Consider the following 144,179-nt stretch of genomic DNA (forward strand, 5'->3'; position numbering starts at 1 on the left):
TTCTGGGGTAAGGAAAGGCCTGCAGGCCAGTTTCAACCAAACACTCTTTCCTTTCTTCTTCTTTCCCCACTAATGCTTGACCCACAGGCAAGTTGCCACAAATCTCATTGCATTGTTCCTTTTCCTTTGAGAATATAACAGCTACACAAGGATGCCAAATTGTTTCTTATCCATAGTATGATCCTGTGAATGTACACTAGGTTCAGATTACACATTTTAACATTATTTTTCAGTACATGACCCATTGGCATAATGAAGGATGGAGTTTAGGAGTTTAAATACTCCAGAGTGGTCCATTGTATCCAAGGTTGGCAAAAGCTATACCCTGAAATGCTAACTGCACATTAATGTGAATTTATCGTGAGGATGCAGTGCCACATTATAAGAAATTAATATTGATGTATGTAGAGACAAATTAAGATCTAATGATTTCCTAATAAAGTAATTTGTTCATGGATCACAAGGGGATTACAGGGAGAAAAAACTTCTAATGATATGACCAAGGTAATTATTTTTCAGCATCTAATTACACCTTCACAACTGATTAGAGTTCCATTTGCAGAGTTAAATGGTGGTACAGAATGTCCCAACGACATTCACATTTATCATTAAAAACAAGTTGCTGGCCTTTGACGATGGGGCAGAGCTGCCCCTGAGAGGTAATTTAATATAATTGAGGGGATAATATGTTTACTATGTGCTCAGTTTGCCTACTTCAAATAAAAATCTAGCTGGCAGAGAACTGGGAAATGCTAGTCCCCAAACGGATCCTGTATTTTCATAACAAACTCAAGGAATTTGTGTATGAAGTCATAGAGTAACTCATTTTAGCCACTTCTCCCTTCATGCAGTCTGCTGACAATTTTGAGTGTTAACGTATACAGTATCAGTGTTGGGGAACCTGTTCATCCCAAGGGCCACATTCCTTTTCTGGGCAACCTTCTGGGGGCCACATGTCAATGGTGGGCAGGGCCAGAGGTAAATGTGGATGCAGCAATGAATGCATTTTTCCCCTTTGTGCAGTAGGCCCACCCAATCCCTCTCTACTCTCCATTCATGTGAGTAAGATTTCAGTGGCACATTCCACTCAGAAAAAAACCACTCAAGAGGATGCAAAGCAGTGGCAGGGCTGGCTGGAGATCTGACAGCACCAAGCAAGAGTTCCAGGGACATATTGAGGAACTTGGAGATCCACATCTACCCCCTAGGACTGATATTCCCCACCCTGATAGCTATCATTGTATTTCAATCATTTATCTCCAACACATTCACAATGTGTTGTCACTTCTGGTTGTTTGAAGCCATTCCATAAACAATTTCAAAGTGTTTTATATGGCAAGGCTGGTGAACCTATGGCCCTCCAGATATCTGGGGGCTCCTCCTCCCATCAGCCTCAGCCATCATGGCCAGTGGTTGGGGTTGATGAGCTCTGTGGTCCAGCAACTTCTGGAAGGTCAGTTTCCCCAAACTGGCTGTATGGTCTCCCGGCATCAATCACACATAAGCATAAGACTCTTCCATTCCCAACATCCACAAAAGCTTGACTATATATTTTGAATCATTTTTATTTTTATTTTACCTCTGTTTTGGTAAACCAAAAATTTCTGGTAGAACATTTGTAATATTATCTGACTCAGTTTGAAAATTAGTTTGCAATTTTTCAAGATTCTTTAAAAAATCTAATTACTTGAGCAGGTTCATCTAATAAATATGCTGTAGCAAAGATGAAAGTCTATTTGTCATCTATAAAAAGAGGGGAAATAATGTATTCCCTGTTCATTGGAAATATAGAACTATTTAGGACACTTCCAGCCATGTGAAATATATTACCCCTGTGGTGCTATGAAGGTCAGTATCAGAATAGCTTATTGGCTGCAAAAGTAGCAGCAGTCACATAAATTAAAGATGCCCGAAGGCAACCGACACTCACGCCCAACAGCTCTGAAAAATGATCTCATTTTGATTCCAGTCAGTGTAATTACTTTGTTTGTGATGTAAGTCCTATTTTTGCTCTGTCTTTGTCTCTGTCGATTCTCCAGACTATACTTTTCTGATCTGTGAAGAAAGATAAAAGAGGGGCTTTTAAGATAAATTTAGAAGTTATTCCAAACAGATGCATGATTCTGTAGGAGTGCGCTAAAGAAATATTAGTTTTGTTAGGTTAAATCGGGTGCATTCACAGAAAACAGGTAACAAAGGGAAATGTCATTAGTTAGACCATCTAATTTTATTATGCCACTTAATTGAATCTTTTAAAGATGTGCAGTGATTTAATGATTACTGAAATGTATTAGCTTCCATGAGATCAAGGGAAACAAACTTGTCACCGCCAGTGGCAATTAAATATCAAATTACGGAGGTTTCCCACAAGCACCCAAGAGTCTACAATGGCAGTGATTCATGTGCAAATAACAGCCCCCCTTTCCCCATAACTTGTCGTGGCCATGTCTGCCAGGATTCTTCAGGACCCTGGACAAGTCCCAAAATGCAGGCTGCTGGCTTCAACATGTGCTTTCTCTTATATCAGGGACAGGGGACCTATGACATTATTGGGGATGTGTGACCTTACCAGTCAATGGTTAGGTATTATAAGACCTGGGAGGGGCACGGGTCCCCTGTCCCTGGCTTTTGCATCTTATGGGCCTAATTAACTGAGACTTCAGACTATTATTGAGGTATGGGTAAATGTAAATTGATTGGGTATAAATGCAATCAATCAATCAATCTTTTTCTTCAATGAGCTCAGGTTGGCATACATGGCTCTCCCTTTCCTCAGTTAATCCCCACAACAATGCTGTGAGGTAGATTAAGCTAAGAGGCAGTGACTAGCCCATGGTCACCCAGTGAGTTTAATGCCTCAATGGGCGTTCGAACCCTGGTCTCCCAGGTCCTAGTCTGACTACACCACACTGGCTTTACCTCTCTGGCCTGGAGCTTGGCAGTCCACCACCTCTCTGTAATTTTGCACTAAGTTCACAGTCTGCCGTAGTGCAAAGGGCTCGGTGGAGGGTGAGATCCTTGGGAGTAAGGATGCTACCTTACAAGATCTAAACCCAGTTCAGAGCAAGCCACTCTTCACTCTTCACTTGTTGAGAATAATAACACCTTTCTGATAGAACTGTCCTTACTATCGAGAAAGCAGCTGGTTGTAGTCTTCCAATATAATCCATTTGGTTTGGGAGTGCAAGGATTGTTCATGATATTATATGGAGTAGCGTCTCTCTCCAAAGACTGGACCTCTTTGCCGAATCAGAGTGATCTTGAAATACAAGATAATTCATTGCATTCTAATATTTGCTTGGTAAGGTTGAGGGAGTGTATGTTTAAACAGAATTTTACTGGTTCACACATTGCATTTAATTTGATTACAATCAGTATGTGAGATGGATATGAACCTAAACACTTTTCACTCCTTTTTTTGTTGCCTTTCTCATTTTTTGCAATGAACAACAACAAAAGGCACGGAGTGTTAATATTTTCTAGACCTGCAATACAGTACCTGATTACCTGGGAGGAAGCCCAGTGTGGTAATTACAGTGCAGTCCTCAAAAATAAGTCGCCTTGACTTTGATGGTTCTTTAAGCATATGTTTAACTTTCTCAAATGAACTTAACTTTGGATGGATCCAGCTCATAATAGTTTAATTTATATTAAATTTCTTACAGCATGTATGCCATGTTTTTTAACTGCTTTAATATTAAAGTTTTCTGCACTATTAGATGTAGAAACCAATTTGTGCTATGCTTCCATGGCAGTTTGTGTGACTGGCACTCATGGCAATTTCTCAAAATTCCAGATATTCCGATTGCCCCAGAAAGGCTGCTGGCCCCTGGTTTACACCATCCCACAGGACTGTTCTTCTTTTGTAGGACGTTCCCTGTTACCAGCCCTCAAATTTATAATATTTTGCACTTCAGGATATGTGCTGCTTCTCCCATTGCTGCTGATAGCACATGAACAATTGGAAGTGCTGTATGGAATGTAGCTGCATGGGTGCCATGAGCACCAAATGGTCTAGATTAGACAACAAATGATACAGTGGAGTCTTGCTGATATATGTCGCCTTCAGACTAGATTTCTGCATATTCTCCACCAGTGCTGTGAAAACTGCATCCAGAGTAGCATTGTGGCTAGCCCAATACCATTATCGTTCATCAAATCATCAATATTCAAGTGTTGTAAACTAGCCATGTGCACGCCAATGCTGGGGAACATCACTGATGCCAATTCATTAGTCAATGGAGAGGGGAAGATCAACGCATCAGTCAAGAAGATATATGGAGTCTGTCCCTTAATGATGTTAGCTTCTAGGCAGATGGTGATGGAACCTTTGTAGCCTGATGACTGTGTTTAATATGTGCAATCCATACACCAATAAATCTGTAGCTGGCAACAGGCAGCCTCACTTTGTTTCGTATATGGAAAAAGAAGAAGTGTCCTCTGTATTGTGGACAGCATTAACATTTAACAGTGTTTCTGCTGAACACAGGGAAGTTCCTTTATTGAATCTAAATTAAAAAGTAATAATTATCCAATAAAAGCAATCAGCCTGAGTAATGCTGCTTCTCAGTAAGGACAGTTACTGTCAGATCCCTTTACTAAGGCAGTCACATCAGCACCTTGAGGAATTGTATGCTCCACGGACTGCTACACAGACTTTAAGGAAGGCTGCCTCCCCAGTAGGCATGGGCAATGCAGTGTGGCTCACTAACATTACCCAATGCCACAAGGAAGGAAGGGAAGATGGAAAGGTTAATTTTAAAATGTTCCACCTGTGAGTGAAAGATGAAAAGCAAGATACAGTGGTACCTCAGGTTACAGACGCTTCAGGTTACAGACTCCACTAACCCAGAAATAGTACCTCGGGTTAAGAACTTTGCTTCAGGATGAGAACAGAAATCGCGCAGCGGCAGTGCAGCAGCAGTGGGAGGCCCCATTAGCTAAAGTGGTGCCTCAGGTTAAGAACAGTTTCAGGTTAAGAACGGACCTCCAGAACGAATTAAGTTCTTAACCCGAGGTACCACTGTACATTTTAACAGGGCTAAGATTATCATTTTGTGTGGCTGTGTCTTAGAAAAATTAGGACTATAAACCAAATACTTGTTGCAGTGCTGAGATTTTTGTTAAAAGAAGTCTTGGTTCCTGTTAGATCAATTGCAGAAGAGTGGGATAAGAGCAGACTAAATTGTTGACCTGCATACAGTTTGTTACCATTGAAAAGCCCAATTGGTTCTGGATATCACATAGCACTGTGAGAATTATAATGTGATATTGCCTAGAAGTGATCCATGCCTTTTCAGAAGAACTATGTGAGCTTCTATGCAACAGACAACCTGGAGACTCCCCAACTCCCCCTTGGTAGAATGGGGTTTTTTTTGTAGAGGAAATACAATTTTGTTTGATGAAATTATAAGGGAGCTTTCCAAAACCTGAAGGTGCTAGATTAAAAGGAAACAATTTGCAATGCCACTCAGCTCCTTTTCATGCTCATTAGCTCACCCCTGAAATGGTGCTCATTTCCATTTCAGGCTAATTAGCTGCCATTTTATAAAACAAGATAGGTACTATTTCTGCTAATCTGCTTGGGTTATGAATGTGTTACATTCCAGCCATGTGGAGGAAGGCTTGATTTCCCTGCTAGTGGAAGCAATATTTGTGACTTGTACAAACAACATTATATTGACTCAGGGTAATCTCAGTTAATACCTGTATTCTTTCTGGCTGTCATTCAGAGAATGGAAAATTAAACTGTGAGCAGATAATTGCCCTATCCATCTGTAAACAATTAATTTTATTCCATCTGTCACTCAAAGCTCTGGAACATCCCAGCCATTGTCCAAACATCTCTCAAAGGGAAATTTACTGCTTCACATATTGTATTTAATTTGATAATGATCAGCTTGTGACATGGATATAAACGTAAGCACTTCCCCGCCTTTTTGTTGCCTTTCTCATTTGTCAGTTTGAGCTGGTCCAGGTGGCATCAATGACTAGGAACATCTATGGCCAGCTGTGGCTGATGCATCAGCTGTGGTCATTTCTGGATAGGAGTAGCCTGGCCATAGTTTACTCATGCTCTGGTGACATCCAGCCTGGATTACTGCAATGTAGTCTACATGGTGATACATTTCAAAATGGTCCAGAAATTTCAACTAGCTGCGTCAAGAATGGTGGTAAGGACAAGCATTTTTCTCCTCTCTTAAAACAGCTGCACTGGTTTCCAGATTGTTTCTGCACCCAGTTCAATGTCCTTACTTAAAAATCCTAAGTGACCTGAGACCCAAATATCTGCAAGAACATCTTTTCCATATCAATTTGCTCATAGATGAAACCCTCTTGATGGTCCTTATACAGGATGAAGTGCTAGTGGGGGGGGAGAGCTCAAAGAAGGGCCTTTTTAGTGGTGATGCCTCATATATGAAGCTCCTTACTGAGATGTATCAGGCCTAATTCTTTATCATTTTAGACCTGGTTAAGGTACAGCTTTTGGGGCAGACATCTGATAAATGGATACGTTGCTGCTGGTGGTAATTAGTACATTTCTATTCAGTGAATTGTTCTACATCGTGTATTTTAAGGATTATATTTTATGGATTCCTTTTATCTTAAGAGTTTGCTACAACCACCCTGTGGCTTGAGCAAAAGGCGCCATATAAGTCATATAAATAAATAAGGTTCCACACCCTTGGTTGGGAAAAAAGGTTTTCCTAATCAAAATAGTGAAACTGGGCAAACTGCCTCCCCTTCCAGACAGTAAGTAATTCAGTAAGAAGATCCAATCACTCCCTTAACAAGTGTCAAGTTTCTTTGCTGACAGACTTATTTGAAAAAAAAATGTGCCAGGATGAAAAAATAATGTCACTGAAAATGGGTCATGGCGGAGCTGAATTAAATAATGATTTTTTGCTGGGCAGGGTTTTAGGTGGCTCCTTGTTTTGTTGCTATACCATCTCACAAAATATAACAGGATTGCAAGAGGAAGAACATGCTAAAGATTTGTCCTGGTGTCTATGGAACAGAGATAGCCAAGTGAAATGTGTAGGCAGGAGGATAGAGGTGGATGTCTGAAGGAGACAATGGATACATCACATGGAAATCCCGGCTTTGTTTAAATTCTAGTCAGGGAGGAAAGGATGAAACAAGAGAGCTGGATATAGATCAAAGATCCCTACAGAATGAAGGTCACCTGGAGATCAGGCATGGGGGATATATTGGTAACAGGAGATACAGAGAAGCTGAGAGACCAGAATAATAGAAAGGCTCAGAAAGTCACCAGCTGCAGAGTTGATCAGAAATCAAGTGAACACTGCTGGGCTTAACCTTCACCACTCTTTTTTGAAACTGACAGTCTAAATTAGTGCTGCATCACATTTTCATAAGCTTTGATTTCTGCTGCAAAAATATCTATTGGAGGGGGTGGGATGTTCACAAGAATTTGCTACTTTCCATATATTTACCTTTTTTCTGCACCTGCACCCAGCTATTGGGTCCTCTCTCACCTGCTGTTCGCGACAGGGAAAGAATCAAGTTGCCCTCATTGTCAAGACAACCAAACCAGCTTTTGCCATTTCCACCCAAATGTACATCCCAATGAGAATAATGTAGCACAGAGGAACCATAACTGAATGCGATTGTAGTTCCTTTGCACAGGATGGGCAGTTACCTTGGCCCAGTTCCCCTAAGCAATGCAGAACCATCCTTTGCTCCCTGATACATTCCTTGGCAAGCCGTTTTGCATCCTTTTACTGAGGAGTACGTATCTTTCCAAAAAGGCTCATCCAAGGTGGGATTGTGTGAATATTTGCAAAATTCCCCTCCCATTTGGTTCAGCATTCCATAATCGTCTCCTGGAGAAACCTAAGGATGTGGGAGGTGATTATGCTCACAGCTGAAGTAAATTGAGGGTGCTATGTCCTGCTGAAGCTTTCATTCATTGCATTATGATGACACAGCAGAAGAGAAGGGAAACTTGATGGAATGAATTCATATCTCCGTAACACCAAGATCTGCTGAGGTTTTTTCAGAACTCAAGCTATGAAAAATGTCAGGTGAAACATATGCGTTACAATAAAGTGGCAGAAATGGACAGTGAATCGGGGCTATGCCAAATGTTCGCCACCTTCCCATCGGGTCAAAAAAGCCCACCAGATCCCAGGGGGCTTGATATGCTTCCCATAAAACATTTTTATTATGCCAAATATTCACCTTTTTAATCTCCTGTGTGATTCTGTCACTTTTCTAGAAGTTGCTGTTTGGACAAGAAGTTATGGCTTCTTCTTAGAGATTGGAGTTGTCCCCGGGTATCCTATTTAAATCCATAATATTTCCTTGTTTTCTCAGGATATAACTTGTTCCAAGAACTATTTGAGTCATAAACCAAGTCAAGCAGAAAGCACACAGCACTTTGTAATATTTTAAATGGACAGATTTAAGCAATTTGCAATAAGCAATTATTTCTTACAATTAAAATGAGCAGGTACAAAAAAAGGACAAAAACCCTTATGAAGAGGGTGCCCAAAAGAAAAGAAATGATGAGATAAATCATGTCGGTGTAGCAATTCAGCTGATGATTGGCTTGTTTAAGCTGACAGTACGAAGTATAGCAAAGTTCCTAGCTAGATTACTGAAGAATACATGTTTGGGGGGCGGGGGCTGGCTAATGGTGTTCAGAGTGATCCAATGTGCAACTAGTTATGCATGATTCTGAAATTCTCATTGTGCAAATTTATTCCCAGATTTTGGAAAGTGGAGCCAATATATTAGGAATCTGTGGTTGTTCTGTTTTAAATTCTGAGATTTGTATGCTCTGATTCCTGTAGGTTGCTTTGTTTACCCAACTCCATATCTCATTATTCCCTCCCACTGCTCTGCATTAGCCATGCGTATGTGTTCATTGATAAATCACCTCAAATAGATAGAAAGACATTTTTAGCACAATGATAGCCACTAAAATAAAAGGGAACAACAAAACAATAAATAGAAAGCTAAATCCAACTGCTCACTCGGTTATCACTTTGTGGCACTGGGCAAAATTGATTCAGAAAATTGAAGCTTGTGTAAGTTGAAGATTTGACAGCAACACAGAGGGAAAAGGGAGGAGATGTATTTTCAGCCAAAGGGCATTATAGAAACTTCTGCTCTTCCCCAACCACCACTACAAGGAAATTCATTTATAGCATTATCCTCTCTAACTGCCTTGATGCATTGGGGAATTTCTTCCATCTCCCTGTGCACCAACAGTGTTACTGCAGTAGCATTTCCTCTGCAAACATCAGAGGCAGCCATGTTAACTTTAGAAGCTGAAGAAGACCTGCTTGGCGGATGGCAAATTCAATTATTGACAAACCTTCTGGTTTAAGATCACAGTTAAGGGTATCTCCCATTGGTTCAAGCTTCATAAAACTGGGAAATTGGAAGCCAAGGGTGATGCTGCAAAAGATGTGCCTCGTGATCTGCAGTGATGTTCTGCAATGTCATAAATTGTGCTTATACAACAAACCCTCCATGCAGTCTATGTTTTTCAGGCTCAAACGCAGATCACAGAATAATAAAATTGTAGAGTTGGAAGGAATCCCAATGGCCATCTAGTCCAACCTCTGCAATACAGGAATCTCAACATGAGGTCCCCTGTCCAATTTGAACCGTATCGGACCCAGCTTAATTTTGCAAATGTGCTAGCAGTTTTATTGCTGCACCACTAAGACGACTTTGGGGAGGATGAAGTGCCTGGGACCAGCAAGGATGCCCCATGGTATCCTGTATTGTCATATGAAGCATCTGGGCCTTTTGTATTGCTAGGTAAACAATCCTGTGAGTTGGCCCATGTCCATTTGTTACTTACATCAGTAGCTTTTCATCAGATGGGGTCTGAATCCTGCAGCACCTCACAAGTAACCTATGTCTTTGAAATTCAAGGATAATGCACCACAACCACACTTTCCCCCATTTTTTCACAATCTTCCCATAAGCTCCTCATAGTGATTCCTCCTGGTGGAAAATGATCACTTCTGCTGCAGCAGAGACAGCCTTACTTCATAGAATAGGCATGCTGCTCATCACCCATTTATTCTGCTACTCAAATGGGAACTTTTCCAGTTTCAGAGGTAGCTCTAATATAGGACTGGCTTCATGAAAGGAGAGAATGGACACCACATCCATTCTAGCATGCTTCTTGAAGTTGACCTCATAGAGCTCCTGGAAGGTGGTCTGTACACTATATTGTGTGTGGAGGGGCTGTTGCCACTGGCTTTCTCTTCTTAGCCTTTCAAGCAGTGTGGTCACAACTGGTGCTTCTGAGGACCTGCTGATGGTGTGGTCTGCTGCTGTTTTCTTCTTCCTTTGCATGCTCCTTTTAAGTCCTCTCTTAAAAGTAGAGTGGTCTTTTTAATTTCTACAAAGGTCATTCACAAAAGGGGCTGTCATTGGTTTGTTGTAAGTCAGCAACTTACAGACTTCATTAATTAGGACAAAGCAATATTCTGATAGGCCAGTATTGACCACAGTTTGGGGACGATCTGAATGTACAGTTTGGCATTAACCCTGAACACTTTGAACTTTTATACATTGTGAAGAAAAGAGCATGAACATGCAGCAGCATGCCATTTAATTTCAAAGGGCGTAGGACAGAATTTAATTTATATTTCCAGCTGGGGAATGAATGACTTTTGTTTTGTCTGGTTGTGTTTTAAACTGTGGATCTGATTCTTTTTCATGATCAATAATTTTGTTTCTCAAAATGTTGGTTTTTGTGTTCTTTACTGTAAACTGTTCAGACTACTGAGCAGTCTATAGACAAAATAGATAACACACCATTAATTTCAACATATTGGCAATTCAAACATCAGAGGCCTAAAGAAGGTAGTTGAATAAGGTTGAAGTGAAATTTGCCAAAATCTACACTTCCTACGTGGGTTGATATACATCTGGATTTTCCCGGACATCTCAGTGATTTCCACCCGGACATTGTTTCTGACAGCCAAATCCCAGCTATGTCTAGGAAATCCCAGATATATGACAACCCTATAGTTAAAGGAAATATGCCATGATTGCATTAATCATTATGGATACAGTTCTACAAAACCTCTTCATGGATCTGTAGAACCTGCTCATTTCCTTTTCTTGCATCTGATAAACAATTTCAAAACAGTGCTCTATAAGGCATTTCAACTTTAAGCAGAAAGGTAATGATGGATCTTGTAGTTTGTTCACAATGTTATATATCGCTAATATAGCTATGCTACAATTACACATCCCATTTGGAAGATTTAGGATTTCCTGCCCTTCCTGGCATTCTACAAGCCTGGGAATTTCCCCTAAAAGCACCCATGGTCACTTCTAAAGCCCAATAGAGCTTATAGGAAATTTGTTTCTTTCCTCTGTGGTGACCAAATTAGGACTTCAAGGTTATAATGCCCTATTTATAGAACTCTCTTCTTATGAAGGCTTGCCAGACATTTTGTCACCCTATGGTGTCAATGTATTCTATAATTGTCTTCTTTGTAGTAAACTGCCTTTATTTTGAAGGGCAGGTCAAAAATCTGATTAAGTAAAAATACTACTAGTAAATCTTTTACATTAATATCTCAACTGAAATCGCATTCAACTATGTATGAACTAGTCTGACTACTCCTAAGACATGCAGTGCTCTCCTAATGAGAAGAGTTCAGAACTAAATTACTTTTCTGTAATGGAGAATCTGGATAAATGTCCTTTCTCGAGAACATTGCAGTTGAATAAGATGAGATTAAGAAACATTTCTTTTCGAAATTAAACATGTGAAAATGCTGTCAAGGATTAAAGTGGAGTTCTCTTTCAGCCGCATGCATATTTCAAATGAAGGTGCCATTTCACAAGAATAGTAATTTGCAGAGCAATCCTACTAGGGGCTAAGAAGAAGAAGAAGAAGAAGAAGAGTTTGGATTTGATATCCCGCCTTTCACTCCCCTTCAGGAGTCTCAAAGCGGCTAACATTCTCCTTTCCCTTCCTCCCCCACAACAAACACTCTGTGAGGTGAGTGGGGCTGAGAGACTTCAGAGAAGTGTGACTGGCCCAAGGTCACCCAGCAGCTGCATGTGGAGGAGCGGGGAAGCGAACCCGGTTCCCCAGATTACGAAACTACCGCTCTTAACCACTACACCACACTGGCTCTCAAGAAGCACAGAGAGATGGGTCCTCAGCCACACCTGCAGCTTGCCAACTCCTGCTGGCCAAGGCAGAAGTTGGGGGCATCTTCTTCTGTTTGAGCTGCACTGGCTCCCGCCATTCCTGCTCTGCCCCAGATTACCCCATGTGGGGGCTTTCCCCTGACTACTGCTGCCAGGAACACCAGTGGTGATAGCAGTTGCTCTGCTACATTTTCCACAGAGTAGAAGAGGCGCCCTGGTAGAGGTTAGAGACTGGTAGAGGTTAGAAGACAAATTCCTTCCAACAGTACATATTTGAGGTTAGATCTTTAGCAACAGACTGAGAACCTAAATGCACTTACTAGGGAACAGGTCCCATTGAGCTCAACAGGAACTACTTCTGTGTAAATATGCATATGATTGTGCCATTAGGGTTAAGAGTTTATGGATTGGGGACACCAGAGGGGGAAAAACAAATGGACATGCACTGCTTCCAAAAGAAGCTAATTTGTCCTAAGGCCAACAACACAGCAGTGTAAAATGAAACTATAAGATCTTGAAAAAAGGCATAGTGACAATTTCACTTCTATCCTTTGAGAGATGCCGGAGAACCAATAGAGTTGCACTCCCCTCCTCTCTTCCCCAGTGTAAGTAATTGATCAGGGTGAGGGCTGTTCCCCATTGATTCATCAAAATTCACAAGTACTGAATTCCTTAAGCATCCCTCCCTTGCAGCACTTACAAGGACGCTCCTAGAGGGGAGCAGAATTTGTTATATTTTCATTCCAGCATAGGTTTTCCCCTAAAAATAAAAAAATTGCATCAGAAATAGAATTAAAGGAAGATGGCTCACAAGACATCATTATCATCATTAATGTGCAACTGGACATTCCATGCATACTAACAGGGCAATCACTGACATTTTGTCCACAATGCTAAACAAATTGGACACAAATTGGAATTATATGGTATGCTATGAGCTAAAGCTATTCACAAGTGGCTCAATACATGAGTAAGCATGCAAAATATTATCATATAAAACGAGAGGCCTAGAAAAAGCTGCCTAAAACTACTAGAAAAAAGATAAAAAATATAATCATATATAGAAAATCTCATAAACTAGGGTATTGCAAAAAATAAAAATAAATAGAATTTGTAATTTGTTCTGATTTCCAATTACAAATGTCTTTTCATACCTGCAGAGATGTCTGCCTACAGGCAATATGATTTAGAGGTATATATTAGGTTTGGTATTTTAATTTTGGTGAATGTAGTTCTGTTTTATTTTTCTTAGATTAACTTTCAAAGTAATTTAAAACTTTGTGGTGTTATGCAGAAGTGAGTCATGACTGCTTGTGAACTGGGAAAATGAAGTATAAATGGAGGTTGTTGTTGTTGTTGTTGTTGTTGTTTTAACACACACATAGACACACACAGTACCCCTTGGGTTCCAGAACTGAAAAAGAACAAATGGGGAGAGACCCGGCCAGACTATGAGGAAAATAATATCACAGTAAATTTACTTTACTTTTAAAAAAACATTCAAAGTTGTATCCTTAAAATAAAATACAAAACTTGACTTGTTATAAAGGAATAATTGAATTTGTACAGCATACTTGCCATTTGACTTTCTGGCTGACTGGCTGTGTGATTATCAGGTGACTGATAAATACTGTCTGTGTTCTTTCTTTGCTTTTTTATTGTTGTCTTAATTGCTCATTTGTTCTCTTCAGAAGCCACCTTGAGCTTTTGAAAGGTTGCATGCAATGTATTAAAAAGAATAAAATAGCATTGTAAGGGCCAAACTGCACAACTTTAATTTTATATATAAGCATATTTATATGCCACCCAATATCTAGGCTGAATGTATTCAAACACCGTAAAATAAATAAACCAATGCTAATAAATCATAAACAAACAATACTGGTGACCTTGCCCTCTCTGAGTTCACACGTCTGTTGTGATGCCTCAGAGTGCTAATGAATCTCCAGACACACATCTCCCTTTAGCGCCCCATATGCCAAAGGCAGGATCAGTGTGGGGCTTCCTTTGCCAACTTATACTATGAAACGCATCAAATTAGCTGCACATTTCTTCTTCACTTTAGAACTTCTGCTAGTTTTGTTCTCTTGGCTTTATTATTGTTTGACCTCTCTACTTAAAGCATTAAGGCAAGCAGGGGAAATGTGGGCGGTTTCGTAAAACTCAGGGGCTCTCATACATCTACATAAATAAAGCTTGGTATACTGTAAATCTCAAAACAGTTTTATTAAAGCAGTGTTGACACCTGTTGAATTCTCAATTAAAAATGCCTTACTCTTCTGGCATAAAAAATTCCTAGGGCTAAGGGCAGCACATTCTGAATCTTTCTGTTTATAATTCAGTTACAACAGAGCTTATTATTGCTTAATGCGACCTAAGGACATAATGGGAAATGTTATAGAATGAAGGGCAGAGGGCAGCTGATTCCTCTTTAGTTTCATCAAGATTTACAGTGTTGTGAGGTCTCCTGGCTCATGAAGTTATTTCCACTTCACTACTGAGTTCTTTAACATCCCACTATAATTACTTTGAATACATTGCTCTAATACCATTTCGTACTGCGTTTTAAAAGGATTTGAAATGAATAATCAACCACCTGAGATCAGAAAGATTTCATCCAAAACAGCCCTCATTACAGCCCAGGGGTGCCAACTTCAATAAAATATTGGGGAGGGGGGCAAATAAGCACCACCCCACATAATCAGTCACAAGATGTAGCGCACACACAGCATTTGAATGGCAATGCCCATCAACTTTGGGGGGGACGGACGGACGGGGACTTGGTCCCTTTACAGTCACAATGCTTGCTATTAACCAGCCCTGTTTAGTGAAGCTTTTAATGTTTGATGTATTACAGTATTTTAATATTTTTTTTGGAAGCCGCCCAGAGTGGCTGGGGAAGCCCAGCCAGATGGGCAGGGTATAAATAATATATTATTATTATTATTATTATTATTATTATTATTATTATTATACAGACAACATTCAAGCTTTAGAACACCTTTAAGGGAAAGAGTTAAAGCGTTTGTAAATTCTCTCATGTTCCAAAAAACGTGGAAATTGTCAGTCACCCACCTTAACTGATCCTGCCATGTAAGCAGTAAACAACTTCTGCAGTGGCATATACTGTAGACACTTAAAACACAACCCGTGTGCATCCACCCTATCCATTGACCCCGCACCTTTATTCAGATTTAAAATGTGTTTTGGGCAGGCACAAAAAGGGTCGGCAAAACAGGACTCCAGCACCTAAAAGTGCAGATTTAAACAGCCAGCTCTACCAACTTGTAACTCTACCACACTTCATCAGAGTTTCCTGCAATTTGGAAAGATTATCCCCCTCATTGTGTAGATATACTGTGCTGAAGTTCACACTGAGAGAACAATCATCTTCATTTTATGGTGAATAGAACCTTCTGGCTGTATAATGATAGACCGCCGGAGAAAGCCAGCTGCCTTAACTATACAGCTGCTCTCATGGCTGTATAAGTATAGGATATGCATGTGGGCATCCTCATGTTTTCTACCTGCCAGGTTCTTCAGCCAATGGAGAGGGGGCAGCAGTAGCAGCTTGTGAAAGAATATCTCCCCCTAGCACCAAACTGAAGAAGCTGGCCATCTTGGGTTTCCTCAGTGTTCTAGAAGCCTAAAGTTGCTCTCTTTACTAGAATAGCTGTATGAAATCTTTTTCTTTTCTTTAATGCCAGGTAGCATCTCAGGATTTGGTCTGAAAACAGTGAAGTATATCCATGACTATTTCTGGATCAGTGGCTAGGATTTCTGTCTGTTGATCCATTCTCTGGGGCTGTACAGCTTCTTGACTCCCAAAGATCCCTATCCCAGATGTCGCTGTGATGTGGTTAGACTTGAGGATGGGTTTATTAAAAGACACTAAGCACTGTGAGGAAGGAGAGCATATTTTCAACATAGCAGCCCTATCGGATAATTGCATCGCAGCAGACCCTTCCGTTCAGAGGAGGCACTGCTCAATAGTGCAATTATCTTAACACTTAATCCAACCTGACCATTTCCCCAAGGGAGATTTAGGAGCAATTTTATTTCAGAGAAATAATAAAAGGAGCTGCTTTAGTACTTCCTCTAACACCACAGGATAATTCCAGAATCCTCCTGAGGAGATCAACATCTTCCACTTATGAACTGGCTTAAAATCTGACCAGGCTTCTAGAAAGCTGCACCGCTTCATCTGGAGTGTAGGTACACACAGCTATCAAAGGTGTTCTCTATTCTGAGACATTATTTGGATTATACACACACATAGGAGCCAACTCTGAGGGGCCACGATCCCTTCAAGCCTGCTTCCAATAAAATATTTGAGAGCCCTGCCCCCCCCCAAGTTAATGGGCATTGCCATTCAAATGGTGTTTGTGTGCCATGTTGTGTGATCAATTATGTGGGCTTACCTGCCTCCCCCAATATTTTATTCCAGTTAGTACCCTTGTACACACATGAAGTTGATGGATGGTTGGTGAAGGACCATATGTGAGAGGCAAGGAAGGGAAAAACTCCCAGGATAGAAGACTGGCAGTAGAAAGGGAAGCTCTCAGGTGAGACACGGGAGGGTCCACCTCTTTCTGTGTGAGACAAGGGTTAAGGGCTATCTTTGAGAGAGGACTCCACATTATCTTTTCTATTTCTTTTTCCTGTTTTCATTTAGGTTAGTTTTATATTGTACTGTATTGTGAAATAAGTCTTAATACAAGGCTTTGGGGGGGGGGAGAGAAAAGAGGACATAGGACATTGGCCTGATTTACTGTGATATCTCAGAGTGAGATCCATTCATTTCCGTGGGACTTCAAACTGGCAGAAGAAATGGTTTCCTAAGTGGCAAAGGTGGTTTTTAAAAAGCTACCCAGAGGGCTCAGTGTTATATGAGACACTGAGATAAAAGAAGCCCCTGTCCTAGTTAGTTGTTTTTCCCCCCTCTTCCCTTTTCTTTCTGCCAGGCAGACTTTAAAGGCACTGGAGCAATTTTAAACTACACAAATTTGCTTCTTTAATTATGAACTTGCAATTCTCCCTGGCAGAATAAAACACTGAGTTTGTTTAATCCTGGATGTCGCAATCTATTGTATGCTCCTATCAAATAACAGTACTTCTAAGAATTAAAAATAGAATTCTTTGATCTGTTGTCTGAGGCTTTTTTAATCAGTCACCTGTAAAATGAGAAGAGAATGCAGGAGACAGTCAAAGTGCAAAATATTTCAGGTGGCAGGGAGCAAAGTCTAACATTTCTTAAGACTGTTGGTAATGTGATTCACAAGAGATGGAGACTGGAAATATGCAGTGTAATCTCTCAGCTTCTAAAGCTGGTTGTGTATAATGAACAAACACTTCAGCTCATTTTTCAAAAGCAAAGATGGAACCCTAGATGAATCATAAACTTATTATCTTATGTAGCGAAAACAGTACCATTCACACTAAAGAGCGTTGTTTCAGCAGACTTGGAAATCCAGAAGGTTTGCAGAAATACAGTAATGTTGAGCTTCTGCTAATGTGGAAATAGAAAAGCAGAGGGGAGGAGGAATGGAATGGAGTATTCAAAAAAGGCATGGCTGGCTGGAACAATGGACAGGAGTTCTTCACACTACAACATTTTGTTGCCGGTGCCACTTTTAACCACCAAGAGCAAAGTGCATTTTTCTAACACACCCAGAGGAAGCTTCGTTTGTTTTCAAACTAGCTTTAAAAATTCCACTGAGTTTCAAATCAACACATGAAGCAATTTTAAACTTAGTGTATCTTTAAGATCCAAGTTTTGGTCCTGTTGAAATCAGTGTGCATTTTGACCTTGACTTTTGAATGATTGGATCAATTTGGCCTTTGCTCTATTTCTTTTTGCAGTTATTATTCATTTTAATTAGGCCATCAGGGTATATTGCTCCATAAAATATTAAGTAAGACGTATAATTATCTTGTTTGGTAAAAGTTTGAGTGCAGGTTGGAATGTGGGGTTTAAAAATCCTTCATGTTTGTCAAAAGGTTATTTCAATATATAGCGGTCTGTCCACTAAACACATCCATGTTTATACCGCCAACATAAATCAATGGGGGAAATTCTTGGGTCATCAGCCTCATCCAGGAGCCACAGATTCGCCCTAGTGTCTACAAACACAGGCAGGCAAGAGGCATTATCACAGCTCAAGGACACATTCCAGCAAGACAAAAGCAATTGAAGGAGTGTGGCCTGGAGAGTGGGGTGGCCTCAGGAGAGTCCCAAAGGACATATAAGTGCTTGAGGCCAGCAGTTTACCATCCTGGCACGAACTACTGAAAGCAATAGACATCTTCCATTTCACCATCTGATTACAGAGGCCAGTAATGAGCCATATTTCATTCCTAGGAGTCAGATTCTCACCACCCCAACTTCCTGGGAGCTGGGGCCCAGCCCAGAGATGATATCTAAAGAGGTTGGCTAAGGAGAGCTTATGCTCCCGTTTGGGATTGCTGTGGAGCAGGCATGGCTAGGGAACCTGTGGCCATTCATGCGTTGTTGGACTGCAGCTGCCATCACCTTGGAATACAACAGCATCTGGAAGACCACAAGTCCCCCTTCCTTGCCACAGAGGCCTCTGGGGCAGGTGCTCAGGTCCCAGTGGGAGGGGTGTCTGCTAGTTAAGAAGAGATACCTAACCCTTCCAACATTTGGGAAAAATGAAGGAGGCTGGATAACACCGTGATGGGGGCTGAATGTGGTATGTGAGTCACCACATGGACATCCCTTATGTAGGCTTACCCCACACTAACATCCATAATCAATTAGTTACTAAAGTGCCATATCACCTTTCTCACTTACCTGCTACAGAATGGCCACTCATGTGGAATTTGTCTCATCCTACAGCTTGCACAAATCACCTCTGAGGATCAAGCTTTCTCTAATGCGCAATACTTCAAATTCATATCTGGAACTCCTTCACTGGCAGTGCATCATCTATATAATTAAATAATATAATAATAATAATTTATTATTTCTACCCTGCCCATCTTGCTGGGATTTTGCAGCCACTCTGGGCGACTTCCAACTGATTATTAAAAACAATACAGCATCAGACATTAAAAACTTCCCTAAACAGGGTCGCCTTCAGTTGTCTTTTAAAAGTAAAATAATTGTTTATTGCCTTGACATCTATGGGAGGGTGTTCCATAGGGCAGGCGCCACTACTGAGAAGGCCCTCTGTCTGGTTCTCTGTACCCTCACTTCTTACAATGAGGGAACCTCCAGAAGGCCCTCGGCACTGGACCTCAGTGTCCGGGCTGGATGATGGGGGTGGAGACACTCCTTCAGGTATACAGGACTGAGGCCATTTAGGGCTTTAAAGGTCAGCACCCACAATTTGAATTGTGCTCAGAAACGTACTGGGAGCCAATGAAGATCTTTCAGGGCCGGTGTTATATGGTCTTGGCAGCCACTCCCAGTCACCAGTCTAGCTGCCGCATTCTGGATTAATTGCAGTTTCCAAGTCACCTTCAAAGGTAGTCCCACGTAGAGAGCATTGCAGTAGTCCAGGCGAGAGATAACTAGAGCATGCACCACTCTGGCAAGACAGTGGGGTAGGGTCTCAGCCTGTGTACCAGGTGCAGCTGGCAAAAGCTGCCCTGGACACAGAATTAACCTGCACCTCCATGGACAGCTGTGAGTCCAAAATGACTCCCAGGCTGCGCACCTGGTCCTATATTCTTTTATTTAAAAAAGAGATTCCAAAGATTCATTTGCAAAGAGCATCATTAATGTGTCCCTTCTCCTTGCCTCACCCCACCCACCATCTCCGCTGGCTGTCCACTCTGATCCATTTTTCATCTTGATCATATGGGTAACATTTAGGACTTGAAGAGTCCTCCTGCTCCAAAAGATGCTTATGGGCCCAATGCCAGTGGCAAAGTGGATCAGACAAGAATGGTTAGCATCTTACAGGGTTGAAAGCCCCAATGTGTCCAATTATTCAGACTATTTCTGAACAATACGTTGCATCCTTTCTCTCATCTTGCTGTCTTTGTTCTTTAACCAGGGTGTCTGTTCAAATGCCTACTCAGCTGTCAAAAATTTGCAGCCCTGAAACAGTGATTCTGGTTTGGGGCTCAACCCATTCCAATTTTCTGACAAGAAAGAGACAAGAGGAAGAGAGAGTGATACAATTTTGCTAAGAAGTGGCACAACTCCTTTAAAAAATATATATTCTGGTGGTTATACACAAAGCAAATGCAGATTTCTTGGAGTTTGTGCTGAAATCACCTTTATCAGGAAGCTGGGTAAAACAACACAAATTGACGTGCTGAATTCAGTCCTGTGTGGAATTTTGTTCCTTCCCTTCAGCTAAAAAAAAATCTTGATGAAGCCTCTGGTCTTTGGAATAATCCTGTTTTCCTTTGAAGTCTGAAGCTCTGAGGGGTTCCCCTATTGTGTGTGCTTGGAGACGCAGAAAAAATCGAGGTTTGTTTTTCGTTCTTTGCACAAACAAGAAGATTTGGAATTGTGCAATGCATTTGGGAAGGCACACTCTCTTTTGAAATCATTGTTCTTTTGACCCACTTTCATCCCCAATTTATCAAGCATAAAGAACACTTGGTGTTAACTTTGTCCACTATCATTAACAACGCCTCATGACGTTAATTAATACTGCAAGAGGCTAAGCCACAGGCTTGTTTCCTACCCAGTGGGGATTTGTGGTCCAGGTTTGCTGAGCAACATCTGTCAGTGAGTAGGCTTCGAGGGGAAATTAATTAATTAATTAAACCAATGCAACCCTCTAAGCTGAAATTTTGCGGCTAAATGATTAACATCACCTCATCTTTAAGTTCCCCCCTCTCCCTAGCCTGTTTTATTTAATGATTTTTAGCTATGAATATTGCATGTCCTTCTGCAGTTAATAATTTATGCTGATGAAACATGGCACTTGCTGTGCCCTTCTCAGATTCAAATGGACTGTCTAATTGCTGGTTTTAGATTAGCTGTGGCTTATGCTGCTCTCCATTTCATCCAGCGAGAGGTCAGTTTCCGAGACAGTTTGGAGGTCTTTAAAGCACCTCCAAACCCTTCCAAACACACATGCGGAAGGTGGTGCTGTCAATCTCTGTGATATAGATAACATATGTAGCGTCAAGGTACTTAGAATTTAAAATGCTTGAGATGCTAAAATAATCCAGATGTGTTTAAACAAAATGTGTTGGGGCAGAATATTTTTTTAAAAAAATCTTCTTTTAACAAGACCTATAGCCTTTATTTAGTAAACATCCATCTATCACCTGCAAGATAGCTGTCATGGACAGTCTGGATGCCGAGGAGTGGAGGGAGGCACCAGCTGGGGAACACCCAAGGGATCCCTCAAGAGAAGAAAGCTCAAAGCCAGGAGATCTCCCCTTCCTGCTATGACCAGCTCCTCTCCCCCCACCCACCCAGTCTCCCAGAACACAGAGAGGAATGAAGAGGGCGGAGTAAAGAGAGACAAGACAAAGGAGTCTCAAGATGCTGGGGAAGGACCCAGGGGAGAAGTCTTAGAGAGCAACTGCACTGTTGCAGCAAGACCTACTGGGAAGAGTTGCTGTGATCACTAAGCCAGCACTGCTTTTGTTTCTTTGAATAAAGGGTTAACTTCTCTGACACCCGGTATGTTGTTGGTGGCCTGCTACTGACTTCGGCTCCTGACAATAGCTCACGATTCAAAGCAGAGTTCTTGGATTCATGCACAGTCCTAGCTCTTAAAGGTACTGAGCGCAGGCCTGATTTTCTAGCATGGCAGTGGATGTCCAAAAAGAAAACCCTTACTTGCATTCTACTTCATTTGAAACCAGATCCGTAGCCACCTCATGCATAGGGTAAGGATACCAGTGTCTTGATTGATCTGGCCAGGGATCCCTTGTATGGAAAAAATGCTATGCATAGGCAAGCTGTTGAAATGAAAGATCAAACACCTGGAACCCCACACAGGTTAGGGAGTTGGAGTTGTTTGTTTTAACACACCAAGCATTGGGACTAAATTAAACACAGCGTTGTGGTGTGTGTGTGCGTGTGTCTGTGTGTGTTGCAGCCTTTGTGAGAGCATGAGCAGAGTCTGCTAGATCAGACCAATGGCCCATTTCCTTCAGCATCTGGCTCTCACTTGGCCAACCAGTTCCTTGTGGGAAACCAGCAAGCAGGCCACAGGCACAAGAGTGTTCTGTGGCTCCCAGGTCACAATGTTCTCCAGCATTACTCACCCCAATCATGGAGGCAGAGCACAACCATCATGGCTAGTAGTCATTGATAGCCTCATCCTCCATGGCTTAGTCTAGCCATCCAAGTTGGTGGTCATCACTGTCTCCTGCAGGAGCAAATTTCATAGTTTAACTATGTACTGTTTGAAAATGTATTTTATCTATCCTGAATCTTCCAACATTCAGCATCACAGGATGTCCATGAGTTCCAGCACTATGGGGGGCGGGGAGACTCTCTATCAACTTCGTAAGTAGCTTGGAGGTCATCACAAAAAGAGTGAGATGCGTCCGAATTGCTGTATACATATATATTACTGCTACTTCCCATCCAGCTGATCAGCTGGATGGAAGAAGGAAAGTATGGAAGTGTCTGGATTTAATTACTTCTCTCAAACAGATGTTTGGGGTTCTCCAAGAGGAGTATCAATCTGCTAAACAGGGGAGATCCTTGTTTACAGAACTGTGCCTACCATGCTCACTCAGGGTATTTCCATCAAGCCTAAGTGCTGGTAATATCCTCCCCTTTCCTTTTCTGCCCTGTATTGCACACACGCAAAACCCATCCCACAAGGGCACAGAAATCTATTTCTGCAGGAGGATTGCCCTTGGTGGATTGAAATATGGATGTTGTTTCCTGTAATATTAGCTTGAGCTGGGCAAACATTTCTAACAGAGAATCTTAAATGTGAGACATGAGAATTGATGGTGCTGTTGCATTCATTATGAAACTGCTTTCAGCTCAGTCTGTCACAGCAGACCACCCTGCTGGAAAGTGAGGGACTTCAATCTCCCTTGAGTTGGGATAATCCCTTTTCTCTCTCCAAAATGCCTTGACTTGTCACCAAATAACATCTTAAATACTAATACTTCTGCAAGTCTGATTGCATCCAGTCTTCCTCATTTCCATAGCTTTCATCATTCAACTCTGATCTTGTTTCTTGGTTGCTTGTCATTATTTGTCTTCCCGTTTACTGCTTCTGATCATTGCTTTTATCCACTTTCTGTTTTTCTTTCATCATTCTCGTAGCTCCCACTGCATCTGTCTCTTATCATTTGGTAATTTCTGTTTGGGGCTCCCATGTTGTTTTCTATCAACTGTACAACTTTGTAACTGAGTTTACCTTCATCTTTCTGCCTCTTTTGTTTCCATCTTCATAATGTTTAGGGAATAGTAAAAGACTCGCTTTCTTACACATGCATAATACAGTCACAGAATATAGGCTTTCTGGCTTCTTCACACATGAGATTTTTACACAAGTGCCATCAGTTGTAAAGGCCATGTTCTGTATAGTATTAGGAATGTGTCTCTTTAAAATACTCTGGAAGGGCAATCTGTTACTACAACCAGTACTTACAAGTACCACCACCACCCCAAAATCTGTAGTATTCAAACTGCTAACACAGGACTCAGCTACATTAGTAAAGAAACGGCGATTTGAACGTGCTATAAACATGCAACACCAGATGGCAATGGAGAGCAAGAAATTTTAAAACACGATTTTGCATAGAGGTGTTTTCTTTTGTTAAAACAATCTAATTTCTGACTTATTTATAGAGGTTTTTTCCTGTGCTTACATCCACCCACATGTGGTTTTAAAATGTGAAATCATCATGTCGTCTTTACTCACCTTTTCTGGAGGGTCCACAGAACATAATTATCCACCTGCCCTATATTTTCTCAGTGTTTCTTCAATTTTTCTTCTTACTTTTTTAAAAGGACACATTCAAATCAGCTGCTGCTGACTGATTTTAAACTGAAGATGTTAAGGATTGAACCTAGAACCTTCTGGGTGCAATGTGTGTGCTCTGCCACTGAGCCAACAATCATTTTCAATGCTGGCAAAGGCATGCCCCATGTTGGAAATATAGCAAGCTGCCTTATACTGAGTCAGTATTGTCTGACTGGCAGCACCTCTTGGAAGAGCTCTGCTTAGTTAACAGGGAGGTTCGGTTCTGTATCTGCTGCTGGTATAGGCTAAATCAAGATGAAAAACAGCTTGCTAAGAAATACATATCATTCCAGAAATTCTCACAGGCTTAAAAGGTGTCAGAGACTGCAGAAGAGGAGGAGGAATGGTGGAGGTTTACCCCCACCCCTTCTCCTGTAGCTTCCAGAGAGGAGGAAGGCAGACTCGAATTACAGCAGGGCTTTGAGGAAGATAACAGCTCAGAGACAGGCAAACAGCAGAGTTACACTGTGTTAGGAGAAGGAATGGGGAGGCAGAACAGCTAGCTGACACGTCACTGGACAGCATAAATGACCCCGCTTCTCCCAAAACGCGGCGTTTGTTAACAGTGCAAGAACAAAGAGCCCAGAGGCAATTGTCCACGGATGGACACAGTAGAGGCAGGTGTTGTTGCTAGAGGGGGAAGGGGGAGGAGCTCACTGTGAGCAACTCCATTATGGAGGAATGACCGGAATTCTTTGTCTTTGACCGTGGTGACTGAATAAATCATACATAAGAACTTTCTTGTTTCCTCCCTGCCTCTTGGTGCCATCGGGGGGAGGGGGGAGGGAGAGGATTCCTCAAGCCTGACAAAAGGAGGGGTATAATCAAATGAACCATAATAATATGTGCTATATTTTATTTGCTACAAAAGAGTCTTGACCCTTGAGTCCAGTAAGAGATCAAGACACTGAGCCAGAGACTACGGTGTCATCAGTTGAGGAACTGAAACAGGTTTCTGAGTCTGAGCCAGATGCTAGTGATCAGGGGTCCACTGAATCAGAGGCCACTGAATGGGCTGGAGCCCACTGAACCAAATCCCACAGTACCAGAACCAATGCTGGGACCCTGGCAGGTGCTTTCCCTTAGGCCTAAGAGCAAGAGTCTCTCCTCACCCTACCTGGAGATGTCAGGGACTGAACCCGGGCCTTTCTCCTGCAAAGCAGATGCCCTCCCATTGAGCTATGGAACTGTTACACACTACATGCAGTGCAGCTGTTCCATGAATGCACAGCTTAGGCAGCTGATTTCACAGTGAAACAAACTTTTGAACCACACTGATTCAACAAACCATTGCTTTTTCATAGTCTGAATAAGTTAAACCATCATTTTAATGGTAAAAATACCACCATGTCTATGTCACTGCAAAAGATCCTGGCACACTGCTTAGTTCTATTGACATTCCCTATTGCAGCCCCTATGTAACTATGAGATTTCAGCAACAGTATCTCTGTGCTTGAGGCCAGTGATCATACAGTAGTTGTGTTTTTTGTTGTTGTTTTTACTTTAGCAGTATTAACAGGAACATTTGTAATCTTTTGTTTTTTATCAGAAATGAATTAATTTGGTGGAAGATAACCAAAAGTAGATTTCTGGTGTGAAAGAACTGTGATAACAGTTTGCTTCCGAGCAAGAATTCTTAAAACTTTAAGTGAATATTCTTTGCAGCTGGCTGCAGTTGGTGATCTTAGCATTCTAGTAACAAAGAAGTCTGCCTATCTTGATTTAAGAGAAATTATTTAAAACATCCATTGATCTCAGATTTGCAGCCTTTTCAAATCAGAAGAAATGGAGCCATAAGGACACAATGAAAATTCACTCCTATTTTTCCCTAGGACTGAAACGAGCACATGGGCTTCTTCTTCTTTCTTTTTAGGTTTCCAGGACCTGGGATGCTTCTATATTAGGCACTTAGCCTGAAATGGCCTTGCTTTATTCACTCATATTGTATGAGCACTCCACAATGCATAATTATCTATTTGAAATCCATTTTTGCCTGTCTCATTCTTACTGCAGGAAGGCAAAACTTTTTCAGAAAGATAGAAGCGTAGCATAGCTCCACGGGTGTGGGTTTTCTTGCCACGCCTCTACCTTTTTTAGAGTTGCGATTGATGTGTTTAGTGACCTATCAGGCACGGTAAACCTATCCCAACTCAACATACATTCAATATAACTTTTGACATGAATGAATCCCATTTCGTAACCCCAATTAATTTTTTCAATCAATCTTTAAATTATACCAAAAAAAACCTCCCAATAGATAGGGCAAAATACTGCTTAAATTGTGAAAAAATGCTATACTGCTATAGTGCTAATTTTAAAATAAAAGAGGGTAGCGGTGCCAACTTGAATAAAATATTGGGGTGTCCAGGTAAACCCTGCCCCGCTTAATTGATCATAAGATGTGGCACTCACACACCATTTGAATGACAATGCCCATCAACTTTGGGGAAACTAGCCCCTCAAATATTTTATTGGGAGGGAGAAGGGCCCTCGGCCCCTAGGAGTTGACTCCTATGAAAGAGGGGCCCAAAAAAAATATTTTGGGTTTCCCCCCTTCTTACCGCATTATCAGCAGATCAGGAAAATCTGAATTAAGGGGGTGGGAAATAGGACAGGCTGCCACTTAGATGAGGCCCAACATCATGAGGATGACGTGATAAACATAAACACATGGGGTGCATCGAATCAATTTCAAACTGCCATGTGCATATAAATATAATCATGTACCTGACTTCAGCTATAATATCGTGTCTCCTTGTAGGGTGGAGGAGGTTCTTTTTTAAAACAACAACAGCAACAATCCAACACTGCTCCAAGCAGATGCATCTCATTCTGTTCTTCTCTTTGCACTCAGCCAGCAGTAGGGAACTGAGTGAGAACAGGGTCCTCTGAGATTGTGACCCACCATAGTCCTAAAAAAAGCATTTCAAAGTGAATGGGGATGCATCTTCCTGATTAATGCAGATCACAGTGTTTCTCTGAATAAGGAAGCCAAGCCAGAACCCAGTCAAATAAGTAGTTTAGGCTGCAAGCCTACACAATTCATCCTAGGTATGTAAAACTCAGTCCTGTAAAACTCAGTATGACTGACTTCTGAGTAAATATTCATTGAATTGGGCTTCACCTCTTACGAGAGAGACTTAGTTTCAAATTTCAATAATTTAGCTTATCTGTCTGATGGATGGCAACATGTCTAAGGCAGGTAGGTTTTTATTATTATTATGAAATGAAGGGTGTAAGAACTTATTATGCACAACCAAATCCAAAGGATTTGTGTGGTCAGCAATGACATTTTTTAAATGAACATTTCATTTATTTATTACAAGTCATTTTCCCTCAAACATTTCAAAAGAATGACAGTTCCCCCTCTGTCTGCAATGAATACTTGGTGAAACTGGAATTCTTTTTCTTTGAGGTGCTGAACACACTTAAGTTCAACTATTGATGTGCTACAACGTGAAGGATGTTAACCCACTGGCAGGACTGGGCTGAACTCATCATCGGGTGCTTGAAATAATTTATTCAATTGCTTCACTGGACCAATAGCCTGCACTCCAAATCACTGTCTCAATTATACGTTTTGCAAAATAGTCTCTGAATGTTAATATAATCATTCTAAAGCAACAAATGGAATCTGGAAATGTTAAGTAACCTTGCACTTGTTGCATTTGCATATTTCTTTTCTCAGCAGGCAATGAGCATGAAAAAGAAACATAAAATCACTGAACATAAACAGGGCAGGGAATAAAACACAAGGAAAGAAAATTGCAGGACAGATAAACCTTTTAGGCTTAATAAATGCAGCTAAGTTACTGAATCTTAGCAGGTCTAGTCAGGGCATGGAAGGAAGACCCCCTGGATCCCCAAAAGTGCTGGTTTGAGTCCCATGATGAGAGACAAATAAATGTACCAAGCAAATAAATCCCCTCGTTGAATGAGAAAAACACTAAGGAGGGGAGTGGGAGAGTTGTTCAGTGGAATTCCTGATCTGGACCCTGTGTAAAAATCAGCTCTCTCCACCACGAGAATGACTTTCAGAGCTTTATTGCAGAACAGTCTTGAATACTAGTTGCATGAAGATAAATGTTACAAAAGAACACTGCAAACAAGCATTGGGGTTCACTCCTCTATGCAGTTCTACAGACTTTCCTCTCTGGTCCCAGAGGGAGATCCTAAGCTTAGAATCATAGAATCATAGAACTGTAGAGTTGGAAAAGACCACAGGGTTCATCTAGTCCAACCCCCTACAATGCAGGAATCTTTTGTCCAATGTGGGGTTCAAACCTACAACCCTGAGATTAAAAGTCTAATGCTCTACCGACTGAGCTTGGAATAATGGGAGTCGTAGTCCAGCAATATCTGGAAAGGCAAAGGTTTAGAATGTTTTGCATGTTTTAGAATGACAGCACAAGCATCATAGAATACAGCGTCCAAGATTTAGAATAAGCTTTCCATGTATGTTAGGGATTTACTGTTAGTGGAAATCAGTATCTTTTTATTTTATGCAGAGAATGATAGCAGATGTTTGTTATTATTTTTAATGCTCTTAACAATCCTCCCAAAAGGATGTAAAGATTTTTGCAGCTGCTGCCAGAGAAGCATGATGTTCGATCTCAATATTTAACTGAATTACATCGCTTCCCTTCCCCCACAAAATTGGATTACTTTTATTATTGTTATGACCACTTCCAAGTGGCAGCCCAGCTTTAGGAAATACATGATTAAATTAGTTTAGGGATGCACATTCACAAAATTACATGTGTTAACATTTATGTCTGCTTTGGTCAAGCATGCTAACGTAAGTAATTTTATTTTATTTCGGAACAGGAAGTTACAATTGTACCCTGAAGAGTCCGTTGCCACTTACAGCAGCAGAATGCAATCACCATTACAATTAAACAAATAGGATACACTCTCTTCCTTAGAAACATCTTGACATTATTTGCCAAATGATTTCTGCTTCAAAAAGAGAACTACTTGTGTTGCCGGTTCCAAAATGTTTTATTGCCTTACATAGTGAAGGAAAAAGCGCATCCGCCATAGGTAACACAGAGACCAAAGTTACACATGACCTCTGGGTCATACCAAAAACATGGTGGGCGGGAGACAAAGTATATTCCCCAGCAAATGAGACCAAAGTTCATTTTGCCTTAGATTCAGTATCCAATAGGCCTCAGACAATATACTGTGAGTTTGGACTTCTCTAGAGTAAATGGTATGCCTAGAATGGGATATTTCTAAGCATTCAGGAAGGCAGGTAAAAGACAAAATAGTTATATTTGCATTCACCTCGTCTCCTTCAAGCCTGTTTTGCCTTCAGCTAAAAGCGCTGAAATTTTCAACGAATGCAATTGCTCACATGAGCCAATAAGTGAATTTTGAAGCAATTTTGGAAATATAATGCACACTTCTTCTGCATACCCTCCAACATTTCTCCAATGAAAATAGGGATGTTCCATTCCATAATGATAATTTTACTATTTATACCCCACAGATCTTACTGGGTTGCCCTAGTCACTCTGGGCAGTTTCCAACATATAAAAACATAATAAAACATTAAACATTTTTTTTAAAAAAATACCTATACAGGATTGCCTTCAGATGGCTTGGGAGTCAGATAACTACATACCCTCCAACATTTATCCAATGAAAATAGGGACATCCTAAGGAAAAGTAGCACATTCTGAGATCAAATCAGAATCCGGGATGGCTTCTCTAAATCAGGGACATCCCTGGAAAATAGGGACACTTGGAGGGTCTACTTCTGTTCTCCCAATCAAAATAGATCAGCCATGCCAATAGGAGAAAGTCCTTTGGTCAATTGGTATGAAGTCTTCTGATTTACACTGTCAGAGAGCATGTAGCTGTTAACCTTATTCTGCAGCTGTTGCATATTATATAGTGTGTACAGTACATATCTTGTTAAGTTCCTTACTTTCGAAGGAGGAAAAATTTACTAAGCTATTTATTGAAGAACAAGCAAACAGAACTGAATAAGGAAACAGAAGTAAAACACATGAACAGTCTCAGGGCAGAGTCCAATATAATGAAGGTTTAAAATTTAACCCAAACATTTTCCATTACTGAGGGAAAGGCTGGGTTTCCTTTTGGGCAGCTCCATGTTTGTAGAACTCTGTGTTTGTAGAGATTTGATTGTGTCTCACATTGCCTTCATTTAGGCACCACCTTAAAGCATTTTTATTTCACCAGGCCTCAATTGCTGATCAGATTTAGTTCTGATATGAATACCTGATTCTAGAAGGTGGCACCAGACTTCAAAGGGCGTTTCTCCAGGGTTGGCCAGCGTGGTACCCTTCAAATGTTGTTGAACTACAAGTCCCATCATCCTGGAACATGTGTCGGCAAACTAAGGCTCACGGGCTGGATCAGGCCCAATTGCCTTCTGGATCCGGCCCACAGACAGTCCGGAAATCGCCACGTGGATCACCAGCACGCATGTTCTTTCCCTCTCCCTCACACGGCGGTGGTGGCGGTGCCTCCTCCCTCCCTCCCACCTCCTGGTTTTTCCCTGCCCTGCCTAGAGGAGGAAGGGGGCTGGGCTTTGTTGGTGCCAGCAGCAGCAGCACTCGAGCAGCTGCTATTTTAAGCAGCCCCTTTTCGGAGCCCTTTTGCACACTGTTCATTGTCCCTCTGCCACCGCCACCAGCCCCTGCTGCTCGCAAGACACAGGTAAGCACCCACCGGGGCTCATCCTATGCTGTGGAGAAAAGAGGGGAGAGGCGGGGGGGTTATAGACCACCCCCACACACACAAGGTCTGAGGACTGGCCCCCTGCTGAAAAAGTTTACTGACCCCTGTCCTAGACCCTTGGCCATGTTGGCTGGGACTAATGAGAAGCAGAGCCCAACAGCATCCAATGGAGAGCACTGCATTGGCCACCCATGTTCTAAGCAACAAAAGATTTGCTTTTGCCTTAATTCTCATTGTTCAGAGAACGGCAGGTGCGCTATGCAATAATTAAACTCCAGATGGTAGTTTCAAAGCAAACCTTAAATGTTTTGTGACCTTCCATTGTAATTTCTGAAGCAAAAGCTGCGCAGATGTGTGACCTGCCTCTGCTTTAGCACCTTACACCCAGGATGATGAGGTTCCTCTTGATGATGGATGGAAATGTCATTTTGTCCCAGATCTGCTGCAAGTGAAGCCTGCAAAATTCATCTGTTCAACATTAGTTTCAAAAAGTTTCAAGGAAATAAAAATGCCTGTGTAAGAATGACCTTTGCAAACCTGGTGGAAATTAAGACAAATTTGATGTGAGCTTCCTACGCATTGTCTGATATATGTCCGTTTTTATAACACATTTGCCACCCTAGAAAACCCTGTGAAGTTTATGCTGCTAAAAAAAGTAGTTGGTCTCTTTAGTGAAATAGTTCCATGTTATGAAATTCTAATAAGTTCTAAAACTTTAAAAAGCATGCAAATGGATTCTAATGGCTCTAATTAAAAGAGGGAAATGCAATTATTATTTATTTTTATACTCTAGGACTTCCAAAATGTTCTTTGCAGCTTGAACTAGGCAAGCAACCCTCTTCCAAAAAGCGAATGTTCTCTGCTGACATCTGCCAAATGGCTAGATCTTCCTGTTTGATTAATTCTTTCTGAACATTTTGGAAATGTTATGTTGTTTCTTCATGTTTTACAAGTTATACAGCTGCTATGCCAAGCAAACAAAAATAAGGCTACACATGCCAAAAAAGCTAATGAATAGCAGATGAATGCCTTCCATTATTATTATTATTATTATTATTATTATTATTATTATTATTAGTGTTTGTTTCCAGTATTTTTGGACAACATTTCCCACAGACAAGCAGACAAACAAAACCATGCATTTACATAGGCTAACTACCGTTTTCATACTTTTTTAAAAAAATGACATTACTAAGATATATCAAGCAACAATTTTGGGGCATGATTTGCAAGATAATATCTGCATAAAGATGGCCACACTGTCTTGCATCATCCTCTATTTCCTGTCTCCTTTCTTTCATTTTCTTCCTGTGCAAACAAACCCCTGTAACTTATTGAGCAGATACAGGCTTGTGTTTGATTTAGTGTTACCAGATGCAAAAGAGCACTGGGCTTGTGCACCTTTAGTAATTGTGTAAAAGAGGGAACTTCAACAGCTGTAGCTAGCAGCTGGACACATCATTCTGTTTCTAGTTTGTCTCACTTTTGCATGCATGCATTCATAATTCTGTTCTGCTTTGTTTTTACATCAATCTGAGAATTTAATACTTTTGTATTTAAATATTAGGGGGTGTTTAAAAAAACATTTCTAAATACGTTAATCCTAACATATGCATTTGTAAACATTTTTGATATATTTCTTGAACTGAGAATTGCATTGCAAAATTTGGATATATGCAAAATGCAAAGGATAACTATCTTCCAAATGACACATTAATCTGGGAGGTGCAGATCAGATCAATTCATACCAGAATTCACAATGATCACATTCCTCAAACATTCCTAGGCGTGCACCTACTGAAAATTGTTTCTTTGCAACTATGAAATGTTCAAGAGCCCTGTCTTCTTTGGTATCTGGCCACACTAAACAAAGACTATAAGCTACCGGTAATCATAACCACACTTAGATACTATGGATTAACATGTCTGCTTAGAAGTTATCTCCACTGAGTTCAATGGGGCTTACTCCCAGGTAAATAGACATAAGTTTCCAACCTTAGGGGGCAGTCTTAAATATGGGAATCCAGTGTATTTTATGTTGGCTTAAGTATATCTGGAGTAAAGTGTGCCAGTCCAAATTCTGTTCAGGACCCAGCCTAAGCCTCGCAGAGAGAAAACAAACCTTGAAAATAGAGTTTGACTTGCACCACACTTTTTCCTGGTGCAAGTTTTGGCAGGTTTCCAGGTCATGTTACAGCAGGGCATTCCACTGGGCAGGGGCCACTACTGAGAAGGCCCTTTGAGTGGTTCCCTGTAACTTCACTTCTCACAATGATGGAACCACCAGAAGACCCTTGGGACTGGACCTCAGTGTCTGGGCTGAACAATGTGTATGAAGATGCTCCTTATGTCATCCAGGGCCAAGGTCGTTTGGGGCTTTAAAGGTCAACACCAATACTTTGAATTGTGTTCAGAAACATAGTGGGAGCCAATATAGGTCTTTTAGGACCAGTGTTATATGGTTCCAGCAGCCGCTCCCAGTTGTCAGTCTGGCAGCTGCATTAACTGTAGTTTTTGAGTTACCTTCAAAGGTAGCCCCACGTAGAGTGCACTGCAGTTGTCCAAGTGGACTACTTGGATGTACCACTCTGGTGATATGGGGCACAGGAAGACAGGGTCTCAGCCAGCATACTAGATGAAGCTGGTAGACAGCTGTCCTGGACACAGAGTTGACCTGTACTTCCATGGACAGCTGTGAGTCCAGCCCAGGCTGTGAACCTGGCTGTGAAACTGGTCCTTTAGGAAAACTGTTGCCCCATTCAGGACCAGGGAATCCCCCACACCTGCTCACTCCTGTCCCCCAGAAACAGTAGTTTTGTCTTGTCAGGATTCAACCTCAATCCATTAACCACCACCCACCCTCCAACTACCTCCAGACACTCACACAGGATGTTCACCATCATCATAAATCAGAAAGACAGAATGGATCAGAAATTGACCATGTTGCTTCCAATCCTATAGATTAAGTCAAATCTTGTGGCTGGTGCAAACCCCTAGTAAACACTTCCTTTTATTTTAAAATATGTTACTAAGATTAACTCAGTAAAGGAAGTTTTATATAAAAAACAAATCCCAGTGTATTTGTAGAGCACTGTTTTGTTGTTATTAAGAGCCTATGGCACATTTCATTTTAAGATTAGTATTAATCATTGGGTTTGAACAAAGTCCTCTGCTTGAGTCCACTTTTTTGAAGAAGGAAATTGCTTGTACCTAATTCAAGGCTGATTTCAGCCTTGTATGAAATTGCTGGATTTGAATGGTTTATAATTCAGAGCAGGATTTGGCAAATAAAGACAAAGTAATTCAGTTATTTATTGGAGTGAATGATGATGCAGATGTGTTGCTATAGATAAAATTACAAATGCAACATTGATGAACAAAGAAGCAACATTTAGACAATAATATAAATGAGTTGCCATATTTTTTTTTTAAGTCACTGAATTATTAGACATGACTCAAGAAAGAAAATTGCAGGTTTCTAAACAGACTTGGTACACATGTTGGTGCATATCTTGGCATAGAATTCACAAATTGTTCCTTCTGCGTAATGTAAAGCTGGGGAATGCCCAACCCTTCTGTTTTGTTTACTGCTGTATCCCTGGCTTCAACAGCAAATCTTCCATTCAAAAAACCTTTTGAACATTTCAAGGATGCCTCTTGATTTATTGGCTGCTGCACTGCTGATATGATGAGGGACCTTTCCTGTTAAGGTGTTTTAGTGGGGAGGTTTAGAATACTCCTGCTTTAGCTCAACACTGCATTGCATTCTTTGTATGCAAAAGATCCCAGGTTTTATCCCCTAAGGCATCTACAGGCAGGGCTGGAAAAGTCATGGAGAAACACTGCCAGTGAACATGAAATAACTGTAAGGACTAGTCTCCACACTTACTGGAGAGCCAGACTCTAGGATGCAGAGGGAAGGCAGCAATGCAGAAGGAAACAGCTGCTCCACTCCGTGATGCTGCACTGCCACTCCAATCAAGCTTATGGAACAGCAGGCAGTGTCAAGTAGTTTCAAGTGAGAAATAGTTGGGAAGGGCAGAGCAAAGCAAGGGCAAGGGCAAGCCCAGATTTCCTGTCCATTGGTGGAAGTAGCACTAGTTAGGAGCTACTAACTATCTCTAAGGAAGAGAAGGAGCTGCTTCTCTCTCCCCAATCCAGCTCTTCCTACAAGGAAGTGTCATTAGACCCTGCTGGATCAAGCCAATGGTCCATCAGGTCCAGCATTCTATTCCCACAACAGCCAATCAGATGGCCTTGGGAAGCCTGTAAGCGGAACTTCGCTTTGGTTCCTCAATCTACTCCTCTGTTGGTGCATCTCAGGGCCCACATCCTTAGCTTCAGCTAAAGTCCTTTGATCCTTTGCCACTTCAGGTGTTTCCCAAGCAGAGGTATTTCTCCCTGCTTCCTGACTTCCAAGAAGAATGCCAGCACCGTGGGATACCAGCCCCATTGCCGCCAACCCCATTCCTTGCATCTATTGAGTATAGAACTAAATGCAATGGCATCATAACCTGATGGTCTGGATAGGCCATTTCTTCTCATAAATTTGTATTTTTTTCATAGAGCATGCAGACTGGGGCACAGTATTAAATGTCTCTGTTGCAGAAATGTCAGCTACCAAGCAGAAGTTATCAACTTGATTGAGCAATTTATTTACAAAATATTGCATTTTGCTGTTTAGCAGCAACAACTGCAACTGTAAAGTATATTTGTCTTCAATATTTCCATTTTAAAACATTTTTTTCTTCATTTCCATTTATGGATCACTGTCTATAAAAGACCTCAAAGTGCCTTAACAAAGAAAATATACCAATTAAAATTATCTCATATATAAAAAGCAATTTCATATCCAGTATAGATAAAGACTGGTGTAAAAATCTATACTTAAAAGATTTTTACTGTATTTTTATTTTTTTAAAAGGAAGATCTTCAATACACATCAAAAAGACAATAGAGACGTCACATCCAAGTGACATATCAAATGCAAGCAATATGTTGCCTGACATCCTCAGAGTTCAGACTGCTTCAGATTTCATGGGGCAGAAGATTCAGTTTATCCAAGATCATCTTTAAATGGGTGCTGTTAAATTAAGTAATATGCTTTGCCCCCAACAAAGTTTTTTTAAAAAAAATCAACCACTATTGCTTAAAATTAGCACACTGCAAGAATCTAAGGAGGTTGTTTTCAGCTTGAAACAAAAAAAACAAATTTTAAAGTAATATATTCTGGGAGGTTTTCAGATACACAAAGTGCTTTGTGCTGAAATGTCTAATCATGCAAACCAATTTACATAGCCACCCTTTTCATTAAGGGTGTTTCCAGACACAGAATTGGTGCTTTTAATTAGTTTTTCAGTTCCTGGGGGGGACGGGACGACGAGAGACAGGCTGAAAACTGATAATTTAGTCTTGCGTTCAGCTTAGTCCTACTCAGAATAAATCCACTGAAATTAATGATCCAAATGAATCCTGTCCATTAACTTCAATGGGTCTACTCAACATGGGATTACTGTTAAATGTTATGCCTAAGGCCAAAGTTAGACTGGAAAGGCAGGTGGAACACCTAATAGCATTTTACAGCAACATGTTGCCAAGAGTGAAAGAAGTTCCAGACTTTTATATCAATGATACCTTATTGACTCTGTCATGTCACCTGATTGATGCCCCTGACTAAGAAGGGTAAGGGTTGTGGGTGTGCAAATATCACTTCCAGAATTCTGTCATGTTATGCTAACCTAAAAATCAAGGGAGTGGCGACTGATGTTGTCAGATGTGCCCTGCTTTGTCCTTAGCTGATGATATAATTGGTTTTGTTGATGCTACCACAGCTGCGCTCTCTCTCAAAGTTCCATCATGGCCCTGGGGGATATGGGCCCTCTGGGGAGTGTGTTACCTAGCTACTAAGGTCAAGTAGCAACATATGTTTTTATGCCTAGTGGGTGGGTCCTCTTCTCACTTGAGCAGCTGGGTGGTTGAGGCCCTTGGCTCTTTCTGTCAGCAGTAGTACCTGGAAAAAAACACAGGAGGGATGGGTGCATGTCATGCTATGTAAACCTTTCTTCCCAATTCTTAGAGGTTATTGTTTATTTACAAGACATGTCCACCATTTGTGAGAACTGAAATAATCACAATCATGCAATATTTATTTAGCATGTATATTATCACTAGGATTATAGTGACAATCCTTTTATATCAGAATGTCTGCCAATAGGAGAGTCAAGTTTCCAAAATATGTAATTTCAGGATACACTGCAAAGCTGTACCACTTAAAAACCTTCCCTGCAATCAGTATGCCATTCTAGGGGACATTGTGGTATACTTCCTACAGAAGATAGAAGCCCACAGAGGACGTAAAAATATGGCAGTGGACTAGTTAAGATCAAGGGACACGGGTGGTGCTAGGGACACAGGTGGTGCTGTAGATTAAACCACAGAGCCTAGGACTTGCCGATCAGAAGGTCGGCGGTTTGAATCCCCGCAATGGGGTGAGCTCCCGTTGCTCGGTTCCTGCTCCTGCCAACCTAGCAGTTCAAAAGCACGCCAATGGAAGTAGATAAATAGGTACCGTTCTGGAGGGAAGTTAAACGGCGTTTCCGTGCACTGCTCTGGTTCGCCAGAAGTGGCTTAGTCATGCTGGCCACATGACCCAGAAGCTGTACGCCGGCTCCCTCGGCCAATAAAGCGAGATGAGCGCCGCAACCCCAGAGTCGGCCACGACTGGACCTAATGGTCAGGGGTCCCTTTACCTTTACCTTAGTTAAGATCAAGCAGTGAATGATGTGCATTGTGGGTTGCCAAACTTTTTCATTTCATGAGCACATATGCATAGTGGATAAAGAGTTGGAGGCACCCCACATGCACACACACACACACACACACACACACCCAAGCACACATGCCATAACCTGTTCTTTTGGTTACAACAGAAAGCTTTCAAGCCTAATTTCAGTGGGGGAAGAGGACATTTGAGCACCGAGGAAGGCCTCTGTGGTTACGTGTGCCTGTGAGCGCCACATTGGCAAACCCCTGCTGTATATAATCTGAAACATAGTATTTCTCAAGCAGGAAGTGACTTTTGAAAGTGAATGCTATCTGAAATGCAGCTTCTCAAATGAGATGGGATGGTCTGCTGGAAGGCGGGGGTGTGGAATTCATTCTTGTGAGCAAGCCTTGCCTAGAGCAGCTCTTTGGTTCCTGGTCATTATGTTGAAAAGTAATTTTCTTTTTGCTTTCCCCCACCTTCTCTCCCACCCGCAAGTAAAGAGGTTGAAATGCTATGAATGAAACACTTCGCTTATAAGCACATGACGGTTGGAAATCCTTTCATATCAAAAGCTAGAAAAGCTTATGAAAACAAAGCCTTGCTGTTTTTTCTAGTGTTGAGCAAAGAATGATAAGAGACTGGGATTGTGAATGTACATACGCAATACAAATCTGACAATGGTGAAAAGAATAAGAAAAGCGAAGAAGAATCTTTTTCTTTTCTTTTCTTTTCTTTTTTAAAAAACCTCTTATATTGAGTCTCTGTTTGAAGTTCAAATGGTATTTTACCAATATTTTTTAGAGGTGACCTACTAATTTAAAGAAAAATGGGTTTTTAAACGGAAAAAAATAACAAACCATTACTGTTTACTTGGCTATGAAAGGGATGTTTGTTCAGAACCAAATAATGGGAAATTACAAGTTGACATTTCTAATAGTAAGATCTACCAGCACCCAAAGCTTCAGGCCAAGCTAACCACAGTTCCCTGGACACTATTCTTTGTTATTTAATGCATAAGTAATGAATCTTTAAACATGACTGTACTATAGCATGTGTGGAATGTGCTTACAATTTTCACCCTAGGTGATGGTGTTTATGTAAAAAAAGGAAATGTATCAAGGCGTAAGACTAGTGTCAATATTTGTTCCAGTAATTGCAAAGCTGTTTCCACCTTGCATGTATTAATCTTGACACTTTGGTTAACAGAAAAGTACGAAGTCAGTAGAACAGCAAAGTGCAACCTCAAGACATTGTAGCACAAGATCACAGTGTCATATGAGAGAGAGAGAGAGAGAGAGAGAGAGAGAGAGAGAGAAAGAGAGAGAGAGAGAGAGAGAGAGAGAGATTTCCTTTTTCTACATTTCAAATTAAACATTTTTCAAACTTTAAAATATCCAGTGAATTCCCTCCTTCTCCTCCCGTGGTTTATATTACATATCATACTTTCCTGCATATTTTACTATAACCATTCAAATCAATTTTCCACTTTTACATCAATCAAATATTGTTTACTATGCTGAATTTATCTTAATGCTGCCATTTCTTCTCTTCTTTATATGTTCTTCTTGCTCTCTTAAACCAGCAAGTTCTGCATATTCTGACATCTTAAGTTGCCCATCCTCTTTCAAAGGAACCTTGCTCACTTTCCATTTTTTGGCTAACAGAACACAGGGTGCTGTTATTGCATACATAAATAAACTTTTCTGGCACCTGGGAATTTTTGTCTGGGTTATTCCCAACAAAAAGGACTCTGGTTTTCAGGGTAGGCAAATTAAAACCTTTTTTTCCAACTCATTATAAATCATTTCCCAATATTCTTTCACCTTTCTACATGTCCACCACATATCTGATTCTGCTTTATACATCTTAACCAGCCAACTGGGAGTTAAATACCATCTATGAATCATTTTCAAGTAGTTATCTTTCAGAGAATAACACACAGTTAATTTCAAATCACTTTTCCAAAGTTTCTCCCATAGGTTTAGGTCTACATTGTGTCCTATATCTATTCCCAGTGTGTCATTGATTCTTTAACTAGCTAATCTTTTGTTTCCATTCTAATAAGAAATTATACATTTTAGACAGAAGTTTATCCTTGTTTTGTAACAGTTATTTTTCAATTTGTGAGTTTTGGTCCAAAAACCCATTTTTTTGTCTACCTTAAACATATCATATATCTGGTGGCATTGTAACCAATCCATAACTTGGCTTCTTAAATTCTCCCTAAGATGCAGGGAGGGTTTGCCCTCTGCAAAGTCCAGCGCTTCCCTGTAAGTCACCCATTGTCTGTCCATATTAACTCTCTTAATTGTAATTGCTTCAATGGGGGATAACCATAAAGGTGTTTTTCTTTCTAACAGATTTTTATATTTCTCCCATACTCCATAGAATTCTTCCTGAGAATGTGGTTCGTAAAACTCTTATAGATTTTTGCTTTCCCATACCAAAGGCATGCATGCCAGCTGAATTTTAAGTCATGGCCTTCCGGTCTAAAATATCTGTATTATCCAATACAATTCATTCTTTTAATCAACACAAACAAGCTGCCTCATAGTACAATTGCAAGTCTGGCAGGGCAAAGCCCCCTCTTCCTTTTGTATCTATCAAAATTTTATATTTAATTCTTGGTTTTTACCCCTGCCAGATAAATTTAGAAATATACATTTTTCACATTATTTGAAGGAGCTTGCATTATTTACAATTGGAATTTACTGGAATAAAAATAGCAACCTAGGAAGTACATTCATTTTAAGGCCTGAAATTCTACCTAGCAGGGAAAGTTTCATCCTCCTCCGTGTCTCCAAGTCTTTCTTAACCTCTTTCCACAATGTAATATAATTATTTTCAATTAAGTTGAGGTTCCTTGCTGTCAGCCAGATTTGACTTCTTTTTTCCTATTTTTAAGCCAGATAACCATTCTAAAACTTTTTTCAACTGTTTTTGACCAACATTTTTGTTTTATATGATTTTTTTAAAATTTAATTTCCCTATTTCTCCTTATATTCTGAAGCACTATTTCTAACGTTAAATAACAACGGAGATAGGGGACAACCTTGTCTAGTTCCTTTTCTTATTTGATATTTGTCTGAGAGAATATTATTTACTAATATATTTGCTGACTGATCAGTATAAATTGCTTTAATATCTGCTAGAAACAAATTACCTGTCTCTCTCCATCTTATCTAAAACCTTGAGCATAAATGACCAAGAAATATTATCAAAGGCTATGTCTAGAAAGATCAAAGCAGCCTGTTTTTTATTCCTTTTTTCCAGGTACTCAATTAAATTAATTACATTTCTTATATTATCTTTCATTTGTCAGCTTGGTATAAAACCGGCCTGGTCTCTGTGGACTAACTTGGTCAATGTCCTTTTTAGTCTATTAGCCAAAATTGTGGCGAAGAGCTTATTGTCACAGTTCAATAAGGAAATAGGTCTATAATTCTTAAGCCTTTGTTAGGTCATTATCTTGTTTAGGGATCAAAGTTATAAATGCAGCTTTCCCAGAAGCTCGGACCATGCAAGTCACAAAAATTCTTTCATAGTGTCCTTAAGTGGTTCTATAAGTGCATCCTGAAACTTTTTATAATAAATTGTGGTAAGTCCATCTGGTCCCGGTGCTTTGCCCATCTTCATTCAGTTTATTGCCATCTGCAGTTCCGAAATTGATATTGGGACATTCAATAATTTCTGGTTTTCTTTAGACACTCGGGGAATATTACAATTGCTCAAATAAGAGTCAATTTTCTTAATATCCTCTTTCTCACAACAATATAAAGAAGTATAAAAAACTTCAAACGCTTTCCTTATCTCTTTTGGGCTGGTCAGATACGTATCCTCATCAACAATATTATTTGTTATCCTGTTCTTTCTTTCTCTTTTGAGTTGCCTTCCTAACAATTTACCCGATTTAATGGCAAATTCAAAAAAAATCTGTTTTGTTAATTTTCCTCTCAATCTCTTGATTAACTAGTGTCAAGAATTGAGCTTCCAATAATTTTATAGCTTGGCGCACATCTGTAACCTCTGGTTTTACAATTAACTCATTCTCATTAGGGCATCTAATATCTCCTGCTTCTTTTTTCCCTTTCTTTTTTTTGGAAAACATTTTGTTGAATTAGAAAACCTCTCATCATTGCCGTCATTTACTTTTTTAAATTAGCCAGATATTTTGTTTGTGTTTTAATTAAAGAATTAATCTGAAAAATGTCAAGCCAATGAAAGTTAAGCCAAACCAAAATGAGCTAATTGTGACATTCATAAACAAATTAAGGTATATAAACCTTTCAGCATTCTCCCTTCACTTTCCATATTTCCCCTCCTGGATTGAGACTTTAAATGCAGCTGCTAGGGTCTTAAAGGGACACCCAGATTTACATATATTACACCAGTGTTGAGACAGATCTATACCGACTGCCTATTAAGTAGCATCTGAGAAAACGTCAGGGTTTTGTTGTTGACATTTAGAGCCCTAAACAACTTGGAACCAGGATCTCTTTCAGACTGTTTACTTCAGTACAGAGCAAACCATTCAGATGATGAAAGTTCGGAGATTCCTCAAAACCCCTGGTCTTCACTTCCCATTAACTCCTGAGGGAAGAGAGCTGAACAATAAACTATAGTTTCCAAAGTATGAGGTAGATTTCCCTTCACAGGCACAATTTAATCATTTTAATACCACAATTTATTCCATTAAACTTTCATTCCATTTAAAGTTTTATCTTGGTCTCTTTAGGTGCCTCTGCTGCTTCAGACACCTGTAACATAATCTTTATGCTTCAATGGCTTGTTTCCATTTGACATGTCTCAAATTGTCTTACACCCTTATCTACACCGAATGGTTAGGGAATACTTCACTCAGCAGCAATGAAAGAAGTGAACCATTGAGGGGAAATGTACATTTAACTGCATCCAGCAGCTGTAGATAACCATTTAGGGTGGCAAGTATGAAATTGGAATTGCTAGGAAAATTTTAAGCAGCTACATAATTACCCTAAATGGAACTGAGCTCCTACTTTGGAGCTTATTATCAACTTGGGCGTTATTCCTAGACACCCATATTACTTCAGCACATGCAGCAAGAGTTAGTATCATTGAGTTATGCAGTATCTGGAGGGAAAACAACAAAATCTCCTTCCTTAGACATGGCATACATAGAATTGTACAGTTGGAAGGGATCCTGAGGGCCATCTAGTTGAACCGCCTGCAATGCAAGAATCAGAACGGCAATCCAACCTCTGCTTAAAAACCTCCAAGGAGGGAGAGTCCACTAAATCCCGAGTCTGTTCCACTGTCAAACATCTCTTACTGTCAGAAAGTTCTTCCTGAATCTCCTTGGATTCTCCTTTCTTGTAAGCTGAATCCTTTGGTTTGTGTCCTATCTTCCAGAGCAGGAGAAACAAGCTTGCTCCATCCCCCATGTCACAGCCCTTTAGATATTTGAAGATGGCTGTCATATCACATCTCAGTCTCTTATCCAGACTAAACATACTCAACTTCCTCAAACATTCCTCATAAGGCTTGGTTTCCAGTCTAGAGTACAATAGCAAATAGCTGCTGGTTAACTGTCCTGGGGTAAATTTAGTGCCACGGACTCAGAAGTCAGACTTGACACTGAGAGATTTGTGATCACTTGTCCTGCAGTATTTTGCTGATGGAAGGAGTGGGGTGATCCAGATTAAAGGAGCAGGGTTTGGGAAGTTCCCCACTGGCATTATTTCCTCAGGTACCACTTTCTCAGTCTACTGTCCCATTGGGGAGAACTCAAAGGAATCATGAACCTTGAAAGTTTTCCCCCTTATGATAAATTGCAGCTCTGGAGGCTGGGATGGCAACTGAGAAATGGAACAGAGAAGTAGGATTGAAACAAAATCATCCCCCACTGCAGCAGCCCCAATCTGAATAGGGTTCCCTTGCAGTTGCAGTTGCCTTTTTAAAAATGTAGGACTAGATTACAGAGCTCCCAAAATCCCATTAAGTCTGTCCCTCATTCATTAGCCTTGGTCGAGGTTTTGCATGAGAAGCTCTGTGAAGCAAGCAATATGAAAAGAACAGTAGGAACAGATGTGGCTCTGCAGCTGCAGGCATGTGCTAAAATGAGCTTTATTTATTATGCATTTAATAGTACTACTTAGCATTATTGTAGGGACTTTTGAACGTCCAGAGTGCTTTAAGTTCACGTGCATCAATTGATTTCTAATTCCAACTACGCTCAATAGGCCTCATCCCCAGGCACATGTGCATGGGATTGAAGTTGAAGGCTGCAATCCAGCTAAACTGACCCTAAACTAAAACTGACACTAAACTTTTCAAAGCAGTGGTTGAAAGTATTTAATCTTCATGGTCTCCAAACTTGGCTAATCGATCTGTTCAACAGCAGTGTTAGTGCTGGTCAGTCAACCACTTATAAGCATTTTCCTTCTGTTCTTATCAATTCCATGTATAAATAGAATCACTGCCTTGCTAATTTCATTTACTGATGGAAACTGCCAACTGTGACCAGTCAGATTTTGTCAGAAATATGATGGTTTTGCGTACTGCTAGTTGCACCTGTTGGATACAGTGGAGTTACACTGAAATGTTTAATGAAGCCAGCAGGAATTTCCAGCTGAGGTCCACAGCTGAGAGTCCTGGTATTTGAATTACAAAAGTAACACATGCTCAAGAAATACTTATTTTTGGTTTAATTTACCCAGATACCATGTGTGTCATCTGACTATATAGCTGAATCTTTAGGAAAATACAAAGTGCTTTAAACTTTGTATTTGAACAAAGAAAGGGAACACTTGCCCCATATTACAAAAGCAAGTAAGATTCTTTTATTATGTAAGAACTGTGGATTGCTCTGATAAGTCTTCCTATTCCATTTATACTGTGCAGGCATAAAACTTGACTTAAGCATTCTGTGCAGCTAAGAGAATGAGACCTAGCAATTCCTAATCACTCATTAGCCATCTGCATCATGATACGTGGCACAAGAAAAACCTATTATGAAAGGCTTGCCCCAGGGCTGAACTGTTTTTTTATTGAGTCAGCTGAAACATGTAGCTGTGCCAGCTTCAGTGTATCAAGAATCATGTTCTCTTCTTGTCAGTCCTTTTGCAGTGCTGGTTTCCTTCATAAGGAAGTTTTAGGGAAGGAAAATTTGGCTATGCAGGCATGTTCTGATATATTAACTCATTTGGGCAATGATAAATAGTGCTGGAATTTGGTTATGGAAATGTGTTTTAGGTTTTGTTCATGCTGGAACAAATCTGTAGGCTGTGCAGTTCATACCGTTGAACACTTGAACCAGCCTCTTTTGAGCCAAAAGTTGTATGCTCATTCCATGAAAATGCACCTATATGGACTGAGGGAAGAACAAAGTGATATGTGGAGGAGAGCCCCTAAGAAGGGGCTGCAGTATTAAATATGCATTCCATGAATCAATGTTCCAAATGAAATCTAGATATTCTAAACACTGGGAACAAGCAAGCAGCAGAAATATGTCAACAAGACAGTTAGGTGACTATAGTCAGGCATTATATTGTGTGTAGTGTGTGTGCTGTATGTGTGTTACACCTGTGTGTGGCAACCACTTGGACCACTAGCCCCTTTAGCTCTGCCATGTGGTCCTTGGATAGTTAGCTAAGCTGTTGAGGCCCTTACTTCATTGGGGAACATTGGGATGAGAAGGGCTATTGACATGATTGCCCCAGAGTGCCTGGCCTGACATGGCAAAGCTCATTGTGCTCTCTGGTTCTTTTCAGAGTTACAAGCAATGGAGCTGGCTGGTCAATGGCTAAAGTAGAAATGACAAATAGGTTAGGTACAGTGAAAGGCATCAGCATACATCCAGAGTCTGTGCTCCTTTCAGACCAGCTGTCAGGGACTGGGCAGAGGAGGAATGGTGGAGACCGCCTCCGCAGCCTGACCCTTCCAGAGAAGAGGAAGACAGATCAGAATTGCAACAGGGGTTTGAGGGAGGTCACAGCTCAGAGGCAGATGAGGGGGAAAGCTGGGAAATAATGGGAGAGGAGAAGGAGGAAGAAGAGGAAACACAAGGGAAGTGACAACTGATGGACACAGTGTCTTTAGAAAGCATTCCAGACACCCCCCGAACCTGGTGAGCCTTGAAAGTAGGAGAGCAAAGAGCTTGGAGACAGAGGGGCCTAAGGAGCACTCATAGAGGTGCGGACAGTGACAAATGAGGAAGTGGGAGAAAAGTGAGGTGGAGAGTCACTTGAGAGTCACTCATTATCCAAGAGGCTGGGTTCCAAAGTCTCTCTCTGTAAATACTGAATAAAAAGTGCATGGTAAGAAACTTTTCCCTGTCTTTGTACGTTCCTGGCAACTGGCCATGGGAGTTCCTTGCAGGCGTCTGACACCAGCCACCTGTAGCCACAGAGTGCCAGCTGAACAGACATCCTTGGTAATAGCAGATAACTTTTTATTTAAAGATCATTTGAATAGATTCAAGATGTGTGGTAGATTTGGAAAGTGCAGTTGTGATAATATTTTCTCTGTCTCTCTCCTCTGTTAAGGGGAACACAATGTACACTAAAACAACAGCCACTTCTGGGCAGGCAAAATAAGTGAACAAATAACTTTTATTAGACCCACCAGGTTTCAAAATGGAGCCCATTAGCTTTTGAGTGACATTTTTTTCTTCTTCTTCAGGGTAGATTTTAAAGAACAATATATAACCATCTTTCTTTTAAAAAAAGAAAGAAAGAAGGTTCTGGGTGGGAGCATGTTGTCAAATTCAGTGCACCATTGGCCTCAAAACTAGAAAAAATATGAATTTATTTAAGGATAATTATGAAAAATGTTGGATTGAAGTGAAAAAGGACTTAGAAATATGGACAAATTTGAAATTATCATTGTTAGGCCGAATTGCTGTGATAAAAATGAATGTGTTGCCAAGGATGTTGTTTTTGTTTCAAACATTGCAAATTTTGGATAAGATGGACTGTTTCAAGAAGTGGCAGAAAGATATTTCCAGATTTGTCTGGCAGGGCAAGAAGCCTCGAATAAAATTTAAGATATTAACTGATGCTAAAGAAAGAGGTGGATTTGCCCTGCCAGACCTTAAACTTTATTATGAATCAGCTGCTTTTTGCTGGCTGAGAGAATGGTTGCTTCTTGAAAACACCGACGTGTTGGATTTGGAAGGTTTCAATAATGCATTTGGTTGGCATGCATATCTGTGGTACAATAAGGTAAAGGCAGGTTCCCTAGAAAGGGTGTGCTAAGGACAAAGTCAACAGGATCTAAATCTACATTTTAACCCAACACTTCCTCAAAACAGTTTGCTTCCCTCAATCATTGTGTTCTCACAACAACCCTGTGAGGTAGGCTGAGAGATAATGACCTGATTTAGAACACATGCTGAACAAAATCTTGGTATTTTTGTTTTCAAAGCTAGCATGTCACAGAGAAAATGACATCCTTTCCTATGTAGTGGGAATTATTTATATGGAGAATAATATAACAATATAAACTCCCTATCTGCAGTCTGAAATGGTACTGAAGAGACACACATTAATCATCTCAGTGAGAAATTGACCTTAATGTATATTTTATTTACTGTGGGTGATAGTAATTCTTTAAAGACGGGACCAAATTCAATTACTTTCAACTTGTGTTGCCTGACTCACTATCTGTGATCTGCACTGTAAAGCATTTGAGTTTATGCTGTCACTGTCATAGCCTGTGATCTGCCATAAAGAGTTTCTGAAACCTCACAGAGCAATGTTTCCTATTCTTCTGGGGCCGTACCCTCACACATGTTTGTGTGTGTGTGTGTGTGTGTGTGTGTGTGTGTGTGTAGTCCTTAAATCTAGGATATGAAAACAATGCAAGCTCACTCTTTCTATCTACAACCTTTAAAAACCTAACCCAGTTTAATGAAATAATTTCAAACATACAAAATATTGAGCAGCTTTCCAGATGTACTGTATACTTTTGTGGGAGGGATTCAACTGTATGCAAGAAATTTAGGTGTACACAATTAAAATGGATTAATGCATGCTGGCACAGTACATCAATTTTTTTTAATGGACTCTTTGCAGTTAGGAAAGTGATGGGGAAATGCACTAAAAAGTGTGGAATAGATAACTGATCAACAGGAATACATATGACCACTGCATAAGTAAATCAGAATGAATACCCATTGATGTACAATCTCCCGGGGTGGGGTGGGGAATCAGAATGAACTTTCAATACAGATATTGTCAAACTTGTACATGAGCTTTATAATGGCACATCAGAATGAATGTTCCATAAACAAGTTGCTTGGAGGATCCCTCCATATCCAAACTGAGCTGTGTCACTAATACTTGCACTTAATACAATTAAATTGTTGTGACATTTCCTGTTGCAGTTGTCAAAGCCTTCAAGGTCATTCACCAAAAGGATTATGTCTGCCACCAGGTGAGTGTGAAATGTTCACCATCTTCTGGAAACACTTATCCATCTTTTTTAAAAATGGAAAAGGAAGGATACTGGTGCCCAGTCAGAAACTCTCACAGAGTCCCTGTTGCAACTGCCTGGTGCTATGCTGGGAAAAGCAAGGTGCAGCTGCACTACAGCTGCTCCCCAATCATACCATATTCATCTTCGATTCTGAGACTCAGAGCAGTCACAGCTCTCCATGCTTTCAGCAACAAAGGGTAGACTGCTCAAGTATGTTTTATCAGGGCCCAGCCCCCTGCCCCTGTCCCACCTTTGGAAAAAAGACCACATCCCAGTTTTGGGAAATTTGCAGATTGATTGGTGTCCTTTGGCTTCTCTTAGTTCATTTGTTTAAGCTCCTTCTGTTTCTAGCTGCTGGATTTGGATTAATAGCCAGACATGACAGTTTGGTATGTGCATATATCTATTATGCATGGCAGACACATGCCCTTTTGACACCATTTCCGGTTCTTGAACTGTTCAGGCAGGAGTGCAGAGCTCCAGCTCATTTGCTCACATATGTTCTGGGGCAGGTAAATCCTGTTAGTTACATTGGCTCTCACTGCCCCCGGGATACTAAAACCATTGGTCACTTAGCTTAGTATTGTCTGCACTGATAGGCTGCCATTCTCCAGGATTGCAGACGGAATCTCTCCCATCTTGGGCCTACTTAGAGATGCTATAGATTGAACCTGGGATCTTTCACATGAAAAGCATCTGCTGTTTCATGAGCCATGGCCCTCCCCACAATGTTCCTGATGATTATACTGTGTTATAATTATGATACTTCTCCCTCCCTCCTTCTGCCAGTATGATATCACACAGACTGTTGGTTCTGCTTTGGCCACAGATGGAACTCTGCGACTTGGAGTTCTTGAGAATCCTTGAACAACAACTTCTAGCATTTCATGTGTTTCCTTTTTATGTTAGAAAATGAACAGCTCACTGTTCAAAATATCACTTGTTTTGTTTGATCACTGCTTCTAATTGGCACCACTAAATCTCACAGGAACTGGATACCATAAAGAAGGAAAAATAAATTTGTATAGAGTCTCTTAAGAATAAAATACATTTTAGCCTCAGTATTCTACTTCACAGTAATGGCTATGCAGCATTGGCTAGAATTCGCTCAAGTCCATTAAAGCGTGCCCATTTCTACTCCCACTTCATGCTTAGGGCCAGTAGAGAAATGAATGTTCCAGCTAGAAGAAGGGGCTTCTGGGATCATTACTGAACTTAATAAACCACTGGCCCATTGTTCTCACTGCTGTGTCCCTTTGGAAATTCTGAATGAGACATCCTTTTTGCCATCTTCTGGGTAAAATTTCTGTGCACAAACTGTATAGGCAATAATTTTTTTGGTGCTCATTTTTGCAAGGATTCTTAAACTTAAAACTGAAACATTTAAAGTTTTGCTCCCATTTGGAGCATCATATTTATGTGAATTGTGATTATCATCAAGGCCTTGCTTTATTTTTATTGTAACTATCTGCATCTGCAACAAAACATGTCTCTCCCATATTGGTCTGTACAGCCACAGCAGGCTCAGTAACCTTCCAACAGTTTGACTTCACCCTGAAAGGTGCACTCCTCCATTGTCTCCCGAGACAGATGGATGCCAACCACTGTGCTTCTTCTCACATAAGGACATTGACTGCTGCCAAACAAGTGCAAGTTTTTCAGGCTTACTCTAGATAAGGTAGTTGGAGATTCCTGATCAGATCTCCCACTTTATTTTAAAAGTTAAAAGCAGCTACACTGGGTGGTAGACGAGGTAAATTGGAACTATAGAATTGGGGAAAGAGTTTTTCAACCCTTTCCCTTCATGCTTTTCTCACTATTGAAATTTTCCCCTAAACTGGATATTTCCCCTTTTGTTTGTTCTCTATGAAGCCCTTTCTGTAAGTGGTTGGCAGAAGCTGTGAAGAGTTGCAACAGAACACATGCTTTGCATGTAGAAGGTCCCAAATTCAACCCCCAACATCTGCATCAGAGAGAGACTTGTCAGAAAAGCAAGGTACTTGCTGGGAAACAAAACAGCCAGAAAGACCAACGGTCTGACTGGGTGTAACACAAGTTCTTTTGTTGCTATTAGATGGCAGACAGCTACATATTGTGTTTTACCAAGCTTAGGAAGCTGAGATAAGATTGCTTTGTGTTTAGCAACTTGAGTGGTTGGAAACTCATGAAACTCAAGGGGACAATGAAGCAGTCCAGGTTGGGCTGTTTTCATAAGTAGGAGAGGGGAAACATTTTTGAGGGCTGCTTATTGAACATCATTAAATACATGCATGTATTTAATACATATTGTATTTAATACATATTGCAGATATATTGTTTCACAAGGCTAGGATTGCATTTCTATGCACCACACTTTCCCAGGATTACACCCCACTGAACACAATGGAATTAATGTCTGTGCAAACATGCATATAATTGCACTGTAAATGTTGCAATCCTAGGATGAATAAGTCCAACATCACACTTGCAAGAGGAAACCATGAGCTTTTTCACCAGCAGTCACTTGGTAATTCATCCTTTTGCTAGGTAATTGATATAGAAAGAGGAAAGCTATCCTTGACCAAAATAAACACTTGAAAACAGTACAAAGGTCAGGGAAAAACCTATACAACAAAATACTTTATTATCATATAACAGCATATATAAAAAGAAAACTAAAATGTTTAGAGTACAAACAGATATATGCAGTACATGGAAACTTTGCTCAAATCAATCTCTACACACACTTTCTTTAGGTGTAGAGGGAAGATGAGAGTTCAAATCACCAACAAACACAGGAGATAATAGGCAAATGGGATTTAAATAAAAATAGATTGAGGGGGAGCACTGTGGCTACAGTCTTTGTTCTGGAAACTCACATGTTTGTGTTTGCTTGCACACACTAAGCCACGATTTGGTTTAGCATTATATGCAAACTCAGTCACTGTGTGTTTATCAATGCTCAAAGTAAAGTATCTTTCTAAGAAAGTATCTCATAAGAGCATGTAACCATATATTTAAAAATAAACATACCCAAAATACTTGCAGTCAGCTAATTGTTTTGACAAAATGATGTTTGTTTTGACAAAATGAAGATTGTATTTCCTCCTGACATGTAAAGAAACACACAGAAGGTTAGCACATGCACCTGGTCAATGAAACAACAGGACACACACACCCTCCCAAATTCCAAACCTTTGTGAGTGCCAAGGCAAGGCAGCACAGTGCAATAATGCCCCATAACTTATTATCACAATATCACAAAAATGTAAGAACAACTTTGTTATCTAAACAAAATCATTGAGCACAGAAAGCCAAGTTCTAATTTGGCCTGAATGATTCAACGTGTTACATGGCTGAAAGAAAAAAATAAATAGTTCTGTATTCCTCGGCAAAGATGAAGCTCTGCCAAGAATATTTGGGGCAACTTACTTTGATGTCTGTAAATTGTGGAGGATTCAGAGGGGAACAGAGAGATTATAAATGGCCTGGAAATCCTTTGCCATATTTCTCTCTGCCTAGAGAGAAAAAGATTGAGGGCTAACACAACAGCTTCCAGGACAATGTAGTAACAAAAAATAGAATGGGGTGAGAGGATAAAGAAAGCACAACATTAAAACTGCAGCTGTAATTTAGTTTGGCCAACAGGGAAAACATCCTAACTTTAAATTACACAAAACCTCCTGCCACTGTGCAAAACTTCTTCCTTTTTCTTTTGTAGGCTGCAATCCTATACTCACTTCCCTGGCTGTAAGCCTCATTGAACTCAATGTTCAAGTGGGGGTGCCTAGCAGGGTGTTGGGATACTGCCAGGGAGATAGAATCCATCTGAGCCCCCAAGCTCGGTGCCGGACGATCCATCGACCTCCCGTAGTCAGGCAATATCAGCAATTCAGCGACACTAAGCCTCAGGCTTAGTGCACACTCTGACAGCAGAATTCACACAGCAAGAAGTTGCACAGCATGAGAGCAGAACATGCATATTTACAGTTTATTTGGCGTTGGTCAGAACAAAGAAGGCATGACCGTCTGCTCCGACTGCTCAGGCAAAACAGGCAAAAACGAAACGAACTTACAACATAAACATCCTGTGAGACAGGAACTTACGCAGGCTGTTATACAAACATCCTGCTCCCCTTTAAGGTGGAACGGAAATATCCTAACATCCTCCCCCTTTCCGTGTAACCAGTAGTACCTGTGGTTCAACCCAATTGCAACCTTTGTGCGTAAACCTTCAGTTGTTCTCTGTTAACAACCTTAGACAACAGATCAGCAGGAATTTCATTTCCTGGCATGTAGGACACCTGAATGAGTCCTTTCTGAATACACTCTCTTGCACGATGTAGCTTAATCTGCAAGTACTTGGTTCTTTGCTTGCAACTCTCTGAGTTCAGCAAAGCCAAACAAGATCTATTGTCTTGATACACTTGTATAGGACATTTCACAGAAACCCCAATGTCCTTAAACAGTTGCATCAACCATTCACAATCCATGAGTGAAAATGACAGAGCATTGAGTTCTGCTTCACAGGAACTTAGGCTAACTGTCGTCTGCTTTTTGCACAACCAGTCAAACAGGCAGTGGTTGTACATGTAGCATACTCCAGAAGTGCTTGTACCATCCGTGGTGTCACTTCCAAAACTTGCATCTGCAAAGATTTCAAGACCTCCAGTCTTCTGACTGGTGAACCTCAGCCTGTAGTGCATAGTCCCTTTCAAATACCGGGCTATGCGCTTCAGAGCTTTCCAATCCTGAACAGTAGGATTGTTAGCATGTCTGCTAAGCAGGTTAGTGCTTACAGCAATGTCAGGTCTCGAACATCTAGCAATGAAATTCAACTTGCCTAGAATGCATCTGTACAGCGTTGTGTCAGAAAACGCTTCAGCAGTACTGTCTACCTGGTAACCTGTCACCATCGGTGTGTCTGCTGGGTTTGCATCAACCAAATTCAACCTGGTTAATACATCAGCAATTTTCTGTGTTTGGTGTACCAGAAAATTACCTGCTTGGTCCCTCTCCACCTGCAGAGAAAGATAGTTGGATACCTCACCAAGATCCTTCATGTCAAAGTGCTCCTTCAGCTGAGCTAGGGTGCTTTGGTAGAAAGCCTGATTCTTCCAAAACATTAGAAGATCATCAACAAAACATAAACAATACAGTTTGTTTTGCCCCTCCTCCTTGACAAACACACATGGATCTGCTTTGCCCTGGTGAAAACCTAGAGAAAGCAACGTTTCAGTGAGTTTTGTGTTCCAACACCTGGCACTCTGCTTGAGACCATACAAGGATTTCCGCAGTTTACAGACCATTCCCTTCTGTATCTGCATCCCGTCAGGTGGAAGCATGTACAGCTGCTCGTTCAAAATTCCGTACAAAAAAGCTGTATTAATGTCATGATGGGAAACATGCAGTTTCTCCTCCGCAGCGATCTTGAGCATCAGCCGAATGCTCTCATATTTGACCGTGGGTGAGTAGGTCTCGTGGTAATCCTGCCCTGGTACCTGTGAAAAACCTCTGGCAACCAATCTGGCTTTGTGTCTGACAACCTTGCCATTCTGGTCTGTCTTGGCCTTGAAGACCCATTTGCTGCCAACCAGTCTCATTCCTGGGACTACCGGTACCAGTTCCCAAGTCTGGTTCCTGTTTAAGGAATCAACTTCAGCCTTCATGGCATTAAGCCAAGGCTCAGCATCTTTAGAGGTTAACTCCTGGACCTCTTTGAAGCTAGAAGGTTCCCACACCTTCTCCGAGCTACTAAGAACAGCAGTTGCCATCTTAGCAAACTCATCAGCAAATCTCTTTGGAGGTTTGCCTTTGGTCGCCCTTTCAGACCTGCGAACCAGACGCAAGTCTTCTGGACTCATCTCCTCCTTCTTAGGAGAAAAGTGACCAATGGTGAACAGTGGTTCTTCCAGTTCATTGTCAGACTCATCAGATGGTCTGACTGAGGCCTTTGCGCTCTTGTAGTCTGCTGTGTCATCACTGTCACTGACAGCAGCAGCAGCGCCGCCCACTGAACTGGAATTCGAACTCTGATCATCATCATCATCATCCTCAGTTTCCTCAGCTTTCTCAGCATGATCTGCTTTCTTCACATCACCTTCATCCTCCTCTGGGTAACTCTGGAAAATTCCCACATTTTCCCCCCACTTAGGATTGTACTCAACACTCCTTGTGAACTTTATGGATTTAGAGTTAGTCATCCATACCCTGTATGCACCTTTTTCGTACCCCATGAACAGACCATGTGCCCCACGCTTCCCAAGCTTGTTGCTTTGTGGGGTGTGTACCCACATGTCAGAACCAAAGATTCTCATGTGTTTGACATTAGGTTGCTTACCAAACATTTTCTCATAGGGAGTGCAGCCAATAGGTGATGACAGTCTCCTGTTAAAAGTATAAACAAAATTCGAGAGAGCCTCCCCCCAAAACTTCTCAGGGAGGTTGGCATCATGCAACAAGGTTTTTATCCCTTGCAGCAACATTTGATTTGCTCTCTCCGCAAGCCCATTCATCCATGGCGATCTAGGCGTTGACAAGTCATGCTGGATTCCCTTCTCAGTCAGGAAAGCTTCAAACTGCTGAGAAGTGAATTCCCCGCCTCGATCAGTAAACAGACAACCAATACGTTTACCGTGAGCATTCTCCAACCAAGCACAGAATGCCTTGAACCTAGGAAATGCTTGCGATTTCTGCTCGAGCATAAACACATGAATGTACCTGGAAAAAGAATCAATTAGAACCATGAAGTACCTTGCTCCTCCCAAAGAGGGCGCTAGAGGACCTACCAGGTCTGCGTGAACTAGCTGGTAGGGTTTGGAAGCCTGCCTGCTAGACTCCTTGCCTTTTGGAGCAACCTTCACCTTGTTCTCTGCACAAGATACACATTTCATGTGAAATTTGCAAGGTTTGATGTCCAAACCTTCAACCAACTCAGGCATCTTGGTTAGCGCTTGCCAAGAGAGGTGACAAAATCTGCGATGTGCATCATGAATGCATCCTGCATGAAGAACCTTGTTAGTTTGTGCAACACAACAAATATCAGCATTAGACATAGCAACACCATTGTCATCATAAGTTAGACAGAACAAACCATCCATCAACTTTGCATGCAAAATGTCCTCTTTGCCTTTTCTGATGACACAGACAGTCCTCTTGAAGGAAACCTTAAAACCACGCCCAGTCAGCTGTGGTACACTAATCAAATTGCCCGCAGCTCCTGGAACAAAAAGTACATCTTTGATGGTCATATTCAGACTTGCAAGTTTCACAGTCCCAACTCCTGTAGCTTGCAAAGTCCTTCCATCAGCCAGCTGGACCTCTCCATCTTGAGGTGTGAAGGAGATGAACAGATGGCGGTCTTTGGTGAGATGGCGCGTGGCCGCAGAGTCCACAATAAACCTGGCCTTCCCCTTCGAAGCAGATTTGCTGGCAAACAAAACCTTGTTTTCCACCAGCGTGGGCTTTTGCAGCTTGCCCCCCTGCTCCTGGCCATCAGACGTGCCTTTAGCCTTTGGTGAAGCTGTGCCAGCGAACAAAGCTTTGTTTTTCCCTGGCCTTCCACTCCCCTTCTGCTTCGGGCCATCTGCAGGCTTTTTCCTTTGTTTATTTCCAGTCTTTCGACAAAACTTCTGAGTATGACCTTGGTTCCCACAGTTCCAGCACTTCACAGCTGCCAATGCTTTGGCTCCCCCTGGAGGCTGGAATGCTGTCCCACATTGCTCCCCCTGAAGCGCACAAGCCGATTCAGCTGCATTTCTCCTGTCGTATTCATTTTGCAAAGTCGCCAAGACCTTTGTAGCAGTGAGGTCTTGCGCAGGGAGGGTCGCCAGCTGACTTGACACGGCATGATAGCTTTCATCCAGGGAGTCCAGGATGAGAATTGCAAACAGTGACTCAGGCATATTGAAACCTCTCTGAGTCAATTCCTGTCGGAGATGCTGCAAATGTAAAACGTGGGCTCTAAGGTCTTCCCCTGGCTCCAAACGCTTCCTGTGCAGCTTTCTGAAATAAAGCAACACAGACCCAGCCTCTTGTCGGAGATGACAGGCTCTAAGCCCGTCCCACATCGCACGGGCACTGGCCTTGCCAGCCAGGGTGATTAACTCTTCAGGAGCTACTGAGAGCAAAATTATCCCCATGGCTCTCGAGTCCTGTGCCCTCCATTCATCTGTCACAGGGGCTGGGGGGTCCTCAGAAATAGTATTCCACACACCAAACCTTCTCATCTGGCCCTCACAGTACCTTGCCCAGGTCTGATAGTTGTGGCCATTTAGCTTTAGTGGACACGGAGCAGCTTCAGAGGATTGTAAAAGATCCATCTCAGCTATTTTCTTCAGCCGTGAGCCTTTTAAGACGTCTTATCTCGGCAGCTCATAAATCACGATGCCTCTGGCTCGGCTCCCAGGCCAATTAGTTTAGCCGGACATCAAAGACGTCTTCCGTGGCAAACAGAAAAGGCTCTGCTTTCGCTTTTCCAACATACCTTTCAGCAGTCTGTCGCAGTCTTACTCTTCTGCAAGTGCCGTGAATCTGGGCCCATAACCTATTGTTGGGATACTGCCAGGGAGATAGAATCCATCTGAGCCCCCAAGCTCGGTGCCGGACGATCCATCGACCTCCCGTAGTCAGGCAATATCAGCAATTCAGCGACACTAAGCCTCAGGCTTAGTGCACACTCTGACAGCAGAATTCACACAGCAAGAAGTTGCACAGCATGAGAGCAGAACATGCATATTTACAGTTTATTTGGCGTTGGTCAGAACAAAGAAGGCATGACCGTCTGCTCCGACTGCTCAGGCAAAACAGGCAAAAACGAAACGAACTTACAACATAAACATCCTGTGAGACAGGAACTTACGCAGGCTGTTATACAAACATCCTGCTCCCCTTTAAGGTGGAACGGAAATGTCCTAACACAGGGATCATAAGTCCCCATGTTTGATGCTAAACTCCCCAAGATGCTATCAATTTTGGCAACAGCATCATAAAGAAAAAATTAAAACTAGCCACAGTTTAAACCTCTCTGCTCAGGCAAGTGGTCTGATGGGGATAAAAATGACCCCATCCTAGTCATCATAACCCTGGTCCTCAGCTGAGAGAAGGGGAACTGTGCACACCCAGTCATACCCAGACTTACTTGGGAGCAAGCACCATTGAGCACCATAGGCCTTAGGTAGTAACAGGTCATACAGTTAAACAGTGTCTCTTGCTATTATGAGCAGTCCCACAACTAACCATAACTGTGCCCAGTGCGAACCATATATTGTGTGCCCCCCTCAAATTTGTATTAAAGATCAAACAAAAAAATGTAATTTGCAGGACTGTTGTTGTTGTTAATCATATTCATGAACCACATATATGACACAAGGAAAATCGTAATTCTGATTTAACATGAACAGCAGCAATTGCCCTTTCATCATTATTTATTAGATTTATATACCACCATTTATCAAAAAAAGCTCAGGGCGGCTCACAAGATAAAAATATTGCACCCCATGTTGGGACACTTGCCACTTGGTCCTAGCTAAGCAGCTTGTGTGTCACTAAGACTTGACCCTTCATATGGTTCATTTTCCTATCCAGTTGTGTTTTAATCTGTTCATCAATAAATAGCCTCTTGTATCAATGAGTTATGGGCAGATGGGTGGGGTATAAATAATAAAATTATGATCATGATGGTGATGATGTTAATGATGATGATGTTTGAGTTATGTTATGGTGGAAGATCCATTATTAAGGAAAGCAGTCCTGAGTGCTCACTGGAAGGACAGATCCTGAAGCTGAGGCTCCAATACTTTGGCCATCTAAGGAGAAGAGAAGACTCCCTGGAAAAGACCCTGATGTTGGGAAAGATGGAGGGCACAAGGAGAAGGGGACGACAGAGGATGAGATGATTGGATAGTGTTCTCAAAGTTACTAACATGAGTTTGACCAACCTGCCGGAGGCAGTGGAAGACAGGAGTGCCTGGCGTGCTCTGGTCCATGGGGTCACGAAGAGTCGGACTAAACGACTAAACAACATGGTGGAAGGGGGGAATAAGGGGGGGAAACCAAATCTTATTTATAACTTATTACTTATACCCCGCCCATCTGACTGGGTTGCCTCAGCAACTCAGGACAGCTTCCAACATAATAAAAACACTGCAAAACATCATTCATTATATTTAAAAAATCTTTCTTAAAAACCTATAAAACATTGTAAAATAAAGCTTCTTGTTCTGTGCCTGCAAAGCAAGCAATCCTATCTTTTATCACACAGAAACTTAGCACCTTACTTCTATGTAAGCATGCACAGAAAGTAAGAGTATACTTTTGAATAACTAAACCTCACTGGCTTCAACGGAAAGTGAACCTTTGAAAAAGTTTATATACAAATCTAAACCGTGTTTCCTGAACAATTCTCCTTCGACTTACAATGCACAACTGTGCACCTGTGCCCTTTCTGCAGGTCACATCGCTCTGATAAGTCGCAGGACCCCTCGAGGGGTGGGCAGCGCTCTCAGAGCGAGGTCTGCGCGCCTTACCACCATCAGGTTAACCGAGCAGCGAATTCCAAGGAGCGCCCCCCTCCCCGCGCGCGCGCGCTCCGCGTCCCTAGAACTGCAGCCTCAGTGCAGCGCCAACTTCTCCTGGCAGAAAGTAAGGGCGAGGGTGGTGGAGGTGGCGCGAAAGGAGGCGGCGGTGCACGCGCAGCCCGCCTCGCGCCCCCGGCCCTGGGCGCGTCGGGAGAAAGAGACGCGCTGCTGGGGCTTGTTCTATTCCGCTCTGGCCGGAGAGAGGTCTCCGAGAGAGCGCCGCGCGCGCCTGAGGGGCACCTTCCGACACTTTTGCGCTCTTCTGCCGCCTCCGCCCCGTCCTCGGGTAGGTTGGGAAGTTTGCAGGGCGGGGCTCGGCCAGCCGAGGAGGAAGAGAGAGCCGGGGAATTCTGTCCCGCCCGGTGCCATTCCACAGCGAGCCGCGGGCGCGCCAGCAAGGTAAGCTGCCCTCTCCGGGGAGGGGAGGGGGGGAGGCCGGCAGAGAGGAGAACTCGCTCGCGCGGGGTAAAGAAGCGGCTTCTTTTGGCGCGTCCGCTTCCAAGCCCCTCTGCCCGCCGGTGAGGCGAACTCGGTGGCCGCAGCCCTCTCTGAGGCGGCGGCTGGGGCTGCCCGAGGCGGCTGGCCGGAGTCCGCCAATGAGGAAGGGGGCGAGCTCGTCTCCTCTTCTCGCCCCCTCAGACTAGAGCAGAGGAAGGAGCCTCTGGGGCACCTGCTTGCCTCTGCTTGCCCGAGCCTTTTCTGACAGGCTCTTTCGCCACGCCCTTGCCATTCCCACATGGGAAGCCCCGTCCCGCGGCGCAAAACCCCGCAACTTTTGCGTTTCGTGAGGGGACCGCTCCTTCCCCGAGAGCCTGGGACTATTCTTGGTGGTGCAGGTTGAGCGGAAGTTCAACAGGTACTGCCCCTCTCGAGTTCCTGCTTCTGTTAAGGGCGAGGGGGAGACCGTCCTACGGTGTCTTATGGGTCCATCCCATAATGAGCAAGTGTGGGAGCTGGAGATTTCCTTTCTTCAAAGGCTGCACACAACTCAAAGGGGTGGCTCTGGGCAAGGGACTGTCAGGGAAGCTCCACCTTCCCATCTGCAGTCCCTACCGGCCTTCCTTACAGGGCTTTTAGGTTGCTGAGGTGGTGGTTTCGGTTTTTAAAGAAATTTTAAAATATCTGAAACAGAAATGTGAACGCTGAATGCTTGAAACGAACTGTATGGATGCAGTGTTGTTAATGAGGCTAAAGAATCCATGCACACTGTTGAGGAGCTTTAGGTGACCTTTAGGCACTTTGTCACTCTTTTAACTCTTGTCCTGCGAGAAGGACTTAAGGATCTCTGTCATCAAAATGGTCCTATCTAGATTCTCTCCTTATTAGGTGTGATCCTGATTTTACAAAGAGTTATTCCGGAGAATGCATTGCATTGTTCCTCAAGGCTGGTGCAGAGTCTGTGTTTCCATCTCTTCAATGTGTGTCTTTAAAAGTTTGCACATATTTACAGCTGCATGGGACAAAACCTTTTAAAAGAGAGAGAGAGAGAGAAAGAAATTGTGGTGATGGTTGACACATGAAGTCTTTGAGTTGTGCATTTAGGTCTGACACCACAGTCTACAGACATCAGTGGAAATATAGCAAGTGTCTTCAGATAGCTTCAAATTATTCATTTCCCTCCTGTATATTCTGAGTATGTGTATAACACCTATCAAGATATCACAGGAGAATGGAATAACTAGGCTGTTGCGGAAAACCCTTAAAAAGAAAGTTTGCTTTTTAAGGGTTTTGACGTGCATTAAAAGAAGTCTTCAAAGTTAAGGAGAAGTCAGGGACTTAAGTGATTCTTGTGAGAATGTCACCTAGGCACTATTTTCCAGATACTGCAGTGCAAAACGTTTGTCTCAAAGCAAAAAGCAGGCATAAGTGACAAAGACAAAGTTTCTTGGGATACTGTCAAGATTGCTTACTTGGCATATATAGGAACTGAGAAAAATCATGCTTTTTGGATAATTCACATCATTTTGAGCACCTGCTGTTCAAATATTTATATACGTCAAAAATTCACTAGCTACATTTTGAAAATAAGCTTCTGTATGGAAATTGCTTGAATATAAGTTAGTTCCATATAACTGGTTGACACAAAACTCTTTAAAGTTGCTAATAGTGTGACTGAAAGAAAATAGAACGGGGTTGTTGTTTTTCTGTACTGTATGTCCATCTAAAAGGTCAAAATGGCTGTCCATTTTGCTTTATGCGGACCTATTTGATTAAAATCTGTTGTTCAGTCAACTAATATTTTTTTAAAAAAATTAAGTGGTTTTTGGCTTCTTATTTGACTGAGAAATTACCCTGCTGGATGCAAATGGCTACCAAACAAATGGACTTGAAGTATTCTTTGGGACATTCCATAACTTCATAACTTTAATTCAAAGTGGAGATAACAGACAAAGACCACTTTAATCAGTTATGGAAAAAACTGCTTGAATTATGGGACAATTTTGTGATTATGATCCACATACAACTGAATTTGCAATCATTTTCTATCATGTATATTGAGAATTAGGAATATAGAAAGCTTCCTTACAGTGAGTCAGACCCTTGTTCCATCTAGTTTGGTATTGGCTACACTGACTGGAAGAAGCTCTCCAGGTTTTCTGACACGAGTCCTTCCTAGCCCTACTGGGAAATGCTAGGGTTTAAACGTGGGACCTTCTGCATGCAAATCAGATGCTGGGTCATTGCAGACCCAAATGCATAGTATCATTTTGCTAGTTAAAGCTTGCTCCAGTTTATGATTTACTGTTTGTTAAACAAAAAAGTTTTAACAAAAAAAGAATGTGTCCGACATGCTTGCTTAGAAGTAAGTCCGGCTTTGTTTAACTGGGCTTAGTTTTTAGTATGTGCTACTGCAGCTTCTGACTTCACTGGATTACTAGTTAGTAGTCTATTTTGTGTTGTGTTTTGTTTTTAATACTGCTACAGTTCTGTCCAGTGCTGACACTTTCTCTGGTTTCCTCTTGTAAGAAAGAAGTGAAATACTCTCTGAATGTGTTTGCTGTACTTGTCAGTGTGAACATTTCTGTATCTCTGCCATCTTCCTGTCCAGTGTTCTGTACCCCCCAGCAGAGAGAACAAGTATAGGTGTCATACATTCTGACAACCCCTCCTGCTTAATATAAACCACATTTTGACACTATTGTAGCTTTAAGCAAATGCTTTTTTTATGTAGAAAACTACAGCAGTATTAGTAGAACAGAACTGTTTAACTTTACTAATATTAATAGTAGGAAACAGAAGTGTTGGTGCTTAATTCTGTCTAGGAGATTCATCCTGCAAAATTAGAAACTCTTGTTCCTATTTGCAGGTGTGACTGAAATGTTCATTCTCTGAGTCCCCCTCTCTAGTGGCGAATAAAACACTTTTCAAGACTGGGAAGGATCTTCAAGGTGCAGTCTAGGGCCGAACTCTGATGAGCTTCAGCTCAGGTTGTTGCATATTTTGAATAATTAGCAGGGGACTAGCAGAATTAAGGTTTCAGTAGTATAATCAGCGGGTGGTGCTGTGGTCTAAACCACAGAGCCTAGGGCTTGCCGATCAGAAGGTCGGTGGTTCAAATCCCCGCAATGGGGTGAGCTCCTGTTGCTCGGTCCCAGCTCCTGCTAACCTAGCAGTTCGAAAGCATGTCAAAGTGCAAGTAGATAAATAGGTACCACTCCGGCGGGAAGGTAAACGGCATTTCTGTGCACTGCTCTGGTTCACCAGAAGCGGCTTAGTCGTGCTGGCCTCATGACCCGGAAGCTGTAGGCCGGCTCTCTCAGCCAGTAAAGCGAGATGAGCGCCGCAACCCCAGAGTCATCTGCGACTGGACCTAATGGTCAGGGGTCCCTTTACCTTTACCTAGTATAATCAGAATCTAGAGAAGATAACAGTTAATTATCAGACACTCCTCCAATTTTTCAAATAAACATTCCCTAAATAGACTGACAGTAAAATTTAAAAAGAAGGTTAACATAACTTAAGTGCTGAATTAGAGTAATTCTTTTAAAAAACTGGCAAGGAATAACAGGTTGTTGTTTTGCATAAGAGGGATACATCAGTACCAATAAAAGGTTACTATCCTGAATAGGCAAACAAATGATAGGCAATTTCTCTGAGTTCAGCCTCCTGTAGTGAACAATTTGTTCTTTAAAAGACAACTCTAAAAAATCTCTAACCCAGTTTTCAGCTGTAGGTACAGAACAATACTCCTATAAAATAAAAAACTTTGATACAGATTGCCAACATCTCTTGTAACAGGTATGGGGATTTTCCAGATCATAGTGATATACAGCAGTTTAAGCTGATTGTATGTGGATTCTAGCTTTAATGACAAGGCTAAATGACACTGGCATCATTCTAAAGGCTTCAATAACACAACTGATATTGTTTGTTCTGAAGCAACTCTGGAGCAATCACCTCTCCACCGTATTTTAAAATACCTACAGCAAAATGTTTTGGAGACAAGTACAAAATACCACCTTGCTCCACCTTTTTGTTTTTGCTGAGTAGGCCTAAGAGCTAGCTTATAGTGTATGTGGGAAAGGGCAGCTACTTGAGACCCAGTGTGAGTAAGCCCCATTGAATTCAGTAGGGCTTGCTTCTGAGTAGAGAAGGTTAGGATGAAGTTTCATGGGGCAATTCAAATGCCTATACCCTTCTGGTGGGGCTTTGCAGAAGACCAGGGGGGGCAAGACAGTTGGGCATGAAGTGGACCTGATCACCTTTTTTTTTTTTTTTGTCCCACTAGTGCCAAATGAATGGGACGCGGGTGGCGCTGTGGGTTAAACCACAGAGCCTAGGACTTACCGATCAGAAGGTAGGCGGTTCGAATCCCCACAACGAGGGGTGAGCTCCCGTTGCTCGGTCCCTGCTCCTGCCAACCTAGCAGTTCGGAAGCACAAAGTGCAAGTAGATAAATAGGTACCGCTCTGGCGGGAAGGTAAACGGCATTTCCGTGCTCTGCTGCGGTTCACCAGAAGTGGCTTAGTCATGCTGTACGCCGGCTCCCTCGGCCAATAAAGCGAGATGAGCGCCGCAACCCCAGAGTCAGCCATGACTGGACTTAATGGTCAGGGGTCCCTTTACCTTTTTTAGTGCCAAATGAAGAGCAAGGTAGCAGTGATTGGGCACCATTAACCAATATGTTTCTGATTTCTGATGAACTATAATGAGCCCAGAAATTTGGGCTTTTCATTATGCACAAATGCCCCTTTAAAGTCTATCATATATTGCATTTCAATAAAGTTCTGTGTCAAAATGGTATGAGGGTTCTTTGAAGCAACTGCTATGGTGTGCATGTCAGTGACATCTCATAGATCGTTTGCCTCCAGTGAGAGCTATGAAGATGTCTTCTGCTGGACTCTTTCCATGTGGGTGCTTTATAGCGAAACCCTACCCCAATATTGGTTATAAAACAGATCCACTTTCTATGGATTTCTTAAGGTTTATGCTGGTCTTTTTACCTGGTGTAGCTGTTTTATAAGGCCAAATCTGGCTTCTTAGCCTGTTGGAAGTCTATTGCTTCCCTATTGTTTGTCTCAACATACAACCAGGCACAATTTCCACCCCTCTTTCTTCCACAAGTACCTGCAAGAGCACCATTCCTGGGATTAGGAACTTCAGGTACGGAGTCACATGGGGCTCTCCAGGTCTCTTTATCTAGCACTTGAGAGTCTTGCCAGGCCATGCCACATCTCCCCAGGCTGCATCCGTTACCAGCCCTGCTTTGCAGCCTCCTTAAGTATTTTTACTTGGTTGGAATGCATCCTTGAACTCTGTTAATGCTTCGTGCTTGCCTAGATGAAAGATAGAGAAGAGCATGTGTAGAAACTAGCCTATTGTATGAATGTAAAATTCCTATATGTTGCTCTGCCCATTTTTGTCTCCTTGTTTGGAATGTTCTGGTTATACCTGGGCATGCTACTCTTTGTTCAGTATTTTCTGCATGCTGGTTGAGTTGCTTTCAATCATTGTTGCTGCAGGCATGAAATGAAGTTGCCAGGTTGGTTGCTGGCCAGCTCCTTCTGAGCAGAGTAAAGATTTTCAGTGTGGAATATAAAGGAATAGGAATAAATAAGATGAAGTAACTTGTTTTAGGATGCTGGTGTTCTCAGCCCAAAATGTTTCCAAAATCAGGAATCTTCCAATACATTGGTACCTCGGTTTATGAACTTAATCCGTTCCGGAAGTCCATTCTTAAACTAAAACCGTTCTTAAACTGAAGCGTGCTTTCCCTAATGAGGCCTCCCAGTGCCAGTGCCATTCCACCGTTTGGATTCCATTCTTAGACCGAGGTAAAGTTCTCAAACCGGGACACTATTTCCGGTTTTGCAGAGTTTGTAAACTGAATCGTTCTTAAACCGGACTGTTTTTTTTGTTGCTTTCTGGTTCTTGTGCTTTTCATTAAAAAAAACCCTGTTTCTCTTGCTCATATGTTTCAACTTCATAGAGACATACTTCACTGCAGAGCTCTTGCCTTCAAGTAGGGAGGCATAAACTAAATTTATCGCATGAGGTGAATTCCCAGGTGATAGAATTGAGGTCTGTAGAACTTTTGGGACTTTTGTGCGAAAGAGACTATTCCTTAGCAATATGCTAATGGCACAAACTTAAGAACTCTTACAGAGAATTCTAATAGAAAAAGTTACCTCCTGCTGTGTCTGACACAGAAGGCAATGATCTATCTTCGTGTCATAGTCATGGTTTTAATGAAGCTTATGAGCGCAGGCTGTAGATCACAAATCATTGTATTAACTGCACTAATTAATCAGGCTGGCATTTTTCAAATCTTATGCAGAATAATAACTGTGCAAATAGTCTGAGCATGAAGTGTGTGAGTCTTAATTAAAGCTCTGCCTAAACACAATAAAATTGTGTGACTGCCAAAATTCTTAAAGTAGAATTTGAGGCATTAACCACAGGTGAGCCCCAGCAGCCAGCATGCAACCAGTGTTTTGGTTTGTTTGTTTTTTAAAAAAAGAACTAATGCTCCCCGCCCCCCATGCCATTTCTCCTTTCTCTTTTCTTTTGCTGCTTTTTGTGACAAACCACTTCCTGGAGCCTCCTACCTTTAAATATAAACCCAAAACCTTCAGTTAGCAAGAATGTTGACTGGGGCAGCCATCAGATCAGGCCGTATTGATTGTGAAAGATTTCTGTTGGCCACCTGCTCATTTCTGTGCTGCATTTCAGATGACAATGTTGTCCTATAAAGCCCTAAATGACTTGGGGTCCTGGTATTTGAAGGAATGCCTCTCCATATATCAATCTGCTCAGGTTCCTTATTTTGGGAGATTGGGGGCTTTTCATTGTTCTACACCAGAGGAAATTCATTAGGTGCTGACACAACATGGGGTCCTCTAAGTGGCAGTGTCCCAGTTATAGAATGCCATTCCTATGAAAGTGTAACTGGCGTTGACCTCATTGACATTTTGGGACCAGGTTCAAGCATGCCTGTTCGCCTAGGTATTTATGGGATGTTGGCCCACTGCTACAATAGATGTGGCAGAAATTTTTATTGTGCATTTGATTTAGATCAGGGGTGGGGAATCTCTTTCAGCCCAAGGATTTCATTCCCTCCTGGGCACCCTGCTGGAGCCCACATACCAGTGTTGGGAAGGGTCAGAGACATAAATGGGGAAAAGCAATAAATGTCAATCCTACAGTAGTCTAGCTCCAACACACACTTATCCTTCCTTCTATCCTTTGTCTAGGTAGGCAAGCAGCATTATCAGCATTCAAGGACAAATTGCAGCCTGGCAAAAACATTTAGGGTCATTGTGAATCAGGACCAGTGAAGGGCCACATCTGGCCTAGGCCTAAGGTTCCCCGCCCCTGCTTATAGCTTTCTCTTATTTAGTTTGGATTGTTTTAATTGTTGTTTTAATTTTGTTGTAACTCTCTGGGATCAATTGATGAAGTGCTGATTAAAAATGTAGTTAATCAAGATGTGTGCATGAATAGCAACAAAATGAAGGATAGAACCCTCTGACAACAGCGTTCGTTCAGAAATCTATAGGGCACAGAGGACAACAATTATCAATACAACTTAGTTTCACAATCCCCTAGATGGAGTACAGCTGTTCATCTGGTGATGCTGTTATTTCTTTACTTCTCAGGTAATTGAGCCAGCCTTAAAAAAAGGAAAAGAAACATAAACGATTTTACATTGCACCTAAAATATTTTCAACCACTGACGAAAACAAATTTTGCCCCAACCTAGCTTTCTCATCATTCATCAACAGCAAGTTCATGCTTGCTATAGCAACTAATTGACCTGACCTGACCTGGTAACTTGAATGCATTTGAGCTCATTTAGATGCTCATAAACCCATAGGAAAAATAGATATTTAGTCAGCCTGATTGAGACAGGTCTCTGGTTTGAGCAGGCTCCATGTCAAAGCCATACATTTGTTGTTGCCAAAATTCAAATAAAACCAAACCTGAGCCCAATGACAGCTTTTCCCCTTATGAAAATAGCAGCTCAGAGGGTAGAGGGACTTTCATCAAGGTGAGCATAATGCTGTGATCCTAATTCTTTTTTGGTTCTGCCCCAATTCTTATCAGCCCCTCCCTGCAGCTTTTGTTTAAAATTTTAAAAGAATCATACAGCACCATGCCCTTTTAACAAAACATGTAGTTTGGCCCTGATAGAGGAGGATGGGCAGCAGTTGTCCAATGAGCAACTATGACCTGTGGTACAATGAACCACATTGCTTCCATGCCTCTGTCACTGTGCTAGTAAGTGCTAGTGCCTGTGCAGAGTGGGGAGCCTGTGGCACTCTAGATGTTCCTGACCTCTCAGCTTGCATTAGCCCCAACCAGCATGGCCAATCATCATGGATGATGGAATCTGTAGTTTTAACCTCTGGAGGGCCACAGCTTTTCCACCACACTGGCACAGGGTTGGGTACCTTCCAAAAACTTACAGGTGTTTGAGCTCAGTATCTGCTAGGCATTAAAAAAATTAGTTTTGCTATTATTATTTACTTAAACACAATTTGGCATTCTGATAATCATCCTGTACTGACATTTAAGTTGTTTTGTTCCCTGTGCAGCATTTGGCTGAAATTATCATGTAGTCCTTAACTTTTCTGTATTCTTTTATCAATGCATAATCATTTCATTTTCAGACTTCTGGGCTACATTTTTTAAAAGGTTCCTATGATAGCTATTGCTTACATTATACGTTTCTCTTAATAAGAGCCAAAAAGCTGGCTCTGAAACTTATGGAGAATCCAGTATTTGGGGGCCAATTTCATTTGTCTGTATACCATATGGTGTTCAATCTTATATAACTTGTTTATAGGCCTGTTCTTCTGCAGAGATCTAGGTCTACAAATAGAAACTTCACCACCAGAATGGCAAACAAAACATCAAATATTTCTCAAATGATTGTTCCCAACTGTCTTATTTTACCTTATTACTTATTTTTTTCTTTAGTTCACTCGAAACACTGCTTATTGAATATTCTTTCCAAGGGCATCATTGTACTGAATTTCAGGATAGGCTTGGTTTTTTTGCTTTGCAATTTAATACTCCCTCTATACTATACTCAATTGAATTACAATGTGCTAGATTTTAAAAGCAATTTAAGAAGCTTTACTTTCTCTAGCATTCTACAAAAGGTTCTGTATTGCGTTTTCGTCAACTCTAACATCCTGCTGTTTTTGAGTGGCAGGTGAAGGGCATTTAAATTAATGATTTCCCTCTCCTGAGGCTCTGTGTTGCAAGTAAGATTATTCTTCAGAAAGCTTTGGGCTTGAGCCTGTTCCACTTGAAGCCACTGGTGAGAATCTTGCTCTTAATAGGGTTGTTTCCTATGTAGTTTGAATCGATGACTGCAAAGTGGTCCTATAAAAAAACAAACCTTGATGTATGTTCCTTGCAGAGCCAGGTTTGTGCTTTTAATAGGAACTGCCACTGAGCTAACTTTTGGCCTATAGGAATATTGTTGAAGGTACGGCATTGCATTGGCTTCCCATTTTATTGCATTTATACTGCCTCCTGCTTCCAGAGAGCTGTTCGTCTTGACAATAGCAGTGTAAGAGGTTCAGAACTTATTTATTTATTTATTTATATATTGGTTCTCCTCTCAAGTCAGAGGTGTTTCCTTCTAAATTTTGCCCTGTTGTAAACAAATTCTGCCCTTTTCCCCTTATGGGGTATCCAAGAGCCCGTATAGAGTCCTTACGTGGGTTCCCTATTGGTAGGAGAAAATAACAGAAGCCAACCAGAGAATATTGAGAAGCAAAACAGCTAGTAAGCCTGATCTTTATTAAAACTGTTGCAACAGGGTGCTCCCCTCACATGCAGGAGGGCAGAGGAGGAGCTCTAACAAAGGTGTGCCTGCCCTTATAAAGACATTTCAAATTCCCTGCCCTGGAGCTCAAGACCACCCCTCCATACATCATACATACATCACAGAAGGGGTGTAACCCAAGACCACCCCCACAAACATCATACCTACATCAGAGAAAGGATGGTCTACAACAGAAATTTGAGTGTTGTTGTTTTTCCTGTCTGGCAGGTTTTCTGATAATGCCGTATATGATTGCCTGGTGATTACCCACTTCCTGAGACAATGGGAAAGTTCCCTCACCCCCTCCCTCCTTGCAGAGAAAACATTTGGTCAGTTTGGGAGTCAAAATGGTTTCAGGAAGGTCTTCCTGTGCTGCTCCGTACATTGGTACATTTATGAACATTTATTATATGTATATGACTTTAAAATTCTTATAACAATCCAAGCACATGTGAACAAGTGTTCTGCTAGGAAAGAGTAGTACAGTTGTGCTGATTTGTTTCCCAAGGCTGTTATTTGGTTTAGTTTCTCACAATCTTGGATGCCTTTACCTCTGGCAGTAAGAGAAAGTTTGAGAAAACATGACTACCATTTGTGCAATCCTGAGATGAGCCTTTTTAAAGGCATCAGATTTTAAGAATCTTCACAACTCCCAGTTTAAATCCAAAGTTGAATTACTGAGGAAGTGGGGGAAATAGTCCCAGAAGAAAACACAAGCTTGTTGGTTCCTTTCACTTGGAGAAATAAAAGGGAAGGGGGGAACCTGCAAAGGTATATATAGTATGCTGTGATATTCATAAGAAGAGTGCACTAGAAAAATGAATTTTTCTTATTGTGTCTTTTCCAGATTGGCATTTCCAGAAAAACAGAAGAAGAAAAAGATAATGAACTGAAAGCATCTGAAAAGTATATTGTGCAGTCCTCTGAAGCGAGTAGAAATGTAGTCCTCCGATAGGGCCATGAACCTAAAACTAGTCTATGTATCTGTACTGATGTTTGGAATAATGGGTTTATTCCTCTTCATGTACCTGCAAGATTGGATTGAAGAACAACATACAGGTAAAATAACTAATAAGCTAGCTAAATCCATATCAGCTGTTCAGTGGAAAAATAAATAATGGCACTGGCTTGTGATATGCACACACACCGTCTCAGAAGTGGCTAGTGTAATCACACATATGTGGGTTGAACCATTCACAAGATAAAGCTGAGGGGGGAGGGGGGCAGAAATTCCCATGTATGACTGTCTCTGAAAGTTAACAGCTAATACATCAAAGAATTCCAAAGCAGCCATGTTTACTCATCTGAAATGAATGGCTCCTGATTAAGTAGAATTTAAGGGATTACATGGTATTTAACTTTGTGGTCAGAGTAGACCACCCACTGTGCATAATGTTTTTCTTTTCCATAATTAGTTTGAAGGAAAAAAAAGGAAAAAAATATGGAGGAAGTTGGAAAATGTAGTTGGGTAAGAGGCTGCATAGCTTATTTGAGAGAAATCCCAGCAAAAGTTAGACAAGTGTATGATTTGCTTTTATTAGTTCAAAATGTTTAATACTGTAGGAATGTTTAGACCACTACTTGATTACTTTGTAGGTGGCAAAAAATATATATGTAAGTACAGTACAGAGTTTGGAAGTCATGCTGTATACTTTTAGGAAATAAGAAGCAGCATTTTTTTTCTATCTTACAAACATTTATAAGCCATTATTTAGTCCAAAGATGTCAAGAGTCAATTAACACTCAAAAGCATAAATAACAAAATTAATAATTTAAAAGCAGCAGCAGCCAGGCACATCCAGCATGAATATATGATCTACAAATTTAAATCCTCCTCATCATGGTATATTTATTTATATATCATCTTTTTCCCTGACAGGGACTCAAGGTGGTTTACAAATAAAATTAAGAACATTTTTATCATTAAAAAAACAATTAAACATTAATATAATTTAAAGCTACAATATACCGGGGGGTGGGTGTGTATTAGACATAATTGCAATAAAAACAACACAGTTCATTAAAAACAGTCAGTTCCCAAAAGTGTTGGAATAAGGAAGTCCTCACTTACTCATTAAATAATTTGTTAGTTTCTTTTTCATAGGATTTGTAAGTTGCACCTGGCCTGTGAAGAAGCCCACTAGTAAAGAAACACTTTCTGCCGTGGCTTCTAAATGAATGGAATTGGTTGCGTTCCTTTGTATATCCACAAGGGGGCTGGCCCACCCACACCCTATTCCTCCCCCCCCCCCATGAAGTACTCCTTTTCCTGCACACACTCCTGCCTGTCGGGGCGGGGGGGGGGAGGCTGCCACCAAAATGCTGTCCCAAAGGGGGTTGTACCTTTGGGACAGCATTTTGGTGGCAGCCTCTCCCCCCCCCCGCCCCGACAGGCAGGAGTGTGTGCAGGAAAAGGAGTAGGGAGTGCACAAGCCGAACACCTTCACATCTCACTAAACCATAATTTGGCTATGTTTGGAAGGCAGGCTTGCATGTTGCTCTTCATTGTATATCTGTACTAATATCCTAATTTGTACAATGAACAATCAGTCAGTATTTCTATCCAATATTCTACTAGGTTTAATGACTCAATAGGCTATTGTGGTGCTATGAATAAAAAAAAAAGTAATTTCAATATAGAGAGGCAATTCAAGAAACTATATTTTGAAAAGGAGGAGACTGACTGTGCACATGTAAGTCCCAAGACTGTGAATGAAGCCTGGAAATTATATTGAGAATCACAGCTCTTTTTCCCCTCAACCAGCCAAAACTCCATATTTGCCTCTCCACTGGAATAGCAATTGTTTCAGACACTGCAAAATGAAGATAAATGTAAGGGCACAGATGAGGACTTTAGACAACTTCTTTCTGTAAGGTGCATTGTACTACTTAGTAAGGAGGAGATTATCATGGAATGGTTCGAGGTCATGTTTACAGTTCTGAAGTCTCCCAATAGGAGATATGCAGCCAATTCGGTGTCATGGAGGACATGCAAACAAGTTTTTGGGATGATTTCCCCCAATAAGCTACTGTGTTTTTTGTGCCCGCTGTAAGTTATGTTTTACTGCTGATTAAAATGGCATGTGGGCTATGCTAGGAAAATGAACTCTTGCTGGGAATAACTCAACTTCAAATTAGTCTTCTCAAAGGGCATACATGCTCAGCAAAATGTTGAACAGCTGTTGTCACTGCGTTAAGAGAGAGAGAGAGAGACTTGTCAACTCATCACCTTCCTAAAGTGCTCTGGGGGTCTTCTGTTACGGGACAGCTTAGCTCTGAGAAAACTTGAAATACACACCATTCAAAACCATATCCCTCTCTTGCTTTGCATTCAAATTCAACACTTGTACTTTCACAGTGCAGTGTATTATTAGTAAAGGAGATCAAAGCACTGTTACCTAGTTTAAGGTGATCTTCAGTTTAGAGTCTCAGAAATGTGCAAGATCTCAAAGCTTTATTGAATAGGACAGTCAAGAATGCTGTTCTGTGTTTCATTTTGTAATCCTTAATGAGACTAAAAATGTATACACAACAAAAGAAATCCATTAACAACTTTTTTCTAATCAAAGCAGCTGTGATAAAGAACTCAAACTCTACATCTGCACAAGTGTTCCATTCTTACTCAGACTCTTGATGAAACAAATCACTATTTTACTGGTGGGAAGCTGAGAGGAGTTTTCCTTTGTGTTGGGTGTGTGTGACAGTTCCAGCACTCTATCTCCACTGATAGAAACTCTTTCATGAAACCACAAGACAGTAATTATATTGCTTTCTTCAAGGAAAAAAAACATGTTTTCATCAAACAGAAAATACTAAGAGAATTGCAGAGGTTTTATGCAGGTTTTATGGTGTTGTTGAGGTCAGTTAAGCGCACACTTCTGCAAAACGAGGATGGACAGGGTTAGCATGAGCCTCAAAGATTGTACTTTGTTTCTTCTAATGGAAGTTAGAAATGAGATGAACAGATACAGTTTCCAATGAGCATGTTAAATCAAAAGATGGGACCAATCTCCTTCATGCAATGAGACAAAATGTCATATTAACTGCATTGGCAACAAATTTGTACAAATTGCAATGGTGAATGAGATACAAAAAAGAGTTCTGCTAACTTTCTGTCTAATTAAAAGTTCATTTAACTTATTTGCAGTTGTGGTAGTCAAGCTTGCCTCTTACCCCCCAAAGGGCTAAAAATGGCAGTCAGATGTGAATAACTTCAAATGACTTTTTTTTAAAAAAAACCACAACAAAAAACCTTGTGCTCATTATTGTTCCATCATTCAGAACATAAGAATGGAGGTTACAAATATAAGTAGCATGCTCCTTTCCCAGCTTTTATAATTCAAGAAACCAGTCTCCTCATTACCTCTTCAATGGGATATAAATTCCATTTATTGTACACAAAAACCTTCTTAATCCACTCTAATAGGCTGAAAATCCATTGCAATGAATGAGTTATGTGATTATTTGCTTTCTTAATCAAGGGGAAAATGGCACAACATTTCATTATTTGTCAAATGTACTTTGTTTTTAATTATTTACTACAATACTTGACAGGATGAGAGTCAACATGTAGCCCTATGATTTGTAAGGGTTGTGAAAGAATTATAATAATAGGTACCCTGTACTCCACCCTGCTATTAAATTCTCAGCTTTCAAGTGATTTCATGTTGAATGATGAATTATGGGATTCTTATGCATCTGTGTTAAATGAAATGCATCTGTGTTAAATGAAATGAAATTTAAAAGTCTCCTGTACACTTAAATGTGCAGGGTAATTCGTCGGTACAAGTTGATTGTATATGGGACGGTCAAAGACAGAAGCAGCTTGGAGCTCTGTCGTCCAGTTCAGCTTACGTGCCATAAAAAGGAACAGCTGGGCAATGCTCAAGTTGCGCCATTACATGAGAAATGTAAGAAGTATCCAATGTTCTTCACTAAGAGAAGGGTTCATCTTTCCATCTGATACTTCTCCATTTGCCAAGAACTCATATGTGGAATGGAGTGGACCTGGGAGACCTGAAGTTCGGTTACTGGTTCAAGAGGGTATGTTCTAATAAGAAGAACATTATAAGTGACCTGCTGGATCAGACCAAAGTTCCATCTAGCCTAGCATCCTGTTATCACAGTGGGCAACCAGATAATTATGGAAAGCCTGTGAGCAGGACATGAGCCGAACAGCATACTCCCTACTTTTGTTCCCAAGCAACTGATATTCTGAGACATTCTGCCTCTGATACTGATGGTTGTGCACTACCGTGATGTAGTCATTGATAGCCTTATCCTCCATGCATTTGTCTAACCTTATTTTAAATCCCTTAGAGTGGTCATTAGAGGATTTGGAGAAGGTGACATTCAGCTCCATTTCTCTAACATCTTAATCAGGTGCAGTTATGCAGTGCTTGGACTAGTGCTTGGACATACTGGTGATTTGGATGAGGGCCAATAAGCTGAAGCTGATTCTTGAAAAGATAAAGGCTAGGACTAGGAATTAGGTAGGCTGCCTGTTTTATATGAGGCTGCATTATCTCTGAATGACTAGGTGGTACACAGTCTGGTGGTGATCCTGGATCCATCTCTTGTGCTGGTTGCACGAAGTGGCAAGGAACATCTTTTCCAAGCTGTGGCTGGTGCAGGGATAGCCTGACTACAGTGACCCATGTGTAGATAACCTCAAGACTGGATCGCTGTAATGCACTCTATGTGAGGCTGCCTTTGGTATGGCAGCTGGGAACCTAGGGTTGTCTTCATTAAATGTTTGTTTAATTCCTTGTTAAAAGGTCTATCCCACCCTTGTTCCTAAAGGAGCTAAGGGCAGCATGTTACAGTTCTCTATATGTGTTATAGGGGCAACAGAGCCTATCATGTGCCAGCCTCCTCTAATGTGGCAGTTGAGCCTTGCAAATTGGTAGAACTAACCACACACAATCTTGACTGGATGAATTATAGCTAACAATACTTTGTTTTCTCCCCATCCACAACAATTGCCCATACTTTATCCTGTATGCGGCTTCAAAAGCAGTAAACTATGTTAGAAGAATGCATCATTCCATTTGATGCTGAGCCATACTTTTCAACTGTATACCATTAAATATTTGTGGAAACAGTAGATGTTCATTGGCCCTGCCAAGTGGAGAGTAGAAAGTGGATAGTCTTAACTAGAGAAGACCCTGATGTTGCCTTTGCCTCCCTGCCTTCTTTTCCAAGTATTCTCCATGTGTGGAAAAGAAGACAGAGAACTGTCCCGTCATATTAGCTTTTGCAGATCCATGTGGCATATAGTTTTATGCCCTAAACATGGAAAATAAATGGAAAAATACATTCCCACGCATTTCATTGAATCTTGGCCCAAACTCATTGTAGATAAATTTTAAATAATGTAGTTTTATCAAATGCTTTTCTGCCTACCTAATACTTATTTTTAAGAACTGTATATTTCCCCCCAATATCATACTATATGGTACTTTTTCATAAAATCTAATTTCCAAGTGAAGCTGTGCTCTGGAAGCTAAACATTCAATCTTATTTTTCCCTGCGCACCCATACTCTTTTCAAATTTCTTTAGGTTTAGGGGTTGGTTTTAAATGTCATTTATACAAGGTCATTTCCTTGCCACCAACCTGTGTATTCCTTGTGGCATTATTTTACAAAGGGAAACATTAAGCTTAAATGAACTTTCATCTGTATCCTAGCAACAGACTATGATTAATCATACCTCTCAGGTAAATGTGGATAAATAAATGTTTGAAAGCAAAAGCAAATTCTGAATTGGCTAGTGAAAGATTGATTAACGATCAGGGAAGAAGCATCCGATTTGGTCTTCCAGAGAAGCTTGCAATAAACACCTAGAAGTGAGGGTTTTATATAGAAATATAAATAGAGGGTCATTTATAGAAATATATATAAAAAGGAAAATAGGATGGGCAAAGACTTTTCTACAAATAATGAACAGCTGTGTGTGTACATGTGCGTTACTTTCATCTGAATTGTTACCCAGTCATGGTGGGAAAAGTGCAATACTAAGAACCTAGGAAGTTGCTTTAAATACTGAGTCAGATTAGAAGTGCCTGCTGGATTGAGCCAATGGCCCATCTAGTCTAGCATCCTGTTCTCAAAGTGACCCACCACTTGCCTATGGGAAACCTGCTAGCAGGTTTCGAGCACAAAATTACTCTCCCCTTTCCAGCAACTGGTATTCAGAAGCATTTCTGCCTTCAACTGGAAGCAGAGCCAACAACAGCCCTCTCCTTCATTAATTTGTCGAATCCTCTTTTAAATCCTTCTGTCTCTTATGGGAGCAAGATCCATAGCTTAACTATGCACTGTGTGAAGAAGTACTTTCTTCATTGGTCTATCTAGCTCAGTATAGACTACACTGACTGGCTGCCACCTCCAGGACTTCAGGCATTGGTGTTTTCCAGCCCTACTGGAACTTACCTGGGACAAAACCTGTGCCTCATAAATCATGCGCTTCACCACTGAACTATGGCTCTTCTCTGAGGGGGAGATTTTGTGGCAGAGTAACAGAGCAACCCAAGTATCCCTTTGGTACTGATGAAATAAACCAAGGCCTGATCTCGAGGCTGTTATAGATTCCAGGCCTTGGCCCAATCAGTGTTAAAGGGCTTCTTGTATGACTTTCTGTTGATCTTTCTCTTTCTCTTGGCCCTGTGTTCAATGGAAGTGGTACACAGTCCCAGGTTCACTGTATTGTTGACACACTTTCCTATTTATCAAAAGATCTCTCAGAACTACTTAGTGCTTAATAGTGGAAATGAATACTGTGTCATTTAATTAATGGTTAGTGTTTTCATAAAACAACTGTAGTGCTACCTTTGAGGAACATTTTTATGTTTTCAGTACAAGGAGGTGTTCAGAAGATGGAGATCATCATAGATAATTGCCTCCTCTTGTATCTTTTTGTAGGCCTTTCTTCAACAATCAGTTGCACTCATTGTGTCTTAAGCCCTGCAAACAGTATGCTGTTCAGATGCTGAGCCTGGCAGATGGGCCGCACTTTCAGTGCAATCCAATGTGTCAATATAGGGAGTTTTTTTGTGTTGTATTTGTACCTTTTTTTCTTTTTTCAATCAGGCAGCAAGATTTCACTCAGAAAAACCCATTTAGCACAAGACTGGAATTTGAAGAAGTATTGTAAAGCTCTTGCCAGTGGCAAAATAGACGTAGTTTAGTTATGTATAAAATTATGGGATTTTTGGTAAAGGCACTCTTGATTGTTTTACTCCTTTTCAATGTTTTATTTAAACTTCAGCTTTTAAGCTTGCCAGAACACTGACATAATTAAAATTGAAATACCGCACAAGGCTGCATTGTTAGTTCATTAGACCAGAAGGGCTCTGAAATAATGAAAAAATGTATTTCTTGTACTATGGAGCCAAGTTGTGTCTGTCTTCTCCTTTCCCTCCCACCCAGAATAAAGGATACAATTATTTTGTATTAAGGGATATCTCACAACCTAGTCAGTATTTGAGATGTCCTTATCAGGGTTTAGGGAATTTGATAATCAAGTGCAAGGATCATTAACCAGAATTTTTTCTCAAGCAGTTTATTATTTTTAAAGCCTGGATGTTTTTATCAACCTTTATAACTAGAGCAGAAATAAAACCATTCCAGTTCAGAGGCACAATGTGTACACCAAAGACTATAGATCAGCTGCTGTCAAATCCATTTTTATGAACTCTTTAATTATACTGTCCTCTCGCCTGTGTGGAACAAGCAGGGAACTGTTTAGTTACTGTTCAATGTCAAAGCGGCACTTTCAATTTATTACTCTTCATTTGCAAAAGTTTTTTAGGAGTAGGGTGGAGTTATATCATGTGAGGTTAACTGTTGACAGTGTGCACAGCAGATTTTCAATTACTCAGAAATTTTGCTACTATGTTCTACTTTGCTGGATTTATCACTCTGTCCCCCACACCCCACATCTTGGGTGGGGTGCGGGGAGAATCATTCATGTTTCACCTCCCTGGCCCAGGCAGCTTTCCCCTCCCTGCTAGTTTTGGCCAGTCAAGAGGGGCAAGGGTCCAGGGTGCAAGTGGTTGCCCTGACCAATCCAAGCACCTTGTCCACATTCTTGAGCTTTACTAACTGAAACTCAATTGACACAGCAGGGACTAAACAGTGCTCTGGAACACCCCCTTGCTAACCAAATCCCTTGATATGTAAATGATACTTTAGCCAAAATGAAAGCAAGGAAGATTTTAAGTGATAAATTGTAATAAATTGTGTTCTCTTTGAATTATGGAAGAATTTGATAATTCCTATTCTTAATTTTAGTTATTGTAAATACAGTGGTACCTCAGGTTAAGAACTTAATTCATTCTGGAGGTCTGTTCTTAACCTGAAACTGTTCTTAACCTGAGGTACCACTATAGCTAAAGGGGCCTCCCGCTGCCACGTGATTTCTGTTCTCATCCTGAAGCAAAGTTCTTAACCCGAGGTACTATTTCTGGGTTAGCAGAGTCTGTAACCTGAAGCATCTGTAACCTGAAGTGTCTGTAACCCAAGGTACCACTGAAAGTAGTTATAGAAATTCTGATTTGTGACTCTGAATACCAGTTGCTGGGAATCACAAGTGAGGAGTGTTCCTTTCCTGCTTGTGGGCTTCCTATTGGGGCATCTGGTTGGCCACTCTGAGAACAGAATGCTAGACTAGATGGACCCCCTTTGCTCTGGTCCATCAGCCAGGTTCTTCTTAGGTATGGATAACAGTTGCTGGGAATCACAAGTCAAAAGAGTGCTGTTGTAGTCAGCTCCTGCTTGCAGACTTCCCAGAAGCACTCTATGAGGATAGAAAGCTGGTTTAGATCCAGCAGGGCTCTTATGTTGAAGGAATTGGGTAGCCTGGAAAAGATTCTGACTAACATCAGGCGTAAGAGCTACTCGACAGTGGAATGGACTCCCATGCGTCATGGTGGTCTCTCCTTCTTTGGAGGTTTTTAAGGAGAGGTTGGGTGGCCATCTGTCATGGATGCTTGAGTTAAGATTCCTGCATTGCAAGGGGTATCTACAATTCTATGAACCATGATCAAATTGTAGATGAGTGCTTTTTTATTAGGGGATGACACACATTCAACAGCAGCGCTACCATCAAGAAGGATGTGGTGGTGGTTATTTGCTGATTGCTTTATCTTGCCCAGGAGTTTCATGTACCGTACAGTAGGCTGTCATGTCAACCCAAAACTTGTTGGCTGGTGAAAGGTCCATAAAAGGACATAGCCTTCAAAGAGTTGCCACTCCTTCTTCTTGCCTTCCCATCCCTTGATGCCATACTTTCCTCTGCCCATAACTCTGCTCTTATACGTCCTTTTGCACTGGACTTTGCAGGGCTGTGTATAAGTGGGTTCCCGCCCCTGCCCCCCCTCCCATCCTGCCACTTTCCCTTGGAAAACCCACTGTTAATGTTGAATTGGAACAAATTGCAAGTGTTGGAATCCCCAACTGCTGCTTGTTCTGATTCAGTGGGAAACAGTGGGTTTTCCTGTTGAAAGCAGTGGGACGAAAAAGTACTGCTTGGATGGGCCTAGACCTGGAAAGTATGGGCATGTGCCTAGAAAGCCCAGTGCAAAAGGACGTCTGAATAATCCCTCAGGTGATCATTTCCCATCAGCAGTTTGGATTGATAATGATAATACAGACCCTGATCACTGTGTTAACTTGTACAAGAGGACATTATATTTCTATTGCTGCTCTTTGCTGAAGGACTGAAAAGCTGTAATGGCTCTTTGATCTGGAACTCACTCGCCAAACTCATCTGTTAAGCATTCAGCTCTGTAACATTCAGATCTTAATCTTTGTTGTCCCTTGGTTATCTGAGAAGCAATGTTGCATTGCCTGACAAAGAATTCACATTGTTCCAGGCCTGTGGGCAATAACATTTTTCAGGCTGCTGATCTGTCTTTATTATTTGAAAAATATATACAAAAAATAGTTCCAACAACTCCTCAAATAGCATTTTGTAGGCTTCAACTACTTTATGTCAAAGTACAGAAGCATGTATGAATAATGTGGCAGAATTTAGTCTGGTTTTTTGTTTTCGTTTTGCTCATCTGATTTCAGAAAAATATAGATAGTTGGGAGGAGGTTTACAGTGTGTGTTCCGAATATTAATACTATTCTAGGCTCAATTATGGTGGTTAGGCTATTCATACCATTTTACTTCCAGAGATATTTGCTTTGTTCTTGCAATGTAATTTATATAAGAGCTTTCACGAATACTTGCATTTTAGAATGATAAGCCAGAAAAATAAGTGTACTGTACTGTTGTGAGTTTGGGAAATTCAACTGCTGAAGTAGCCAGGCCAGTTTCTTGGTAAGAGTCCTAAGCATGTCATTAGTCTGACAAAGGAAATTGTTGTGTGCCAGAGGACAAGTGGATGGGCCCCCTCCCTCACCTGGCTGGTAGTGAGAAGGATAATAGCCAGAGTAGAGTATGTGAGAGCTGGGCTAGAAGCAGGAAGAAGCCAGACAGTGAGAGCCATTCCTGATTTTTGTTTGAATCGAAGCCTATGATTATGGGAGAAGCAAAACCTTCTGGGGTGTTAATGCTGTGAGCTCCTCCATCATAGGTTCAAGTTGCATATATGTGTAAAAAGCCATATATTACAAAAACACCACAGTGTTGTCTGCTGTCCTGCATTCTAATGAAACCAACCTCTGGGTAAGTGCCTGGAACCCTGGGAGTCTCACACTGCTCAGAGATTTGGGTAGGGTGCAACAACTCAATAGCGTAATAGGAGCCACAAATAGTTTCATAGAAGTAAAGATTCACAAAGAAGAGGAAAGCGTTTATAAAATTAAAGCGTATTCTATGCCAGCTAAGGAACTAAAACTTGCTTTCAGGGGTTGGTCCTGTAATTGGTAACTCTAGCAATGAAGCTCCTCATAGGATTGGAGACTTGCCTGTATTTACCTAGCCTAAGGCATAATTTTCCATTATGCCTCATGGAAACACATGAAAAGCTCCCATGCATCTTTGTGGGGATTCCACCAAAGGAGCTTGAAATTGACTGTGTCTGTTCTTCATGGGTTACTTGAGGGGGTGTCTCATTAGTATGATACAAATTTGGTTCTGGGTTAATTTTGTGAAGGAAGAGAAGGTGCATTTTTAGGAGCTCATGGAATTTTCCAAACAAGGTTGTATGCCCTCTTGCATTTGTTTTGTCTTCAAAATTAAAGCTGCCAGAGAAGAGGAGATTATAAACATTACTGCCCTAGCAAATCTGACCATATGGAAGATCCCATAGAGATAACAGTTACAAAGCCCTAACCTACCTCAGTAGAAGCAGGCTGCAGGCAGAAGCCAGAAAGTTCAGAGCCATGCTTGATTTCTGCTGGAATCCCAAGCAGAAGCATGGGAGAAGCAAGACCTTCTGGGGTGTTAATGCTGTCGATCTTCGGCTCAGGTTGTACGTATGTGTAAATAAAGGCACCACAATCTCTGCTGCCCTCATTCCAAGGAAACTGAACCCTGGGACCCCTGCAATCTTGCACCACTCAAAGATTGGGGTAGCATGCAACAATACATTTGATATAATTGCATGAAATATGACCTGAAGGATCCATTCAGATTGACTTAGATAGGAAGAGAGAGATACAAACAGTAAATTAGTTGAAGGGCTGAAATGACAGTGACAAATGATAATGAACAAACTGGGTTGGGGAAAGATAATCTTGTGGCACAGAGATCATCCTTGGGTCCAGGTTTTAAATGAACAATTAACATCTTCATTAGTGTGATAAATGAGGAAACAAACAGTATGTTTAGCACCTGTCTACAAAATGGAGGAAAAGAAAAGCAATACATTGCCAAGCACCTTGCAAATTTGAAACATGGACAGCTAGCTGTGTGCGTGTGTTTAAAAATCATAGAAATTCAAAGACTATTTGCAGAAACATTGTAAAATTAATGAATGTTAAAATGATGTTGGATTGAAATTAACAAGGTTAATAAGAATATGTAAAAATGGATTGATAACGGATGAAAATATAAAGTTATAATATGTTGAGATATAGAGTTAAGATAAAAGAAAGAGGGTAAGGATTTGCTGAACTAACCATGTGAACGGGAATACAAAAAAGGGAGGTGTGAGGAGGTCGGGGAAATAAGTAAACGAAATTTAAGATATGAAAAGATTGATTTGTTTTTAACTATTTTTTTATTCATTTTTTCTGTATTTTGTATCTTTTTTTTAGGTATTTTTGTACTCTTTGTATTTTTCTTTCTTTCTTTTTGTTTTCTTTTTTATTCTGTAACTTTCTTCTTTCTGTAAAACTTTAATAAATATATTTTTTTAAAAAAAATCATACATAAAAGCATTAGCAAAACTTTTTTCAGTGTTTTATGTTAACTCAGGATACAGGGATATATCTATATATCGGATAGACTTAGAAATGGCTAATAAAATGGATGGAAACCATCATTGCCCCCAACTTGGTGACAATAAAATAAATGATGCAGAGAGGGAGCTGCAGCCCAATATAGGAAAAGCAGTAGTGAGGGAGCACCTGGATTCTTTCAACAAAACATAGCTAAGAGTAGCCAGAGTTTCTGAGTAATGCTAAACTCTGTTAAATTGTAAGTGAAAGCTTCTAAACTTCTCACAGCCATGCTGGAAGAGGAGAGGCAGGGCAGGGGAGCACATGACCCCTGAAGGAAGGCATAGCTCATTCCCATCATGATGAATAATGGTTTGACAGTGCTTGATAGACTCTCATGATTCAGTTTTAATAAGTGTGTAGTATGTTTGTATAGGGGATGCGGGTGGCGCTGTGGGTTAAACCACAGAACCTACGACTTGTCGATCAGACAGTTCAAATCCCCACGACAGGGTGAGCTCCCATTGCTCAGTCCCTGCTCCTGCCAACTGAGCAGTTCAAAAGCACGTCAAAGTGCAAGTAGATAAATAGGTACCACTCCGGCGGGAAGGTAAACGACGTTTCCGTGCACTGCTCTGGTTCACCAGAAGCAGCTTAGTTATGCTAGCCACATGACCCGGAAGCTGTACACCGGCTCCCTCGGCCAATAAAGCGAGATGAGTGCCGCAACCCCAGAGTCGGTCACGACTGGACCTAATGGTCAGGGGTCCCTTTACCTTTATGTTTGTATAGTGTTCATAGTTTATTTTTAAAATTCTTAATTTGCATTTAAAATAATCCAATCCAAAAAATAATAATCAAATGTCCAATTGACTACAGGCACAATTATTTCACTCCTTGTATTTAAGTGTTTTTCTTTCCTTCAAAACAAAACAAAATATGCTGGGTTAAGTGTACAGAGTCACTGTACAAGAGCATGTATATGCAGTATTAGGTCTGAGGCCATTTTTGAGCCAGATTTTCTGCAACAGAGCAAAAACACCCAACTGTTAATAAGTGGAGAGAGGGGTCGAAATTGATTGGAGCATGTTAGGCTGAAAAGCACTAAACAAGATTTTAATGTTTAAGTAACAAAGCTACCTTTTGTTCTCACATCAGCACCAACAGAACAGCTGGAAATAGATGTCCTTTTGAAAAAAGGTCATTGAAAAATGCTTTGACATGCCATTAGAAGTAATATGAGGGCAATGCACATGCACATGATGACACCAAAAGTTCATCAGAAGTTTAAACTCTGCTATCTATTTGTAATAGAGAAGCATAGTTGCTTCTCTAGTTATAATATTTCAAGGCGTTCTGGACATAATTTTAAAAAATTGTTATTGATTTCATTTTACAATGCCCACCTCTGTTTCAGGATCACTAACACAGCACCTGTTGGTCCCAGTGCTTCTGTCAGTACCTCTTATAGTGCCTGCAAAAGGTCTTGGTAAACATCTCAAAAATTCACAATGCCCATATTTCATTGGGTGCTCAGATTGGACACTCACTCTTCCTTCCGCACTGAGAAGAGGTGAAATAACTTCTTTCTGTGAATTAGTGTGGTGGTGGCTGATGTAGTTGCCTTTTTTCGTTAATGGGGGACATGTCTGCACCATAGCTGTCAACGTTTCCCTTTTTTTAAAGGGAAATTCCCTTATTCTGAATAGGATTCCTTACAAGAAAAGAGAAAAGTTGACAGCTACGGTCTGCACTATTTTATGATCCTATATCTTTTTCTACTCTTTTGGATGTGGCAGTCATTTTGTTTTATGACACACTATATGTCAGCCATTTTGTGACTGGCACCTATAGCACTTTCTCAGAATTCCACATATTAGACTATTTTCTCTCTTCTTTTTTATTATAATACATGAGTTACATTGCATGTGAAAAATAGAAATATAATACCATTACAATTCTTTAACATGTATACAAAATCTGTTTCCCTACTCCAGCTTCTTGTTGTTTTCACTATTTACGGTGGTTAGTTGACTTAATGGTCAGCTTCAGTCCTTCATTTCTACAGTCCTTTGCTTCTCACATGAGATTTATAAGCCCAATCCTAGTATGACTTACGTGATTGCCTGTATGATTCACATAAGTGTGAGTGTTAGTGAGTGAGGAATAGCATGTGAGGTGAGGCCTGAGAAAAAATGCCTGACTCTTTCAAAACGCAGTTACTTCTCTTTTCCCCAGCAATCCTCCATCACATTTCAAGCCTTCTCAGTGCATACCAAGAGAAATTCCCTACTGATAGTTTTGTCTACCTAAATGGAAAAATTCTTGCAGTTTTTAATCTTTTAGTTAGTTTTTTGAATTAAAAGGTGTCAGTCGTTTTGGTGCTCCTCAGCACATGTACTGGGTTGTGTTTAGCAGGTTGAACAGTATAACTATCAGCTAACACATCAGTTAATCCATCAGCTTAGACCAGCAAAAGAACAGACTAAAACAGAATATATCAATGAGAAGTCACCACACACCCTTCTGGAATGGGAAAGCCTGCATACCAGATGTATTCCATATTTAAGTCATACTACATCCATCACTTCTGTTTCTGTTTAAGTATATTGAAGATTGTTACTGTGGCTTTTTTCTTTATATAAATGTGTGTGTGTGTGTGTGTGTGTGTGTAGTATACCCCACTATTTGCCTTGTATTTACATCAGTAGTTTCCACATGAAGCTGAAGTCTTAATATAAGACAAACTGCAGGAAAGTAAGGAGGATTTCTAATATATGTGACAAAAATAAGTCCCAAAGTACAATACAAGTAGCCAGTTTTGTTCACATTACATGCTGGAAAATGTTCTAGCCACATGAAAACCATCAAAATGACCACAGCCAGTTTTCACAAAAACTGAATTTGGCTAGTCCTGGAGACATGTTGGCTCTTGTATATTCAATAATGCAAGATACATTTTCCTTTGGTGAGGAAAATGTGTTGTGAAGTAGATCTTGCATTATATTAATTGGCCCACAGAACTGTAAAACAAAACCTCATCCACCACCATGTTAATTCAAATTTTTTGCTTGATACATGCATTTCTCAGTGGAATTCAGTTTGAGATGCTCAGTGCACTGATTTGCTTCATCTGAATTTCTTCCCAAAGAAATTGCTGGGATTTTTTATATTAAACCCCCCCCCCCTATTAGCTGGATTTTTAAAAGTTAGGTAATTCCTCATGATTTTGTTTAGGTGATTGAGTTAGACTGTCCTTACGTTGAATACTCTGTGCCATTCTTCCATGGAATTCAATAGTCGCAGCATTGCCATGTTTGAATGACAGTTAAGTCTATCAGCTCACTCCTTGACGGGAGGTCACATGGCTTTGTGACAAAGTACAACATTAAGTGGGTTTCTGAATAATAGAGTTTGTGAGTTTTTTGTCTTGTGCAACTTTTGACAGAAGTCTTCAGCCTTCAGTGAATAATTTTGAATACCTGGAACTCCACAGCCAAGCTGCCAATCAGGCTGCCACCTTTACTTCCCTTCAGGCTTTACAGTGAAGGAGATGGGAGAGGCTCTGAACATCAATTGCTGCCAGATTTCAGCATTGTACCACAAAGCAACAGGCAAAAATGGCACACTTTCCCCAGCCTCCCTTGTTTCAACAGCTTGACAAGTTAGGCAGCTAGGCCCCTTGGTGAAGCAGATCTGAAGATTCTCCCTTTCCTGTGAAAGACACAGTCTTTCTCACAGTATTTCTCAACTATAATTGAAGTGGGATAAGGCAGCATGAACGATCACATAGTCTCTGGTCAAATCCTTCTTGTGAAAGAGAATTAGAGATAACATCAATGCTGTGGAGGTCCATTCAACTTCTGCTTCTTCCAGTTGAAGAAGTTATCTGAGATTTCAAAGGGACAAGTCTACTTTTTTGAAGAAGAAGAAGTCTTTGAAGAAGTTCTATAAAAGTGTTGGCTAACTTCATCTAGGTGGTAAAAAGGTGATGGCCATGTTGTTGCAATGGGGCTGATGTTGAAAGTCCCAAGCTTTGTTATAGGTGCCCTTGGAAAAGTCAAGTTTTTCAGTAAACCTCAGATATCCTTCTAGACCAGGGGTCTGCAACCCACGGCTCCGCAGCCGCATGTGGCTCTTTTACACCTTTGCCGCAGCTCCGGGGCGCATATTAGCGAGGGGAGGAGGTGCATTGGGCGCCCCGACACTCCCCACTGTGGCGGGCGCTGTACTGGCTGTGACGTCGCATGGGGGCGGTGCGTGCGTTAGTCACGCACCGTCCCGACGTCACCTTCCCGCCCGCTGTCAGATTGCGGCTCCGGAGATATATTTGTTTTAAATGTCGCAATGGTTTTGCGGCTCCCAGTTTTTTTCCCCTTCGGAAACGGGTCCAAGTGGCTCTTTTTGTCTTAAAGGTTGCAGACCCCTGTTCTAGACAATGGAGTAGTAATAGTCATTCCGATTTCAGAAGGATTGCTATGTGAATTTAATAAAATTAAACAATTCAAGACAATATATACATGATTAAGAAGAAAAACTAGGGAATATATGTGTGTGTGTGTGTGTGTGTGTGTGTGTGTGAGAGAGAGAGAGAGAGAGAGAGAGAGAGAGAGAGAGAGAGAGAGAGAATAAACAGCCATAGTTTTTTACCCAAAAGAAATGGGAGATTATAGCACCTCAGCTACAGAGTTATTCATTTAGGAAACTAGAAAGTGTGTCTTCTGAGTTTATGGCTCATGGGGGGGATGCTGGAATGACATGATGTCCCGTTCCCCCACCCCCTGTTTCCTTCCTTTTAACATGCTGTGCTATTTTTAATGTGTTTCTGTAATGAAGCATGTCTGCTTCCTTTGTGTTTTTTCTTCTTGTTCAGGTATAGTCATTAAAGGATCAGGTTTTGTGTTGGGGTGGGACATAATAATTCTGTCCTTTCCATTGTTTATAAATGCCAACACCAATGTATTTATTATTTCCCCATTATTTTCCTCAGCTAAACATAGAGAGAGCTTCCTAAAGTGTAACGACTCCCCTTGCTGGTATTTATAAGTCATGACAATGTTGGCTATAATGCATAAAAAGATTGGCTATAATGCATCAAAATAGGAAATGTGGACCAAATAAATTTTGTAATAAAAAGCATCAGAATAGTCATCTGCTGATAATGATAATATTTTATTCAGTTTCAGAGCAAAAGTTGACTTCTGAAGTATGGAAATTTTTGATAGCTATTTTTGTTACATAAAAATAATCATAGTGCAGAAACAAGTAGCAGTAGGATGAAAAAGATACCTGTGCATAAACAAATAAAAACTCAGTTTTGTTACAGTTACACATTCTTAAATGATTTAGAAACAAGCTATATTGTTTCTCAGACCATAATTTGCCTGGCTGACATCTAACAGCAAACTATGGTTTGGTGCCGCTATGTATTAGTAAACCACCTTATGAGGGCAGTATGTCCTGAAAGGCAGGTTATTTATTTTTGTTCATTAATTAAACTTTTAGACTGCCCTTTATTGTTGCAGTATACAATCAGCATGATTAAAATTAATCACACTAAAACATAACAATACAGTAGAACAAAAAGCTTTCATATAAACAATGTATAGGTAACTAAAATAATAGAACAGACTAGTCAACACAAACAACATAAAATCTCCAAACAGATTAAGAATTTTGAACTGGCACCAAAGAGATTGTAAAGTCAGCACCAGCCTCTACAAGGAGGAGTAATCTACAATTGGGGTGCCATGTCAGAGAATGCTCTCTTCTGTTCTTGCCATATAGGAGCCCTAGTGAAGGTACATAACGAAGATCCTCAGCTGAAGTTCTTAAGACATAGACATGATGTTCTAGAGAATAAGTAAAGTAATTCGCCAGTTTTCTCAAATTCAAAAGAAAAGGAAAACTCAGAGCAGTCATCTTGAGGGAAGATTATTCCATAGCTGCAACTTAAAATGCCCATCCCTGAACCACCATAGATCTTTACCTCCTTTTCTGAATGTTTACATAAGGTTGAAAGCCATAAAAGTACTTGGACCTTACATGTATTAAGGAGACATTTGTTCCTATGGGGACCTCAAGACAGAATTTGCTCTTGCCTGTAGTTGTTCTGTTCCTAGTAGTAGACTAAGATATCTTAAACACCCTAAGCTGAATAACATTTGGATGCATTGTTAGCTGTTGACTCTCAAGGTGGGAGTTGGGAGCAGGTCAAGAAGAACTTACAAGGTGTCAGTGAAGTTAACTCTTTATTCAAAGAAATGAAATGGCTCAGGCCTACTGGACAGAGCAACTCTTCCCAGCAAGTCTTGCCCCAATGAGGCAGTTGCAAGCACTGAAGCACTGATCACTCATTGTGATCCCACCACCAATCCCCTGGCTCTGAGCTTTCTTTCCTTGGGGGTACCCCAGCTGGTGCCTCCCACCATTCTTCTGCATCCAACTAGTCCAGGACATTGGTCCAGGGAACCCAAGCCCTCAATCTTTTGTGATGGGTCCCAGATCCTTTTCCCTTTTTCCTCTCCTTTTCAAAAAGTTTTTAAACTATGCTTATGGAATGGTTTGGTGCACTGCAAAGTAAAATGCTGGTGAAACACTCTTAGCCACCCATCACCTTTATTTGATTAGAGGCCTTTGTGTATATCAGCTGGCATGTCCAAACTTGTGTCATAGGCCTGTGCACTGTTATTTAAATACCCATTACCCCATCTGGAAACTTGCATCGTTTGGTTTGGTTTTCTTCCCTCCCCCTCCAAGCCCCCATCTTGTTGCATTTTCTTCTCAGTTGTGATTTTTTAATTGCTGCTGGTAGAAAGTGTGTGTATGGGAGAGAGAAGATAAATGTGACTCTGCTATCCGTTAACCAGGCACTTTCTGTGAATGGGTGTGGAAGAATCAGTTCCTTCATCTATTATCTCCTTATGCTATTCCACTTGCCACAGTTCCCCACTGATGTTGTCTCTTCCTCTCTTCCCATCAAAAAGAGCTTCATAATTTTCATAAAGACAACCCTGCCAATGTATGACTACTTGCGTTAGGCATACTGCTTGGAGTTTCTGGGTGCTTTGTGTCCCTTTCTAAAGGCGCTGCTTATCAGTGTTCCACAAAATGCAGTCATTTGGTCACCAAACCAGCCAGGAATCCCTTCCTGGTGACTGTGTTAGTGGATGAGCTTCCTTCCACACATGACTTGGAAGGGGCTGGGTTTCTCAGTGAATGACAGAAGCAGAGACATTTCCCACTCCTTACAGACCTCCGTGGCACTTGCAGAAAGCCTTGGGCAGGCACTAGATTTTCTTCAAGCTAGCCTGGGAGAAACAAGCAGTGATGGGGAATCCTCACAGCTTCAACATATTTTCTACCCCAGCATAAAATGAATCCTTCTCCCAAGACCCGTGCACATGCCAGAGGACTTTGGGAAAGGGGCTTGAGTGACCACATACAGTTCTTGATTGTAAAGGTAAGCCATTGCTGCAACTGATTTGACACCATTGCTTTATTATTTTAAGTTCTAGCAACTACAAAATATTATAACTGAAATTCTTATTTTTATTAACTATTTTGTTTTCTTTATAGAGATATTTCTATCCTGCCTTTCTAGTCACTAGGCATAACTCAGGGTAGCTTACAACTATTTAAAATCCACAATGTAATAAAATACAATAAAACATGACATTAAATTTATTAATATGATGGGTAAGGGTGAAAACTTTCAGACTGATTTTTTTAAAACTGAAAACCAATAGGAGGTTATTTCTTGCAAAACTTATTTTCCTGATTTTCATTTTGTCACTAGAGGGCACTTCACCACACAGAATCATCTTTGTTAACTTGTTCCTTGGAAATGCAGCACTTATTTCAATATAAGGTTCCCCTGTATGAAAACTCTGTTCACTGCATTTTGAAATGATACCTGGTACAACTAAAAAGGAAGTGATGCTTGCAAGAGCTGCTTTCTTCCTGGACCCATTGAAAAACTGGTTAACAGTGTTAATCAACATAGTCAGTTAAATTTAATCTAAGATAACTTCATTTGAGATGCACATATCATCATTATAAAAATCAGGAAACCCTTTTTATGTTACATGCAAAAAAAAAAGGAAGCACTGTAGGGAGCTTAATTCTACATCTGAAAAACTAAAAATTTCATGTGTTAATACTGAGCTTAACTTAGAGAGAGAAATGTGTTTCATGTGTACTTTTAAACTTCAGATGTAAGCAGCATCATACAGAAAAGGGAAAGTGAACTGGGTGATCTTGTTCAACCCCTATACAATACAGTTGATTTGCTGCAAGATTAGCTCTGGAGAGTTACCTGTATATTGTCAATGTGCAGGCTGTGGACCTGGCATCTAATTTCAGCAGTTGAGGTACTTTAAAATGAAAACTACTAACCTCCAGGAGTTTTGAAGTTTTTATAAGTTGGCATTCCTGTCCATACACAGAGTAGTAGTCAATAAAATTTACTCAGAGTAAACCCACTGCAATTAATGGAGCTGGCTTAGTAGTGTTCATTAATTTCAGTAGGACTACTCTGAGTAAAACTTATTTGACTGTCACCAAAGGTGTTGTGCTGTTATTAAGGGTGATTCAGACATCGCTCTTACACAGATATACTGTGTTGAGAAAACACAATTCACATCATCACTTGTTTAGTGACGGGTGTGAGTTTTTATGTTTTTTGAGAATGCTGACATGAAAGGAAAGTGATCTATTTAAGGAAAAATATTTATTATGTATAAAAGTGTCTCTGATACTGTACACAATTAGGTTAATAAGAACAAACCCTGCCCACAGGCTTGCAATCTAAAAAGGAAGGGGAAAGAAGAGAAGAGGCAGGTGTTAAAGGCTTAGGGGAATAAATACATTTAAATGCTTTCGTAGAGAGAGAGATTGAGGGGGGCATCAAGTTGCACAGAAATGGAAGCAAGACTGAAAAGGATGGAGGAGTGGAATAGAAGGTTTAGACAAGGGAAAGTATCAAGAGCAGAGAAATTAAGAAGGCCAAGTGAGAAAATATGTAAAAAGGAGACAGAGAGACAGTCCAACCCTGTGTGTATCCTTGCATAAGTCCCATTGTGTTCAAGTGGGCTTTCTTGCAGGAAAGATTTAATTTCTTTAAATTGTGCCGCTTCATATAAGAAAAATATCGAAGCAGTTTCCATAAAAGCAATAAAAATGCAACAACATTCAGTAAAACTTTCCTTTAAAACTAGATAAAAATGATTTAAGGGAAACACAAACACAACTGGATATCAGAACTAAAACTGAGCAGTGTAAGAAATTAAAACATTAAAAGTCAGAGCCCAATAAAGCTTAGTGTTTCCACTTCACAAATCACCTGAGGAAGGACATTTCAGACGGTGATGGTATCACCAAGAAGGCCTGCTGCCACATTGTGACCAACAGGCAGTCCATTGGTCATGGAACACAGCCTGAACCATTCTGTTGCAGCCCAAGTCACTCTGTTGTTTTTAAAACTGAATCTGAATCATCTGATAAGGAGGTGGGGGCCTGTGAAGTGAGACATAACCAAGGAGAATGGAAGCAAACTGCAGATACAGAACAAGCCAAAAATGGAGGATATCAAATTGAATTGTGGCCATAGTGTTTGGGGAGAGGAGGATTAACCTTTTTTTGTGCTATGTCAGTCTATGCAATGGGTGAATAAATTAGGGAAGTGGTGTCATGGCTCTTATCTGGACCACAATAGTTGTTTTGAACTGTAAAAAAAAAAAGGTGGAAATCAGATTGGAGGTTTTGCAACATATCTAGCTTAGCATTCGAAAAGAGTCAAAGCAGAGGGCAGAAAGTTATCATAATTAAGCTGAGAAATGTATAGAAAAGAAACTGTAATGACTGTAGAGTAGAGGGAGTCAATAAAGAATGCATTTTAGCAAAGCTGAAAAGTCTAAAACTACAAGTTTCTTGTAGTAGCTTGAATGGAAAGAATCAGAGAAGATTTCAAAGAAAAGAACACTGTTCCAGAAGTCCCTTTGGGAGAGAAGAACTAGTTAAAAACTGTTGTTCAATATTTGCATCAGAAACATAGAGCGCAGTAGTGCTAACACTAGTTGCATGCTAATCCTTGGTGCATAACCAGACTTCTTTAATTATAACATAGGTCACTGTTTCTGGTTCTGATGCAGGAAGGTATTTTGGAGTGTGTCTGAGAATGCAGCACAGGGGTACATACTGTGCAAAAGTGTTCTGTTTCCACAGGTGCATAGAGATTTTTGATGGCTGATAGAATTATGAGCAGTTATCTAAAACTAGAAGCAAAACAATGCATTGCTTCTCTTTATTCTTCCAGGGTTGCCCCTCACTATGATTCTAGATTTGGATAGGTAGTTGGTCTGATGCAGATGAAATAAATAAAAAAAACCTTAGAGACCAACTAAGTTAGTTCTGGGTATAAGCTTTCGTGTGCATGCAAAGCTTATACCCAGAACTAACTTAGTTCGTCTCTAAGGTGCTACTGCACAATTTTTCAATTTCTTAATTTATTTCCCTCACTATATCAGTATGATTTCTATGAAATTTCACAATTTATATGGATCTTTGCTGGCATCAGTGGAGAGCTATTTTTGTGTCTACTAGTTTGCATTACCTAGCATGGGCACGCAGAGGGCCAGCTTGCCAAATTATTTCCTCCCCACCCTCTCCTACTCTGTCCTGTGGCCAAGCTATTCAAACTATGGGGAGAAGTAAATTGAGAGACCCCTGAGTGGCTTGCTGTACTTTGCTGATCTGCTGCTGCCGCCGCCACTGCCAGTCACCATGGGCAAGGAAGGCATGTTGGGATTCTAATGCTCTCTACTTGGATGTTGAATTATGCAATAGACACAAGTGTTAATTTATAAAGACTTCACTCCTGATCTGTGCGGTGACACAACTGTAACAATAAAGAGCTTTGTAGCACCTTAAGGCCTAACAGATTTATTATGGCATAAGCTTTGTGAACCATAGTCCATTTCATCAGATGCATGGAGTGTTATTCTGAGTTGTGGGGGCACACACACACACACACACACACACACACACCCCTAAGTGGAGGGAGAGACAGATGATAGAAAGTGAGGTCAAGTGAAAATGAAATGTATAAATGTACTGTGTTAATTAGGTGCTTAATAGCAGCAATTCACACACACACACAGAACTCTTGATGATACAGACATTCTGGCGTTGGTAAGCCAATTAACACCTATGCCAGGCTAAAAATCTGCACATGATAGCACTGGCAATCCTTGACATACTGCAATTCAACAGTTTCATGTTGCAGTCTCCCTTTACAGTTAATACTGTATGTTGGTTTTTTGGGTGCCACAAGAGTGTTTTTGCTCCAAAAGATGAAAAAGGCTTTTCCTCTGGAAACTTAACAATGCTTGTCTTGATAGTTCTTTCCTTTTCTCAAATACCTGCTGCTCTGGCTGAAAATGGACTTGCTTGTAATACAAATACACATTCTTGTAAGGATTACATTGAAAATGTATGTGAATTGCTTGGATAGTCAAAACTATATGCACCAAGTATTATTATACAGTACATTTTCTCATTGATTAGATTTCTTCACCCTTGGAACTATTTTCAAACTGGATGTTTCAAATTCTGTGTTTATCTAGGCATTGTTGAAGTAAAAGTTACAGCAGTCAATTCAATTAAGACTGCCATTCATTTTAAAGCTTGAGTGAATATGGAAACCTGTCATTTTAACATGCTGTATTATTTGTTTGTTTATTTGATTGTTTTGGGAAAGAAAAGTTATCAACTTTTTTCCTGAACAGGTTGCTTTGTCTTTAATGGAGTTGAGTACTTTTATAGGCTGTGACTGTTTTTCTTCATATAACAACCAGTTTATTGGGTGAAATTAGTAGGCGATTCATTTTGGTTCCAATGTTGCTGCAGGTAGCTAGCTTGATATTTGCATGCTGAGTGGTTGTTTAAAGTTGCATGGTAAGCTGACAGTGCATGAGAGGGCCTTTTCTGTGATGTCTTCCCGCCCCTAGACCTCCCTCTCTCCCAGATGACTAATAATGTTTCCTTCAATGACAGTGTTTAGAAGGCAATTAAAACTTTTCTTCTTAAAATCAAGCTATTGACCCCTTCTAGATATTTGAGTTGCTGTTCTGTTGTTCTGATTCTTCATATTGTTTTACTGTTTATAGATTTATGTCCTTCTAACTTTCATAGAGAAGAAAAGCAGAATATTGATTATTAAAAACACATACTTATAAAATCATTGAAAGTCAAACAAGAAAATGTCTGTGCCATTTTTTGGTCAATGCAAGAGAAATCAGGACCATTGATTCTAGGGGAAATTTGAAGAGGGATGACTCAGAAGGATTCCCAATGGCCTTTTAGGAATGGAGTTTTATTCTGGGTATATTCTGCTACATGTTTATGCCACAATAATAGTGCATTAGTGATTGATTTATTCTGCTATATTAATCATTTGGTGATGCTTCCAAAATGTTACCACATTATTGCTGTCTGGAAAGGCTATAGCGCAACAAAAGCGGTATAGAAATAAATCAGAATATTTGTGTCATAAAAAGTTACAGGATTTCAGCAGGAAGTTATTAGACATGAACTGATTGGAAAGCAATGTGACCACCACAAAGCTTTAGCAAGCAAAAACAGGATTGAAAGTGGGGTCATGTATGACTTGCCCTGATAGCATCATGAGCACAAATCATCAAGAATATGCAATATCAAGGACATATGTAGTCATATATATGCTTATTTTTGTGTTGACATTCATCTCTGTCTTGACTCTCTTTAGGCTTGTACAGCTCCCCCACCCCCCAATTATATTACTTGTATTATGCAATAATGGCACCATGCCACAATTAGTGAAGATGTTTGTCTTCTTTCTGGAACTAGTCTTGGGAGCTAGTTATCTTTGAAATCCAAAGGGGGAAAATGCTTGAAACCGGCAGTTGTAAACATCCCATTGACACAATATATTAACAAAAAGGAGTCTGTTCATCAGGCTAATTGAAGTTATCATGTACCAGATGGCTAATTACAATACTACATTTTTAATAACTTCCACACATAACAATAAGAGTCATATATGGAATATACTAATAATCTGCATTTATCTCCACATAGAGATGGCCCTGGGATGAAAGGTAGGGATATATTTAGGGCATCTCCAGACTATCAGTGTTTTGTGGGAGGCTTCAAGGGCACACCACAACTTGGGGTTTGTGCATTTTAAGTAGATTAAAGCTCTCTGTCACCCTAGCACAGCAAATCCACTTCAAAAACCAAAACCCCATACTTTCTACCATTTGAAAAATGAGGGAGAAATGCATTGAAATGTGTAGGGTGAACAAATGGCTAATGGGAAGATATGTAAATCCCCTGCAATCAAATCATGTAATTGAACCCCAAACAAATCAGAATGAATACTCAATAAACACCAGATATAATCTAACCTCTGTGTATACTTTGCACAAGCAAATCATGATGAATGCTCAATAAATGGGTCATCTGGAGTGGGGCCCAAAGAAATTGACTTTCAAACAAGTGTTCAATACAAGGTGCAAAGGGAACCAACTGCCTGAAAATTGTCTTCAACATTTCTCAGTTCAGAACAATACTGGGGAATTAATTGTGTCTTAACCATGCAAAATGAACATCTCAGCAGTTGCTGAGGCTAAACTGAGAATAATTTCCCATTTATATATTTCAATTGCTGATTAAAAAATATACAGTGGAATTTTATAATACATAGCAAACATCAGTTTTGTGGAATCTACTTTTTTTCTAGAACACTGAGATCCACAAACCAGATTCCAGTTCAAAAAAATACTACACAGAGAATTAAAGAATTCTGAATGCAGGAATTGAAATCACACTAGGTAAAGGTAAAGTCATTAGGTCTAGTCGTGGCCGACTGTGGGCTTGCGGCGCTCATCTCGCTTTATTGGCCAAGGAAGCCAGCGTACAGCTTCCGGATCATGTGGCCAGCATGACTAAGCCGCTTCTGGCGAACCAGAGCAGCACACGGAAATGCCGTTTACCTTCCTGCTGGAGTGGTACCTATTTATCTACTTTCACTTTGACATGCTTTTGAACTGCTAGGTTGGCAGGAGCAGGGACCGAGCAACGGGAGCTCACCCCGTCATGGGGATTCGAACCGCCGACCTTCTGATCAGCAAGTCCTAGGCTCTGTGGTTTAACCCACAGTGCCACCATCCGGAAATCACACTACTTCCACACAAAAAATCATTCCTCCTTACCCCAAAATCTCTTCATTTCAGCAACATAATTTGGCAGGAGACCATCATTTCGTTCCTGAAATTTTAAACAGTTGGGAGTCGGAAGTCCTTGCAAATCTATGTCAAATCATGCAGAGATCTACTAGTAGATCACAACCTACAGTACTTCTGCCCACTTCTTTCAAGGAGATTGATATTTCCAACTGAAAAAGCTTGGAGACTGGGGGTTCAGGCCAAAGCCTAGATAATATTTGCAAATAACCCAGCTTCTGGCTTAGACTGGCTGTAATATCTCTGATCCTAGAGCCCATCAGCAAGGAAGGCAAATTCTTACCCAAAAGGTGTTCATATAAAGCAGTCTTTATAGTGAGTCAAAGTATTCATTGAACTAGGTATCGGCTATTATTTTTTATTATTAGTGGTGGGTCTTCAAGGCATAAAAAAGAAATCTTTCCTTGCTCTGCTGCTCTTTTCATGACGATGCTAGGAATGGAACCTGGGACTTCCTGCACACAAAGTGCATGCTCTACAGCTTAACCTTTAGCAGCTGAATCAAGATATAAAGTTCGGGAACCAGTTTACTGGGAAGAAGTTTACCTGAACTGGACTAGTTCAATCAGAAGAGAACTCCATTAATTGATAAGCTGTCGGAAAACAAACAAAAGTGAATTGGTAGCCACAAAGGGAGTAGTAGCTGGTTGAGACCTGAGAATGCAAGGGTGGGATGTTAACTGGCAGCTGAGAAGAAAGAGTTGAGCATCTCCAAAATCTTCAGTTCTCTTGAAGTGTCTGTGGACCCCCTGTACCCAGATGTTACTGGGCATCAGCTCTGATGGTTGGCCGTGCTTGCCAGGGCTGATGGGAATTAGAGTCTGGCAATGTGAAGGACCCCAGATTCTCCACCACTGCCTAATTCTTGTAGCTTTGTTTTTGGCATCCATCTGTCTTGGGTGACAATGGAGGAGTGTGCCTTTTAAGGTGATGTCAAACCATTGCAGAGTTACAGTGCCTGCTGTGGCTGATATAGGAGAGACATGTTTTGTTGCAGCTGGGGCAGATGAATGTGTCCTTAGAATACCCCCCCCTCCGCTTTTTAAATAACAACTCACAAATCTGATGTGATAATGATCTTCCTCTATATTCCTTTTTGAACTTTAGGGTGAAAAGCGGTACCAACTTGATCTTTTGCATATATAAAACCAGTATTCCCATTCATGAATGACCTTTAACAAATTATTTCCAATAAATGCAGCTGGATCTAAGTAGAAGCTTTGAAAGGTCATAATCTAACTATGGAAAATGTAGGTAAAATGAACTCCCTGCAGCAACTGATTACTTGGAGGTTTTTGTGTGACATCAGTATAATTATAATTTAAATTCATGCATTAGGAATGAATTTAAAGGTGATGGCCTTGCCTGGTTTCTTCCCACTTTCTGGCTATTGCCATGCTTCACTACAAATAAGATAATTTGGAGTATGCTTCTTTATTTTACTCTAATAATAAAACAAGATGAATGCGTTTTACATTCTGTTTTAGAGAGCCCCCTTTTTTTGTAACATTTCACTTTCCATCTTCAGGGACATAGATCAAGCACAGTATTTATGTTGAATCACACCTTTCAGAGCAGCCAAATCTATCACTCCGTTGGACCTTTGTTTTTTCTCTATGGATATTTGTTATTTTTATTGATATTCCTTATTGTGACTAAATTGTTCACCAGGCACCAAAGACAAATGCAGAAGCCAGATTAAAATAAAACTGTCCACATTACAATGCAAAAGCCTAAGTCAGATTGATTGTAACACAAATAAATGCCTGGGCAAAGAGAGCAGTCTTTACCTGCCACTTAAATGCGATGAAAAGAGGTGCATGATAAATAGCCCTGAGGAGGGCATTCCACAGATAGAAAGTCCTCTCCCTCGCAGCATCCCTCTCATCTCTGAAAGTAAGAGGCACCTTGCCTACCACTGGACAAGTTCACATGGGAGCAGGATGCTGCTGCTGTGGAGGCTTCTATAAACCAGAGTTGAGCATCATTAGTAAACTGAAAGAGCAATTTTCTTCCATTCTTCTGCTCATTTAACCACCTTGGCAGCATGACAGGTTTTATTTTTGAAATGAATTAGCATTCCAATAAGGCTTCACTTTGAATCCATGTTTTTGTTTTCCCCCCTGCTGCCAACAAATGTACTACACGTAGTGTACAGGCATCCCCCCACTTACACTGAGGTTAAGTTATGGGCCCCATGCACATAAATTGCATAAAGTGGGGAGCACCAATTTAAAGGGTTTTAAACACCCTCTCTGCCACTCTCTCTTCAATCCATACAAAAAATACTGTATTCAAAAATATCCATAACTAGAATTGAAGCTTTGGGGCTGGCAGGAGGTTGGAGGACATGCAGGAAAGGGGCTGCTACTGCACGACTCCACACACCAGCTGCTAAGCTGGGAGGCTGAGCAGCATAAACAAAACCCCACTGCGCCTCTGGTCTCTTCAGGGCTTCATCCACCCTCACTGATGTTCTCTTCAGGGTCTGGGGAGGGTCTCCTCATGAGCCATGAGGATTCTTCAGCTCTCTCCCGCCATTTCCGAGTTTGAATTGAAATATTTAATTATTTCCTGGTACCTATACGCAATTGAGTGCAAGTCAGTTGTTTGTAGATGCAGAGACGCCTGTACTACACAAGCTGGATTGGGGCAAAAGTCTTGCCTTAGAGTGTTGGTAGGTAATGAAACCACAAGCACAGGAAGACAAGATGGGACTGCCAATCTGATTTGCCGGGGCAGCAAACTTCCATGTTTGCTTTTACTTCTGTTGCCTCCACCCTTCAGAATGAGAGGAGTGGGAGAACTTCATTCACTCTCAGTGGCATCATTGCATATTCAAATTTGATTGGCTACCAAGCACTGTGAGGTCATGTTCACCACATGGACCCTGAATGAGCTTATGTAGAGCTATTTTGTGTTTAAAAAATAGGGGGGGGGGTGGCGGCATCCAAGCAGCAGGAGACAATTACTGTGCAATAAAAGTCAATGATGATGATGATGATGATGATGATATAAACTGTGAACAGGTGTTGCAACATGAAACCATTGGGCCATATTCAACTAAATAATGTGAGCAGAATGACTTCCACTTGCACAATGGAGCTTGCACTCACACACACAGGCACACTGTCCCCAAATCTCCTGCAGAGGTTGGGGGAGCCCTAGAACAAATTTTTGGTGTGTGCAAGGGAGGAGAAGAAGAAAATGTTCCACTACAGGGGGGAAATAACATGACTTCGTGCCAGGTATAATTCTACCCATTTTCATGACACACCCATCACAGGACCTTTTACAAAGAAGTCAATATTTTAAAAGAGGAAGAAGAATTGACCTGACACTTCATTCTACAGCCTGTTAAAGAGCAAGTAAATGTTTTAAAATTAGTGTAAAGCCTGATTTCAGCTCTTCTGAATTGGTATGGCAAAACTAGGGGTTTACCTCTCCCAAGAAATGAACAACTACATTCATAACCTCCATGTTGCAAACATGACCAAATCCATGAGCTGCTGATTCCTGATAACAATCAAATTATTCCATCAGGCTGACTTAGTGTGCAGCCATATGGTTCTTATTTAGGAAATTAGGTATAGTGTTCTTGTGCTTTCTGAACACTTGCAGTTACTGTTTTAGCTTTCCAGTGCAAAGTAAAATCTGATATTAAAAATAATGAAATGTTTAAGCATAGTGGCAATAATAATGAATAAGAATCATTAACACTTGTATAGAGCTTTAAAACATTTTACATGGATTTTCTCGTTGCAATCTTTACAACCCTGTAAATCACTGCTATTATCTGCCATCAAACATAGACTGAGGCTAAGAAGTGGTTGCTTATCTAAAGTCTCCTATTGAGTTCATGGCAGAGACAAAAGTTCAAACCAGGGACTTCCTGATTCATAGCTCAGTCTCTTCCTCATTACACCATGCCAGCTCTTTATTTATACATACCTCTTGTATGTATACCTCTTACACATACTGCTGTGCTTAGAAAAGGAGCTAAGGCAAATTTTGGCTCAGAATTGAAGTCTAATTTCACTTTCCCCTTTTTATTCACAAAAAACATTAATGAATGTGTACTCCCAAATTCTTTTCACATGGGAGTCCCTTTGTCAAATTGAGGAGAACATCTTGCTTGGTTGGCATTGTTGGTAATGACTTCATTAGGCAGAAGCTGAATGTGCACACGTGGGTCAGCACAAGATATTTGGCTGCATTAACTTTTGCAAATGTTTATGTTCCCAGGGTCCTTTGAACCTCCTAGGAACAGCTCTGCATCCTTATTAGAGACTGACAATTAAAGAACTGTTTTCATATCAAAAGTAATCACCAAAAATTAGCCAGGGAAAGACTGTAGAATGCTGTGAGAATTCAAAGGCTCTGAAATGGCCAGCTTTCCTTCATTTGGTTCAATCAGTTTCAACTTGGGGTTCCTTTTTATGTTTAACGCTGCCAGAGTAACTGGTGAGTTGGCGCCGTGACAGCTTGCTACGATTATGCAATACTAAGGAAAAGGCAATTAATTCATGGCGGGACCTTTTCATCGTACCCTGTCGCTTAATTTGCACAAAATAAATGTGGTGAAGCTATAAGCCACTCCTAAGAATAGGGAGAGGAGGCATACATCTACCATATTTTATTGAATTTTGTTTACATATCTATATTCAAATCTGGTCAAATTGGAATGGTTCATTGGGGGGTGTTATTTAATCTACTAGCTTGCATGCTTCTTAAGCAAAGAAGCAGTTCTCCAATTTTACATTGTTGAGGTATTAAAAATTTCTGTGGTCCAACCTTCCAGCATGTCAAGCCTACAACGCAAATTATTCATTCAATGCTATTCAGTCCACTATGTGCCATATGCATGTGCTTTCAAACGAGAGCAAGTGCAAAGAGCAGTAACTAGAATGATTGCAAGGAGGAAAGATTCATTTGACAAGCCTATATTTTTAGAGTTTGCTACATTTAGAGAAGGCAAAAGTGCCTGAGAGACAATGTGAAAGCACTGTTGCAATTGCAACAGATACAATAACAGTAGATGAGCTATTCAGATTGAAGAAGGTGCTTGTTATTAGAACTAATGGCTGCAAAGTAGCAAATGTGGAAGTAAGACATTCAGGACTAGCCTCCCTAGTGATAACGTTGGGATATGTTAAGAAACTGCTATTGTTGTCTCAGAGCTTGTAGGAGTAGTAACGCAGGCGGATAAACAGAATTGTGATAATGTTTGATTGTGTAGAAATGCACAAAGGCTTGTATGCTAGGGCAGCAAATTGTGTGTTAAGAATTTGGCATCGTTTTTTCTATGCTATTGCAACACCACAAAACTTTGTATGTTGCCACTGTGGTGGAAACATGGGTACGACGTGGGTGGCACTGTGGGTTAAACCACGGAGCCTAGGACTTGCCGATCAGAAGGTCGGCAGTTCGAATCCCCACGACGGGGTGAGCTCCCGTTGCTCAGTCCCTGCTCCTGCCAACCTAGCAGTTCGAAAGCACGTCAAAGTGCAAGTAGATAAATAGGTACCGCTCTGGTAAGAAGGTAAATGGCGTTTCTGTGCACTGCTCTGGTTCGCCAGAAGTGGCTTAGTCATGCTGGCCACATGACCTGGAAACTGTACGCCGGCTCCCTTGGCCAATAAAGCGAGATGAGTGCCGCAACCCCAGAGTCGGCCGCGACTGGACCTAATGGTCAGGGGTCCCTTTACCTTTACCTTACAAACAGGTTGAGTTTCCAGAATATAATAGTTTCAGATAATGGTGCAAGTCAAAATACTTAGGGGAAACTACCCTTAGTAATGAGGACTTAGGCCAATGATCCTGTTGAAATCCTTCAAAATGAAACTGTCAGAGAAGTCTTTCTACAATTTCTTGGTATGTTTGAGATAGATACCATAAATGATCCCGTTTGCATTTGTAGGCATTCCTGTAAATACAGTGAAACGGCAGGCCACATGCACAAAATTCAATTTCCCCTCTGGGCTGTCTTTAGAAGCTCATTGATGTCACTTCCTTCCTCAGTCAGCAAGTGAGTTTTTCTTTAATTCTCAGCCCCAGCTGTCTATGCTGTCAACACAAAGTTATTAAAATTCCTTTAAAGTGAAATAAAAATAGCCTAAAAACAAATGTACTGGGAAGCAGGAAAGCATCAGTATTCAAAGTCCACAAACCTTTGAGCAAAATAGAGTTGATCCAACCAGAGATTGCAAACATTGGTCTTTCCAAGCATCTTGTACATCATTAAAGGATGTTTAAAACACATACTCCTTAATCTTTTATAACCAAAAAGAGAGAGCCTTATTTGGTTACAAAAATTAGCCTCAAGATGTGATTTCAATTGTCACAATGATGTTCTCAATGAACACAGCAGTGCCTACTGAAAGACTGCCTAAATAATGTTTAATTTTCCTTCTTGAAGCAAAAAAGTAACACTTGTATCTACAAAACAAAATAGTACACCATTATGCAGGAAGTAATTACCATAAAGAGACAATCCTCTGCCATAGCCTAAAGCAATAAGTAATCTTGATCCTTCTCTCTCTCTCTCTCTCTCTCTCTCTCTCTCTCTCTCTCTCTTTTTTTTTTTTTAGGAAGATAGTTACTTTAAGAGATCATTAGACAAGATACTTCTTTAAAACCTACCTTTCAAAGTCAGAAAATACTAGGACTGTGTTCACAAATGCCTTACTTGGAATTGACCTAGAATCCAAATTCCAAGCACTCCGAAATTCAGGACACCATTGCTCATAAACCAATAACTAAGTCCATTTGGGTTTCCTTGTTATCACCCAGAGAATTACCTACACTTGCAGATATTTATCTTCCATAGCTAACAGCCACTCTTTATTATTCTTTATTCTTTATTATCCTGTCTTTCATCCAAGGAGCTTGATACAGAATGCATGCCCCTCTTTTACCTTCACAACAACTCTGTGAGGTAGGGCAGGTTGAGATATGGTTCCTAGCTCATTGTCACCTAGGGCTGAGTGGAGAAATGAGCCTGGATATACCCAGTTCCAGTCTGACATTCACCACCACCAGCTCTCAGAAGAAACTCACATATTTCAAGAAATAACCACATTATGTTGCTTTGTTGCAGAAATAGGGAGCCTCTGGCCCTCCAGATGTTCATGGACTACAGTTTCCATCACCCCTGACCTTTGGCCATGCTGGTTGGGTCTGATGGGAATTGGAGTCTAGTAACATCTAGTTAGCCATAGGTTCGCTATCCTTGGTTTATTGAATCATGCTATTAATCTATCCAGCCCCATGCCATCTACCTGACTGGCAACGGCTCTCCCAGGTTCTCAAGCAGAGGCGATGTCCAAAAATTAAACTTGAGACCTTCTGCATGCAAAACAAGTGCTCTGCCACTGAGCTATGGTCCTAGATGAGTCAAAAAGCAATTTCTTGATTTGCAAGACTGATGCAAAATGCTTCTTCTATTCAACTGAAAGACCTCTGGGACACCTGGTAACACATGCAGAACTTGAGCATGGAGATTTTGGGATTTGTTCCAATCTGCATATAAAGTACATGTGCTTATCAGTTGGTCTATGTGCAGAAAGGAGTACATACATGGATCTCCACCAAAATGAATAAGCCATCTCATTTGCAGGGGAGCTTATGACATGCATACATTACCGGATAGATATGATAATATATGCTGTTAAATTAAGGGAATCTCTTAGGAAGATATGTATATTTCACATCTCTAGTTAATGTGTGCCTTATCTCATTTGGTCATTTAATTTAGATCTGCCACCTTTTCAATTCAGCCTATCAGTTTTAAAGATACTAATCACCAGTTTATTTGGATTGAATATGCTCAATAACAAAAGTAACCACGAAGGTATTACTGGATGTTCTGCCATGTAGAAAGATCAGCACCTGTAAATCAGGTGAAAAATACTATTTTTTTAAAAAAAAGAGGTTTGATCCATTTGTTGTCCTGCAGGGGGGGGGGAAATGCAATTTTGTAAACATGAAAGCAAACCTTCAACCTTCTGTGTTTGAAGAAGAACAAAAGTGAGCGCATTTGTCAATGTCTTTAAACCTGCCAGTTTGATAGTTTGCCTAATGTGGCTCCACAGCAATCCCTCTGGCTACACAAATTGTGACACTGACAAGCTGTAAAAGGAGTGCCATCCACATATCCTTGGCCCAGAAAACCGTAATTGATGGAGTTCAACTGAAATTCCCACAAACAAGGTGAAAGCCTTTCAGTGATAACGGTAACCTAGTGCACATGAAAAGTTAAAAAAAACCACACAACAACAACCTTTGTTGCCTTTATTTTCCGACATATTCTTTTAAGCTGCATAAGTAGAGAGGGGAAAAGAGGATTTCAGCCTGCACTTCCCTTTTCTAAATGGCCCTGCTGGCTTTCCCAAGTCACTTCTAATAAGAGAACAAAATGCCTGAATCTGTCAAACCACTTTTACACCTTACCTGCCTCAGTTGAAGTGCTGGCGTTTTCTGTTGTAGAATGAGTATTCCATATTACCGTATTTTTTGCACCATAACACTCACTTTTTTCCTCCTAGAAAGTAAGGGGAAATGTCTGTGCGTGTTATGGAGGGAATGCCTACGGGTCGCGGGGGGGATCTGCTGCAGTCGTGAGCAGAGGATCCATGGTTCCCCTTCCTTCCCTCCTCCGTGGCTCGCTTTGAAACAGCAAAGCGGGAGAAGAGCCGCTGAGTGGGGAGGAGAGAGGGACAGAGAGCCTGCAAAGCGGGAGAGGAGAGGAGCCACTTACACGAGTGTAAGCGGCTCCTGTCCGGTTGGTTCCTTTAAAGCAAGCAGGCTCTCTATTCCTCTCTCCTCCCCACTCAGCTCGCTAAATAGCAGCAAAGTTTTTCAGCTTGCTAAGCCGGGGATGAGCGGGGAGGAGGGAGAAAAGCAGAGCCTGCTTGCTTTGAAGGAGCAAAGCAGGAGAGGAGAGGAGCCTTCTCCCCTTATACCCCTCTTCTTCATTATTAGCAGCATCCTTCTCCACACACCCCACGCGTGCTCCTTGTCCCTTGAGTGCTTTTCCTTCCCTCCCCATTTAAAACGTGGTTACAAAGCACGGGTCCACATGGATCCTCAGGATTTTTGCACTGGGTCACCCCAAATTCACCATCAGATCACTTAGCATGTCCATGGCTACATCTTGCACCAAAAAAATCATGCACCCACTGTTGCCTGGGGCCGCAGTGGTGCAAAAACGTGGTTACAAAGCATGGATCCACATGGATCCTCAGAATTTTTGCATTGGGCTACTCCAAACTCACTGTCAGATCACATGTCTGTGGCCACAGCATGAACCACAAAAATCATACATCCACTGTTTTGTTTAGAATATTTTTTTTCTTGTTTTCCTCCTCTAAAAACTACGTGTGTGTTATGGTCGGGTGCGTGTTATAGAGTGAAAAATATGGTATGTATGCAGTCCCTGTTCACTTTTGCATGTGCAAGCTCCATCTCTTTCTGTTGTATCTTCTCATATGTAGTTGTTTTTGGGGATTGCAGCCCTAGATAAAGCTGTGTTGTAATAGAATACGCTAATAAAAACTTTCCTAGGCAAGCCTATAGTACATCAGCTCCTCAGTATTATGGCTTAGGAAATGTTCTAGGAATCCATCCTGGAGCTTGCATGGCCTGAGGTAACTGCCCAAGAAGCCTGTGTTTAATGCCTGCTGTCTTCAAAAGGCAGAAGCAAAATTCTCTTGTATTTGGAGCATCCTCTTCTGAATGGGAATGAAACTATTAAGATGTAACTATATATGGCATGCAGTGACTGGTGTGTGAAAACTCCTTATGTTATAAAATGTTAAGTACCATGCTGTTGGCAGTCATTTAGTATATTTCTGCTCAACCCCTTGTCCTTTTGGATTTATTAAGGAAATATAATTTAATTCCCAGGCAAGAGTTTTTAAAGATGTAGGTATAAGATGAGGATCAAACGATCGGACAAGAAGTGGTCAGCCACAGTGCTACTCCTTGTGTTGCTTCACAGTGCCACCGGTGTGCTACTACTGGTGTTGCTTCATAGTGTTGCAACAGCACACAGTTAATTGTTAAGGTGCTGGGCTGGGTTTGCATGTAACACTCCACCATGATTTGTTAACTAAGGTTTGTTTAAACCATGTTTTAATGTTACATGCAAACTAGGCCAATATGCTTTTCCTAATGTGTGAACATTCCACATATTCTAAAATACTGATTAAAAAGATAGCTAGTTTCAATATTTCTGTATACTTTTGCACTTTGTTTCATAACTTTTCTCTCGTAACTTAGTTTTGTTATGTACATGATCACTTCATTGTAATATACTACTACTTACTGATTTTTAATTTTTTCTTTCAGTGTCTGAAGAAAAAATACAGCAGCACGCAATTAATCAGGTATTTTAAAAATGTATATACATCTTTTAACTGCATAGTTCATGAGATATACATACAGGACTTTGTATTAGATATTTTGCATTAGATAGGTTAAAACCCATTCAATAATTTATAGGCAGATGTTTGTTATTTCTGCCACACTACACTCTCTATGGTAAAAGGTAAATGACTGGATGGTTAAGTTCAGTCAAAGGTGACTATTGGGTGTGGTGCTCATCTCACTTTTCAGGCCAAGGGAGCTGGTGTTTGTCCACAGACAGCTTTCCGGGTCATGTGGCCAGCATGACTAAACTGCTATTGGTGCAACGGGACACCGTGACAACTGCCAGAGTGCATGGAAATGCCATTTACCTTCCTATTGCAGCGGTACCTATTTATCTACTTGCACTGGTATGCTTTCGAACTGCTAGGTTGGCAGAAGCTGGGACAGAGCAATGGGAGTTCACCCTATTGCCTGGATTCAAACTGCTGACCTTCTGATTGGCAAGCCCAAGAGGCTCAGTGGTCTAGACCACAGTGTCACCTGCATAACCTGCTTTGTCCCAGCATCTGCCAACCTAGCAGTTCAAAAGCACACCAGCGGAAGTAGATAAATAGGTACCACTGTGGCGGCAAGGTAAATGGTGTTTCTGTGCACTCTAGCACTCATCACAGTGTCCTGTTTCACCAGAAGCAGCTTAGTCATGCTGGCCACATAACCAAGAAAGCTGTCTGTGGACAAACACCGGCTCCCTCGGCAGGAAAAATAAGATGAGTGCCATACCCCGTAGTCGCCTTTGACTGGACTTAACTGTCCAGGGATCCCTTAACGTTACCTTTACCTTACTCCCTATGAACAAATACAGTGGTACCTCAGGTTAAGTACTTAATTCGTTCAGGAGGTCTGTTCTTAACCTGAAACTGTTCTTAACCTGAAGCACCACTTTAGCTAATGGGGCCTCCTGCTGCCACCGCACCGCTGCTGCATGATTTCTGTTCTCATCCTGAAGCAAAGTTCTTAACCCGAGGTACTATTTTTGGGTTAGCGGAGTCTGTAACCTAAAGCGTATGTAACCTGAAGCGTATGTAACCCGAAGTACCACTGTAGTCATATGAAACAACCCCCTCTTAAAAGCAGGATTGAAACATAAAAACAATGTGAATAAAAACAAACTGTTTAGAAGTAATTATGTCTAATTCAATGAATGGACAAGAAGGGATTAAAAATGTAGAAAGTGCAGAATGGAGGTGGAGCCAGACATTGTGTGTAATGAGAAGATTCATTAAAAACAGTTTTTTTGTATAGATTAAAATAGTTATTTTAACATTTAATAAAAAGAGCACAACAGTTTCAGCTGAAAACATATGGTAAACAAATTGATTAGGTATTTTCAAAATAATTTAATCTTTTGTTGTTTTATTATTATTTCAAGGTTCATCTTAATCCATTACCATGTTTGAATACAGACAAAAAGAATAATGTATTGACATAGAATAAAACTCTTGCTGAAGCCAGTGGGTTGGGTTGGTTTTTCACTTTTCTCTGTAGCTGGCTTGAAATTATCTAACAGAGCTCAGTTGTTCCTATCCAGAGTAAGTTGGTTTTGCTGAAGATCTAACTGGAGCTTAATTTAGTTGCAAGTAATTCATCTCCTTTATTTGAATAGAACTTAAGCACAACTAACTTTCTCTGGATTAGAGCCAAAAACTGCATGCATATAAATATTTACCAGCAGTTAATTCCATTCAGAGGATCATAGAGTGTAGCCCTAATGTGGAGATGCTACTAGGCTGGCAAAGATTCAGAATTCCTCAGCCATCATGAAGTTCAGCTTATTAAGAAAAAAATACATAATATTTTGACTGTAAGAGGAAGACAAGGGGGAAATTAATTAGCAGTTTAACAAGAATTGGCAAACAAAATTGGAGATTAATTCCGTTTATCCAAGTTACTGCCTACACAAATCAGTTTGTTGAACCAGATTGTGCAGACTGTCTCATTTCATTAAAGCAGTCTTGTATGAACAAATCAGAAGCTAAAAGAAAGTGGTATGTTTTGACTTAGCCAAGGAATTATGTCTTGATACTTTCTCTCCGCCACTCCCACCCCACTTAAGATAGTCTAGCTCCCACCACAGCCTACTCCATGAGACTAACAGCTGTTCTTGTTGTTTTGAGAGATGAGAATCAGGGAAATTACTCATGGGGAAAGGGTTAAACCTTTCCCCCTGTGCCACTGACCCCCATTTCATCCTCTTTTTGTGGCTTCTTTCTGTAGTTTTTAACCCTTTGTCATCTATAAGTGGGCACTGGCTGCTGCATTCCCAAGTTTATTTACTTAAAACATTTTAATGCCAACTTTCATCTTATCCAATTTCAGGGCATAACACAAATACAATACACAAATACAAAAACAGGAGAATGGAGAATAAAATTTAAAACACAGTAAAGCTTGCTCCCATTTTTCTCTTTCTGGTTGCCTTTCCTGGACTAGACAGAATATATTTTATTTCACGTTTTGTATATTTTTTACATTTTAAACAACCACATTGCTAAATTTAAAAGGTTTAAAACATCATTGCAACTTAAATAGCCTTTTAAATAGCTTCCCTAATGGAAATCCCTGCTTTTCCGAACTGTTCTGGCATGCTTGGGTTATGCAGTCAAGATGCAGAAGTTACTGTATCACGGCAGGGTTAGCCAACGTGTGCCTTCCAAATGTTGTTTGAATACAACTTCCATCAACCCCAGGCAATCTGGCCAATAGTCAAGGATGATGGGAGTTGTAGTCTAGGAACATCCAGAGAACACCACAGTGGTTGATTTATCAAGTCAACTGAGACCCTTGTCTCACTTGCATTGGACAAGGAAATCCTGGGTATTCTTAGACACAACCCCAAGGCTAACCATTATTGAGACATTTAATGACCACTGTGATTCCTTATGGAACAGGGAAGACCATCCTTCAAAGGTCACCTGGTTTATGAGTTCACTGAGGTCACACATTTCATGTAGAAAGTACATGAAACGACCTCGGCAGAGAGCTGCTCCATGCAGGTGGCCATAACATGAGTAACATAATGCACAGTAAACCAGTGTTGCATGGGTGCACCAGGAGCATCCATTGATGGCGTCATGGCCCCTCTTGTGTGTCTCACAAGCCCTGTCCATCTCCACAAGATTGCTGTGAGGGTAAAGTGACCTTTCCGAGCTTCTTGGCAGTACAGGGAATGCAAGAAGAAATGCACATAGACACTCTGCTTCCTGGAATGTCACATCTGATGCACTGCAGGGAATGCTCGGAAGGTGAAAGTGGGACTCTTGCTTAGGAGCACTGAAAGCTGATTAGCTAATACAGGGAGACACAAAATCACTACTTCCAAGGTTTTTAATTTATACAGAAAACATGAAAACAAGTTCCAAGATATCTAACTTGCATCCATTTGAGTAGGTGATCAGCTGATCTTTGCGCTTTACATTTTTCTCTTTGCTCCTTTTCCTAAATAGAGTCAATAAAACAAAACACTTATGGAGGCTGCCAGTGTTCAAACATTAGTTGTTTTCATTCACTAATTGCAGCAGTTAGTGGGCCAGATTCAACTGAGCAGATGCACTAGCAGGAGCCAGAACAACAAATCCTGCTAGTGCAATGGGATTCTTTCCCCTATTCCTCTGTACCCTCCCACCAAATTAGCTCTAGGGGGTCAGGAGAATTCCCAGAACACCCCAGGTGTTTTTCTGTGTGTGGAGAACATTCTTTCTGGCATGTGGAAACACTGAGAGAATGATCAAATTAGTGCAACATTGAATTCCATCCATTATGTTTAACATAAACCTATTTTATCTATCTGTTTATTTAAATGCGTTTATATCCCACTATTTTCTCCAAGGAGCTCAAGGTGGCTCAAGCTCAAGGTATACAGGGTTCTCCCCCATCTCATTTAAACACAACAACCCTGCAAGGTAGTTTAGGCCCAAAGTTTTGAGTGAGGAGTTGTACCCTGGTCTCCTAAGTCATAGTCTGACACTGTAACCACTATACCACACAGGTTCACAAAAGGAAGAGAGACTGTGGTGATGCTTTATTTATTGACAAGCCAGTATACCATTGCAATTTCAACAAAAAGCAGGATAATACAGGGACTATTCATGCTACTTGCATCAAAATATTCAGTGCTTCTCCCACAGATACTGGTACCCTATTTGGTCCCTGAAGCATCCCACCCAAGCTGGGCTGTGGTGGAGTCACCATGGACCAGCAACCGATGGCTCACAGACTGACATGGATTGTCCTTCCCTCACTCTGCACTCACTTACTCAGTACCTGACAATCACCAGCCACTAGTCACTACTTGGTACCATTGTTAATGACTTTGGATACAGAAATATTAAGTATGGGGGCCATGAAACAAAATAGCAACAATGGTGCTTTACATAATGTAACCCTCACCTTGCAACATCCATTTCCCCCTTTTTTTGTCTCTCTTTCCACCCCACATCTGATTAGTGCTGCCTTCTTCCTGACTGACAATTTCTCTCCCAGAGCTGAGCAGGGAGCAGTTCCACGGCACTCCTGCTGTGTGTGTGTGCCAGTTGAACCTGGGGAGAGCTACCTGAGGCACTTTTGAGAAGCTTAGCTGCTCTAGCAAACAAAACAACAACAACAAAAGTCACTCCTGTCATAGTGGTTCAGCATCTCCTGCTGCAAGTGCGTACTCTCTTTCTCAGGTAGCTGCACTAGAAGTCCTCTGGTCACTTTCTGTTACCTCTCCGCAATGTCCTTAGGGATAACTTTGAGCTTTGGTCAGGGGTCCCAGCTGACTTGTTTATTTAAATCAGTTCTTGGATAATAGCCATCACCTGGCTTTTTATATCTCATTCCCTCTTGTTGAAATCGTTCAAAGGTTTTCCACTCATAATACACTGAGGGCAAATTTCAGATCTGCAGATGTTTGTGATATCAGTGTTGTTATCTGTATTTGCATATTTCCTGTATATATCCTCAGCTGCAGAAGTTCATTTGTATCATTTAGGGATTCCTGGGATTCAATCTACACAACATTCAGAAAAGTACAGTTATAAATAGATTCCTGGTCGCTAGTCAATTTCAATCAGTTCGTTTGTCTGTTTGTTTATTCAGCTTTCACCTCAACCCATGCTAAGCCCTGTAGGCAGTTCACCATATAAAGCCACTAAATTGCAACACAAAATAAAACAAATAAAACCACCAGTAAAATCAGTTAGAAGATTCCAAAAGTGCCCTTCCCTTCCACACGTGAAAGGTGTCTTCTAGTCATGGAACGATAGTTTATGCCACATCCTAGATCTTTTTTTAATCAGAAAAGTTAAGCAGAATCCAAAGATGTGGTTTCTCTAGTGCAAGATAAAGCAGAAGTCCCACAGAAGCTAGTATTATAGTACTGCACAAATCCTTGTGCAAGCATTTGTGAAATATGTGGGTTATAAATCTGCTCATAAATAAATAAATCTAGCAAACCCCTGAGAACCATGCATGAGAGGACTCCTTGTTACTCAACTTCTGTAAAAAGATAAGTCTCATCTCTTAATATTCATTTTCTCCTTTAAAGAACATAGAACTACTTGTTCAATAAAAAATATACTGAGAATCCATTTTCCTTATCTGCTAACAAGGATACAAGAGTGCCTTCCTACAGCAAATTTCACTCATTACCCATCACTTCATTACTTTGTTAATGAAGGTTGACTGGTGGTGAGCAATGCAGATAAGATCTGTTTCAGCAAGCAAGTGCTATTTGTTTGGCTTATGTGGCCAAAGCAGACAACATCCATGCTCAAGAGGGAAGTGCAAGCATACACTGGAAACATCAAGGGCTGCAGTAGTAGTTGGCGGTTTTTGCTAAAGAAACAAAAACCCTAAGGGAGTGAGAGTCCCAAAAAACATGCTTAATTGCTACAACATGATGGGTGAATGTTGGGGCAGTGGGGGGGATGGAAAATTGGAGGGGAGAGAGAAAGGAGTGGGGCAGATGGAATCCCGAAAAGCAGCTCTCTACGCAGCAACATTTTTAGCAGGCCCCAATAGAGGAACATTCTAAGAGTTCTCTGGTTTCTTTTTTCCCCCCTTAGAACTTCAGATTCTATTCTTCAGAGGAACCTGAAAGAAAACCAAAAAACTGGGTCACTGGTGAAAAGCTTGACAAGCCACGTGAAGCTCTTATTGAGATTGGACATTCTCAGGGAGATGCTGATCCTATTCTAGGGATGACAGGCTCCTTGACCACTGGATTATCTGAAGAGTCGCAAAAGATTAAATCGCTTCTTAAACAGTTCAGGCAAGTGAATTTACCACCAGTTCTGCGCCCTTTAAACAAAACTTTAATCAAAAGCAATCACTGGAAATCCACAGATGAGATGCAAGAGAAACGAAGATCTTTCCTTTACGATTTCTGCAAAAGGTACACTGGCAAAAGCAGACCCCTGACTCACCTTACGCGCATGGTGTCCAGAATCTATGTGGAAGATAAGCACAAAGTCTTGTACTGTGAGGTGCCTAAGGCAGGTTGCTCCAACTGGAAGCGGGTTTTGATGGTGCTCAGTGGCGTTGCTGATTCTGCTGCTAACATTACACATGATGCTGCCCATTATGGAAAGCATCTCAGAAAACTAGTCAGCTACAATCTAAAAGGGATACACAAGCGTTTAAAGACGTACACCAAAGTTATATTTGTGCGGGATCCCATGGAAAGATTAGTGTCTGCATTCAGAGATAAGTTTGAACATCCAAACAGCTACTACCACCCTGTATTTGGGAAGGCAATTATTAAGAAATACAGACTTAATGCAGATAGAGTGGCATTGGCAACGGGCTCAGGAGTGAAATTTAAAGAGTTCATCCAGTATTTGTTAGATTCCCATCGGCCAGTAGGTATGGACACTCACTGGGAACAGATCAGCCAACTCTGTTATCCTTGTGCTATCAACTATGATTACATTGGAAAATTTGAGACTTTGGGAGACGATGCCAATTATTTTTTGAGACTAATAGGTGCACCAGAGGGGCTGACTTTTCCTAATTTCAAAGACAGGCATTCCAGTGAAAAAAGAACAAATTTAGAAGTTGTCAGACAATACTTGGCAGAAATTTCCACCACAGAAAGACAGCAGATTTACAACTTTTATTATCTGGATTATTTAATGTTTAACTACAGTGTACCATATGCATAACCCTGACTTGGATTGGTTTAGTATGTAAGCAATTTTTACCATTTAGTTTGGGAGCAGAAGAAACGCAACAAGTTATGAGAAGAAAATTAATTGCACTGAAATGTCTGGACAGAAAAACACTTTTTACATTAAGAAAGTTTTAGAGTCTTCAAAGCAATGTATCCAAAGGGAATAAACCAAGCATTCAAAACCTCTGAAATGGCATGATATTATTGTATCTAGTCATGTTTCATGAATGTATTTTTGTATTTCCAAGGAAATATTAAGTAAAAACTAGCTTTCTTAACAAATTTGTATGTTGTATCTCAAGCATTCATAGAACATCAAATTGTACTGTTGGGGTTTGATTGGTTGCTAGTTAGCAAGTACAGCTGTGTGCATACATAGAATCTTGTTAGAAATACAATGGCTGTACCAGTCATAGCTCCTGCCCATCTAGCAGTTCGAAAGCACGCCAAAGTGCAAGTAGATAAATACCTTCCTTCTAGCGGGAAGGTACCGTATTTTTCGCCCTATAGGACGCACTTTTTCCCCTCCAAAAATGAAGGGGAAATGTTTGTGCGTCCTATGGGGCGAATGCAGGCTTTCGCTGAAGCCTGGAGAGCGAGAGGCGTCGGTGCGCACCGACACCTCTCGCTCTCCAGGCTCCAGGAAGCTATCCGCAAGCCTTGCGCGCCCGGGGGGAGTTCCCCCGGGCGCGCAAGGCTTGCAGGCGGTAGCCTGCAGCACGGAGCACGGGGCGCCCTCCGGAGGACGTCCCGTGCTTTGCGCAGGTGTCCGCAAGCCTTGCGCACCAGGGGAAACTCCCCCCAGGTGCACACGGCTTGCGGGCGGCAGCCGGCAGCGCAGAGCACGGGGCGCCCTCCGGAGGACGCCCCGTGCTTCACGCAGGTGTCGGCAAGCCTTGCGCACCGGGGGAAACTCCCCCCGGGCGCGCAAGGCTTGCGGGCGGCAGCCTGCAGCGTGGAGCACGGGGCGCCCTCCAGAGGACACCCCATGCTTCATGCAGGTGTCCGCAGCCTGCCGCCCGGCGCATCGGACACCCTGAAGCAGAGCGCCCCTGGCGCCGGGCAGACATCGGCCAGCCCCACAAGCTCAGGGGACAGCGGGGAGGCGCAGCGCTGCCATCCCACTGTTCCCCGACCTGGTTTGGGGGGGGAAATAAAGGGAAAAAAATTCCTTTATTTCCCCCCCCCCCAAAAAAAAGTAGGTGCGTCCTATAGGACGGAGCGTCTTATGGGACGAAAAATACGGTAAACGGCATTTCTGTGTTCTGCTCTGGTTCACCAGAAGCAGCTTATGTCAGGAGTGCATGCAGGAGCCAGGCCCTGTGACCAGTAGGGCTTTGCAGGACTGGGGCCTTCCTAAGTTTGTTCTGGAGAGGCAAGGCGTGGCCGCACAGGTGAGGCCGCTTGGTAACTCACTGCACCTGGTGGCAAGAGCCAGGAAGGGATATAAGGTCAGCATTTCCCTTTGGCTCTTTGCCACAGCAACACGTTTCCTGCCTTAGGCTCCTTGCTTCCTGATCCTCGGACCTCAGCTCCTTGACTCCTTACTTCTCGACCCCTGGACCCTTGACTTCATGACTCCCTGCTTCCTGACCCTCATACCCCTGGCTTCTGGACTTTCGTTCCTGCTCCCACCCTGCCATCTTGACCCCGGTCCCGATGTCCTCAGCCAGGATTTTGATCGCCCGTAGACCGGACCATGACAGCTAAATCATGTTGGCCACATGACCCAGAAGCTGTACGCTGGCTCCCTTGGCCAGTAAAGTGAGATGAGCGCCGCAACCCCAGAGTCGTCCATGACTGGACCTAACGGTCAGGGGTCCCTTTACCTTTACCAGTCATAGGGACTTAAGAAGTAGCTCATCTAGTCCAGCATCCTGTTCTCACAGTGGCCAACCAGATGCCTATGAGAAACCTAGAAGCAGGACCAGAGCACAACAGCATTCCAACAACGGAGATGCAAGACACCCATCATGGTTAGTAGCCATTGATAGTCCATGAATTTGTATTTTAAAGCCATCCAAGTTGGTGGCCATGATGGCTTCTGGTGAAAGCAAATTCCACAGCATAACTGTGTGCTGTGTAAAGAAGCACTTTATCCTGAATCTTTCAACATTCAGCTTCATTGGATGAACCTGAGTCCTAGTGCTATGAGAATGGGAGAAGCAGCTGTTTGGGGAGCATGGGAAACTCAGTCCACCACCACTCCTTCACTGTTCCCAGTTGTGTAGTACCAACTGGCTTTCTAACTGGACTTGCGTATGCATGGCAGCTGGATCATCTCATCCAGCTTGGACCATAATACTGTGACATGGTTAATTACTCCTCAGTTACTTTCCCACCAGGGAATCTGATAAAACTTTCACATCAAGCTAAAATCATTGAAGAATTTACAATATGTGTTCAGCTTTGACCCTCTGAATGGTCACCTTGTGAAATGTGAGCTGGTAGGCTGAAGAGATGACTCTACAGAAGGTGATTAAAAGTAAGCAGCTTCTGCTTTTTACTCACATTTTCTTTTGTTGTGGGCTAAAATTACAGCTGCCCAGCTTACTATCACTTGCTGAACTGCATGTCCCTCATCCTGTTCCAGGAAGAGGCTTTGGAGCAGGGCCAAGGGTGGCCTGGAGAGTCTTGAGGGCCAGGCAAATAGGCTCCCAGCCTGAGGTTCCCCAGCCCTGTGCTAAATGATAGCTCCAGTACTCGGCACCAGATGGGAATAGAGAGAGAGAGAGAGACCATAAGCTTAGTTGCTAAAAATCATATTTTGTTAGCACAAGTATCCTATAATTATTTTTTCCATACATTCTCCTAGAGCAGAGGTGGACAAGCCTTTTGCCCTCAAGGACCACATGGAGCAATGTGTGACCATTGGAGGGCCTAAGTTGGTGGCATCAACGTGGTCTGAGTGCACATGCGTGCACACACACACGCACAAACATAGCCATAGTCTCTCCCTGCTCAGACCAAGAAAGGCAGGCTTCTCCATCACAGCAATGAGTAAGAAATCCTTTTAAAGTGGGGATTACAGGGGCAGCAGCCAGCGTGATCCTCACTTTCAAAGTCCCTGATGAGGCAGAGGAGAGCAGATCCTTCCCCACCCTAGCAATGAGAGATGGTGCTTCCTTTAGTTCCCCCAAACAGCTTCTTCCCCATTGCAATCACACACCCTCCAACCCAGCAATCAACTATGGGGCCGGCTGGGAGGAACACAGTTCACGTGGTGCTCCTCTACCCCTTCTGGAACAGTGTGCCATTGCAGTGGAGTCTGAGAGAGAACCCTTCCCATACCTAACTTCCCTTGTATTCTGAGGGTCATTTTTGGTGCTTAAGAGACATGAATGAGCACAAATATATGGCAGCCACCTGCTCTCCAGGCTTAGGATCATAGCAGCTGAAATGCAACAGCAAAAGTCACTGCATTCCCCTCCTTTGGCCATGTCTGCAAGCAAATCTGTGATGGTAGTGACAGTCTTCTTGAGTAGCAAAGTAAGATGGGAAGTGACAATGCCAGTCCTGATCTGAGGTTTTTCCCCCTCCTCTTATAGCCAACTAAGCCCAAGAGGATCTGCAGTTTCGACATTACAGAAAGGGAAGGGATGGCAGGAACCTTTTGAGAACACAAAGCACTAATAAACAGTGCAGTGCTCTTCAGCATCTTGAGATTGGTTCTCCATTCTTATCATTTCTGTTGGATGCATCCCATTTTTGTGAGAACATAAGAGCAGTGGCAATAATGGGAGACCCATGTAATGTCACAACTATATTCTGTCTGAGGCACTCTGAAGTTCAGAAGCCAGATGTGCACACGAAACAAGGTTAGATTAATAAAGCAATTAATCTGTACATACTTGTGTCATTCCAACCATTTTTAGAAATGAGCTGAAATCCTGCTTAAATTATATAACTTTCAGTTTTCCAGCTTCTGAAAAACTCGTGGAGGGCTACAAATTCCCCATTCCTGACTTAAAGCGAGGGTCTGGTGAGCAAAAACTAATTGTGATATTTTAAAATTAGGCCTAATTTAAAAATTGTACCCTCTTCACTAAAACCAGGGTGGTCATTTGAATCTGCAAAGTTGATCTGAAATTGCTAGCAACGTGCAGCAGCAGTAAACAAGTGTTGATGTAGCTACACTTTCATATCAAACAAAAGCTTGATTCCTGGAACTTTAGTGTTGGGATAGCTGCATTCTGATATCCTTAGATAGTTATGTATTGAGAGCTCCCTGTACCATTAAATGGCATAGTATAAATTTGCAAAGCTGCAGCAAAATGTAACTCTGTGTTTAAAAATTGCTATTCCTTTTCATGCCTGTGCTTGTAAATGTGCTCTCTTTGCCTGTAGGGAAAAGTGGCAAAGAGGTATGGACAGTGCTTCCCAAGCCATATGCCACCCAATCTTGGAGGCAAGCATTACCTGTCTTTATTGAGACAGGTTTATGGAAAGGACCAGATCTGGCATTGTTCCATCTGGATTAGATCTGTTATCCTACACACCATCTGACAGCTGGTTCTAAATCTTCTAAGAACTTGAGATGAGGCCTGGTCTTGTTCATAGCCCACAGATGCATTACCCTTTCCTTGATGAGATTCAGGGTGCTCCCAGATGACCTGCTTATTGAGCATTTATCCTGATTCAAAGCTGGAGTTTATTGTGCCAAAGTAAGTGCTATCCCTCACTTTATAGTGCCTCTTCCCATCACTTTCCTCATTACAAAAAGTCCAATCTTTTGGGGAAGATCTCCCAATCCACTACAATTTTGCATTTGCCAGCATGTGTTTGAATCCCACCTGAAACTAGTGACAGTCTGGGAGCCTCCTTAGTCTTGATGACAAGTATGGACACATGCTGATAATAGATGGCAGTCTTGTCTGGCACACGGATGGCTTTTGAGCACAGAGATTCTATTAGGATTCTATCAGGACTTCCTGTCCTTCTTGTGTGCAGAAGTACATTATATCTGGGGCAAATCAGAAGAATAAATGTTGGCACTGATTTCACAATAATAATGGCAGTTTGTAAAACATTGTGTTCTGGGAAGGGCTTTTTCATGTTCCCCTTTGGAGTTCCCCTTTGTCTTCTAATTTACTCTGCTTCCAGCTCTCCTCTTTGTTCCCCACATAGCTGCTAACAAGTTCATGTAGACACAGATCCACATGTTTTGTGAAGGAGGCAGGGAACATACAGGAATCTAAAGTCCCATCCAAGCCTACAGAAGTTTTATGGTAAGTGTACTTAGAATTTGAAAATCTTAAAAGCTGAAAATTGCAGCAATACTAAAACTGGCCTCATTGCTGAAACATAGGCAAGCAGGCAGAAATGGGAACAATAAACTGAATTTTGCTAACAATTCAGTATTTTAAAAATTCTCTAAAAGTTACTGTAATAATAGTCTTAAGTAGTTCCAACATATGTCTTCAGTCAAAATATGGCAGGTTGAATCAACCCTGGCAATCAATGGGATGACAGATGTTGCAGCCAGATCACCCTCACATCCATTGATTTGATTTGATGGCAGGTCAGTGGGACAAAATTCAGGTGCTTGTTTATCTCTGGTAAGAGAGTTCAAGATTGTGACCTGCCTCCATCTCATATTTTGAAAGAATTCACTCTAGAGTAATGCATAGGACTGTTTGCATGTCACAGAAAGCAATAAAAGAAATAGCAATGTTCTTTTTTGTGCTTCTGAGATCATGCATTAAGTGAAAAAAATGTACCTCTCCTCATTGAAGAGAGTAGTTTCACCTTCTGGCATCTTTGTCTTTAATTGCATTCTGTAATTTGGGAGAGATGCTTTATGTAAATGACAATTCTTATTGTCAAACTAATAGTGCTTCTTTAAACTAGCTTTCATTAAATCTTCATTTTACCTTGATGCACCAAACCATCTATAGTTTTATGTGCAAGTAGTTTAATTCATGTAAACAAATAAGGCACATGCAAAAGTACAATTGTTTGTGCAGACTTTAAGACAAAATCCATGATATGGTGCTGTCTTAACCAAATGTACAAATTACTGTTTATGCAATAACACTATGGTGTGGTGCAACAGCAAGTAAAATACAACATCCAGAAGGACATTCATTAGTTAGAAGGAGGACTTGCTCCCTGAATCAATGATTCTGCTAAAACTTGTGCTATGTAAGCAATTCAAGTAAATTTGCAGGTAAATGCTGATCTAGATATCTGGCATCAGATTGAAAACTCAGCCATTGTTGTTATTATTTCTTAAGTCCAGATAGCTGCTGCAGATTCACTTAGGGTGCCCCTCTCCTTTCCCAGAGAAAACCCTTTATTTGGTGTTAAATTGAAGCAAACATTAATTTGGAGAAACCCCAAATTGTTGTTTGCTCTGATTGAGTGCTAAAGAGTGGTTTTCCCTTGGGGAAAGCCATAAGATAAGAGGAAGTGTGGATGAGCCCTTCGTTATAAAGGCAGCCTGGGTATTTTTAGTTGCAGGAGCCAAAAAGTGGATGCTGGCCATATTTTCTTCATGCCACAGACCACAGAATGAGTCCTATATAGCCATGTTAGCCTTTTTTAAAGAATGCATTTGAGCAGAAACAAAGAGTCTCATGGATACTGCCAAGCCATCCTATGATTCATAGTACACATGGGCCAGACTTGAAAGCAAAAATCACACTAAACACTTCTTATGCAAATGTTTTAAGACACGGGAGTAACGTGCAAAAGCATAGTGCGAAATCACCTCTATTCACTTTCAGTGCATCTCCTTTCTTCCCCAAGCATCCTTTTTGCCAAAGGAAACAAGCTCTCCCAGGGAAAGCTTAAGAGATGCTTGCTGCTTTCTTTCTGCCAAAGCCATTCTGCTTGCCGAGCAGTGTGAATATGCTGAACGAGAGAATCTGGGTACTTGTCAGTGCTTGGACTTTCCATTCATTCACATTTATTATGCCTAGACTACGCACCTTGGCACAGCAGCAAAATCCTAGGATCAAACCATTGTGGGGCTTCACAGAAAGTTCTTTTGCTGCAGTTAGAGGTAGCAAAAAATGCCAGCCTTTTCAGTCCTGGCAACCACCATTTACTAGAAGGCCATGAAAGGCCTCTCGCTCTCTTTCTGCCTCTTAACCACAGAACAGTACCCTTTTCATGTTAAAAGGCCTCTGAAGTAATTGGAAGTTCTAAGTATCCTTGGGAAGGAAATATGCCATCTCTTCCTTTTCTTAGTTCTTGCTTCAGTTCTTCACATTCCACACAAATTGAACTTATTCAAAAGTCAAGTATTTCCCTAGCCTGCATTTATGCTGTGGGCGCCTTGGACTCCACCTCCTTAGTGATAAAAGACTCATTGGGAGCTTCCAAGCAGCTGAAACAAACATTTTTACCCAGAGTTGAATCTGTGTAGTGTGTATTCAGAAACACTTTGAAAATCCACTCACCCCCGCCCCCCAAAAAATTATTCAGTCCATTCCCAGCCCTCCACTTTTTGCAAGTTAAAGATAGTTGGCCCCACATTATCTGGAAGATACCCATCTGGTCACTGTGCTTTCTGTTAGTTTTGCAGCCTTGTGCCACACTCTAGCTAAATCTCAGATCCCTTGAGCATGAATAATTTTGAACAACTACATGTGACCACAACCATTCAAAAGTCACCAGGTTTGTGAAAAATACAATGTACTCTTCAGAAGACTAGAAGACTCCATATCCAACATGGATTTCTCTCCCCTCTCCTCATTGTAGTACCTGTGCCCTGCAAGCAGCCTTTCCTGGAGTTCAAGGGACCTTTCAGGAAAGGTCTGGAATGTGATAAGTGAGGCTACAGTGTGGCAAAGGGGGTCAATGAGAACTGGATGATGACAGCTTGAGTGAACAGAGCTTCTGGTATGGAAGCTGTTTCTGTCCATCCCCACCCCTGTTTTCACCTCCCAGTACAGCCCCCACAACTCTATGCCAGGCCCATAGGCACCCCCACCACCACTCCAATTGTTGAGGTGGAACATGAAGCAACATCAGGATGTCGAGCAACATCAGGACATTGTGTGGGGCCCCCTCAATGTTCTTTGGAAGATGGCGCCTCTGCTCAAGCCTTTCTTGAAGGTCATGAGACCTGCCATGAGAGACTTATTGAGTGATGTAGGGAGCTGCGGTCAGAGTGGCATTCCACTCATGTTACTGTTAGGATACAATCCTATTCAGACTGGAATTAAGAACGCATATTTAGTTTTTGTAATCTAATTTCAAAAAGAGACAAACGCCTCACCTCTGCTAACTGGAATAGTGTTGCTTTCCTTTCATGTTGTCCTGTAAAGTCAAACATTCGAGTCATTGGTGGTGGTGTTTTAGGAATAGCACGACTCATTCTGGGTTGGCAAAGAGAGAAGTTTTAGTTAACCACAAAGGAGCTAGCAAAACACCTCTAGGTCATCAAAGTTCAGGTACTGCCGGGAAAGTCTCTGATTAACAGTTTTAACATTCTTGATCTCCAAATGATTCTTTAACAAAACCAGTTTGCTTCCTAATCATGTTTTGCTTTGTTGTCACTATTCCTAACTGGCAGCTTTTCTTTCTCTGCTGTCACCAATAGGATGTTTTGAAACAGGGTTGCTGTTGTCTTCTGGAAAAAAAATATATTAATCGTTCACCGACTCTTCTTCCCACTTCCAGTTGTAAAGGCTTCACAACTGGAGGCTTATAGATAATTGTTTCAGCGATGCGTGTAGTTGAAAAGAATCTAACTTTGGCTCTGCAGTGTTCACGGTAGTAAAAACTCAGCATTGGCAGTCAAGTAAGCAGATGGGCAGTTTAAATGGGAAAGGAGACAGGCCTAGTGAACAACTGACATGTTAAGATGTTTGTGTAGAGGGGACAATGTAGTGGAAAAGCCTGCCATATTTGTCATCCTGTTTGGTCCAGTTTTTATTCAGGCTAGTTAAAAGCCACTTTTCAGCGTCTCGAAAGGCTAAAGCATTTGGTTAAGCTCCTTCTTTATTAGGGGGAAGACATGGTTTTGTGACTTCCTTATTGGGTGGGTATGAAAACATTGCTTAAATGTTTAAATGTTATTTAAAGCCTTGTGCCAGATGTATTTTACCCTGCTTCATGTTTTCCTTAATGCTCCTGCAAGAATCAGCCCCCAACAGTATGATTTGAAATCCCTGCTGCTGTCTGCATAAACCCACTAGCAGAGGAAGGGGGTGCAGCCCGCCCAGGTGTCATCCCTGAGGGAGGTGACATTGCCTCCAGGTGCCAGAGCAGCTAGCTCCGCCTCTGCATATACCCATGCACACACACCTTGTTTCTTTACAAATCTTTTTAGCTGTGTGTTGCACAGCCTCTGCAGAATTTACTTAAAGAGCATAAGGGTAAAAGCTCATGCAATGGTGGGCAGTGGTGCCACCAGGGCAGATCTGTGGGGTGGAAGATCGGGGCCCCACTCTGCAGAATGAATCAGAAGAGCCCCCAAACAAAGCAGGGCTACCTCCTATGTTTTGTTCCATATTTTAATTATGGATGTTTGTGTTTTGATGCTTGTGTCATTGAGTTTTGTGCTTGTACACCACTAAGAGGCCTATTTTGGTGTTAAGCAGTATGCAGATACAGTAAATGCTTCTCAAAAGTTTGATTTTTGTTATGTACTGAGTTGAATAGGATCCAAACTGCAGCAGTCTGATTGGTCCTAGAACAATAGGATCCAAAAGGCAGCAGTCTGATTGGTCCTAGAACAATAGGATTCAGAATGCAGCAGTCTGATTGGTCCTAGAACAATGCAGCAGTATGATTGGTTGGCAGGAACCACCCAATCATGCTCCAGATAGAAGTGAATTCACAACCTGATTGGCTTACAGTAGAATTCCGGAATTAGCCAATCATGTGCAGCCCATTGTGTAAATAATGTATATAAAGCAGATACCTTGAGGGGACTTTCATTCATTCCTCCTCACCACTATGAGCTGAATAAAGAGCATGAAATCACTTTGCGACTCTGAGTATATTTCAATTTTGTTTATTGCAAGATCAGAAATAGTATCTATTCTTCTGGCTAAACTAAAATGTTGTAAATAAAAATAGACTGGTGTTCTGGAGAAGATGGAGTTTGTAGTCTTGAACTTAGCCTTAGATTGCCCCACAAAGCAGCTTCTTTTATACTTGGCTTTAGAGAAGGAATTCCTGTGACAACCTGAAATGTGAAAACTCTGGCACTTCAGTTGTGTTAGATGCCCTTCTGTGGGAACAATGGTCCAATGCAGTGTGAATCCAGCTCCTGCACACTTACATGAATTCCTGGTAATTGAAGGAGCTGCTCTCCCCATATATGCCAATCTGTGTATTGAGATCTGCTGGGGCAGCCCTGCTGATGCCAACTTTAACCACAGCTCATGCCATGGTGACACATAGCAGGGCCTTCTCAGACTTGGCACCCTAATATTGTAATTCCCTCCTGGGGGGAATATATATATATCCCTTGTTCTTATCATTTTGCTGCCAATTGCTAAGCCTGACCCTTGGAAGGTCACAATATGATCTGTGGTTGCTTTGTGACTATATGCTGTCCTGCTGTTGGTCTTTTCTGTATTATCATAGTTCTCGGGTTAAAATGCTGATATCTTATTTTGCATTTTAATATAAATTGTTCAGCACCCTGGGAACTTTGGTTGAAGGATGAGGTAAAAATACTGATAGGTTGATAAGAAAAAAATACTGGACTGAAATGTGCAGAATGAGAGAATCTACACACCCTGAATGAGCTGTGTGTTGGATGTGCTCTTATATTAAACACGTATCTAATAAAGCACTATTGCCCTAAGGGCCACAGCAACTGTAGCGATTCATTTTGGGAATTGCACACCCCATTGCTAAATTACTTGACTACTTATCTTGCAGGTTTTGTTCTTCCATTGTAACACTTTCCATCTGTTTCCATGTTGTCCATTTTATTTGCTTTACAATTTGTTCTTCCATAGCAATTTCTTCTTTAACAAAATATATATATATACATACTTCGGACTGGCAAATTACTTTCATGCCAGCTAAGGAAACAAACCATTTTGCCGTATTAAAGGTTTTTCTTAAACACTGCAACAAAATCTGGAGGGACTTGTTCAAATGAATTGTCATGTTGTATTTTCTAGTCCCCTAGCATGGGATTATGTGTGCAGCTTCTGTGGGGAGAAGGTGTGCATGTGCTGGAGAACGATGGTAAAACTAAACCCCCTGGATGATGGCCAGCAGCAATGTCAAAATCCCTTGACTGATTTCCCATGGAGTTCTTGATCTAAATGTCAGGGAACGAAGCATCTAGTAAGGCTTAATGAACTGACCCAGCTAAGATTACAGTGTTGGAAATCTGTCGTTATTATGGATCTGGGAAGATTCAGTTTACGACAAAAGCTGGAGTAGTGCTTGGTGTGTTTTAGATGTGAGACAGAATACTGTGCATCTTTATTGTGAGATTTGTTTGCTTTAAAAATATGAAAGATAAGGATCTGCTTTGGGCTACTGAAGTCCTATTTATTCTGACCGGGGATGGCCCTCCCCAGAATCTGAAACCTTCATAGAAGCATGTGTTCTACCAATATGGACAGACGCCAAGTATGCACACAGCTGTGTCTCCCTACAGTCAATGAGGATGCTGTTGTACCATCTGTTTTGAAAGACTAGGTCTCTGTTGAGGAAAAATACATCATTAGATTCCCACCCTTGTGGATAATTTAAGATCTCTGTCCAATCTGCCATTTTAAGCAAGGTACTTGGATGAGTTGTGTCACCTCAATTCCAGGCTTTCTAAGATGATACTGATTACTTGGATCCTTTCCAGTGTTTGCTTCAGGCCCAGTTTCAGGAATGAAACAGCTTTGGTCACCTTGGTGGCCAGTCTTCATCAGGAGGAAAGTGTCTCTGTTGGCTCTGCTAGGGCGCAACAGCTTTCGCTACCATTTATCACAATGTCTATTTGGGACATTCAGTACTTACTTGAAATGACAGGAGAGAGTTGTAAAGTCCTCGTGGTTCACAAGGAGACCCTACCCAGAGCCTGATGTCCAGGGAAAAAAAGACTCTAAGGACTCCAAAATGGCACACAGGAGCTCTCGCTGCTAACATGCTACCTGACAGGGACTAGGTAGAGGAGGAAAGGTGGAGACCATCTCCCCATCCTGACCCTTCCAGGGAGGAGGAAAAGGAAGACAGTATAGATTTACAACAGGGGTTTGAGGGATGTAGCAGCTCAGAGGCAGATGAGGGGACAAGCTGGGAAATCATGGTAGAGCCAGGACAACACCCAGCTGAAATGTTGTTGTTAGAAAGCATTCCAGACCCTCCACCTCCCAGAACCCAGCAAGCCTTAAAAGTAGGAGAGCAAAGAGCTCAAAGACAGAGGGCATGTAGCAGCACCTGTAGAGAAGATGATGAGAATGACAAATGAGGAAATGGGAGAGATGGGGAGGTGGAGATTCACTTGGGACAACGCCATTATATCCAAGAAGCTGGGTTCTATAGCCTCTGTGAAGATTGAAATAAAAAAAGACATTAAGAAACTATTCCTTGTCTTTATACTTTCCTGGGCAACCAGCCGGGAGCTGCCGGCAGCATCCTGACACTACCCTGCTCAACAGCTGTTGGGTGGGAAGCTGTATTTACTATGCTGGGCTCCCTACTTATGTGCATTTCACTTAGGTACACTGGGACCCAGAAAGTGATCCCCACGTAAGTAGGGAATCGCTGCTTCAAGGATCTTTGGAAAGGGCCAGCGCTCAGTGGCAGAGTACATGCTTTGCACACAGAAAGTTCCCAGGTTCAATCCCTGGTGTTCCCAGGAAGGGCTGGGAATAACTTTTGCTGGAAAGCTGCTGCCAGTGACCTCAATGGGTCAATGCTCTGACTTGGTGTATGGCAGGCTTCTGTTTTCAAACGTAAGGAACAAAGCAGATGAGCCACTGGAAAAACATTGGCCTTTCCTTTTACAAAAAAAGACAGACAGACAGACAGACAGACAGACAGACAGACAGACAGAAAAAAATACCTGCAAGAGACTTTGATTTTGTTTGGAGTAACAGCCATTTAGGGATGAGCTGCATGACTCTTTGCCCCAGGCTATTTTCTTGCTCTAAATATCCCCTCCCCAAAATTAGCAACATGGAGGAACAAGGGGGATGCAGGAATTATATTGGTACCTACATTTTTGTCCAGCATGCTAACAGCATCTTTCAAGTAGATGTACATATATGTGATTGATATTGAGGAAAGTGACAAGGGGAAGGCAAGGGATAAAGACATGCACACCAAGACTGTTGCACAGGTTGGTAGTTCCCAATATATTTGTGGTGGGGTTGTTTTTGAAGGCAATTTTTTGTACATTGATTCCCGAGCAAAAACGGCTTGGGAAAGCAGTCATGCTACAGCTCACCAAAGCAAACTTGAAAAGGGCCTGCATATATAAAAGCACAGCCTTCTGTTGATAAAGAAACAGTCTGAGAACCGTCAAGCAGTCTCCCCCTGCCCGCTTCTGCTTCTTGGAATAGTGTTAAGCACCTGTCTCTCTAGTGCTGTTGCTCCATTCAAACTGAAGTCTCTTGCAGCTGCTTCAATGTGGTTTTTTGTTTTTTTTAAAAAGGTAATCTGACTCTTGATCTCCTGCATCACATCTGTTTTGGCCCTAACAAGGGAATGATAGGAGAAAGAGAAGTGAGATGACGCAGCGGTGGAGGAAGCCACTCGGGTGCCTAGGGCAGCACAGCCAGGGGCGGGGCGAGCCGGCCATAGGGGCAGGGACGCACCACAGGGCCTCCAGAGTCTGCCTGCCTCCTCCCACTGCCTGCCCTACAGCTGGGGGGGCAGTGGGTGGACCGTTTGGGCAGCATGGAGCCTATAGTCACCCAAGCCACCTCGTCTCTCCCAGGAGAAACGCATGGCTCTGGTGTGCTGAAGGCCTCGCAGTGAGTGCCGCCCGGCATTTTTCACCCCCCCCCAGTGATGACACCCAGGTGACTGCACCTCCCTTCCTCTGCCCCTGAGATGAGGTGCAGGCAATGTTAACCCACAACAGAGAGCAGAGGAACAGAAGAGGCAAAGTGGGGTATCAAACAAGAGATGGATGTGAGAAAATGTATTGCACTTACATGTGCTTCAGCTTCAATTCCACTGAAGATGAGAAGTTGAAGATTAAGCCTAACAGGAAATATAAGCTCTCAGAATAAATTTAAAGGCAGAAGGGAAGCTGTAGGCAGAGCAAGCCCACTCAGGAGGCGAGGTGAAGCAACTGCCTCAGACAGCAAGATCCACAGTGGCAGCAGATCCGGATATTGATCTTTATTCCCCCTCTGTTTATGATGTAGATGTTCACTCGCTCCTTTTTCCCTGGTGGGGAGGAGGAATCATTTTGTGATTTGCCTCAAGTGCTGAAATGTATTGGGCCAGCCCTAGATTTGGCATCACCTAAGTGTCCTGAAAGGGTTGTTAGTGTCAAAAAAGGTACCCAATTCTGCCACTTTATTTAATCTAGGTTTTCCCTTTCAATGAAAATCCAATTAGTCTTATTTAAAAAAGAAAACGAAAGAAAAGAAAGTCTACTGTCATTGTCCCTTTTTGCAATATCTTAATGGCCAATTTGCAATATTAAGCTCCTGTCTAGAAGCACCTCAATGCTGTGAAGTAAAGCTATCCAGCCCTTTTGATAAGATAGAAAAGACTTGTCATTTCTCAGCTTTGCACAATCCAAGCAGGGGGAGTCTGAGTCTTAATTATCTCAGTCATGGGTGTAATGTAGGAACACCTTGCCTTGGATCTGTTTCAGTTCGTTCTGCCCAATGATGTGGAAAACTCTTCTTGGAGGTTTGAGAACTGTCACCTGTTCTGTGGATCGTTACCCTTCCTAGGTAATGAAATTTGCCAGCTATGGGCTTAGTTTATTTTATCAATTTATTTGATTGATCTCACACCTGCCTTTTACCGTAAGGCTTAACTTCTGCACCTCAGCAGTGGATAATGTTTCTCTGGTGGAGGGTATTGTTCCTACTGCTTTTTTTTAAAGCAATGATTAGATATATTTTAAAGAAAATCAAATTTTAATCTTTTCATCTTGGATAACTATTGTTCAGTTACTCAGGTTTCATTCCTGAGTATAGTATTGGAAAATGTCATTTTGGATTATATTAATTGGCTCAGCTCCAGTCAGATGTCTGGCCTACCTTTTTTAAAAAATCCTGGTGGATGATTTATGCTTAGGGGCAGAGGAAGGTGGATACAATGGGTGCGGGCCGCCCCGGGTGTCACCACTGAGGGGGTGACAAAATGCCGGGCAGCACTCACTGCAGTGCCTGAAGCATGCCCAAGCCATGCATCTCTCCTGGAAGAGACAGGGTGGCTTGGGGGCGCTGCAGGCTCCATGCTGCCCAAATGGTTGCCTGCTGCCTCCCCCCAGCTGTAGGGCGGCTGAGTGGGAGGAGGCAGGCAGACTCCGGAGGCCCCACAGTGTGCCCCATGGCACCCGAGTGGCTTCCTCCGCCACTGCTTATGCTGGCATGGGAGTACAGTCCTATAAGTCAGCAGTGTAGAACATTTGGTCCACAGGCCTGATTAGGCCCATTAAGGGTTCTAATTTGTCCCATTTTCCCCACACCATGTGACCTGTCCTACACTTGATGACGACAATAAGGGAATAATAAATAAATAACCACAGGTTTAGGGCAGATAAAGACCTGCTAAAAGATCAGGTGCTGCCTGATCAGTTGATTGATGGTGCCTTGGTCTCTACAGTTTGATTTCAGACCCATGGACAAAGGAAAACATTGTGGTGACATCAAGTGCTTAGTCCCACCCACTGGTCAAAATGGCCCATGGAAGTGCGGGGGGTGGGGTGGGGTGGGGGAGGTCAGGATCAGACTTTCAGGCTGGGACCAATTCCTCACGCCTGAATTACCTTCTCATGGGCCTTGCAGCTCAGCATCACTGTAGTCATTGTTGCTCTGGTTACATCCAGAGTAAACTATGATGCAGTCTCTACAGGGCTGCTCTCAAACACAGCTTGGAAACTTCCACTGGTGCTGAATGCAGCAACCTGTCTATGCTTGCAGGTGCTCCATTGTTGACCATTAAAAAAAGATGTTTCTTTAAATCTGCTGTTCATTGAATATTTTTGTAGGTCTAAAAGGGTGCAGAGGGCAAATTTGGAAATCTAAGGAACTGTTGTGGCCCCACAATATACCCAGTTGACCAAAGGAGCACTGATGCTGCTCAGAGCCCCACCCTGCAAACAACTGGGTGGGCAGCAAGGCGTGTGTGTCTAAGGGTGCTGTTAAGGATCCCCGATCTACACCAAGGATAGGCCACCCTTTTCTGTTGATGCCCACATTCCTTTAGGGGCACCTCTGCTGATGGTGGGTGAATCGAGAGTGAGAAAGATGTTCTGGATTAAAGGCTGCCCTCCTTCAATTTCCCCAGCGCTATCTACAGCGAAGTCACCTCCACCAGCTTTGATGCCTGGTTTCAAGGTTGTATTGATGAGCCGCCTGGAGGGGGCATTTAGCCCTGAAAGGCGGTGTAGAGAGTCCTGTACACAAACAAACGACGTCGAGGAGGGCCTGATCTACATTTGCTGTGATGATGGTCAAAACTTGATTTCCTTCAGACCGTGTGTATCCGATTCTGTTGCTGCTGCGTTTTGCTGCGCTTGGCGAGGCGGTCGCCGCGTGCCTCGAGCCGATCAGGTAAGGGAAAGTTATCTGCCGTTCAAATATAACTTCGCGACAAGCTGCCATCTGCTCGACCAGCCACCCTCGGCTCCCCCAAACCCCACCAGGCCAGGCGCACAGTAATCCGACTCCCCAGAGCGCGCCGGGCGGCTTCCCTCCGCCTCCCTCGTCGCTCGCTCTCCAGCAACTCCGGCGCGTCTCTGCCAGGCGCACAAACCCGGGAAGGAATGAGCGACAGGAGCGCATCCGGAGGCTGCTGGGGGTGAGTCGTCAGGGCGCTGCAGCAAGGCGCGGTGGGGTGGGGTGGAGGGCGCCCCAAGGGTTGCTTCACGCCAAATGGCAGGGGAGGCGAGTGTGGGATTAGGGGGGGGGTGGCGCAGGTGGGGAAGGCGAAAGAAGGGGGCGCGGGCCCGAAGGTGGCAGAGAGAGACACGCAGAGAGAGAAACGCAAAAAGTTTGGCTACTGTGCACCGCTCCAGACCTTGGAGTCCAATTCGCAAAAAAAAACACCCAAAAAACCCAAAACAAAAACCGCCCAACTTTTAATAGCAATGCCTTGGAGTTAGACCACGGTTGGACGTGGGCTGCAGTTGAGATGCATGAAGACAGCAGCTGCACACACGCGCGCGCACAAAAGGTGGTTTGGGGAGAGCTACTAAGAGGGAGAAGGGAAACAAGCCCCGCTTTGTTCCGGCGCGCCAAAAGAGCGAAGCAGGTTTGGGGCTTTCCGTTTGCCAAAAGACAAGAGAGAGGCGAGTTTGAGATTTTCCTGGAACTTTTCGGCGGGTGGGGTGGACAAACGGATTACGAGGAAGGGATGCGATCTGCAAGGGCTCCGCGAGTGGCAGAAAGCGTGAAGGGGCTGGGAGAGTTGTGGCTGCTGCTGTAGCAGCTGCTGCTTCGCGAGGAGGACGTCCAGCAGGCTGCCCGCTCGCCCCCTTGCCACTCGGAGGCCAGTGCCTGGGAGGCGGGGCGAAGCAGAGGCCGTCGCGAGAGTCCTCTGCCGCGCCGGCCCCTTCGGCAGCCTCGGCGGAGCGCGCTCCGTCGTTTCTCTCCTCCTCCCCTGCAATCCCACATGTCTCCCACCGGTGGCCTCCTGCGCCCGGATCGGCACCCTCCGCTCGCCGTTGTGAGTTTACATTCTGGGTCGCTTCTCCCACCTTCTTTGTAGGCTCCTTTGGGATGAGCTCTGGGTTGATCAATATTTGCGACGGTGTTCCGTTTGTTAGTTTGTTTGGTGCTTTTTCCTTTGTTTTGGCAGCATGTATATTCCCTCTCCGCCAAACGAGCCGGCGAAGTTTCGTGAGAAAGCCCCATTTGCAAGTCTCCCCTGTTTGCAATATATACAAGGTTTGCTGCGTGCGCGTACGCTCGCGCGCGCTTGGACCCATAACTGCCTAAGCCTGAAACGTTAAACCAAGGCGATCGGCGTCCCCGGAAAGGTCAAGGGCAGTCCCCGTCTTTTTCACCTATTTGGAAAGAATCCTAAAAATATACCGTTGCCAGCAGTTTGTGCTTACTCCGCGAGGTGGCGGCTGGGTCAGGGCAGAGAGGGCGGCCAAGGGACCCGCGACTGCAACCCTCAGGTTTGCGTTCCAGAGGACTCCAGGCGCGGGACCCGAAGGTAAAAAGTTGCGTCTTCCAAATTCTTCTCCCACCTCCAATTTCAAACCCTTTTGGACGCCAGCACGGGCTTGACCCTCGGCATTTGCTGAGGTTTCGAAACCCTGAACGTTTGGCACAAGTAAGGGAGGGGGGAAGGATTCCATTCTCGTGCTTGCAAAGATAATATTTGGCTTGTTCTCTTTCGTCCCTCCCCCTCCTACTGGGTTGCTAAGTGGCGCTCAGGGGGGAAAAGATGCAGGCAGGCACACACGCACTCCAGACTGCTGTGCTCTCAGAACTTGCAACCAGGCACAGTTGCTGCCAGGAATGTCTCTCTCTGTGTGTTCATAGTTAGAATTCTCCTCTTCGAGGAAGCATGAACCTGCAGAGGGTGTCATGTCTGTAAGATTGCAACTGGCAACTTGGAGTGGATCTGGCCTCCACAATGGGAATGGCTTGGAACAGAGGGCCATTAAGGTAGGGAAAGGGAAGGCCTTTCTTAGCCCTCTTCCTTCTGGCTAAACTTTAGGGAAAACTTTCTGGTGGAAAGAGCTATTGGACTGTGGAACTGACTTCCTCCGAAGGTAGTGGACTCTCATTCATTGGAGGTTTTGAACAGGGGTTGGGTGGCTGTGATTTCTGCATTGCACCAGTTGAACTAGATGACCCTTAGTTTCCTTCCAACCCTTCTATGGTTCCATGACTCCTAGTGCCACTGTTGGGTGCAGGTGTTAGAAACTCAGGTTCAGATCCCTGCTCAGTTGTAAAACTCTGGAGATGATGGAGAATTTGTTGATTTAATTAGTTGAAAGCTTAACTTTTTGTGGGACCTGCTTCTGTTGACTGTCCAGATCAAAAGTTAGTTTATTGTACTGGCCAACTTGTACAGTTAATTTGGCAGGTATCTGAAGTTGTCATGTCATAGCTGGCATGTGATGGATAGTGTAGCAGTAATTATATAACAAATATGATGTATGCTGTTTATAAGAAGGTATAAAAGCTGTGTAAAACCTGTGGTCATTACAGTACCTTTCACTTATGGGACTGTCTTTTACTGCAGTAATGTTAATAAAGAAGGGTATCATCTTGCTTAAATATAGGTTGTGTTTTTATTCAATAAATTCCCTACCTGGGGATGAACAGTAATGCTCATGAGTAAATGTCCCAGCAAGATAGAACCCTATACAAGTTTTGCAAAAGTATCTGTAGAGTTCATTGGTTTCCAGTATTTTGAGTATATGACGGCAGTATTAGGATTGCCAACTGTTTAAAAGGCAAAGGGCTCATTTAAAAGTTGTACAGCACACAGAAATTCATGAGGTGAAGCTTTCCCCATCACTTCATCTTTGTACCAGGAAAAGTTTCACCTGCTTGATTTCTGCCTTTCAAGAAGCTCTTAAATGACATGAGGAATTCTGCAAAAGTGAAAGTGATCAACCTTATAAGGTGTTTCCAACTGGTTTTTACATCATGCATCCCACTATATTCTTTTAGTTGGAACTGAGGCCTTTTAGGAAGTTTTGTTATTTCGTTCCAAATCAGCAAAAAGTTGCTTTTATAAAATCAAAGCTGAGTTAGTGGAATTCCAACAAAGTGTATAAAATGCATAATTCAGAAAAAGATGGTATATCAATCTCTGGAATAAATAAACTTTATTTTGTGAAAGCATAATGTAAAATACAGCGGTGGATAGCTTCTATTTTGATAATGTTGGTCTCTCATAGAACCATGCCAACAGCTGGGAAGAGAAACTCAAGTATGTAATGAGGACATGATTTTCTTACTTTGGCAGCAGATCATTGGCAGGGTTGAGTCTAGTAGGTCAGGCAGGGGAGGATGAAGGCAGGCAGTGAGAGCAGAGGCATGGAGGTTTAGGCTGAGGAAGCAGAAGAGCCTGTACAGCAGTAATCCTAATTGCTGCACCATCATACCCTAACTGCAAGTGGAAGTCCATAGGGCACAATAGACATCTGTAGGTGGCTTAATTAACTACGTAGCATCAAGCTGGAGTTTCAGGACCTTGGATAGCTCTAATCAGACAACTCGTTTTACCAAGGTCTGGAGCTCAAATGAAACCTGTATCAGCCTTTGGACACCCTATCCTTTCCATGCTCTGCACCATTCTTGAAGAGTAGAGTGCCTTAAAGTGGTAGTTCTCTGGTCTATAACCCTGTTGCCTATCAGTCATCACATGTCTTCTGCATTGCCTGGATTGTGGAGCAAGGACTGGGAAGTGTGAAGTCCCTGCTAGAAAGGGAATCTGTCTCCAGGGGTGCTGTCTTGCTATCTCTGGGGGGTTCCAGTTTAGGGAGCTCTAGCTGACTTGGCCCTGGGTTTGGTTCAAGACTTGTACGGCTTACGTTGCTGGGCTTCATGATGTAGCTGGTTCCACTTCTGTTTTACAGCTCAGGGTCAGGGCATTCTCAAGCAAAGTTCTGGCCTTATGAATTTATACTATACAGTGGGGGATATTGCTTCCAAACTGTTCAACACTTTGGCAGTGACAACCTTGGTTGGCTCCTTGAGATTGTACAGAGATTGTGAAGCCAGAGGCCCTGGGTTCATGTATTTAACTTGCCTATTTGACCAACTAATATATCTGATGCGTGGTGCAATCAAGAAAGTACTGCAGCTGTGCTGCACACAGACTCAAATAACAATTTTAAGGTGTCTTTGGATGTTACAGGGAAGAGAGCAGGGAAGGGGAAATGAAAACGACTCATTCTTCCAAAGGTATCCATCAAAAGTGGAGATTGTGCATCTTCTCCCATAGTGATGTGAGGGCATAGTTCAGATAAATGACTGGTTACCATACAATCTCCTGTTGGGAATATTGTATGGGACGATGGCCAAATCATATAAATGGGGGTGTATATCCCCCTTCTAAAGAGTCCAGGATTGCGGAGGAAAATGTATTTCCTATACTCTCTCCTTGCCCCCCCCACTCAAAAAAGGAGGGAGAAAGCAGTCTGAGCTGATTCCAGGATTGGGGGTGGGTCACCTTTACTAAACCCCCTTCACTTGAAAGCATAGAAAACAACAATTCTCTCATGCCACTTCTAATTTTTTTGGGTGCTCCATGCAGTTTGACAATGCTGTGCTGTTGGAGAAGTTTCAGGTGTTTACTAGAACCTGGACCTCACCACCTTCAAGAAACAGTTGTGGACCATGGTGCACATACTACTCCTAAATGCAGTTTGTGGGTAGCAAGTAGGATTCATTCATCACCTCTTACTCAGTGCTTGAGAATAGGATCAGATCTGAGAAATTCCAGATCTCCTCCCATGGTCATGGCTTCAGCCATGTACAGAATGTAAATGTGGGAAATAACAGTGAGAAATAGGGGAGGCATGTGGTAAATGGAAGTGGGAAGTGGGCACCCTTCCTTCACCCCACTCTTAGCTAGTTATTAATAAATGTTAGCCCCACCTAGTCTGGGGCCTTGTGGGAAAGGGTGGGTCAGAAATCTAGTAAATAGATAGTGTCACTATCACTATTCTTCTGCAGATGATTATGAGTATTTAGAGCCAACCTTGAAGTTACTGGGTCAGCTCCTGATATTGCTTTGTTTTCCTTTTTCAGTAAGTGCAGACGTCTGTGTAAGTGCGAAGCCATCATGGTGGCATTTAAAGGCATCTGGACTCAGCCTTTCTGGAAAGCTGTTTCTGCAGAATTTTTGGCCATGCTCATTTTTGTCCTCCTCAGCCTTGGCTCTACAATCAACTGGGGTGGAGCCGAAAACCCTCTGCCTGTCGACATGGTCCTCATTTCTCTCTGCTTTGGACTCAGCATTGCAACAATGGTGCAATGCATTGGACACATCAGTGGTGGCCATATTAACCCTGCTGTGACTGTTGCAATGGTCTGCACTCGGAAGATCAGCCTTGCCAAGTCAGTCTTCTATATTGCAGCCCAATGCCTGGGTGCCATCGCAGGGGCGGGAATTCTCTACCTTGTCACCCCCCAGCGTGTGGTGGGCGGCTTGGGAATTACCAAGGTAGGGTAGAGGACTTGGGAGTTCCCTATTCTTATGAAACATAATAAAACAGAACCTGAACCATACAGCACGTTTCCAATTTAAATTCAGGAAGATGCATATTTTTGCTCACTGTTGATTTCCCTACAGATTATAGGTGGGTAGATAATATGTATTACCTGTGGTCAAGTACTAGGTATGGTGGAACAGTTATCTATTGAGCATTAGAATGATGCAATGTGGAGTCTAATGTATCAGTTATTGTGACTGAGAGAACACGATGCATTAATTAAACTTTAATCAAAGACTACAACTGAATTTTATTTTATTTTTTGGCTGATGAAGCTTAAAACAGCTATTGCTTCAGCCAGTTTGCAAAGCAAACCATCATTCTTGCCAATATAGTTTCAACTTTGAATTATATTTACACTGGCACAAATGCTCATTCGCATTAAAATGTATCACTTCTGCTTTATCTTGCTTCCGCCAGGCTCTTTATATTAACCTTATGCATGGAAACATTCACACTTGAGTATAGATTTCTCAGAAGACCAGCATGGATATAAACTGAAAGACTAATACCATGTAAATGTGCTTTAATGTCCTTATTTATATGAACAAAGGAGAAATATGTGGCCAAGGTTAAACAATCTGCAAGAAGATGTTTTGAGAGTGTGCCTTCACATTTGGAATGGCTTCTCGTGTGATTCACACTGCTATCTTTTAATAAAAAGGGTGATCTCTTGATAGTCATCCTGTGGTGGAGACTGAAATGGAACCCATTTCCATGAAAGAGTTTAGCATATGCTTGGCAAACTGTTTTTCAAAAATCTTGATAGGCAGGCTGCCAAGGGCTTCATGAATCCATTCATAAGAACAGATTCCATGTAGCTCTCCATAATTAAGTGAATGCTAAAAATCTATTTCATGAGAGCAGGGTTGGTGGGGAGGCAGCTTGTGTAAGCTTTTAGTGAAGAGTAGGTGGTATTTATTCTTTAACTCAAAATAACAGTGCAATTTTATGTAAATGCCTTTGATTTATCCTACTGACAGCCTTTTCTTTACACCCAGCAATTGTTCTCTAATAGATATTTTCTTTTTTAAACTTTTAGAAATGATTTAATACCAGGTACATAGCAGCCAGGTGTGAAATGCAATTTTAAGATGAAAACATGGGAGTGTCAAAATCTATGTCATTATTATAGTGACTGATAACGCCATATATTTAAGATGACACACTTCTTTATAATAGACTGTGCCTTAAATTCTAGTTTCATTCTTCACTAATAAAGAATCCCATCAGTTAGCCTCACTGAAGGAAATTAAAATGCACTTGGGCTGCATGCTGCCTACTTTTAATTGAAACTGAAATTAATTGAGTTAGAGCTAATTAATGGATTTATAATAGAACACTAAACTACAGTCCTCCTAAGGAAAAAAGAAGCCTTTCATTTTTTAAGTATATCATGTGAACATCTAATGGAAAAACCAGCGCTCTTTCCTTATATGCTCTATATGCATATAGCAGACTGCATCTTGTGCTAGGCCAAATCTTGTATGTTTCTACCATATATGACAGTGACTAAACACCCAATTCTGTGGCTTGCTGCAGCAGCGCAGAATTGCTTCTGTCAGAACGTGAAGAGCTATGTCACTTTGACATTTGAAAAATGGACACCACATTAGTACCACAGCTACACGATGTTGCTATCAGAGCTGCAAAAAAGCCAGACTCACAGGGAGCTAAAATAGTGTCACTCATGCCAGAGCACAACTTTGGTCAACCCAGAGATCACCCAGCCTGTCCTGTATCCAGTCCTGAATCAATTCAGGGATGGGACTGTGTTTAATGAAGTTGTTTTTAAAAACCCCAAAAACTCTTATTAAACTTACAGCCAGGAGCACAGAGGAAGAGGCACTGTGTTGCCTTCCCCTCACACACACTGAGAACAAGAGAGTTAAAGTCCCAAGACACAGGATCTACCCACACTGGAAGAATGGCAGATGAAGGTGATGGACTATATGAGCTTGGCAGAGATGACGAGCAGAATCCGAGACCAGGGAAGAGAAGCGGCGGAAGAAGAATGGAAAAAGTTCAAGGACTATTTAAAGAAATATTATAAAATTGGAGACAGTTAGAATGATGTTGGATTAAAACAAATGGTTACTATCAGTAATGGTTATGACAAAGAGAATAAGGGTGATTAGCATAAATTTATAATAAAATAAGGCAAGATTTCGCTGAATAATTGTAAGAATTTGGAATACAGAAACGGGAAGTAAGAGGAGGTCGAGGAAGTAAGGTTTAGAAATTGGGTTATGAAATGGTACTTGTTTTATGTTTTATTATTGTTGAATGTTTGTTCATGTATGTTTTGTTTCTGTTATATAAAAAATTGTTCAATAAAAATATTATTAAAAAAAAAAAAGAGAGAGTTAAAGTCCCCCCTCCCCATATTTCTCCCTGCCAGGCCTTGCAGCCTATTCTCAAGGCCCCATTGCTATAGCAACCTCCCAGACCTTCCCTCTGCTACAATGGCGCCCTGCTTGCTTCTCCCATCACTGCTGGTCTCTGCAGCAGTGGTAGTAGACCTGGGCAGTCACTGTGGCAACAGGGCCTGGTGGTGATGGGATTCTGCAGGGCACTCCTTCACAAGAACCTTCCCTGACAGGAAGAAGCTTGTAAAGGAACTCTGCCATCCTGCAGTACTGAATCCTCTGCTCAGGACAGAGGATTGTGGAGGACTATGTGGGGTGCTGCTTTGCAAGCCCTTTCCCAACTCAACCTAGGCCCAAATCCCCCCAAATCAGCCTGATTAGTCTCAGGATTCAACCAAATTTGGTCCAGAGCCCTGTCCAGCACCACCACATGGTCTACCCTTTAAGGAAGGACCAGAACCATCAATAAGCAGTGCTTCCCAGCACTATCCTAGTCAGTGGCACAAAGCTGTTGTTTCAAAGGTTTTAAATTAATACAATATCATCATCATCAACAACAACATTATTTATTCAATTTCTTACCTGTTGTTCACCAGTGCAGCTTACAGCAATATAAAAATACAACAGTAAAATTAGTTAAAACAATCTTCTCCCTCCTTTTCCTTTTCTTCACTACAGACACATCCGATTTGAAACGGCTTTAATTAGTAGAGAGGAAATTATATTTTCCTGATGTAAGAAAAGTAGTTTACACTTTTTCTGTGCTTCCTGAAACTCCAGTGTGTTTCCTTTATTTCTAGGTACATGATGACCTTTCTGCTGGCCATGGACTAGTGGTGGAGCTGATAATTACGTTCCAGCTGGTCCTTACTATTTTTGCCAGCTGTGATTCTAAGCGAAGTGATGTCACAGGTTCAGTGGCACTGGCAATTGGACTTTCAGTTGCAATCGGACACCTGTTTGCTGTAAGTTGCCGGCCTCTTCCATGAGCTGTGCTAGGTAGCTAACGGTAAAGTGCATGTCATTACAATGCTTTATGAATCTTACTCCAAAACCCACTGTTGGCTCAAGTAAATTTGATGTAATGCCTGTATATCCCCAAGTACCTTTCGACTAACTTGCTCCAAAACATTGACTCCCTGCTTTGAAATGATATTATTGTATATGTGAAATAGGAATAATCCTCGTTTGTCTCACAGGAGACACCGATAAGGTGTGATAGAAATATTCCTGAAGCAAACATATAAAGTCAGCGTACCTAGGCATCTTGTTGGGACCCTTTCAGATTGGTGCTTTATTGTGGATGCATTCTGTGACATGTTTGTAACATTATAATAGTGGTGGATTTATTCTGCTTTAGTCTGTTCTGCTTTAATCTGTTCTGCAATGCTTCCCCAATGTTACCACATTATTGCCTTCCGGGGGCCTATAGAGCTACAAAACCAGGACAAAAATAAACCAGAATGTTTTTGGTATAAGAAGTGACAGGATTTCAGCATGAAATTAAGGAATATGCGTGGCTTGGAAATGAAGCTCAGTGCAATAGCACAGTTGGGTTATCAAGCAGGGGTTGTCAACCTGGTCCCTACCGCCCACTAGTGGGCATTTCAGGTTTCTAGGTGGGCGGTAGGGGGTTCAACAGCAAAAGCTGAATCCTTCTCCCATTGAGCACTGGTGGGTGGTAAGGAAATTTTACCATCAAGAAAGATGCATTAGTGGGTGGTAGGTATAAAAAAGTTGACTACCCCTGGGTTAGAGTGTGGTGCTGATAACGCCAGGGTTGCAGGTTTGATCCCCATATGGGACAGCTGCATATTCCTGCATCACAAGTGGTTGGACTACATAGTCATAGATAGTCCTTTCCAAATCTACAATGCTATGATTCTATGACCACCCCAAAACCTTTTCAGGAACAAAAAGTATGGAAAACAAGGTCATTTGTGACCAACTCAATAACATCAAGAGCACAAATGACCATGAATGTGCAATTAAAAGGGCATTTGGAGGGACCCTAGGTTGCTTATAGAATTTTTTAATTTCTTGATAACAAATGACAAACACATTTAGTAAATAATTAAATAGTAAATAATCAAATAACAGTGTGTACATATAGGTGTTTGGTAGGCATAATTGTGTGACACCCACACTGTGCACATTTGTTCTACATTTTGAAAAGTGTTATATAAATCTAGGCCCACCGGCACATTTTGTTTTTTGAGTGAGTGCCATGCATAGTCCTCCAGTCACTTCTACCCACCCCAGATTACCCTCCCCCACTATGCTGAGAGAAAGAGGGCAAGGATGCACACACATACTTCTCTTTTCCAAGAGATCTGGGTAAAAGTTAGATCCGGCAAAATTAATCTGAGCTTTGAAAAGCACATAGAGATGAAGAAGAAAGTTGGAAAGAGTGTCCATATTCCATGAAGTATGAATAGTCCAGAGGGATGCTCACAGTCCTGGAAAGCATCTCCTAACAGTTCTGTATCCTGGTTCCCATTGCTGTCTCTGGCTCATCGCTTCTGGACTGGCATGAATCTTGAGGATAGACATCAGCAACTGGAGGTCCATGGGCTAGAACTGGCCCACTGAGAAATGTTTCCTATCCCCATTAGCTGCCAACCAGGTGGGGGAAAGAATGCAGAGAAAGTGGCAATAGTGACTTGGGCAATAGATCTAGAGCAATGCCAGTCATAAGCTGGTTCCATCACAAGATCATTAAAACATGTGGATGTCTGATGGTTGTATAATAATGATTAACAGTCTTCCTTTTAAATATCTTACAGATTAACTACACAGGCGCCAGCATGAACCCTGCTAGGTCATTTGGACCTGCAGTTATCATGGGGAAATGGGAAAACCACTGGGTAAGTGAATATTCTCAATCACTCATGCATGATTTAGCAATGGCCACCAACCTGCTGGTTTAGGATTAGACAAATTTGTGGAGGACAAGGCTCATCTATGGCTTCCTCCACCATCAATAGCAGTATTATTACCATCATGTATTTTATTTATTTCAAAAAAATTATATACTACTTGATTGTAAAAAACAACAACAACCCACATGTTCCAAAATGAGTCAAAGTGAGACATTACCTATATTAAGTTTGATTCTATATTGAAACAGAATCAATGCAATCTATAAGAACTTGTACTTAAACAGGATGCTCCTACAAATGTCAGTTGTCTCCTGTAACTAACTGATCTAATTAGATAGATTTCAGAAGGTTCTGCTGGAATGCCATCATAGAACCTTAGCTGTGTCTTCATGAGTGTATGTTTCTAGGCTTGCTTTCAATTGCTCACCAGATTTCCTTTCTTAGTGTTAGGAAACTGCTGAGATATGCTGGCAACATAAGTGCCAGTTGAAATAAATTAAAAAATTGTCCAGTAGCACCTTAGAGACCAACTAAGTTTATTCTGGGTATAAGCTTTCATGTGCATGCTTATACCCAGAACAAATTTAGTTGGTCTCTAAGGTGCCACTGGACAATATTTTAATCTATTTCAACTGCGTCAGACCAACACAGCTACCTACCTGAATCTAAGTACCAGTTGTTTGACTTCAGGTGTTTGTATTGTTGTGAGTTTGGGGGGTGGGTAGGCTGTATGCCTGAGTCACTTCCAACAAGGATCCACTTTCTTGAATAGCCAGACAAGTTTATTGGTAATCACCCACTAAGTATGGGTTGTTAAGATAACAAAGGAAGTGGCTCCATAGCAGAGAGTAGATGGATGGGCCTCACTACCTCAACTGTTAGTTAGTTAGAAAGACAAAGGCCTGAGTTGAGGCATGTGAGCTAGAAGCTTGAAGCGGGAGGAAGCTGGCTGGGAAGCCTGAGAGACAGAGCCATGCCTGATTTCTGCTGTAATCCAAGGCTGTGATTATTGGGAGAAAAAAGACCCAGTTGGGTGTTAATGCTGTGAACCCCTCCATCATAGGCTAAGGTTGTATATATGGGTAAATAAACTGTATATCCTAAAGACACCACAGTCTCTGCTGTTCCTCATTCCAAGGAAACCAAACCCTGGGTAAGTGCCTGGAACTGCTGGAATCTCACACCACTCAGCAGTTGGGGTGGCGTGCAACAGTGTGTTGTATTGATTTAGTTTCATCCAAAGCTATTTTATGCTGATTGATTCATGAACAAAGGCATTGCTGATACAAATGACAAAGCATCATCCAATCAGAATTCAAGAGAATACTAGCTATTCTTCAGTCAGCCTAATTAAGGTTCTTGGGTGTGAGTTTATCTTTCTGTGTCTGTATGTGCTCCTATGCCTATAAAAGACGCAGCATTCCAGGTATTTATAAACCATCTGTTCATGTGGCTTGGCTGAACACATGTGTTCACATACTGTGCCAGCAAAGCCTCTGATGTGCCATTTACACATCCAAGCCCTGCTAAACTGGGTAGGTTGTTAAGATTTCCTGCAGCACCAAATACGGGAAGCACCAACTATGCTAACCTCGGTAACATCCAACTTCCTTATTGGACTCTTGACATTTCTTTGAAACGTTACTCCCAATCCGTGTTTAATGTATGTCTCTTTCTCCCTGTTTTGTACAGATATATTGGGTGGGACCAATTATAGGAGCAGTTCTTGCCGGCGCCCTTTATGAATATGTCTACTGTCCTGATGCTGAATTCAAACAGCGGCTCAAAGAAGCATTTACTAAAACAAGCCAGCAGTCCAAAGGAAAATACATAGAAGTTGAAGATACCAGGAGCCAGGTGGAGACGGATGATTTGCTTCTGAAGCCTGGAATGGTCCACGTCATTGACCTTGAGAGGGGTGATGATAAGAAGGGTAGAGACCCAACCAATGAGGTGCTATCATCTGTATGACTAGCAAGGAGCACTGAAAGCAGGGAACAGTCTACTAGCAGGCCCACAGATAGCCTTCCACCCATAAAAGAGACAGATTTGTTGTAAATTAGCCACCTGCGATATCATAAAATTGTAGGAAAATGGCAGCAGTGAATTAGCTGTTTAATCAGACCAGACTCCCATTCTGTTGACATGGTAGCAGCTAACTATGTTGAGGGATCCTCATAGATTATTCCAAATTCATAAATGTCCTTTTGGCGGTAGCCATAAGGGAATCCTTTAATTCCCTCTCTGCTTTCTGAGTGAATTTTGAAAGAGGCATTGGTTTTAACGCAAGCAGTTATGAGCAGGAAATAGCAATCTTTGTCAATCAGATTGACAGATGAAACTTATCAAAAGATGCCTATAGACACAGAAAGAAGTGTCTATCAGATTGTTCTTCTGACACTTAATTGGCTGTTGTCAATCCTGATTAGAATTTTAATGACAAAATCTATGGCAGGTTCAGTGAAAGCAGAGCCAACATGCAAGATACAACAAATGCTTGCAAAAGCCTCGTTCCTCCCTTTCTTCTAGTCCTCCTGTTATTTTTAATCCTTCCAT

General features: G+C 41.6%; 2 protein-coding genes across 3 annotated transcripts in view; both read left to right on the top strand.

Moving 5' to 3' along the window:
* The first annotated feature begins 58,555 nt into the window (after nucleotides 1-58,555).
* On the top strand, nucleotides 58,556-114,351 carry CHST9 (carbohydrate sulfotransferase 9). Of its 2 annotated transcripts, XM_053396330.1 has the most exons (5): nucleotides 58,556-58,988; nucleotides 69,100-69,258; nucleotides 69,719-69,930; nucleotides 106,839-106,876; nucleotides 112,964-114,351. In XM_053396330.1, exons 3-5 carry the CDS (start codon nucleotides 69,831-69,833, stop codon nucleotides 114,059-114,061), a joined length of 1,236 nt encoding a protein of 411 aa, XP_053252305.1. In that variant the 5' UTR covers nucleotides 58,556-58,988; nucleotides 69,100-69,258; nucleotides 69,719-69,830; the 3' UTR covers nucleotides 114,062-114,351. The 2 variants fall into 2 exon arrangements, with proteins under 2 accessions (XP_053252305.1, XP_053252304.1); XM_053396329.1 differs by lacking the exon at nucleotides 69,100-69,258 and having other exon boundaries at nucleotides 58,557-58,988.
* Nucleotides 114,352-130,859: 16,508 nt separating this feature from the next.
* Nucleotides 130,860-144,179, top strand: part of AQP4 (aquaporin 4) — a 17,037-nt gene continuing 3,717 nt past the window's right edge. The window contains exons 1-5 of the mRNA XM_053396331.1: nucleotides 130,860-130,983; nucleotides 135,909-136,323; nucleotides 139,542-139,706; nucleotides 141,528-141,608; nucleotides 143,316-144,179. The exon at nucleotides 143,316-144,179 is cut by the window's right edge and continues 1,703 nt beyond it. Of these exons, the coding sequence (XP_053252306.1) occupies nucleotides 130,949-130,983; nucleotides 135,909-136,323; nucleotides 139,542-139,706; nucleotides 141,528-141,608; nucleotides 143,316-143,594 (975 nt within the window). The 5' untranslated portion in view covers nucleotides 130,860-130,948 and the 3' untranslated portion in view covers nucleotides 143,595-144,179. The remainder of the gene's footprint in view (nucleotides 130,984-135,908; nucleotides 136,324-139,541; nucleotides 139,707-141,527; nucleotides 141,609-143,315) is intronic.

Source organism: Podarcis raffonei, chromosome 7 (assembly GCF_027172205.1).
Source record: "Podarcis raffonei isolate rPodRaf1 chromosome 7, rPodRaf1.pri, whole genome shotgun sequence".
NCBI classification, from domain to species: Eukaryota; Metazoa; Chordata; class Lepidosauria; order Squamata; family Lacertidae; genus Podarcis; species Podarcis raffonei.

Bases quoted from the DNA above. Each gene is read 5' to 3' on its own strand.
- CHST9 (XM_053396330.1), top strand. From the start codon at position 69,831: ATGAACCTAAAACTAGTCTATGTATCTGTACTGATGTTTGGAATAATG. The intron at 69,931-106,838 runs GTAAAATAACTA...TTTTTCTTTCAG, and splicing joins GATTGAAGAACAACATACAG to TGTCTGAAGAAAAAATACAG. The intron at 106,877-112,963 runs GTATTTTAAAAA...TTCCCCCCTTAG, and splicing joins AGCAGCACGCAATTAATCAG to AACTTCAGATTCTATTCTTC.